The sequence below is a fragment of the Oncorhynchus kisutch genome, linkage group LG13 (genome assembly GCF_002021735.2).
Source record: "Oncorhynchus kisutch isolate 150728-3 linkage group LG13, Okis_V2, whole genome shotgun sequence".
In the NCBI taxonomy this organism is placed as follows: Eukaryota; Metazoa; Chordata; class Actinopteri; order Salmoniformes; family Salmonidae; genus Oncorhynchus; species Oncorhynchus kisutch.
Genome location: NC_034186.2, coordinates 51,334,996 through 51,479,174, shown reverse-complemented (window position 1 = coordinate 51,479,174; position 144,179 = coordinate 51,334,996). Strand labels below are relative to the sequence as shown.

The 144,179-nt window shown below is 43.0% G+C and overlaps 3 protein-coding genes across 6 annotated transcripts; 1 reads left to right on the top strand and 2 right to left on the bottom strand.

Moving 5' to 3' along the window:
• Positions 1-46,131: 46,131 nt before the first annotated feature.
• Positions 46,132-51,990, bottom strand: LOC109902210 (terminal nucleotidyltransferase 5A). The gene is made up of 2 exons (XM_020498373.2): positions 50,795-51,990; positions 46,132-50,156 (listed from the first exon to the last, which is right to left on the bottom strand). Exons 1-2 carry the CDS (start codon positions 51,218-51,220, stop codon positions 49,377-49,379), a joined length of 1,206 nt encoding a protein of 401 aa, XP_020353962.1. The 5' UTR covers positions 51,221-51,990; the 3' UTR covers positions 46,132-49,376.
• A 21,832-nt stretch (positions 51,991-73,822) lies between these two features.
• LOC109902211 (inhibitor of Bruton tyrosine kinase-like) lies at positions 73,823-115,015 on the bottom strand. 2 transcript variants are annotated; one of them, XM_031786532.1, is made up of 26 exons: positions 114,933-115,015; positions 108,674-109,634; positions 106,782-106,878; positions 106,458-106,582; positions 97,672-97,782; positions 94,297-94,467; positions 93,807-93,924; positions 93,499-93,679; positions 92,063-92,186; positions 91,556-91,733; positions 91,227-91,380; positions 90,405-91,046; positions 88,430-88,516; positions 88,141-88,223; positions 87,789-87,826; positions 87,485-87,581; positions 87,100-87,201; positions 86,793-86,910; positions 83,463-83,523; positions 83,073-83,194; positions 82,745-82,857; positions 82,375-82,651; positions 82,046-82,300; positions 81,612-81,806; positions 75,194-75,326; positions 73,823-74,918 (listed from the first exon to the last, which is right to left on the bottom strand). In XM_031786532.1, exons 2-26 carry the CDS (start codon positions 109,001-109,003, stop codon positions 74,793-74,795), a joined length of 4,038 nt encoding a protein of 1,345 aa, XP_031642392.1. In that variant the 5' UTR covers positions 109,004-109,634; positions 114,933-115,015; the 3' UTR covers positions 73,823-74,792. The 2 variants fall into 2 exon arrangements, with proteins under 2 accessions (XP_031642392.1, XP_020353963.1); XM_020498374.2 differs by lacking the exon at positions 114,933-115,015 and adding an exon at positions 110,758-110,959.
• On the top strand, positions 114,946-117,214 carry LOC109902212 (trophoblast glycoprotein). Of its 3 annotated transcripts, XR_002256842.2 has the most exons (3): positions 115,232-116,592; positions 116,841-116,928; positions 117,057-117,214. XR_002256842.2 is itself a non-coding variant. In XM_020498376.2 (2 exons), the coding sequence occupies exons 1-2, from the start codon at positions 115,316-115,318 to the stop codon at positions 116,851-116,853; spliced, it is 1,290 nt and encodes a 429-aa protein (XP_020353965.1). In that variant the 5' UTR covers positions 114,946-115,315; the 3' UTR covers positions 116,854-117,214. The 3 variants fall into 3 exon arrangements, 1 of the variants encoding a protein (XP_020353965.1); XM_020498376.2 differs by having other exon boundaries at positions 114,946-116,592; positions 116,841-117,214; XR_004202449.1 differs by having other exon boundaries at positions 115,292-116,928.
• Positions 117,215-144,179: the final 26,965 nt, after the last annotated feature.

Genomic DNA, 144,179 nt, shown 5'->3' with positions numbered 1-144,179 from the left:
TGCAGAGATGGTTCTCCCATCTCCACAGAGGAACTCTGTAGCTCTGTCAGGGTGACCATGCGGTTCTTGCTCACCTACCTTACTAAGGCCCTTCTCCCCCAATTGCTCAGTTTGGAAGAGTCTTGGTGTTTCCAAACGTATTCCATTTAAGAATTGAGGCCACAATGTTCTTAGGACCTTCAATGCCGCAGACATTTTTGGTACCCTTCCCCAGATCTGTGCCTTGACACATTCCTGTCTCGGAGCTCTACGGACAATTCCTTCAACCTCATGACTTGGGTTTTGCTCTGACATGCACTGTCAACTGTGGACATCATATAGGCAGGTGTGTGCCTTTTCAAACCATGCCCAATCAATTGAATTTACCACAGGTGGACTAATCATGCTGTAGAAACATCTCAATGATGATCAATGGAAACAGGATGCACCTGAGCTCAATTTTGAGTCTCATAGCAAAGGGTCTGAATACTTATGAAAATAAGCTACTTCTTTTATGTATATATGTGTAAAAATGTTTTTTAAAATAATAATTCAAAACTGTTTTCGCTTAGTCATTATGGGGTATTGTGTGTAGATTGATGAGGGAAAACATTAATTGTATCTATTTTAGAATAAGTCTGTAACGTAACAAAATGTGGAAAAAGTGAAGGGGTCTGAATACTTTCCGAATGCACTTTATTTGTCTTTCTGCTCTGGCTGTGTAATGTTTCTCTGGGGCTGTGGCAAATCAAATGAAAAGTGCAGCATGAGTAGTTTGTTTTATTTCATTTAACTATTTTATTTTACTTTCAAGTTTGTTTCATTTCCTGAAAGGGCAATACTTGTGATCTGTGAGAAAATGTGTGTGACTGGTTCTACTAGAGCAGTGGTTCCCAAACATTTTATAGTCCCTTATCCCTTCAAACATTCAACCTCCAGCTGCGTACACCCTCTAGCACCAGGGTCAGCGCACCCTCAAATGTTGTTTTTTTGCCATCGTCATAAGCCTGCCACACACACACACTATATGATACGTTTATTAAACATAAGAATGAGTGTGAGTTGTTGTCACAACCCGGCTCGTGGGAAGTGACAAAGAGCTCTTATAGGACCAGGATGCAAATAATAATATAATAATAATCGATAATTTTGGTCTTTATTTAGCCATCTTACATATAAAACCTTAATTGTTAATTACAAATGGTGAATAACTCACCACAGTTTAATGAGAAGGGTGTGCTTGAAAGGATGCACATGACTCTGCAATCTTGGGTTGTATTGGAGAGAGTCTCAGTCTTAAATCATTTTCCACAGTCTATGTCTGTATTTAGTTTTCATGCTAGTGAAGGCCGAGAATCCACTCTCACATATGTACGTGGTTGCAATGGGCATCAGTGTCTTAATGGCGCGATTTGCCAAGGTAAGAAACTATGAGCGCAGACCTATCCAGAAATCTGGCAGTGGCTTCTGATTTAAATTCAATTTTCACAGAACCACTTGTTGCAAATTCGATGAGGCTCTCTTGTTCAGATATCGGTAAGTGGACTGGAGGCAGGGCATGGAAGGGATAACGATTCCTGTTATTTGTGACGTCCATTTCGGGAAAGAACCTGCGTAATTGCGCACCCAGCTCACTCAGGTGCTTCGCTATATCACATTTGACATTGTCCTTAAGCTTGAGTTCATTTGCACACAAAAAATCATAAAATTATGGAAAGAGCTGTGTGTTGTTCTTGTTAATGCAGACAGAAAAGAGCTCCATGCAAAACAGTCAGACAAGAGAAAATTATGGTCAGTAAAGAAAACTTTAAGCTCGTCTCTCAATTTAAAAAAACGTGTAAATACTTTCCCCCTCGATAACCAGCGCACATCTGTATGTTGTAAAAGCGTTACATGGTCACTGCCCATATCATTGCATAATGCAGAAAATACACAAGAGTTCAGGGGCCTTGCTTTAACAAAGTTAACCATTTTCATTGTTGTGTCCAAAACATCTTTCAAGCTGTCAAGCATTCCCTTGGCAGCAAGAGCCTCTCAGTGGATGCTGCAGTGTACCCAAGTGACGTCGGGAGAACTGCTTGCACGTGCGTTACCACTCCACTATGTCTCCCTGTCGTGGCTTTTGCGCCATCAGTACAGATACCAACACATCTTGACCACCAAAGTCCATTTGATATCACAAAGCTGTCCAGTACTTTAAAAATATCTTATCATATTGTCCTGATTTCCAGAAGAGGATGTCTTCCTTAATTGACCCCCCCCATAAATGTAACGGACATATACCAGGAGCTGTGCCAGGCCCACCACGTCTGTTGACTCATCCAGCTGTAACGCATATAATTCACTGGCTTGTATGCGAAGCAGTAATTGTTTCAAAACATATCCTGCCATATCACTGATGCATTGTGAAACAGTGTTGTTTGATGAAGGAATTGTCTGTATAGTTTTTTGGGCCTTTTCCCCCAGCATTGTCCCAGCCATATACACGGCAGCAGGAAGAATGAAGTATTCCACAATAGTATGGGGCTTGCCTGTCCAAGTTACTCGGTAGCTCACCATATAAGACTCTTCTATCCACTTTTAATTAATGGTATCTGTTGCTTTTACACGTCTTACTATTCGAAAGTCATATTTATTCTCGCTCAAAAAACTCCCATGGCTTATTTTTCAAATTGTCATGTTTCGTTTCTAAATTTCCACACAAGAGTGAAGGTTAATGTGATTGGATGTTAATTATTTGACTAGGCTACCTGAATTTGACATTGTGTTGCTATTTCGCTAGATGGTTTAATTACATTTTTCGGCAGTGAAACGAGGCTACTCAGGCGAGAGAAAAAACTCACCCAAATGTGTTGCCCCGTTGGAAAATATAAATGTACTATTTGAAAATGTGAAGAATTTAAAAATATATATAATTTAAAAAAAAATGTGAATCACATTTTTATTTGGCGTACCACCAACAGCATTGTGCATACCCCAGTTTGGGAATACCTGTACTAGAGTATAAAAGCTCCTTAATGTAATTTATAATAATGTAGCAATACAACACACCATACTTACTTCATGTATCATCAAGCTAAGTGAAAGGGACCTGTTTTGATGGAAATAAAGTGAACAACCTCATCTGCATGATACATCTAACTGTTCCATTCATAAATAGTTTGTTTCACGTGGCTTCACTGCTCCTCATGTCTCTACACGCCACATAGCTTCCTCATTTATGGTTTTGTGGAAAAAAAGTATCCTCTCCTCCTCCTTCCTTCTTTCTCTCTTCAATCTCCATTTAAACAGGGAGACAGCTGGGCTTCATCACCTCAGGGATTGTTGCTGGAGTGTTTAAGTATGGTCTTTTTAACCTCTAACTGTGCCCTTCCTCAACCAATTGACACTTCTATCCCTGTATTTGTTTCAGGATGGCTCAACCAATAGCTCTAACTCTAACAGGGTTAAATTACAGTGACACATGAGCACTTCTGGAGGGTTGCAGGGCAGGCCCATGCAAGCGTACAGAGTCATATATTCACACAGACACGTGATGTATGCAAGGCAAGCACAAAGCAGTGTATTGTTGAAGATCTTAGGAGTTGTTCTGTGTTCTGTGTTTGGTGAGTATTGTGTGTTTAACGGATGCTCTATGCTAGGTGTGTGTGCCTCAACATAGACAGGGCTCTTAACTCTAGCTCCACAATGACAGAGAATGCAGGCAAGGCAGCAGGCAGTTAGCCAGCCTGCCAGTTTAGTGGAGTCTGCCACTAGTACAGTTAGTGTAGTCAGCTCAGCTTTCACAATTGAGACCGTGTCTGTTCCTCAATCTAGGTTGGGCAAAACTAAACATGGCAGTGTTCGCTTTAGCAACCTCACTGGAATTATTTAAAGAGATTGTGATAATATCTCACATCTCAATAGGACTATTTAATGTTAGATCCCTCACTTCCAAGGCAGTCATAATCATTAACTAATCACTGATCATAACTTTGATGTGATTGGCCTGATGAATTTACTGCGTTAAATGAGGCCTCTCATCCTGGTTACACTAGTGACCATATCCCCCACGCATCCCGTAAAGGCGGAGGAGAGGCCTTTTGAGCTTCTATTCATTAAATCTATGCAGCCTACTCAATCACTTTTTATACAGTATATACAGCGTTCCACACTGAGTTCCCTGAATTCCTATCGGACCTTGTAGTCATGGCAATAATATTCAAACTTTTGGTGACTTCAATATTCAAAACATCATCGACTCAGTGTGTTTTGCCCAACATGACTCTGGGCCTACGCATTGCCACAGTCATACCCTGGATCTAAGTTTGTCCAGGGGAATAATTATTGTGGATCTAAATGTTTTTCCTCATAATCCTAGACTATCAGACCACCATTTTATTATGTTTGAAATCACAACAATTAATCTGCTCAGACCCAAACCAAGGATTATCAAAAGCCGTGCTATAAATTCTTGCCCTTCCAAACTCCCTCCACCTACCCCAGGATGTTGGAGTACCAAAATATGTTAACCACTATCGTGACATGACTATCATTAATGTGATGACTGTGATTTATCGAATCAACTAACTACGTATAATTGCTACTCAATAATAATTTATCATATAACAATAAACAATTAACAATTCAATTAATTAATTTGGGTCACCACAGAAGAAGTTGTTTAACGAGTTACCATCTCCTGAATTAAACTCTTGGAAAATATATATACAGTTGAAGTCGGAAGTTTACATACACATTAGCCAAATCCATTTAATAAACTCAGTATTTCACAATTCCTGACATTTAATCCAAGTAAAAATTCCCTGTCTTAGGTCAGTTAGGATAACCACTTTATTTTAAGAATGTGAAATTTCAGAATAATAGTAGAGAGAATGATTTATTTCAGCTAGAATTTGGTAGCATTGCCTTTAAATTGTTTAACTTGGGTCAAACGTTTCGGGTAGCCTTCCACAAGCTTCCCACAATAAGTTGGGTGAATTTTGGCCCATTCCTCCTGACAGAGCTGGTGTAACTGAGTCAGGTTATTAGGCCTCCTTGCTCGCACACACTTTTTCAGTTCTCCCCACATATTTTCTATGGGATTGAGGTCAGTGCTTTGTGATGGACACTCCAATACCTTGACTTTGTTGTCCTTTGGAAGTATGCTTGTGGTCATTGTCCATTTGGAAGACCCATTTGCGAGCAAGCTTTAACTGATGTCTTGAGATGTTGCTTCAATATAACCACATCATTTTCTGTCCTCATGATGCCATCTATTTTGTGAAGTGTACCAGTCCCTCCTGCAGCAAAGCACCCCACAACATGATGCTGCCACCCCCGTGCTTCACGGTTGGGATGGTGTTCTTCAGCTTGCAAGCTTCCCACTTTTTCCTCCAAACATAACGATTGTCATTATGGCCAAACAGTTCTATTTTTGTTTCATCAGACCAGAGGACATTTCTCCAAAAAGTCTGATCTTTGTCCCCATGTGCAGTTGCAAACCGTAGTCTGGCTTTTTTATGGCGGTTTTGGAACAGTGGATTCTTCCTTGCTGAGTGGCCTTTCAGGCTATGTCGATATAGGACTTGTTTTACTGTGGATATAGATACTTTTGCACCTATTTCCTCCAACATCTTCACAAGGTCCTTTGCTGTTGTTCTGGGATTGATTTGCACTTTTTCGCATCAAAGTACGTTCATCTCTAGGAGACAGAACGTGTCTCCTTCCTGAGCGGTATGTATTCTAAGGTTATCACCGTCTAGGGCTTGTCCACTCCTCTCTGTTCTCATGGGGAAGATTTGTTTCCTGCTCGGGTGGCATCATACTGTGTTGCATGTAGTCTCAACCCCCTCCATCGGGCTCGACAACACTCATCATGGGTCTGGGCTAGCATTCCCCCCCTTTATGTCTCGGGACCCCCCCCCCCCCCCCCCACCACCACCACCAGTGGTTGGTGTTGGTATCCGAGGCACAAACGAAAAGGTCAGACCCTTTGTACGAGTTGTCAGCAGCCGCATTGTTAGTAGATTGGCTGTAATCTTTCAACCAAATCTCCTGGTGTTTCTGCTTCAAAACACTCAATGGTTGTCGAGGCCTGTCAGTCACCACAGTGTCCGCGTGTGGAAACCGTTCTAGTACCTGCAAACTGAGACAAGGATATCTGTCTGCGATATCGGACAGTGTTTCACCAGTGGGTGTCAATGGGTCAATTGCGGGACTGACGCCGTTAGTGTCATTGTAAGGGGTTTCAGTCCCACACAAAGCGGAAAACGTTTAATTGGAAGCAGAGTACACTCTGCACGTTGATGCTTTTATTCCTGAGACGCCCACAGTGCTTGTGGAAGTGTCCGAAGGACAAGATAAGTTCATCTCAGCTACAGTATTGCATGACTCCAATGAGGAGGGAATTTGCTCATTCACAGAGACTGCTGGCTTGAAATCATGAAAAGAATGGTTTGCTGATTGAATGTGATGAGATATCGTAATATCTCGTTGGGCGAGATTCTGCAACAAGAGGTTTCGGACTGTCTTTTTCCTGAGGGGTGCTGTTGACAGATACCCTTTGTGGATGATTGCGTTGCAGCTAGCGTTAGGAGAAGACAGTGTGGTCAGTGGAGACTGCACTGTGACCTGTGACCATACGTGGTTGGTTTTCCAATGCATTAGTTGGAGTAAACGATCCATCAAGTCTGTTGCGAGTAGCAGGGGTTCACGTTTGAGGCTGGTAACATACACAGGGTGAACAAGCGATTCGTCCTGGAAGTGTAGTTTCAGCATGAGTCTCAATGTGAGATGCGAGGTAGTCTGAGTTAAACCTCGAAGTGTAGTTTTGCATAGTTACATTTTTTACCTACGTTTAGCTGGCTTCATAGCCATTTTTAGGACATTGAACAACATTTGAGAGATGAGCAACATTGTCGAGCCCAAATCAATTAGCGCATCACAGGTTAAGCAATCCTCCAGGACTATTTCCAGGAATGGGCTGTTTGAGTTGTGTTTTGTGGTCATATTCCCCACAAGGTGGAGTGGTTGTTTGCAACTACGTGATGTGTCATTTGTGTTCATGGTGAAGACAGATCAACTACTCATGGTTTGAGTGGAGTTGTTTCAATGTTTTTGACAATTTGCTTCTCAACATTTGTATCAGAGTCTATAGACAAAGCCTGTGGGCTAGTTTCTTGATCGAGCGGGCCCTGGATAGGGTCTCGAGTAATTTGATTGTTTACGTCCTTGCTAAGGGTGTTTATTCTGGCGGACCTGTTGTCCGACAATTCCACGTCTAGTCATAGTGACTTAATTTTTTCAATTTTCTCAAATGTTTCTTTCTTTAGTACTTGACTTAGTAGAACGTCTAGAGAGCATCGGCCTATGTTTTGATCATCATTGAACGCTTTGTCGCCCTTGTTACTCTTGTGCTCTGACACTTTGTTTGGGTTGGGTGCAGGAACGTAGCGATCAGGTTGACTGTAACGGTAGTCACTTCGCTGGCGACGTACGTTACAGTTATTTCGACTGCGGTGGGTATTGGTATCGTGGTTTTGTGGTTTCGTGGTAGAAACCATTGTTGTGCGTCATCTCTCAAAGCTCCAACATCTGATAATGCATCCTCTAACTGGAGTGAGTGCTCCTGGTCAAACTTCCAAACCGAGATGTCAGGGAACTCATCGCTGTGCACTTTGATGCAAGCTCTCTGAGTTCTGAGATTGGTAAACCAATGTGGGAAGTAGGGCCCAAGTAAGTAATGAAGATGGGATACATGTTCGACAGAAACATTTGTTTGAATGGCAATAGCTCTTCCATTCCTGTTTCAGTAAGTAAGCTGAATAAAGCCTATGATAGTGAGCTTGTGGGTGTTCTTTCCGAGCTTGTTTGACAGTGTTAGCCAGTGAGCTGTCGTGTTTGCGAGTCGCAGAACCACAGATTTTTTATTTCAAAGCCGTGGCAAGTTTAGCGTAGTTGTTTTGCACATATTGCTGTTGTAGACGAATGAACCTTGTCACGTGTCTACTCGCTTTGTTGGCGAGGAGGTGCCATATTACTCTGTGCCGAATGGCCAAGACTGAGGGACACTGTCACGTTCTGACCTTAGTTCCTTTGTTTTGTCTTTGTTTATATGGTCCGGGCGTGAGTTGGGGTGGGCAGTCTATGTTTGTTTTTCTATGTTTGGTTTCTGTGTTCGGCCTAGTATGGTTCTCAATCAGAGGCAGGTGTCGTTAGTTGTCTCTGATTGAGAATCATACTTAGGTAGCCTGGGTTTCACTTTTGGTTTGTGGGTGTTTGTTTTCCATGTGAGTGTTTGGTCCACACGGTACCGTTTCGGTTTTCATTCCTTCACTTTATTGTTTTGTATTTCAGTGTTCAGTTCCTTTCATTAAAGATTACATCATGAACACTTATAACGCTCGCTTTGGTCCGATCCTTACTCCTCCTCAGACAAAGAGGAGGAAATCCGTTACAGACACCTGAGAGGCAAACTCTGAAACCTTCTATCATCTTCACTCCTTTGTGTACCGAGCTCCGGTTGCGAGCTAGGGTGCTCGATTAGGTAGTCACGCTGTAGCACATGACTGTTCTGGAATTCCTCCAGATGGAACTTAAGGGTGGTATTCTGCTGTATAGCACAGTCCACTTGGGCACTTAGAATACTTATTTCAGACACGTGAGTGTTGCACTTGCTCCGTTCATTCCTCATACTTATCAGTCATGGTTTGCAGGTAGTGGTCTTAAGTACGGAGTGAGAGATTCAGTGATAAGATTTCCTCCACTTGCTTAGAAATTAATATTTCCATCTTCATCACCTGAGTTCTCTCATCATTCATTTGTTCTGTGACTTCAATGAGTTCTGCTGATTTGTCATCCAACTTGGTCATTGGGTTCATTAACTTCTTGCGGATCAGTGGGACGCTAGCGTTTCACTCCCATTTCGACAACTTCCGGTGAAATTACAGAGCACCAAATTCAAATTAAATTGCGAAAGCAACCATGCGATTATCTGAGGGCAGCGCCCTGCGCACAAATGCATAACAGATCATTTTCAACCAGGGAAGTCAGAAATAGCGATATAATATATGCCTTACCTTTGAAGATCTTCTTCTGTTGGCACTCCAAATGGTCGCAGTTACATTACAAATGGTCATTTTGTTCGATCAAGTCCTTCTTTATATCCATAACTCAGTTTAGCTGGCGCGCTTCAGTCAATAATCCACTCGGTTTCCCTCCTTCAAAATGCATACAAAATGAATCCCAAACGTTACCAATAAACTTATCCAAATAAGTCAATCAATGTTTATAATCAAACCTTAGGTACCCTAACACACAAATAAATGATCAAATTTAAGACGTAGAATTGTTATTGTCTTTATCGGAGAAAATACCAAAGAAGGGTTTCTCATCCACACGCTTGGAAACACTACAGCCAAAATGGGAGCCACCTAGAAAAACTACAATTTCTGGCTAATTAAAAAAACAAAAAACAGCCTGAAACTCTTTCTAAAGACTGTTGACATCTAGTGGAAGCCCTAGGAACTGCAATCGGGGACGATTTCGCCCAATTATAAAAGTGCCAGCCATTGAAATCAGTGGTAGGATGAAAAACAATTTTTGGAGGATGGTTTATCCTCGGGGTTTCACCTGACATTTCAGTTCTGTTATACTCACAGACATTATTTTAAGAGTTTTAGAATCTTTAGAGTGTTTTCTATCCACACCTACCAATTATATGCATATCCTAGCTTCTGGGCCTGAGTATCAGGCAGTTGACTTTGGGAACGCTTTTCATCCAGACGTCAAAATACCGCCCCCTATCCCAAAGATCGTCTTTGGTCTGCAACATTTGGATTAGAACATTATTGCTTTGAGTAACGTTCATCAAAACTGCATGCATGTTATCAAGTTGGAAAAATGTTCCCCTTTTTTTCAAAGTTTGGGTTTTGAGACGTTGGAAACTGCAAAATTATTTAAATCTATTTATAGACGTTAATGAACCTTCAATACTGATTCAGTAATATTGAAGTTGGCTCCAATGAGCTTGCAAGAGCTCATTTAATTGATTGATCAATGTTAATAATTAATCATCCTTGTATAGGCTATCTGGGAATTAAACTTGAATTAACCTGAAAGCCTGTCGCTGTATCAAGGTTAATGTGTAAAAGTAAAAAATGTCTCATTGGTTGAAACAAATCAATTCGGACCTTATCCAAATGATCAACGTGAAAAGGTTTGTTTGGCAATTTAATTCCCTTAAATTGAATGAGACAACGATGTCCAATCAGTCGAAATTGGCTGGATATCATAAGCGTAACACATTGTAAACAGACGTCAGCATACGGTGAACCACACACCGATTTTTTTTATCACAAAAAAATATACTGCCGATTCTTCATGACCACTGACGTCAGCATACGGTGAACCACACACCGATTTTTTTTATCACAAAAAAATATACTGCCGATTCTTCATGACCAGCTGAAAGCTGAAATAAAATGGGAGAACCGAGGAGGCGGAACATCCGTTGCCCAAGATCCCAGAAATCTGAAATCAAATTGGATTCCCACGGCGCGGGGTTCCGTTTTAGGACCACTATTGTTTTCACTATATATTCTACCTCTTGGTGATGTCATTCTGAAATACAATGTTAACTTTCACTGCGACACATAGCTGTACATTTCGATGAAACATGGAGAAGCCCCAAAATTGCCTACCCTGGAAGCCTGTGTTTCAGACATAAGGAAGTGGATGGCGGAAAATGTTTTACTTTTAAACTCGGACAAAACAGCGATGCTAGTTCTAGGTACCAAGAAACAATGAGATCTGATAGTTAATCTTGATGGTTGTACAGTCATCTCATATAAAACTGTGAAGGACCTCGTGTTACTCTGGACCCTGATCTCTCTTTTTACAAACATATCAATAATATTTCAAGGAAGCTTTTTTCCATCTTCGTAACATTGCAAATATCAGAAACGTTTTGTCCAAAAATTATGCAGAAAAGCTAATCCATGCTTTTGTCACTTCTAGATTAGACTACTGCGATGTTGTACTCTGCGGCTACCTGGATAAAGCACAAAATAAACTTCAGTTAATGCTAAGTACGTCTGCTAGAGTCTTGACTAGAACCAAAACTGTTTATGATATTACTTTAGTGCTAGCATCTCTACACCGGCTTCCTGTTAAGGCTAGGGCTGATTTCAAGGTTTCCTGCTAACCTACAAAGCATTATATGGACTTGCTCCTACCTAGCTCTCTGTCCTGCCATACATACCGACACATACCGTACGGTCACAAGATGCAGGCCTCCTTATTGTCCCTAGAATTTCTAAGCAAACCGCTGGAGGAAGAGCTTTCTCCTATAGAGCTACATTTTTATGGAATGGTCTGACTATCCATGTGAGAGACGCAAATTTGATCTCAACCTTTAAGTCTCAGTAGGTCCTATAATTGAGTGTAGTCTGGCCCAGGGGTGAGAAGGTGAATGGCAAGGCACTGGAGTGACGTCCGCCCTTGCTGTCTCCGCCTGTCACACACTGAACAGTTTCACCTGTCTTTGTGCCAGAGTTTTATGACTTAACAACCAGGTTGTAAATACTTTGCAGGAACTCTCTTTCCCACTCTGCGGAAATGGAAGTTAAAAATCCCTTTCTTACCACAGAGTGAGACTTTGTAGTAATGTAACATCAAAAGGTTCGACACTGAGACAATATCCCCAACACAAGGAATGTGGGAATTGAACAATTATGTCAGATCAGTTGTTGTTTTGTGATATCATTAAGGACGGAATAACCAAATAACAGTAACTATACAAATGTATACTGTACGTCCCAGTTATAAGATTTACATCCAAATGTTGTGGAACTTATGTGATTAAATTTGAAACTATTTGTGAGAAGATGAAATGTGATTTTAGCCTCTACATGAGAGAATTGTTTTTCATGTAAAGTTTTACCCAGTCAGTAACCACGCCCACGTGAGCACAGACCTTGTGGCAACGTGATGGAACCGCCCTCCAAGGCGAGGGTATAAAGGGGCCACTAACGAAATTTAGACAAGAGAACGTGAGGACCATCCACTCGTTGAAATGGTTGGAATCTCTACAAACCAGTATACGGACAGTAAAATGGTTGGACTCTACATTAGACCAGTTTGACCGACAGCGTGAGCTGAAAGGTACGAAATGTTTAGAAATTCTGAAACTTTCAACAGAGAAGAAGAAAATCTCTACCAGACCAGAAAACGTGGAGAACCTCTGAATCTCTCTCTAGAAGAAGAACAAGAACAAGAGCAAGACTACACAGGACCATTCAGTCTGCAGCTATTCATGCACTGTTAGTCTAGGAAACTTGACCGAAGACGAGAGATGAAGAACAATTTCCTCTCACCGCTATAAGTATCTCTAGGGTATCTATTCTAAACAAGAAGAATAAGGCCCGCTGAACACCGAGTGGTACACCTCTGGAAGATAGGTTCTAACAGACACTCCGAGACCAACCTACAACAACTACAAAGCACATGGTGACCTCTGGTGGTCAACCACAGACCTACACAACCAGAGACTTTCTGTCGACTGACTCCACAGACTGATCGGGTGTTTTCAACGGAGCGGGACGACAAAGACATACAAGCGTAATTATGTGTTCCATTTCTAAATCCAAATGAGCGGATGTTAAGGGTGCTAAATATACATATTTACGATGAGCGTATTATTCAACTGTATGTACGATAGTGGAATTCCTTTGTCTCTTCTCCCCCCCCCCCTTTTCATTGTGGAACAAGCCATCATATCGGGTTAGCCCACTAGGGAATTTTCATTGCATCATGTGAGTAATCAATGTATACTCTATCCTGTGTGTGTGTTAATGTAGTTATGTGTGATTTAGTTAGTTAGTAAATAAATAATTAAGCCAATTTGTGTATCGCTGTTTCATCATGGAGACTAGGGTTCATGCAGATTTGAAGTCCACGACGTTCAGAATGAGACTGACAGGGGAATAATGATAATTAATGGACAACTGGTATGACGATATATTTTTTATCTTTGGAGTAAATTTTTCAGTGGTGCCCGGAGATTGCTAAATGAGTTAATTGTTACATGAGTAATTTAATCATCGTAATAATTAAACATAGTTAATTGACTTGATAAAATAATTGTCTTCGCATTAATGGTACCAATGTCACAACACCTCATTTTCCCCTGTGTGTTTATACCTGCATTTTCTGTGTATCTGTTGCCAGTTCATCTTGTCCCATCAAGTCCTACCAGCATGTTCCCGTGTTTCCTGTGCTCTAGTTTTTGTTTTTCTTAGTCTTCCCAGTTCTGACCTTTCTGCCTGTCCTGACCTTGATCCTGCCCGCCACCCTGTACCTGCCTGACTCTAATTTGGGTTATGACCCTTTGCCTGCCTTGACTTACCTTTTGCCTGCCCCTTGAACTATATTAAACTCTGAGACTTCTGTGCCTCCTGTGTCTGCATCTGGGTCTTAGTCTGAGCCGTGATTCTGCCTGGACAGCTCCCCTCTCTCCACTGGGATTTTCTGCCTCTGACTCTATTACGGGGGCTGAGTCACTGGCTTACTAGAGCTCTTCGATGCTGCCACAAGAAAGCCTTTTTTCTCTATACCCGACTTGAGTGGGATGAGTCACTGACATGATCTTCCTGTCCAGTTTTGCACCCCCTCGGAGTCGTGTGTTGGAGGAGATCTTCATGGGCTATACTCAGCCTTGTCTCAGGGTAGTAAGTTGGTAGTCTGTTGATATCCCTCTAGTGGTGTGGGGGCTGTGTTTTGGCAAAGTGGGTGGGGTTATATCCTGCCTGGTTGGCCCTGTCTGGGGGTATTGTGCTGCAATAGTCTGTGCCAGGGTGCTAGGGTCAGTCTGTCCTATATGGTGAAATTATCCTGTCTTTTCTGGTGTCCTGTGTGATCGATATAGGGGGCGCTATTTTAATTTTTGGATGAAAAACGTTCCCGTTTTAAACAAGATGTTTTGTCACGAAAAGATGCTTGACTATGCATATAATTGACAGCTTTGGAAAGAAAACACTCTGACGTTTCCAAAACTGCAAAGATATTGTCTGTGAGTGCCACAGAACTGATTTTACAGGTGAAACCCAGATAAAAATCCAATCAGGAAGTGGCGCGTTTTTTGAAACCGCCTCATGCCAATGACTCCTTATATGGCTGTGAATGGGCCACGAATGAGCTTAGGCTTTCTGTCGCTTCCCCAAGGTGTTGACAGCATTGTGACGTATTTGTAGGCATATCATTGGAAGATTGACCATAAGAGACTACATCTACCAGGTGGTTGCTTGGTGTCCTCCGTTGCAATTATTGCGTAATCTCCAGCTGTAGTATTTTTCCGTTCGCTTCTAATGAGAAACCAACTGTCACGACTGATATATTATCGAATAGATATGTGAAAAACACCTTGAGGATTGATTCTAAACAACGTTTGCCATGTTTCTGTCGATATTATGGAGCTAATTTGGAAAACAGTTTGGCGTTGTAGTGACTGCATTTTCCGGTCTTTTTCTTAGCCAAACGTGATGAACAAAACAGAGCTATTTTGCCTACACAAATAATATTTTTGGAAAAAATGAACATTTGCTATCTAACTGAGAGTCTCGTCATTGAAAACATCCGAAGTTCTTCAAAGGTAAATGATTTTACTTGAATGCTTTTCTTGTTTTTGTTAAAATGTTGCCTGCTGAATGCTAGGCTTAATGCTATGCTAGGCTATCAATACTCTTACACAAATGCTTGTGTAGCTTTGGTTGAAAAGCATATTTTGAAAATCTGAGATGACAGTGTTGTTAACAAAAGGCTAAGCTTGTGTTTATATTTATTTCATTTCATTAGCGATTTTCATGAATAGGAAACATTGCGTTATGGTAATGCGCTTGAGGCTATGATTACGCTCCCGGATACGGGTTTGGTAATCGCAAGAAGTTAAGTATCATCCCTCTAATTCTCCCATCTCTCTCTCCCTTCCAGGATAACCTGAGCCCTAGGACCATGCCTCAGGACTACCTGGCCTGATGACTACTGGCTGTCCCCGTCCCCAGTCCACCTCGTCGTGCTGCTGCTCCAGTTTCAACTGTTCTGCCTGTGGCTATGGAACCCTGATCTGTTCACCGGACGTGCTACCTTGTCCCGAACCTGATGTTTTCGACACTCTCTCTCACCATCCCTCTCTTATTTCCCATCTACCGCAATTGTTGTCTCAACCTCTGAACGCTCAGCTATGAAAAGCCAACTGACATTTACTCCTGAGTTGCTGACCTGTGACACCTTCTAAAACCACTGCTGGTCATCTATGAACATTTTAACATCTTGAATAACGATCTGACCTTAATCTCTGCACAGCTAGAAGAGGACTGGCCACCCCTCAGAGCCTGGTTCCTCTCTAAGTTTCTTCCTAGGTTCCTGCCTTTCTAGGGTTTTTCCTAGCCACTGTGCTTCTACATCTGCATTTCTTGATGTTTGGGGTTTTAGACTGACATCTGCTGATGTAAAAAGGGCTTTATAAATACATTTGATTGACTGTGTGTGTGTGTGTGTGTGTGTGTGTGTGTGTGTGTGTGTGTGTGTGTGTGTGTGTGTGTGTGTGTGTGTGTGTGTGTGTGTGTGTGTGTGTGTGTGTGTGTGTGTGTGTGTGTGTGTGTGTGTGTGTGTGTGTGTGTGTGTGTGTGTGTGTGTGTATGTGTTTGTGTTGTCCCTCCAGGGGATTGAGATTGTCAGAGTCTGGTTCCAAGGCCTTGACCTTGAATGTTTGACATCCCCTCCTGGGTCATCCCTCCCTCTGGTCCTATCAGAGCTGTCTGTCTGTCTGCCTGTCTGTCTACAGCAGTAGTAGACCTATTTGTCTAACCTCATTGGATGACCACTCAATAGCTGTGTCTTATCCCACAATCCTTAGCCTGCTCCTCTCTTTCCTTTCCTCCCCGCTCTCACTCTTGCTCTCTCTCAGACCTCTCTCTCTCAGACCTCTCTCTCTCTCTCTCTCTCTCTCTCTCTGTCTCTCTGTCTCTCTGTCTCTCTGTCCTCTCTCTCTGTCTCTCTCTCTGTCTCTGTCTCTCTCTCTGTCTCTCTCTCTGTCCCTCTCTCTGTCTCTCTCTCTGTCTCTCTGTGTGGTTGTCAGTGAGTGACTAAAGCGTGAACACATTAGCACAATTCAGGGTAATAATCGTGTGGAAGTGATACTTGTGCTAGTCGCTACCAGTAGGTAGGTGTATAAATGTGTGATGGGGGTAATAAAAGTTGTAAAATATGGGAAGGGGTTCCCTTTCAGATTGTGATCACACTCCATAACCCCAAAGTCTCTCTGGCAAATGTACAAGAGTTATAATAATGGTTTGCTAATCTCAATCATGGATTTAAAGATCAATCAGATAGTTTGTAGTTTATAGCGTTCCCATTATCATTTTCCTTTTCCCAGGCCTATTTTTCTGTCATGTCATCATATTTTGTTTTTATGTGACAACTGATCCTTGTCACAGCTCATCATTTCATGAACCTTGGATATGTAGAGATTCTTTTCTGTTCTCATGTTCTCTCTTGTGTTTCCAATGTTTTTTTTACTTCTGAGAGCAAAGGATAGCTTAGGCTATAAATCATTAGATGGGTCTTTCTGTACAACATAAGTGAGGTATCTTAATTTGATCACTCTGTTGTCGCTGAGAATGTTGCTACGCCACAGGAAATTCAAATGAGCCTTGTGATTTACATACATTCACTGAAAACCCGCAGATTTCTTTCACTCCTGCTCGTTCAAACGCTAAAGCGTCATACAGAATAAATGTCCTACAGTTGTAGGTCCTACAAATGCAACATTAAAATGTACAAAAATGTATCTGAGCTGCAGCCGTACAAATTCACAACTGTTGTTGTATATAGCTTAATAACAAAAGATAGATATGAACAATTAACCATATATACAGTATATATACAGTACCAGTCAAACGTTTGGACACGCATACTCATTCAAGGGGTTTCCTTAGTTGTTATTATTTTCTACATTGTAGAATAATAGTGAAGATGTCAAAACTATGAAAAAACACATATGGAATCATGTAGTAACCAAAAAAAAGTGTTCAATAAATCAATAAATATATTTCATATTTAAGATTCTTCAAAGTAGCCACCCTATGCCTTGATGACAGCTTTGCACACTCTTGGCATTCTCTCAACCACTCTAGCGTCCCACCTAGCGCAGAGAGGTTAAATATATTACTGTGCAGTTTTGCATACATGCTGGGAGTGTTTGTAATCAAGGTCATTGCAAAAAAGTAATTTTTTGAAATATGGTTTGAGGGGCCATCTTTAAGAGTTGTTCGACAGGGATAGCGTATTTGAAAACTGCAGAATCTGCTCTTTCTGATACTGTAAAGACATCGAAACGGCTTACATCCTTGTGACTCTGTAGGAGAATTTGAAAAAGTCACTTGTTGGTGCTCCATTTCATTTCCCTGCCTCTGTGTCAATTCCAAGCTGTGCTCCTCATCAGTTCTTCATCCAATTTAAAATGTTCACTGTTCCATTATTTAAGTGACCACTGATTCCTTGTCGATCTACAGTTGAAGTCGGACGTTTACATACACGTAAGCCAAATACATTTAAACTCAGTTTTTCACAATTCCTGACATTTAATCATAGTTAAAATGCCCTGTCTTAGGTCAGTTAGGTGGTGGTCCACTTTAAGTGGCGGTCCACTTTATTTTAAGAATGTGAAATGTCAGAATAATAGGAGAGAGAATGATTTATTTCAGCTTTTATTTCTTTCATCACATTCCCAGTGGGTCAGAAGTTTACATACACTCAATTAGAATTTGGTTTCATTGCCTTTAAAATGTTTAACTTTGGTCACATGTTTCGGATAGCTTTCCACAAGCTCAGAGAGAGAGAGAGAGAGAGAGAGAGAGAGAGAGAGAGAGAGAGAGAGAGAGAGAGAGAGAGAGAGAGAGAGAGAGAGAGAGAGAGATTCAGATAACTTTTCTGTTTGCTTTCAGAACACTGTCGGTTAGTATGGCAGAATATTGACACTATATTGACACTGTGTGGCGTGGAGAGGCGGTGAGGTCTTGATTGTTTCAGCTGAGGAAGATCCACTGCCAGAAAACCGTGAACAAAGCCTTTGTGGCTGTGCTAAGTGTGGACAATTATATGCAACATATCATAAACGAGCCAGAGCTGTCTATACACTCACAGATATACAATCCAAAAGAGTTGCAACTCAGCAAACCTCTTGAGTTAGATGGATGTTTCTGAGGGCTTGGGGTGTTATCAGTATGGTGTGAGTCATCCTGCCGACGCCTGTTCTCACACCAGGATGGTTATCTACTGGTAGTGGTGCAGCCAAAGCTGTGGTGAGTGTTTACCAGTTCTGGTGTGAGATATGGATGGAACCTGGGTCTGCTGTCCTGTCTGTCTGCCTCCTGTCTCCCTTCTTAGCCAGCCAGGCTAACTAACCCCCCCCCCCCCCCCACACACACACACACACACACACACACACACACACACACACACACACACACACACACACACACACACACACACACACACACACACACACACACACACTGATTTATTGTCCTGATCGTCAAAGCACCAGAATATAAATCTGAGCCCAGAAGCCGATGAAACGCCTGTTTAGCTCTTGGCATGACAACCACAGCCTGCTGGATGTGATTTTGACGATGTTGGTTCGCTCTACCTTCTTCCCCCCTCGCTCTGTCTCTCTCTCGTCTCTATCTCTCTCCCAGCTCCCTCAGCTTTCTCTCTCTATCTTCCCTCTCTCTTTCTCTCTCTCTCTCTGATGTTTTTACAGGCATAGGCCAACACTGCTATGTCCTAACACTTGAAATAGAGTAACTCAAAGTCATCGTAAGTCTAAAATAATTTATGTAAATATACAGGTAACTGACAAAATAAAGGAAACACCAGCATAGTGTTTTCATAGGGCGTTGGGCCACCACTAGCCCCCAGAACAGTTCAATGCTCCTTGGCATAGATTCTAGAACTCTATTGGAGGGATGCGACGCCATTCTTCCACGAGAAATGTCATCATTTACTGTTTTGTTGATGGTGGTGGAAAAGGCTGTCTCAGTCGCCACTCCAGAATCTCCCATAATGGTTTAATTGGGTTTGACGTGGTGACAATAGCATATTGTGAAACATCAACAAGTTGAGCAGTCTCTGTCACTGAAGCTCCTGCAAAACACACCCCAACAATCACCCCTCTTTCAAGTCACTGAGTCTCTTGTTCTGGGCATGGTAGCCATAATAATGGGCAACTGGGGCCTAAAACAACCATTTTTATACATGACCCTTAGCATGAAATGGATGTTAATTCCAAACCTGTGTGGAAACACCGGCTTTCAAAATACTTTGTATCCCTCATTTACTCAATTGTTTCCTCTTTTTTCTCAGTTAACTGTATATTGTATATTCAGTATAAAACACTGGATTTCAATAGTTTATTAGGGAAAAATGGCAAAGGTACTATTGTAACTGTGTTGCGCGGGACTCATGTGCCTTCCAAACGTGATGGTATGCCGAGGTGTGCAAAATGCATTACAAAACAGGGAGGAAAGTTGGCTTAATTGCAATCCTTGCTTCAAGTTGGTTATCATTTCAGAAAGAGCTACTCATTCATGTCTAAGGAGGCATCTGTCAACTGCACAGTTGTACTTACAGCTCGGGCCACAGGTGTGTGTGTGGGGGGGGGGGGGGGGGGGCTGTGCTGTGGGGATTCCACCTGCGCAGAACCAGGTATGATGATGATAACCTGATAATTACTATCATCTGAGCCCAGCTAAGTATAGCTGTGGCTCTGCGGTTCTGAATCTAAAGTTTTCCTCACTGAGGCAGAGAGACATGGACACGGTGGCTGAAATGAACGCGAAGATAGTCACGCTTTCACTGTTATGCTCCGATAGAGGGGTTTATAAGCTTTTAACTGGTGTAATTTTAACTTTAATGAGCACTGGAGAAGATAGGTATGTCCACAATTACTACTGTGTGCCAATAAAAACCTTTCAAAACGAAGCGCCTGCCAAAGTGAAATCTTGCTGCCACTTGTATTGCCTCAAATTTCTTCATCCAAGTTGTTTTAAATATACATTACTGTGGCTGACAGGCTAGCCTAACTCCATTTACTTGGCCTAAACGCATACTTACAGACTTATATACACTTGAACATTCACATAGCAACATAACCTACTTAACCTACATACAGTAATGTTTTCTTAGAAACAAAGAATGATCTCATTGAGACTGTAAACATACAGTACATTACCTTGATGGGTGTGTGAGTCAGACTTAGAACAGGGCTCAATAACTGACCAAGACAGTGAATAGGTGTAAATGAGGATCACTGCTATATAGCTGGATAACTCGGTGCTATACAATAGAATACAAGAGGATGACAAAAGTCATGTTTTGCTTCAGAATTCCCATGCAAGTCTTCCTTAGCTTCATCACAGAAATAGAATTACTAGAATGGTAATTCCCATTCAAGTTAACGGGTCTGTGATTTTTTTGATTGAACCTTTATTTAACTAGGCAAGTCAGTTAAGAACAAATTCTTATTTACAATGACAGCCTACCCCAGCCAAAACCCGGACTATGCTGGGCCAATTGTGCGCCACCCTATGGGACTCCCAATCACGCCAGGATGTGATTGGGAGGATTCGAACCAGGGACTGTAGTGACGCCTCTTGCACTGAGATGTAGTGCCTTAGACCGCTGTGCCACTCTGGTGGACTGGCAGCTAGTTCTATTTCTATGAGTTAAACCATCTGGGGACGATCACCCTCCTGGCCTCTTTGGGGAGCTAGACCGGTTACGAAACATCCTGCCACCAAATGCCTTAGATGCTCCCTGTCCAAAGTCCAAACCCCTAAACCACGCTGGTCCATTTACAAGGCTCAGTCTGGGGGTTTGGGTCATCTTCTCAGGAAATGAAAAGGAAAACGGTTATAAAATGAATAATGCGCTGAGTCATCAAGAGACCTGGCTGGTGCTCACAGCTTCGCCAGTATGTGTGGCCCGGGGAGTGTGTGAAAAACTGTGTGTGTGTGTGTGTGGTGGGGGGGGGGACGTGCATGCGTGCATGTGACCGTGTGTGTGCATATGTATGTGTGTGAATGACAATGGTCTTTGTCATGTCTATAAATGTCCACAAGAAAATGCAGAATTAGTATGTCACAGTGTGTGGTAGCAAGTATTTAATGCATATGATCTAAAATAGTGTAAAACACTTACTCAAATCATAATAAAATAAATAAATAATCAAATAATTATTTTATAATAATAATAAAAATCATAAAAATCATAATGCACTCAGTGGACTCTAACTAGAGATGAGTTTAGACCAGTGGTAAGCTGTGTGTTCTGCGCTGCCGGCCGGATGTGTCAGCACTGGGCTCGTCCTGCCCTGAAGTTTGTGTTTTTTATTTGAGCTTGTGCTGTGTGTGGAATTACACCCCAGGAGGCCAGGAGAAAATAAAACAGCTGTAAGACAATGAATTACTGTCCTGCAACCAGACAAGTGTTCCTCTGAGGATGCTGTGTGTGGACCAGGAAGCTGCCCAGAAATAGCATAGAACTCACACAGACACGTACTGTACACACACACACACACACACACACACACACACACACACACACACACACACACACACACACACACACACACACACACACACACACACACACACACACACACACACACACACACACACACACACACACACACACACACACACACACACACACACACACACACACACACACACACACACACACAAACACACACACACATTTTATATCCTAACAATGTCCTACGTTTCCTGTGCGTATTGTGTCATATACTGTACCTCCATTGTTGCATACACAGCTAGGTGTGGTGTTTAGTGCTGACAGGATTCTCTTCTGGGAAAATTCCAGACACCAAAATCAATTTTATTTTTTCTCCTAAACAGAGCTCTGAGAGATCTGTGAGTATCACCCTGGCAGCCGGGTGGCTTTGCAGAGTAAACAGAGCACTTCCGCAGGCTGACTCCTGTGAACCTGCCCCACACTATAGTCCAGTCAGTGTGAACTGCACAAGGCCCTCTCAATGTGGCTCACACATGACTGTTACCAGCAGCAGTCTGGGGCTCCTCTCCTCATCCACTCACCCGCCTCACAGCACATAAGGGTCTCTGAGGTGTAGAGATACCATATAGACCGTTTGTGGTTGTATTTGTGTGCGTGCGTGTGTTCCTGCCTGCATGCACACATTTCAAATTCAGATTTAGGAAATAACAGTTATCAAATCAATTCTCGACCGGTATGGCTCTATTGTGGTTTCATATGGAAAACCAATCTCTGCTGGTGAGGACTCCAGGCCTCTCTCGTGTGGTTTGGCACTCATCACATTTAATTCCACTGTAATCAAATTTCTGTTTAAGGAAATGATAGAGTTTGCTTGAAGCTTGGCCTCCAGAGAGGAGGATAGGATACCTTTTCTCCATTCATTTTATGAGTGGGTCTGGTCGAGTGTACGTTTGGCTGCTCCTGTTGAAAAGGGTACCTGCTGCTGCTTGTTTTAATGGCCTAGTGTAATCTAAACTTACCTGCCTTTTATATCAGCAGTACCATCTGGGTCCCATTACCCCAGCCATCCACTCTTCCTCATCCAACAGCTGATGAGCCAGCCCAAAATGTTTTAATTTGTCCCAGAGAAAAGAAGATTTCTGTTTATCCAGAAAGGTTATGTGTGTTATATGGGCTAGGCTAAAACTCACTTCCAATTGCTTGGTTGGGATTCAGTCCTGTCAAATAGTTTATTGCTGCCATATAAATAGAGCTATTTCGAGATCAGTTAATAAGAGATTTGATAATGGTCTCCATTCTAGACAGCTTGAAATCTCCAACACTATTATCACGATAAGAAACAGAGCCATGTTTATCGTAGGACAAGTGAATTATGTTGTGGTTAGTGTGAAAAATGCTTTTCTGAGGCAATTTGTTTAGTTCAACAGAAGCGTTTAAAATGGTATGTCCAATGGAACATACGGGTGTCTTCAGAAATTATTCTTACTCCTTGACTTATTAAACAGCCTGAATTCAAAATGTATAAAAAAAAATCTCCCCCATCTACACACAATACCCCATAATGACAAAGTGAAAACATATTTTAGAAATGTTTAAAAATGTATTGAAAATTAAATACAGAAATATCTCATTTACATAAGTATTCACACCCCTGAGTCAGTACTTTGCAGAAGCACATTTGGCAGCGATTATAGCTGTGAGTCTTTCTGGACAAGACGCTTAAGAGCTTTTCACACCTGGATTGTGCAACATTATTTATTAGTACATTTGCCCATTATTTTTGTCAAAATTATTCAAGCTCTAATAAAGTGGTTGTTGATCATTGCTAAATAACCATTTTCAGGTCTTGCCATAGATTTTCAAGGAGATTTAAGTCAAAACTGTAACTCGGCCACTCAGGAACAGTCACTGTCTTCTTGGTAAGCAACTCCAGTGTTGTTTTGGCCTGGTTGTTGTCCTGATGAAAAGTGAATTTGTCTCCCAGTTTCTGCTGGAAAGCAAACTGAACCAGGTTTTCCTCTAGGTTTTCCCTGTGTTTAGCTCCATTCCATTTCTTTTTTATCTTGAAAAACTCCCCAGTCCTTAACGGTTACAAATATGCCAATAACATGATTCAACCTCCACTATGCTTGAAAATATGGAGACTGGTACTCAGTAATGTTGTTGATCCATCCTAAGTTTTCTCCTATGACAGCCATTAAACTCTGTAACTGTTTTAAAGTCACCATTGGCCTAATGGTGAAATCCCTGAGCAGTTTCTTTTCTCTCCGGCAACTGAGTTAGGAAGGACGCCTGTATCTTTTTAGTGACTTTGGATGGTATTGATACACCATCCAAATGGTAATTAACAAATCATGTTAAACACTATTATTGCACACAGAGTGAGTCCAGACAACTTATTATGTGATTTGTTAAGCACATTTTTACTCCTGAACTCATTTAGGCTCACCATAACAAAGGGGTTTGTGCATCGCCCCACAGACCTCCCGGTCGTGGCCGGTTACGACAGAGCCTGGGAGCGAACCCAGGGTCTCTGGTGGCACAGCTGGCGCTGCAGTACAGCGCCCTTAACCACTGCACCACCCGGGAGGCCCCAGGGGTTGAATATTGACTCAAGAAATTTCAGCTTTTAATTTTTAATTCATTAGAAACTGTCACACCCTGATCTGTTTCACCTGTCTTTGTGATTTTCTCCATCCACCTCCAGGTGTCACCTGTTTTCCTCATCAGTCCCTGGGTACTTATTCCTGTGTTCCCTGTTTGTCTGTTGCCAGTTCATCTTGTTAAGTCAACCATCGTGTTATTTCCTTACGCTTGTTTTAGCATTTTCTCTGTTTTTGCTAGTCCTCCCAGTTTTGACCCTTGCCTACCTTGACTCTGAACCCGCCTGCCTGCCACCCTGTACCTCCTGGACGCTGACCTTGTTATGACCTTTTGCCTGTCCGTGACCATTCTCTTGCCTGCCCCTTGGATTATAATAAATATCAGAGACCTGAACCATCTGCCTCCTGTGTCTGCATCTGGGTCTCGCCCTGTGCCCTTATAAGAAACATTTTGACATTATGGGGTATTGTGTGTAGTCCAGTGACATTTTAACTTCAGGCTGTAACTCAACATGTGGAAAAAGTGGATGGTGGATAGCTGTAAACATCTGACCAAAGGTTCCATGTTTGAATCCAGCGATATAATTACATTTTTGTTTTAAGCCTATCCCAAACCTTAACCCTTACCTTAACCATTTGGATTGAATGCCTAACCTTAAGATGTCAGACTTAATGCATAAACTTAACCCTAACCTTAAACATCGGAGTTAACACCTAATCTTAACCTTAATCACTTTGAAACTTCTGCCTCTGGTTGCATGTTCGAATCCAGCGATAGAAAGTTGTTTTTATATTTTAGTTTTAAACTTATCTGAAACCTTAACCATTCAGAGTTCATGCCTAACCTTATGTTTCAGAGTTAATGCCTAAACTTAACCTTAAACAATTTGAAATTTGACGTTTGAAAAACATGGATGAATTTCTCATTCTGATGTGAGACAGAGCTTGTTGGGTGGGTAGGTTACTGTAATAATCAGTGTCTCTTGAGAGAAGCAATCTTATTTAGCCTGGTATTAGTTTATAAGCATGATGCGTTGGCAAAACGATAGGCATCAAGAACTGTAAAGCTAAGTCAATAAAGTACATCTTATTAGAATGAGGTCACAGAAACCCACTCCAGTACCTGGGTGGGATGGATTCCATCTACCGCACACAGGCTCTTTGACTAATTCTAGTGTTCTATAAAGTCAATGGAAGATTTGTATCTGCTATTCAATAACCGTATCAGGGACATTGAACGTTGAACATTTGAACATTGAAAGTTGCTGTCCTTATGGTATTATCAATATGACAATCTGAATGGATAAGCTAGAACACTTTGAACATGTGAGATTCATTTCAGTTTGGGTTGAAATTTTGAACAAAAGGATATCCACATATTTTATTATCATTATATTTGATCAATAGTATTAATGCAGCCAAAACTAGAGAACACACAAATAATAAGAGCTTCTTGAAGTCTGCAGGCATTGTTCCCGAGACTACTTGGAAACCAAACCAAAATGTCAATCAGTTTCCTGACAACAACATAATATTCTTAAATGTACCCATTTGTCAAATTTGAGTAAAAGCACAGATATCTTAATAGAAAATGACTCAAGTAAAAGTGAAAGTCACCTAGTAAAATATTACTTGAGTAAAAGTCTAAAAGTATTTGGTTTTTAAATATACTTAAATATCAAAAGTAAATGCTAAAATATACTAATTTCAAATTCCTTATATTAAGCAAACCAGACAGTACAATTTTCATGTTATTTTTATTCACTGATAGCCAGGGGCACACTCATACAAAACGTGTGTTTAGTGAGTCCACCAGATCGGAGACAGTAGGGATAACCAGGGATGTTCTCTTGAGTACTTTTGGGTGTCAGGGAAAATGTATGCAGGGAAAGTACATAATTTTCTTTAGGAATGTAGTGAAGTAACAGTAAAAGTTGTCAAAAACATAAATACTAAAGTAAAGTACAGATGCCCCCAAAAAACAACTTCAGTAGAACTTTAAAGTATTTTTACTTTAAGTACTTTACACCACTGCTCAAGACCCAATCAGGACTGAAGGAGAGAGTGAGCCAGCCATTCCCTTTTCATTCCTGTCTTTTCAATGAGTGCAATTATCATGGGTACAAGTTAATTATCGCTGCACAGGCCCTGAGCTGCCAATCATTGCTAGTACTGTAGTTGGACACAGTAAAGGTGTGGTTGGGTCAAGAGGATACGAACATGGACACATTTATGGACGCACACACACAAATGTACACGTACTGTACGCACACTCACGTGGAGACAAGCTCCTAACAGAAGACTTACCTGTGGACTTTGGGCCACTGACCCTGGCCGCATTAGTCTACCTCATTCCCTTTTGAGCCTAAGCCAATATCCACAGCAGTAACCATAGCCTCTCGTAGCTTCCTAGAGAATGAGGCTGACAACACGTTGGCTGCCATACTTCACTGAACATCCAGATATAGATTTCAAGAATAAGAATACAATAACACAATAAGTGAATAAGACAAGTCCAACGTCAACACACACATTCAGTGTCTCACACACACACTTTCTGATCACTGATGTTTCCTGTCTAGGGAACAACCTATACTTTGAGAGTTCCCTTTTAGTCAGTCAACTTCGGTAGAACATACTATCGGGGAGTCGCACTCTTGCTACTTCGGTCTAAATCTGCGTCCCGCTGGAAGCCCTGCCTTCCACAGGTGATAAGCGTGAGGCTCGGATTAGTTCCTTCAATTATTCGGCTCTTTATGGAACAGAGGACATATTTGCACAAACTAATCTGTCCCTTAGTGGTAGATTGTGCTCACCCCCTGGACGTTGTGTGCTTAAATTGGTATTTGTACTCAGGGCAATAAGTAAGATGGCTAAGCAAGCGACAAACAATGATGGCTAAGCTGGGTTCGGGGTCGTCATCCTGACCCCAGTCATGCGGTAATATTATTTCTCTAAAAGATACTCATGATTTATGTGTAGTTTGTCTCGACTTGGAGCACGCCCAGGCAGCCCTCGTTAAAACCATGTGTGCACTGCCACATGCTGAATGCAAACTCCATGGAAAGATGTGCAGCATTCTTGAGGAAGCTTGGAGTTACCAATGGGGACTTTCCTTTCCCAGATGCCATGAGGTCATTCATAGAAATACACGTTTCGAGGTGAAGTGTCCATGCCGCCCCCATGGCAAAAGTAATCCAAATTCGGTAAGAAGTATCTGCTCCCTGTGGCAGCCAGAGTCAAGCACCACCTGCCCCTGTTTCAGGATTTCGTCAAGTTAAACTGATGCTGCATGGGTGTTCCCCTTTCATGGACCTGGAGGAGATGGAGGGGGTGGGGCACATGTACTGGCCCTGGAGGCCATGGAGGCTCGGTTCGGGGCCAAAAAGAGCAGGAAGTGTGTGGAATATTCTAATCAAGTGATAGAGACTTTGTCATTTCTTCAAACAATCATCTTTATTCAATATCGATTTAATTATTGAAATAATGAGACTGGTCAACCCAACAGTCTTGACGGAGAACCTTTACAGAAATGCAGAGTTCATTATATAGCTAACACTAAGAATGCTTAGTCATGGATGGTTCCACCCCTCCCATGCAGACCAAGGGGCATCATAAACCACTCTGGGTTCAACCGGTTGTTATCTGCACGGGGTTGTTGTCTTAAACCCTCCCTGGCTTAGTTTCCCAAATGCAAGGATGATTTTGAGACAACGAGTTAGATTGTTCTACTCCTAAGCTATCTCTAGTAAAACACATTATTGTCTGTGTAATGCTGTCTTTAACTCATTTGTCAGCTCAAGCCATCTCTAGTGACCATACGCCCAGATTAACTACAGGGAACTAGAGTGGAGACCATAAAAACACAGCATTAGTAGGACAGAAATATCTTACTATCAATTAAATATTAATGGCTAACAATTCATATAAAATAAATCAGGTAAATATGTAATTTTTCTATCACAAGAGGCTACAATTCGTTGTACGCCCCCCACATTTTTGAAACGTCAACCTAAAGGAATGCGTACTTTCATGTGCCCATGTACCCGAGGTTCCATTATGAGGCAATAGCCTAAAATATTTGGTTTCCCCGTTCGTCTTGTTCCTCTCACCAAACGTCTTTTCAAAGGTGGTGGAGGCATCTCTGGCACCCATGAGGGGTCAGGGGCTGAGGGTGTTGGCCTATCTAGATGATGGATTGGCTGATAGTAGCAAGGTAAATCAAGTGGTGTTACACACATCCAGGACAGTGTCCCATGTTCAGTCTCTAGGTTTTATTGTAAACCAGAAAAAAACACTGTCTAGTGCGTTCCAATCCTTGATCTTGAGTTAGTCTCATGCATATTTTGCACTTTTCTTTCCCCAGAAAGGGTGTCCTGTTCCAGTTCTGCTTCGCCCAATTCCTGGGGATGATGGCTTCTATGATAATGGTCATTCCTCTGGGACTATTATTGATGCGGCTGTTCCAGAGCTGGGTGCTAGCCACTCGCTTGGATTAATCTCACCATGTCGGTGTTCCCAACATGCCTTCATGCACTGGCCCAGTGGAGTATCAGGGAGTATGAACAGTGTCACAGTTTTTCCAGCATATCAATTACCTGGAACTTCAAATGGTGTTGTTGGCGCTCAGGCACCTCTTCCAACGTTTGTCGGGCTGGCATGTTCTAGTCAGATCTGACATCATAACAATGGTGGCGTTCATTAACAGGCCGGGTCGGGGGGAACGGTCCCACCCTCTCCTCACCTTGGCTCGGAACCCTGTTGCTGAGGAGCAGAGCACATTTGCTATCACTATTGGCAAAGTATATTCCTGGTTGCCTCAAGGGTGCGGATGCACTATCCAGGGGGGGGGGGCTCTTCCTCAGGAGTGGAGACTACACACCTAGGTGGTTGTCCAGATATGAGAGAGTTTCAGCAGCGCCAACGTAGATCTTTACGCAGCTCGAGAAAACATGGAGTGTTATCTATTTTTGTCATTGAGAGACCTGAGTGCCCCATTGGGAATAGACGATCTGGCGCACCAGTGGCCTCGTACCCTCCTTTCTGCGTTTCCACCAGTGGGTGTGATTCTGCCCACGTTGGAGAGGGTCTGCCGGGAGGCTCCTAGGAAGCCTTGATTTACAGAGATCATTCACCTTGTAGGCGGGGACCCATGGCAACTCCAATTGCACAGGGACCTGCCATTCCAGGTGAACAGGCAGGTTTAGCACGCAAGGCCAGAGATTTGGTTCCTATGTGCCCGGCCCCTGAGAGGGCCAATCTGATGGCTAGAGGTTTAAATCCGAATGTTATTGCTACCATTTAGTCCACAAGTGCGCCCTCCACGAGAGGGCTGTATGCATATAAGTGGCAAGCGTTTGAGTTCTGGTATCAAGAAAAAGGCCTGGTTCCTTTTCAGTGTTCTGTGAGGGACATCTGTATGTACCTACATGAGCTTTTTGAGCAGAGGCAGGCATTCTCCACCTTAAAAGTGTACGTGGCCGCTATCTCAGTGTGTCATGTGGGAATTGACGAAGCCACACAGGGGAAGCCACCCCCCGGTTGTACGGTTCCTGAAACGTGTACGTTGTCTCAGACCGGTCTCTAAACCTATTGCACCCAAATGGGTTCTTGGAGCTTGATTAGGAGACACTGTGTGCAGCCCCTTTGAGCCTCTGTAGTCAGTGGAACTGAAGATCCTCTCCTACAAATCAAATCAAAATGTATTTGTCACCTGCGCCGAATACAACGTGTAGACCTTACCGTGAAATGCTTACTTACAAGCCCTTAACCAACAGTGCAGTTCAAGAAGAGTTAAGCTGTCCACTTGCCATGCGGTAGCAAAGAAAACAGTCTATGACTTGGGTGATGGAGTATTTGACCATTTTTGTGGATTTCCTCTGGCACCGGCTAGTATATAGGTCCTGGATGGCCGGAAGCTTGGCCCCAGTGATGTACTGGGCTGTATGTGCTACCCTCTGTAGCACCTTACAGTCAGATGGCAATTACCGTACCAGGTGGTGATGCAACTGGTCAGGATGCTCTTGATGGTGCAGTTATAGAACTTTTTGAGGATCTGGGGACCCATGCAAAATCTTTTCAGTCTCTTGAGGAAAAAAGGTGTTGTCGTGCCCTTTTCACGACTGTCTTGGTGTGTTTGGACCATAATAGTTTGTTGGTGATGTGGACACCAAGGAACATGAAACTCTCGACCCGCTCCACTACAGCCCTGTCGAAGTTAATGGGGGCCTATTTGGCCCGCCTTTTCCCATAGTCCAAGATCAGCTTTTTTGTCTTGCTCACATTGAGGGATAGGTTGTTGTCCTGGCACCACACTGCCAGGTCTCTGACATTTCTAGAGGCTGTCTCATCATTGTCGGTGATCAGGCCTCCCACTGTTGTGTCGTCAGCAAACTTAATGATGGTGTTGGGGTTGTGTTTAGCCACGCAGTCGTGAGTGAACCAGGAGTACAGGAGGGGACTAAGCACACACCCCTGAGGGGCCCCAGTGTTGAGGATGAGCGTAGCAGAAGTGTTGTTGCCTACCCTTACCCCCTGGGGGTGGCCCGTCAGGAAGTCCGGGATCCAGTTGCAGAGGGAGGTGTTTAATCCCAGGGTCCTTAGCTTAGTGATGAGCTTTGTTGGTACTATGGTGTTGAACGCTAAGCTGAAGTCAATGAACAGCATTCTCACATAGGTGTTCCCTTTGTCCAGGTGGGAAAGGGCAGTGTGGAGTGCGATTGAGATTGTGTCATCTGTGGATCTGTTGGGGTGGTATGCGAATTGGAGTGGGTCTAGGGTATCCGGGAGGATGCTGTTGATGTGAGCCATGACCAGCCTTTCAAAGCACTTCATGGCTACCGACATGAGTGCTACGGGCGGTAATCGTTTAGGTGGGTTACCTTCGCTTCCTTGGACACAGGGACTATGTTGGTCTGCTTGAAACATGTAGTTATTACAGACTCAGTCAAGGAGAGGTTGAAAATGTCAATGAAGACACTTGCCAGTTGGTCCACGCATGCTTTGAGTACACGTCCTGGTCTATTCCCGCGGCTTGTGAATGTTGACCTGTTTAAAGGTCTAGCTCACATTGGCTAACCACTGGTGCTCTCATGCATGCTTCAGTGTTGCTTGCCTTGAAGTGAGCATAAAGACATTAAGCTCGTCTGGTAGGCTCGCGTCACTGGGCAGCTCATGGCTGGGTTTCCCTTTGTAGTCGTAATAGTTTTCAAGCTCTGCCACATCCGACAAGCGTCAGAGCCGGTGTAGTAGGATTAAATCTTAATCCTGTATTGATGCTTTGCTTGTGTGATGGTTCATCTGAGGGCATAGCGGGATTTCTTATAAGTTTCCGGATTAGAGTTCCGCTCCTTGAAAGTGACAGCTTTAGCCTTTAGCTCAACGCAGATGTTGCCTGTAATCCATGGCTTCTGGTTGGGATATGTACATACGGTCACTGTCGGGATGATGTCGTCGATGCACTTACTGATGCTGCCGATGACTGAGGTGGTATACTCCTCAATGCCCTTTGATGAATTCCAGAACATATTCCAGTCTGTGTTAGCAAAACAGTCCTGTAGCATAGCATCCGTGTCATCTGACCATTTCTGTATTGAGCGAGTTACTGGTACTTCCTACTTTAGTTTTTGCTTGTAAGCATGAATAAGGATTATAGAATTAGGGTCAGATTTGCCAAATGGAGGGCGGGGGAGAGCTTTGTATGCATCTCTGTGTGTGGAGTAAATGTGGTCTAGAGTTTATTTTCCTCTGGTTACACATGTAGGTGGCAGGTAGGGATGGCAGGTAGCATAGTGGTTAAAGGTAAAATAAAAAATGTGACATGCTGGTAGAAATGAGGTAAAACGGATTTAAGTTTGCCTGCATTGAAGTCCCCGGCCACTAGGAATGCCGCTTTTGGATGAGCATTTTCTTGTTTGCTTATGGCCTTATACAGCTGGTTGAGTGTGTCTTTGTGCCAGCATCGGTTTGTGGTGGTAAATAGAAGGCTATGAATAATATAGATGAGAAATCTCTTGGTAGATAGTGTAGTCTACAGCTTATCATAAGGTACCCAACCTCAGGCGAGCAATACCTCAAGACTTCTTTAATATTAGGCAGCACGCGCCAGCTGTTATTGACAAATAGACACACACCCCTGCCACTCATTTTACCAGACATACACTACTGTTCAAAAGTTTGGGGTCACTTAGAAATGTTCTTGTTTTCCATAAAAACATACATGAAATGAGTTGAAAAATTTATAGGAAATATAGTCAAGACTTTGACAAGGTTATAAATAATGACTTTTTATTGAAATAATAATAATAATAATAATAATAAGTGTCATTCAAACTTTGCTTTTGTCAAAGAATCCTCCATTTGCGGCAATTACAGCCTTGCAGCCCTTGGTTATTCTAGATGTCAATTTGTTGAAGTAATCTGAAGAGATTTCACTCCATGCTTCCTGAAGCACCTCCCGCCAGTTGGATTGGCTTGATGGGCACTTCTTACGTACCACACACGGTCAAGCTGCTCCCACACCAGCTCAATAGGGTTGAGATCCGGTAACTGTGCTTGCCACTCCATTATAGTTTGGAGCTGTGCTTTGGGTCTTTTTCCTGTTGTAGGAGGAAATTGTCTCCAATTAAGCACCATCCACAGGGTATGGCATGGCGTTGCAAAATGGAGCAATAGCCTTCCTTCTTCAAGATCCCTTTTACTCTGCACAAATCTCCCACTTTACCACCACCAAAGCACCCCCAGACCATCACATTCCCTTCATCTTGACAGATGGCGTCAAACCCTCCTCCAGCATTGTTTCATTTTTTCTGCATCTCAAAGATGTTTTTCTTTGTGATCAGAACACCTCAAACTTAGATTTGTCTGTCCATAACACTTTTTCCCAATCTTCCTATGTCCAGTGTCTGTTTCTTTTGCCTATCTTAATATTACATTTTTATTGTCCAGTCTGAGATATGGCTTTTTCATTGCAACTCTGCCTAGAATGCCAGCATTCTGGAGTTGCCTCTTCACTGTTGATGTTGAGACGGGTGTTCTGTGGGTACTATTTAATCAAGCTGCCAGTTGAGGACTTGTGAGGCGTCTGTTTCTCAAACTAGACACTCGAATGTACTTGTCCTCTAGCTCAGTTGTGCACCAGGGCCTCCCACTCCTCTTTCTATTCTGGTTAGGGCCAGTTTGCACTATTCTGTGAAGGGAGTAGTACACAGCGTGGTACGAGATCTTACGTTTCTTGGCAATTTCTCGCACGGAATAGCCTTCATTTCTCAGAACAAGAATAGAATGATGAGTTTCGGAAGAAAGTTCTTTATTTATGGCCATTTTGAACCTGTAATCGAACCCACAAATGCTGATGCTCCAGATACTCAACTAGTTTAAAGAAGGCCAGTGTGATTGCTTCTTTAATGAGCACAACAGTTTTCAGCTGTGCTAACAAAAAGGGTTTTCTAATGATCAATTAGCCTTTTAAAATTATAAACTTGGATTAGCTAACACAACGTGCCATCACAGGAGTGATGGTTGCTGATAATGGGCCACTGTACGCCTATGTAAATATTCCATTATAAATCAGCCGTTTCCAACTACAATAGTCATTTACAACATTAACAATGTCCACACTGTATTTCTGATCAATTTGATGTCATTTTAATGGACAAAAAATTGGCTTTTCTTTCAAAAACAAGGACATTTCTAAGTGACCCAAAACTTTTGAACGGTAGTATAGCTTCTCTGTCCTGCCGGTGCATGAAAAATCCCGCCAGCTGTATATTATCCATGTCGTCGTTCAGCCACGACTCGGTGAAACATAAGATGTTACAATTTTTACGCCCGTTGGTAGTATAATCTTGAGGAGTTCCACAAGTTATCCATACACCCTTCCTGAACTTAGTTCACCCCCAGGCGACTCTAAGGTTTTGTTGAGACCTACAGGTCCTTAGCTTTTGAGCTATTTCCCTATTATCCTCCTTTTGAAGAGTAACAGAGGTTACATACCCTGTGCTTTACGGGGGATAACCAGCTATGTGCCCGGCTTTTTGTCCAACTGGATCCCCCCGGGCTCGGTTTCACAAAAGCATCTTAAATCTTAAAGATCCCATGGTTATAACGATGAACTTAGCCTTCAGATGCTTTTTGGAAACCAGGCCCCGGCGTATAGCGGCAAAGGGCAAGGGTTACTTAGTGGTGTACGCACCCATTCCACCAGGGGTCTGTCAGCATCTTGCGTGTTGTTTAAAGGGTTGACTGTATGAGATATTTGTGCTGCGGTGAGTTGGGCATCACCATACACTTTTGTGAGGTTTTATTGCTTGGATGTCACTGCTCCCAGTGTAGCCCACAGTGTGTTTATGGCTGGGACGGGGGAAAGTTACTAGGCAGCACGTCGTGTGCACAATGCAAGGACTGAGGCATTTGGGGTCAGGTCTGCCATGGTCCGTTTCATTTAGTATCCTTTGGGGGCAGCTTGAGGTGGGATTCTGTTTCCCCATAGTATGTTGTACCAAAGTTGTCTATAACTACTGTTCCCTGAAGGAGACAAATTAGCTACACCGCCTGTTTGGCCCCTCACCGCCCATTCCTGGGCTCATTAAAGAGAGGTGTTAAATAATAGGAATGAATCCAAGCTTCTAGCTTATCACTTGTGGAAGGAGGGGCTTCCAGTGAGGCGTGGATTTCATTAGCCCTGTCAGGTGTCATTTTAGGTCCTTCAACCAAAGTCGCGAGAGTGAGACTCCCCCATACTATGTTGTACCTCTTTTCACTCCTGCAGGAAACAGTAGTTACAGTCATAACATTACATTTACGAGTGTGTTTAAAAGGTAAGGGCAGAGCCGAGCCCTACTGGCTTACAAGTTTACCACCTATGCATGGGTGTTGTGTTCCAGTTTCAATATGTTTAAATACGTATCAGTGTGTTTGTGTTCGCTAGGTAACACTTGGATAAACAGTAGCATTTATTTTTTATTGATGTATGGGTTAACTAGTATTGACAAGTCTATCCATGCCACACACCCATAGTAAACAGTGCTGCGCCCAAATCAACACTGCACACGGTGTGTCATGCCAATGTGTGTGCATGTTTCCCTCATCCCTTTCTCTCTCTCTTCATCTATCCTTGTATACATCCTTCTCCCTGTCAGCATGGTTATTTTTCCTTTTCAGAACATTCTCTCTCCCCCTATTTCTACCTCAGGTGCTGAGAGTGTGATTTGATTATCTGTGCTGCAGGCTACAGGGTGTGACTAACCTCAAGGAGTCTAATCCCCCAGACAAGAGGATCACCTTCCCTTTCTCTCTACCCCCCCCCCCCCCCCCTCTCTCATTCTCTCTGACTCTCTCACCCATGCCATTCCCTCCACCCACAGTTTCTCCTGCTCTCCCCCTCTCAATCTCACCACCCCTCTCTCTCTCCGTCACGGTGCAGGCGGTGGCTGGGTTGGCACTGGCTATTATCAAAACCAGATTTACTCACAAATATACAGTACCTTGATGAAGTTCACCATACAACAGATAGCTCCAACAACCAGAGTGACATAGGCTATTAACCAAAATTTTCACCAAATGTAAATACCAATGTAGCCAAGACACACTCTGATTGCGGCATATTTGACATTATCTGACAAAATGACACACTGCTCAGCCATAGACTGATGTGGCATCCACAGTTACAACTGATATGTGGCACTAAAATATCAATAATATGGACATATTTCATCCAAATAGTTTGCAACGCAAACTCCATAGCCTTTCACAATGGATTTACAATGATTCCTATAACACTGCGCACAGCACGCGCAAACACACACACACACATTTGTTTTGTTCTCATGTTCATACAACAGTAGCCTAACCTGCAAATTGCAAAAGAAAATGCATTTAGGCCTGTAGATGAAATCCATTTGTCTGTCCTTCAAGGTGAATCTCTCAGTCACAACGTTTTAGAAGTCACAGCAGAACACCATGTCCACAGTCGTGTGGGAGGCGCATCGCCAACGGCCTCCATTGGTTCCATTTTCACACGGACACAAAAAGTCACACGGACACAAACATTAGCTGGTAGAACAGTTATCCCCCCACACAGAACACAGGTAGGCTCGTCCATCAATTAGGGCATCCACCCGGTCACAGAGCAGAATCCCCCCACACTGGTGCGCCCCCATATAGAATTGTTGTAGTTAGTCGCATCCATCTTGTAAAAACCAAGGCCCAGTCACGCTTTGAGTGGTGGGAGAAGCCCCATCCCCATTATGTCCAAAAAGCAAATGTCCAACATCAAGATGTGCAAAAGTCCAGGTAACATCTGTTAATTGGTAATGATGTTTCAGACAAGTGGACAGTCCAATACTCAGTTTGCCTGCCCGACAGCTAGCAGTGAGGGAGATGGTGGTTGCATGTCATGAATAAAGTCACGTCTTATAGAGCTCCTGTATTCTGCTTCTGTCTGGTCTTAACCCATTATAGTTGACGTTCTATTCTTTCGAACCCTACAATGGTTGTTTTTGACAGCTACGTTCAGTTCAAGGGATGCGAACACCAAATTATGTAGACACGCCCAAATGTGCACAGCTTAGGGCGGCAGGTAGCCTAGTGATTAGAGCTTTTGGCCAGTAATCAAAAGGTCAGTGGTTTGAATACCCAAGCCAACAAGTTGAAAAATCTGCCAATGTCCCCTTGAGCAAGTCACATAACCCTAATTTGCTCTATGGGTGTTGACCCTGTAAAACAACACATTTCACTGCACCTATCTGGTCTTTGTGACAATAAAATGTATTATATTACCCCATGTTTTCATACACAATGTTTACAGACACAATGTTTAGGCAATACGCATGATCAAAATATGAAATCATCAATGCAATGAATGAAGCTCGGCAAAGCAGCGACGCCTATGATGTCCTTGTCCATTAACTGTGACTGGAGTCCGGAATGGCCATCTGCATCAATGATTTGAATTGATGAAAAGGAAGGAATGAACACCCTAGTGCAGTTTTAGCAACAAACAAAAAAACATTTGATAAAAACCACCAGAATCATTGAGAAATTACATCAGATGACAAAATGTTATATAATTTTTTATATCATAAAAAAATTCTGGCTTTTCGTAACAATTTCTTTTGTATTAGATTATCACAGGGTAAGTACTACCTACCCTGACTGCATGTCACTACTCTGCACTGCTCTCCCTCTCAGTCTCTCTGACTCCCTCTCCTTCAGTGTCTCCAACTCTCCCTCTCAGTCTCTCTGACTCCCTCTCCTTCAGTGTCTCCAACTCTCCCTCTCAGTCTCTCTGACTCCCTCTCCTTCAGTGTCTCCAACTCTTCCCTCTCAGTCTCTCTGACTCCCTCTCCTTCAGTGTCTCCAACTCTCCCTCTTCCCTTTCATTCTCTCTGAATCTCTCTCCCCCTGCCATTCCGCCCTCTCACAGATTATCCTGCTCTCCCTGTTTCACGTCACTGTCTCCTCTCAGTTGCTCTGACTCTCTTTATTCCCCCCTCTGTCTCTCCACTCGTCTTCCCTTTGATACACCTGCTCCTCTGACCCCTCTCTCTTCGTGTCTCTCTCTTTCTGTTTTTCTATCATCTACAGTGCCTTGCGAAAGTATTCGGCCCCCTTGAACATTGCGACCTTTTGCCACATTACAGGCTTCAAACATAAAGATATAAAACTGTATTTTTTGGTGAAGAATCAACAACAAGTGGGACACAATCATGAAGTGGAACGACATTTATTGGATATTTCAAACTTTTTTAACAAATAAAAAACAGAAAAATTGGGTGTGCAAAATTATTCAGCCCCCTTAAGTTAATACTTTGTAGCGCCACCTTTTGCTGCGATTACAGCTGTAAGTCGCTTGGGGTATGTCTCTATCAGTTTTGCACATCAAGAGACTGAATTTTTTTCCCATTCCTCCTTGCAAAACAGCTCGAGCTCAGTGAGGTTGGATGGAGAGCATTTGTGAACAGCAGTTTTCAGTTCTTTCCACAGATTCTCGATTGGATTCAGGTCTGGACTTTGACTTGGCCATTCTAACACCTGGACATGTTTATTTTTGAACCATTCCATTGTAGATTTTGTTTTATGTTTTGGATCATTGTCTTGTTGGAAGACAAATCTCCGTCCCAGTCTCAGGTCTTTTGCAGACTCCATCAGGTTTTCTTCCAGAATGGTCCTGTATTTGGCTCCATCCATCTTCCCATCAATTTTAACCATCTTCCCTGTCCCTGCTGAAGAAAAGCAGGCCCAAACCATGATGCTGCCACCACCATGTTTGACAGTGGGGATGGTGTGTTCAGGGTGATGCGCTGTGTTGCTTTTACGCCAAACATAACGTTTTGCATTGTTGCCAAAAAGTTCAATTTTGGTTTCATCTGACCAGAGCACCATCTTCCACATGTTTGGTGTGTCTCCCAGGTGGCTTGTGGCAAACTTTAAACAACACTTTTTATGGATATCTTTAAGAAATGGCTTTCTTCTTGCCAATCTTCCATAAAGGCCAGATTTGTGCAATATACGACTGATTGTTGTTCTATGGACAGAGTCTCCCACCTCAGCTGTAGATCTCTGCAGTTCATCCAGAGTGATCATGGGCCTCTTGGCTGCATCTCTGATCAGTCTTCTCCTTGTATGAGCTGAAAGTTTAGAGGGACGGCCAGGTCTTGGTAGATTTGCAGTGGTCTGATACTCCTTCCATTTCAATATTATCGCTTGCACAGTGCTCCTTGGGATGTTTAAAGCTTGGGAAATCTTTTTGTATCCAAATCCGGCTTTAAACTTCTTCACAACAGTATCTCGGACCTGCCTGGTGTGTTCCTTGTTCTTCATGATGCTCTATACGCTTTTAACGGACCTCTGAGACTATCACAGTGCAGGTGCATTTATACGGAGACTTGATTACACACAGGTGGATTGTATTTATCATCATTAGTCATTTAGGTCAACATTGGATCATTCAGAGATCCTCACTGAACTTCTGGAGAGAGTTTGCTGCACTGAAAGTAAAGGGGCTGAATAATTTTGCACGCCCAATTTTTCAGTTTTTGATTTGTTAAAAAAGTTTGAAATATCCAATAAATGTCGTTCCACTTCATGATTGTGTCCCACTTGTTGTTGATTCTTCACAAAAAAATACAGTTTTATATCTTTATGTTTGAAGCCTGAAATGTGGCAAAAGGTCCCAAAGTTCAAGGGGGCCGAATACTTTCGCAAGGCACTGTATAATAAAAGATAACACACTATACTCAACACACTAGACTGGAGGCATGTATGAAACGAGAGGTGTACTGGCACTGAGTGGAGTGCCTGTTCTCAGAAAAGCACACAGTAACACAATTAAGGCTGTGCACTCTCCTGTTACCTTTTGTCATTGATCGTCGACACACCTCCCTCAACAAAAGCCTGGGTGCCTGCCTGACTGTTATAATTTTCATCAATTCATATCTTTCAGCTGGGAGGATTCACTCTGTCCTCATCCTGTGTCACTCAGACTGCATTGTCATGGTCTATTCTCAATGGGATGATGGAGACGACATGGCATATTGGTTATGTCAATGACAGTAATGGCACTGTTGAAGAGGTTTACTGTTATAGCCAGCATGTTTCCATCATTAGGATGTTTATAGTGGCATGGCACTGTTGAAATACAGAGCCGCGTTAAGTTCCTAAATCACCTGATTCAAATGTAGAAGGCCAATGGTTAAATAGAATAAGGCGAATGGTTAAACAGAATTGAGCAGAACAGAATAGACAGTTTGTGGTGGTCTGGACTGGGGGGAATTGTTACTGTACTTGGTGTTACAGTTTTTCTCAATTGCTTAGACACAAAACCAAAACCTTCACACACAATTTTAAAAACTCACACCCAACAGTACAAACATCTAACTTCTGGGTCCCAATTCAAACTTTGCCCTCAGACAACTCGCACTCAAGCTGTCAAAAACACCGACTACATGACTGTTTGCTACACACAAGGGATTCATTCAAACAGCTGCTAGCAAAATGTTTAGAATGGGTTTTCAGAGAAATAATTTGGAACTTTTTTAAATCACAGCACTGAATATCCAGATAACCATTTCAGGAACACCCTGGTGAGAGAAATTCAAAACTACTGTAATAAATACCTCTTACATTAGTGGATAAGGGAATACTACTGGATATGCTGTTTAGGTCAAAAACGTGACCTTTGAAATGTCACACTGACAAAACATGTAAGGAAGAGTCTATGCACAGTAAAATACCCAATTTGCAAAGCTTCATTTCCAAATGCAGCAAATGTACAGGTTACTCAGCATCAGCATCAGCATCAGCTTTCTCATCATCTCAGGTCTGGGTCAGGCCGTAATATCTCATATCAACGTCACACATTATGTTTGCTATTGCCAGGCAGCATGGGAAAAATGCCCTCTTGTGCCTTAGAAAACCCTGAATAGACTCCACAGACACATCACCACAGACGTCCACCATTGCCTCCAGGAGGTTTTGCTGTGCGTAGGGGTCACGGTCATACACTGTCCACCGCCATGCTGATAAAAATTCCTCAATCGGATTCAGAATTCGCGAATATGCTGGCAAAAAAAGAATGGTGAACCTGGGGTAATCAATGAACTAGGCGTGAACCAGAGCAGCCCGGTAGAAACTCACGCTATCCCAAATGACAACATATTGGGCTTGCTCTGGTTGCCCTGGCTCCCCTTCCTGTTGAAGAATGTTACTGTGCAGCTGATCTAGAAATTGAAGTAGTTGTGCCGTGTTGTATGGACCCACTTTGACATGGTGGTGGAGAACGCCACAATTGCTGATGGCTGCACATAGGGTAACGTTGCTTCCTCTCTGGCCAGGAACTTGTATGAATGCATGGTGACCAATGATGTTGCGCCCCCTTTTGCACCTTTTTGTTAGGTTGAACCCTGCCTCGTCGATGAAGATGTATTTCTGTGGGTCAGCCATGGCATCCAGCTCAAAGATTCTCTACAGAAGTTTTTAAAAAACACACATTTTACTGTACTACAAGTACAGTACTGTAGTGTACTACTGTACTGGAATGAAAGATTGTGTACTGCAGTTACTGTAACGCATTACTATACTGCACTGTATTGATATGCTGGAGAGATGGGCCATACTCCACATACTGTAAAAAGTCTGTACAGTATAAGATGTATAAGAAATCGTTGCTCCTTAACTCTGTTTGAATTCCTTTCAAAAGGCACACGGTACAGATGCTTTGTCCTGATGTGGTTCTTCTGAACGATCCGGTCAACGGTGGAAATGCTTATGCTGTCAATTCCTTGGAAGACTACCTGGTTTTCAACTATTTCCCTCAAACGGATGGCATTATTGGCAATCATCATATACACCAGAGCAGTCTCCTGCTCAGCTGTGAGAAGTCTCCGCCTTCCTCCAATAGATGGCCGCCTCTCAGTTCTGCAAAAATGAAATTGACCATTACTGACCTATGGTCATCCATCACTGTTGTAAAAACTACACTGAGAACAAAATGGAGATTCAGTCTATATGCACCACAACATTACATGTATCACAGTAACAACAAGGCATATTACCCATTTTTCCTTCTGAAAGTACAGACAATGGATGCAACCGTGTAACGGCTTAGGTTGGGTTGCACTAGCTGTCCAGCTTCTCTCATAGTCCTCCCATGTATGAGCACGATGGACTAGGGTGGCACAGATTTCATCTGAGATTACTTCTCTTTGTTGTTGTTGTCCTCGTCCTCTCTATTGTCTAGCAACTTCAGCATTGGTTAGGATCCATTGTTCCAAAGCACATGGACATGCCTCTAGGCCCTATTTATTGATCCTGCAATTCTGATTGGTGTGTTGACAATTTTGAGGCTTAAAACCTCTTGCGATGAGCAATCCCGGATCCGGGATCGTAATCAATGCCTCAAAAGAATTAGCATAACGCAGCAGACATAAATACCCCTAGTAACTTTTCCTATTCATGAAAATCGCTAATGAAATGAAATAAATATATTCAAACACAAGCTTAGCCTTTTGTTAAACAACACTGTCATCTCAGATTTTCAAAATATGCGTTACAGCCAACGCTAGACAAGCATTTTTGTAAGTTTATCATGGCATAATGCTATGCTAGGCTCTGCTGGCAGCAGGCAACATTTTCACAAAAATAAGAAAAGCAACCAAATTAAATAATTTACCTTTGAAGAACTTCAGATGCTTTCACTCAGGAGACTCCCAGTTAGATAGCAAATGTTCCTTTTTTCCAAAAATATTATTTTTGTAGGCGAAATAGCTCCCGTTTGTTCATCATGCTTGGTTGAGAAATCAACCGGAAAATGCTACCACTACAACACCAAACTTTTTTTCAAAATTAACTCCATAATATCGACAGAAACACGGCAAACGTTGTTTAGGATCCATCCTCAAGGTATTTTTAACAAATATATTCGATAATATATCCGTCGAGGCAATTGGTTTCTCATAAGAAGCGATTGGAAAAATGGCTACCTCAGTATTTTACGCAAGATTTTCTGCGGGAGACACCATGTGACCACTTGCTATATATGGTCCCTTACGGCTATTCTTCAATGGAAATGAGTAAAAAGACGTCACAATGCTGTAGACACCTTGAGGAATACGTGGAAAATGTAAGCTCATTCGTAGCTCATTCACAGCCATATAAGGAGTCATTGGTATGAGGCGGTTTCAAAAAATGCGGCACTTCCTGGTTGGATTTTTTATCTGGGTTTCGCCTGTAACATCAGTTCTGTGGCACTCACAGACAAAATCTTTGCAGTTTTGGAAACGTCAGAGTGTTTTCTTTCCAAAGCTGTCAATTATATGCATAGTCGATCATCTTTGTTTAAAACGGGAACGTTTTTCATCCAAAAATGTTAATAGCGCCCCCTAATGCATAACTGTTTGCACCTGGAGAAATGTCTCCTCTGAGTTTAGGTTGTGATGACTTGAGTTAATTATATTGAGAGCATTTGTTTGCTGAACGAATATATAGTGCAATTAATTATTTATTTGGCCACTTTTGTGTAATGTTTTGCAGAAAGATATTTTAATATTGAAACGTGTGGAAACAGGTGAATAGTGTTATGGGAAATGTGTGTGTTTTTGGGAATGACGTAAGGGTATGGGTTTTTGTGCTACAGGAACCTGTTTTTGTGTTTTAGCAATCGAGAAAAAATGTCATTTGAAAAATGAATGTCAAATGATGAGATGACTTGTGAGTATAGATAGACTATATGAATATGTTAGAGGATGACGTTGTATATTTCCCACATCAGAGAAATTGTCATAGACTCTAAAAACAGGAGTAGATCATGGCCTGAATATCAAGCGTCTAATAGTAGGAGTGCTGATTTAGGATTAGTTTTGCCTTTAAAATGACAGCGAATTAAGATAACTAGAACAGAACTCCTATTCTGAAATGCTTGATACATTTGACCACATAGCTGTCCCCATAGACAATAAAAACAGTAGTCTGTGACCCTTCGGTGACTCTGACATCTCTCTATCTGCACGGCTGTATTCACCATAGCTGATGCTAATGCTCCCTAAATGTTTTATAACTCACCAACCTGGAATTTGTTCACAAGCACCTCTCAAAGTGAGGAATCATGGCCATGTCGTCCGTTTCACACTTTTCCAAGAGAGAAAATGGTTGCCTTATTGTAATGACTAGACCACGTCGTAAAGCACAACATTGGCTCCCATCTCTGCATGGTGGGTCGGCCACGCCGAGTATTGATCCAACATTTCTTGGCTTATTCAATAAAAACCTTCATCTGGAAAAATGAGAGAGCAAACCGGAGAGGGTGAGCAAAAGAAGGCGAGAGAGAGAGAAAATCCCATGAAGTAGCCGGCCACTTTCCTATTCCCAGGTGGAAAAGCCATTAACGAATTCAGAGGAGCTCTGCATCAGGGAATTTAAGGATAGAAGATAGATCCGTTTTTCAGTCCTCCAACAACCTCCCCCTTTCCCTCCCACAACATGTAATCAATTAACTGAAAAATGATATGAACCTCTTAACTATTGCCAATGTTTTCACTACTGCTGTCTTTTGGAGTCGCACGGCGGTGGACCTTGGATCTCCCCCAAGCATACGGTCTGCTATATATCATATTTTGTTTAGTCTATTCTCATCCCTTTCAAGCAGAGACAGGCCATTAAGTACACAGACAATTGGCCAGTGTTAATTAAGTAGTGTTGATTTTTCAATGTAACATTTCTAGTGTTGATTCAGAAATGACCTCTGTAAATAGTTAAATTAACACTCAGTGGTGAAAAAGAACCCCAGTGTTGGTGTAATAACCAGAGATGAACAACAACAAAAAACACAGCCGGCGCTGTTATATTTCCCACCATGCTCTATCGCAGTTTTTAAATGTTTTATTATTGTTTGTTTCTATGTTTTTGCATGTACATTGACTGATAAATGAATTATTCTTATGCTACTTAAATATAAATATCACACATTTTTCTAAACTCATCCAATCTGTTACTTGGACGTATTGCCCGCGTAACTGTAATGTTGTTCTTGTTTAGATTCTTTAGGTCGTCTCAGATCTCAGTCTTCCCAACCCTGGCAGTCATTCTGAATACAGCTTGCGGGTAAATACAAATGACAAATGTTGAATATCCCCACTCAGGCTGGATTCCAATTGGAATTACACATCACTTTGCAAGCCAGCATAGTGTGACTTGCAGGGCCAATGTGACCTGTAAAACATATGTTTCAGGCCAGTGTATAAGGGTAAAACTAGGCCCTCAAAAGAAGGCCTTATGAAGTGTGTATTGTCTTAAAGTAATTTGAATTATAACATATTCACTTATGATCTCACTTGGTGAAGGCCACAAGGCTGAAAATGAATTAATGCAACAACCATGTCTCTGTCGCTACAAAATACAGTCATGGGTGGAAACTCTACAAACTCTCGAAAGGCAAGGCACAATGGGAAATATGCAAATAAGGCTTTACACTAAGGAAAGTGTTAATTTAACACTGGAAGTGTGGACCTGAAACAGTGTTACACTTAACTAGGCAAGTCTGAGCATGTTAAATAAAGGTTACAAATAAAATGTAATTTAAAAATAGTGTTGATTCAACACTGGAGAATTTGCTGTGTAGGCATCTCTAATGTTTTCTGGTGTTTGAAGCTGGCTGCACTGAGGAGATATTGATGAAGCTGAAGGCACGTGATCAGATTGTCCAGACGTTCTCGTATCTCATCTTCTGATGGGTTTGGAAAAGTGAAGTGTGTGTCTGCAAGCATAGAGCAGTCATCCATTTAAGTTTAAGTGAAAGGGATAATATCCTTATCATGGCTCATAAATATAGCTTACTTCCTTACTCATCTTTCTCTCTCCCACGTTCTTTCTTTGTGGGACAATGAGACATGTGACTCATATGACCCATACTAGAGCTAAGTTGCTTTAGAGCTCCATTTCAATCCATGGAACTGGTCCATTCACTGCTACCCTGCCCTTGCCTGATCAGTCAGTCAACATTTACAGTGATGTGGATGGGAGGCACTGGGTAATTCCGAAAGAGAATTTGATGAGCAGGCAAAGATATTCACAACACAAAAGCATTAAAGTCTCTTTTTGGGTGGACGCAAATCCCTCACACTCACCACCAGCTATTTCTGGCAGCGGTGGAGCAGTTCTCTGCCGGTGCCCTTTGGGTCTGGTCTGCCAGGATCTGGCCAGGATTGTCCTCTGTAAGCAGGGAACCCAGCCTTCTAAACAGCTGCTGAATCGCCAGTATCAGTTAAAAGAGATGCCCTCTCATGAAAAAGAAGCCTGAAGTCAGTTGCCTTGATGGGCAGACCATTGAGGCCAAGCCTGGACATTGAGCGTTGGTGGTGGTTTGGGGATATAGCCTAACGCTAGACAGGAACAATCAGAGCAGACAGTTGAGTGTCATCGTCAACACAATTCAGTCATAGATTCTTCTACAAACATCGTTACAAACAAGAAACTGAGATGAAAATGTGGGTTTCAGGTTTTTTTTTTAATGATGAAAACATTCTTTATCTTCGAAACAGACACATTTACAAGATCTGCAAAAAAAATGTAAGCTGAGAAATGATATTTTGCAACCTGATTCCAGATTCCAAAGCGCTGCAACATGGTAGTGTCTGATACAATTATAAAAATAACAATCATAAAAAATACATATAAGGCAGGCTTTTTCTTTTTTTGTAGGTTTGATTGAAAAAGACTGCATGAATAGGAGGTGAAAAGTTGAAACAATGCATACCAGACAATGCAGTAACTCATAGTAGCCTGTGTGTTGCTTGCTAACTACATGGTAGACTGGGTGTTGGCTGAGCTGTTCTGAGCCAATTTCACAGTGTGAGAAGAGATGAGAACACACACCACCTGCACGATCCAGACAATATCATCCAAATGTACAGTCAAAAAGAAAAGAAAAAAATGCTAGACCAGAACATGTGAAATAGCCAAAGAGAGATAAAGGAGTCTACAGAATGATTTGAGTAGAGAGTACATTTCTCTCTGTTCTCTTGACCACCCAGGTTACAGTCACACAGTGGTCACCTAAGCCGATTCACATCCCCTATGGAGTGCCTCCACCCTGTAGAACTCCATTAGATGTCCATTCACTTTCTCCCTAAACGAGCTGCGTTACAGCTTACACATTATGGGAGTGAGGGGAGAGGAGAGCAGACAAGAGCAGGATCTCATCAGTGGTGACAAAGACAGTAGTTTCCTTAAGATGTCCTAAAGAGTTGTGACATGACCCATTTGTACACTAGTGGGAAGCCAGGAATCCCACCCACAGTGAAAACACTGTTCGTTCTTCTCTAAAGATACACACTTTAGATTTGTATAGTGCACACCGACGTTGCTATTTTTAATAACACTGTCTCTCACCCCAAGACCCACAATACTGGTGATGAATCATCAATCATTTTCATCTTTATGTCAAAAAATCAATTCCTATCAGTTCCTATCAACATGTTTCAGATGTTATGTTTAGAAATGGCATTAGAGAAACTGAATTAGCATGAGACAGTATTTCCCCATGGGCTTGGAACTTACGGCATAGCAGCTAGATCATGTAGCCACCGCCTAACCTAGCCTCAATTAACAAGTCATTTACAGTAATACAATGGCAGTGCACCAACCCAGGGAATGTTATCAAAGCTCATAAGGCATGCGTGGATATCTGTTTAGTCCCACAGAGAAGAGGCCCTGACACACAGAGGTAATGATAATAACAGGCTACCTCCCTAAAGTTGTGTTGTGTGTACCAGGACCCCCCTCTCTCTCCTGCCTATTCACTCTGCTTAGGTCCTCTTAAAGATGGGAGAGAGAGAGAGAGGTATTACCACTGTGCATGTCTGTCTTGGGTGAAAGCAAGACAAACCCCTTCACCATCTGCACCTATCTCCCCAGCCCAGCTCCCTGCCTCTCACACTTTCCTCTGTCCTTCACTTGCACTCCTTCACAAGTTCCCCCCCCCCCCTTACAGCTCAATATCTGTCCTTCAATATAAAAACAACACATCCTCAACCTCACGCTCCATCGACAAAAGGCAGAACACTCATTCAACATTGGGCAAGCGGCAGATAAACATTTGGCACAACATTGTCTGGTAGGTATGCAGCCGACCCAAAGCGAGTGCACACACGACAAACACAGCCCAGCTTAGTTCAACCTCTTCGGCAGCTGTGTAATTCCCTGCTAGGGTGTCTCAGCAAGTATCATCCTAGAAGGCAGCACAGGAACACACACACCGACTCGCTCTCTGCCTTTTCGATCCGTTCTGCATCTTTTACCTCCTGTGTTTATTTTTTCGACCTATTTCTTTCCGACAAAGGTTTTGTCAATCCCTCAGCCTGCTGTGAACGTGCTACAAAAGGCGAGTTAAAAGATAAGCACCCCTATACAAAATACAGTAAAGTTTAAACCGTGTGAAACTGAATATACAGTAATCCATATGAAACTGAAACAGTCAACATGAACAACGACAAAACAATATTAAACCATCTCTGTACATGCACTATGGCACAAACTAATATTCCTGTGGAGTTTGTTTGTCTGAAAATGACTACGGGGGAGCAACGGAAAATAGTGCTCTAGCCTCTGTGGCTTCAACACACCTATGAGGAGGTTCTGCTATTGTTAATTGGAGCTGGAATATTTCAAATATCCACAAACGTTAACGCGAGGTCATGCATCAACCTGTCAAACTACTTTGTACAAAGTACAGCAAAAGCCCCATCTCTCCCCCATCGACTAATACTCTATGACTGCAAGGGGATATGTTGTTTTCTTCCAAAAGATATGACATCAACACGGACTGTACCAGGATTTCACGGTTACATTCACAAGCCACTTGGGTGCTATTGTCTTGTGTGCCTGACGAAAATCAAACTGGATTTATTCACAAAATGATATGGCCTGCTGCTCATTATTCCTCTACCTATACTACTGATAGGCATTAGGCACTTAAAACATGTGTTCACATATACAAATATAGATAGCATTATACGTTGTTTTTCTTCCCCACCAAACTTGGGTATTGAAAACAATAAATGAAAAATCTTTGGTTTGTAAACACATCATGTTCATATCAATCATTACTAGTTAAGGTGTAGTTTGTCACTCAAAGCTTGTGACGATGTCGCACCAGAAATTGAGTTTTATGGTGCTCTAGTAACCCCTGTGTTGCTGGGGCATTGCCCAGCACGCGTCAGGGTGCAAGCCACACACCCCCCAGAGAGCAAAGGGGCCTGCATCATCCTCACAGCCATGGAGGCAGCTGGACACCACAGGACACAGATGCAGCCACACATTATTGTCCGTCTATCGCTCAATTTAACGGCGTTTTCAGTTTGCAACAGAGTCAGTCGATCCAGGTGAGTGTCAATGAAAGTATTGCTGCTGCTTTCATTCTTGTCCATCATCGTTTGCGTTGTATTGGGCAAAACCCCATCCCATTAGGTGTCGGACAGGGTGGCATTTTCACAGTAAACTGTCCTGCCATTGGTTTAAGATGGACCTCACAGGAGCTGAGACCCAACTGTTATTTTCTCCCCCCCACCATCACTCTCTAACAGAACATGACTAAATTAAATTCAATACAGGTTGGCGAGTCATGGGGATACCTTTTTTCTCATTCATTTATCTGAAAAACACTTTACAGTGAGTCTCCCTCCCCCTCTCTCACTCCTTCCTTCCATCCTTCCTTCCTTTCCCTGTGCTGTCTCAGTTGCAGGGTAGCCAGGAGGAGTAGGCATGCTGCTGGCAGTGGAACATGGGCTGTACCTGGGCTATGTAGTAGTTACTGAAGTTACCGTCTGCCACGTAGGCGGCTGGCTGGTAGTAGCAGGTGACGTTAGCCACATTTGGGATGACGTTCTGCTCGGCCAGCACGCGCACCGCCAGCATGGCGATCAGCCCCAGGGTCTGCCGCCTCTCATGTCCCATCAGGCACACCGTACTCTCGTTGACCACCCCATGCAGGGTCATCAAGTAGTCGTACTTGCGGTCCTCCAGGCCCACAAAGTGGTTTTGCAGGTAGGACTCCAGCTTGCGCTGCTGCTCGCTGATATCCGAGAAGTCGATGAAGAAGCGCGAGCACATGTAACGCTGCAGGGACTTCATCTCCGTCTCGGAGTCGGCCTGGAAGCCCCTTACCAGCAGGTGACAGTACTTGAGCAGACCGCCGCCCCGAATCTCCTCTGGGTTGCGCGTGCAGATCACCTTCTGGCGTAGGTGGTCGAGGGCAGCATCAAAGTCCCCAAACACACTCTCCCCCACGATGGTGGGATGGAAGGTCTCGGCCATGGGGTTCTCAGAGCAGTCATAGAACAGCAGCAAGGAGTCCAGCTTGATCTGGAAGGAGTCCACGCTGAATTCAAACTGCCGCCTCAGAGAGTCGACAAACTTGAGCTCCACGTTCTTTCCTCTGTTGTTGGAGAGGGAGATGAGGCTCCAGCGGTCTGAATCATTGCACACCTTCACCATCTTCTGCACATAGGCTTCCTGTCCGACAGAAACACACAGGGGAAATTCATCTTTAGCTCCAGTTGCCAGTGGATAGAAATACTGTATGTATACTTTATAAAAGGCCCTTTGCTCAGTTCAAATGAATAACTGTGAGTGGATTTTTAAAATACTGTATACATACTGTATAAATAATTTTGCGCCACTATGATCATAAAGAAATAACTGTCATGGATATAAATACTGTAGCCTACTCCTGATCTAAATCCAATTCAACCGATACAAGCACTAAATCAGGAACAGTTCATCTTCTATAGCGCCACATAAAGATGTATAAATGTAATTACATTGGCACATATTTTCTTTGCATGTTTCTGTAGCCCACAGAATGTTTCTGTAGCCTAGGGGCAAATATTGGCTGCCCTATCTATGGAACGTATGTGGCCGAGGAAACAGGATGTGCTTTAAATGGGCTTACTGCAATCCTCTTAACTGGATGAAATCAACATTATACTATCAGTAAACGTGTCTTATTGCACTTTTAAATAACATGCACAATGATGTGCAATAGGGCAAAGGTGAGTAAAAGCCCAATTAGCTATATTTATAAATTTAATTTATTTCTAAATAGCCATTTGATTTATTTCAATAACTGTTGACTGGAAAATGTAGCCTACCTTTAAAGTCAATGGTGATATTTTCTGCTTATTCACTCCGTCAGGTAAGAAGTCCAGGAGACAGTCCAAAACGATATCCTTCACAATCTGAAAATCACTTTCCCCTTTCATATCAGCGCAAAAGATTAGGTCAAGGTCCTTGTAGCCCAGTCCGCTATCCTCATGAAGAACGTGGCTTGCAGCAGACCCGTTCAACCGCACGTCCCGGACGTGGATATTCCTCTCCTCCATTCGACTACGCACCACCTTCACTATTTGTCGGGGTTTCATCTCCAAAGTGGGGAAGTTTCCACGGCCGTGGATGGGAATGGTCTCTGTCAGGATAGCATCAAGGCGCTGCACTTGTTCCCAGCCGAGAACGCTGATATTGCTGTTTTCAACCTCAGTTATAGGACTAGCACCAGTGCAACTATGTTCTTCAGACATTGTGGAGAAAATTAAACGGCAATTGACTATGAAGTTTCTTTAGAGACAGGTCCGTATCCAAATGTGGATTTTACGCGCAGTGACAGTAGGCTATTATAGAGGAGCAATGTCAACTTCATCCACATCGGTATCTTCAGTCAGAGTGCAGTACCTCTATATTATACTGTAACATAAATAAAATCAAGGCGAAATAGGCTACTCAGTGCGCAGTAAAGAAATGACCAGCTGCTAACTCCCGTTGACTCGCGTGTCTTTTGTCGTGAGATGAGGGAGGACAGTAAATAAGATCTTCTCTCAAAGATAGTCGTCACTTCTGCCTTTTCCTTTCTTTATAGACCGTGAAACGTTTCCTCGTCGGTTGTCACTCAGTGCATCCGAGCTCTGCGCATCACCGTCTTTGGAGCTTGTTGGTATACTAGGAGTTCTGAGTTCGGGCTGTGACTCCATCGCCAAAGGCACGCCTATGATTTTTTTATTTTTATTTGCATGAATACGCACTTGGCAAGTTCTGCAGTGATCAGCCCTCTGTGGAATCCCGTCGATTGTGACGCGCAACTTCTAAATATTTGATTCCCTTTTCGTCTCCAATAAATTCTGAAAGCCTTCCAAGTAACTTGTCACGTGAAAAGTATGGTGGTTTAGTTTGGCTACTTTGGTTTCCAAAGTTAACCGTTACCTATCCATTGTGCTTGGCTTGTGGGCGTCGCTTCTCCCTGAAAGGCAGGTACAGTTTTAGGAATGTCACATGCTATGTACAACCCCAGTTATCAGGTATACAGAATTTAACCTAACTTCCGTTTCCCTTAAAAAACGGAACGAGGGACATGACCGTTTTGTATATTCTCTAATGAAATGCAGGCACAGTTCATTGAAAGTATAATAACCTAATGTGCCCTCCTTTGAGATTAAGTCGTAATTTATAGGAAATGTAAGGCTTTCATTATAAAGAAATGTTATTTTGACTTGCAGGATTTTATTGACCATACAAAAATTGTGGAGCAAAAGCCTACCTTTGAGTTGACATTGCCATACCGCCCTCTATGGGAAAGAGGAAAAAGTTAGATTACAATCCTAACCAAATCTCTGAGTAATTTGAAAAATATCCAGCAACAACATATTGTGAGCAGTGGTGTAAAGTACTAAAGTAAAAATAATTTAAAGTACTACTTAAGTCGTTTTTTGGGGTATCTGTACTTTACAATTTATATTTTTGCCAACTTTTACTTCACTCCATTCCAAAAGAAAATGTACTTTTTCCCTGACACCCAAAAGTACTAGTTACATTTTGACAGGACAATGGTCCAGTTCACACACTTCTCAAGCGAACATCCCTTGTCATCCCTACTGCCTCTGATCAGGCGGACTCACTAAACACAAATGCCTTATTTGAGTGTTGGAGTGTGCGCCTGGGTATCCTTTAAAAAACAACAAAAAAAACAATTGAAATAATTTATACTTTTGATACTTAAGTAGTAGTATTTTACGGGGTGACTCACTCGAGTCATTTTCTATTAAGGTATCTTTACTTTTCCCCAAGTATGACAATTGAGTACTTTTTTGTGAGTCATAACATAGAATATGACACTTCCTACAGTTTGTCTATTTTAGAGAGTTCCAGTTTTCCTATATTGACATTTACTTGCTGTGTTGAGGAAATGTCATGTAAATATGCCACTTACAGCAAATGTTTTCTCCAAGGCAACTTTTAATACAGTGAGTGCATACATTTTTAGTATGTGATCCCTGCATGATTTGAACCCATGACCTTGGCGTTCCTAGAACCACACAGGACCAGCACATACCTAATTATGGTTTCCCTAATGCCATTTCCTAAACCAGGCCCCCAAACTCTCACCTCCAAAGAACACTCTCTTTCCTAACCTCCAACCCTAGGGTTGTTTCTATCAAACAATATAAGTCGTGACCTGATTTAGTGCCTGGTTAAGCTGTATCTGATCCCAGCCCACATGACAAAATACTATAGTATACTATGGTATAAATACTATAGTATTCACTGTAGTGTTTTGTGGATTTAACTTTAGTATTTATTCGCTGTAGTGTTTTGCGTCCGCAAAAACACTACTGTGAATACTGTAGTATTTACTGAGTATTTACAGTTAAGTATAGTATCAATACTGTAGTAAAATAAAGCTGTAGTATAGACTATAGTAATTAACAATGTGTTTTTGTGGACTGTAGTATACTGTAGGATTTACTGTAGTGTTTTTGCAGATGTCACTGCAGTATTTACTATAGTGTTTTATTATCTTTGACATAGAAGTTGAGGCTTTTTCCTTCAGAAAACCTACTGGAAAAATACTGAAGAGAGCTCATTTTCCATAACCTGTAGGTAGGTAGGTCTGGGGTCTGAACGGATATTTCAGAGCTGCTGCTCTTCTCTATAACCTGTAGGAAACACAATATATGGTCTGGTCTATACTTAGCATGTAGGTATCTCACTAAGGTGTGGCACAAATTGCAATGTGGGGGTGGGAAATGGGCAGGGTATACACAATTTAAATACTGTAGTATTTACTATAGTTAAAAAGAGTAGTGTTTTTGAAGACATTACTGTAGTATTTACTACAGTATTCTAAAGATACAACATTCTATTATAATTACTACACATGATTGAGGGATAATACAGTGTGTAGTATATTATTCTACAGTATACTTCAGTTTACTATAGAATTCTATAGTAAGTACTTCAATATTCTATAGTAAACTAGTCTTTTTTAATGTGGGAGGGGTCTTACCAATGTTGAGGGGACTTTAGCCTAGAGGCTCGGGAAAGCCTGACTAGCTCAGTGGTCTTATGAATGTGATGGGGACGTGTCCAGCCATAGAAGTTCTGACAATATGAGTTTAGTCCCTGTATGCAACCATGTATTTCTCTCTTCTTGGCCAATATACCCCCTGGCCTGGGCTAACTAGTGTTGTGAATGTGTGTTGTGGACATTAGCGGTCTCTGTTGTCTTGAATCCCTTGTTTTCCCCATCATCATACCCCCCTGGGCTTAATGCTCTCTACTGAAGTGTGAGTGAGACAGCTGACACAACAGCACAGTGTTAGTCAGACTCTAATGTCAGTGTCAGACTGAACTTCCATGGCACAGTGCAGCACAGCATGACAGCTAGCATCAGAGAAACAGACGCTCACCTCCATCAAACATCAGAGAGAAACCTGCCAAAGTCAAACATTTCATATTAGGACTAACATGCTGTGCCATGTCATGGCCGGTCGGGGTGGGGCAGCCTTCAGGGCATCTATCAAGCAGTGCAAACCCTGCGTCACTGCTGCCACCCAGCCCTGTAAACCCAGATTATCCCATTAACTCTTAGCCCACAGCAGAGCAGAGATCCCAGAGCCTACCTGCAGTCACACATCACAACAGGGGGTCAGAGGTAATTGCATTCACTTAAATCACTGATCATTCACAATCAAAACCGCTCCGACATGGCTAGTCCAAATACTTATATTATATTTATATATATTCTTAATTCCATTCCTTTACTTTAGATGTGTGTATTGTTCTAGTCAATGCTATCCTATAAAAAAAAATCTATAAATATACACTATTCTATCCTACAGATATATACAGATATTCTACAGATATACTAAATATTCTATCCACATACATCATACTATATATTTATACTCCGGACTCCGATATTGCTCGTCCTAATAGTTATACATTTCTTAATGCCATCATTTTACTTTTAGATCTGTGTGTATCGTTGTAAATTGTTAGATATTACTGCACTATTGGAGCTAGAGAAACAAGCATTTCGCTACACCTGCAATAACATCTGCTAAACATGTGTATGTGACTAATACAATTTTATTTTATTTTAAGCATTATAGACTTCGATCCGATAAATTCACAGCCATACTTCCATATGCAAATGATTTGAAATCATGCATCTCACTCACGCTTATACAGCTTTTTATTGGTGGACAGTCCAATGAGAGATCACAAGTCTCTCAAATAGTAACTCACATCTGGAAATGTATGTGAGGAGTCAATGTATTTCCCAGGTGTGGCGGTATGGGTTGGCCTTCGTTCAAGAGCTCTGTGCACCAGCCATCTCCACTCCAGCCAAATCAGAGTGGTTGCCATAGAGACATTAGGTGTGTATTCCTCAACAGTGGTTGACAGGGGCTGCATGGAAAAAAAGGATATGCAAAAATTGTCACATTATGCATTTGGTGACTGGAAACATCCTCATTGCATGGACAATTCTGAATTTTATATAATTACAGACAACTTTATCTTCAGAGATGCCATAATCAGTGCGTGCTTTGAAAAGCAGTAGCGGTGGATGGGTCAAATCACCGGGGATGCCAAGCCAGGGAAAACAATTGCATATTGTGTGTTGTGATAATTGTGTTGTTTGCACTAGAACATGTTAGTTCATATGCCTTGCCACCGTGATATATAAGCCTAAAGGCAGAGACAATACGAGGGGGCAGAATAAATTCAACCACCTTTGTTTCATTACAAAACCGGAAAACAACATATGTCCACAAATCCTATTGCATGTAAAAAAATATATTTAAAAAACAGTTACATGACATACAGCGTGGACAATCAAGTTCATGTTTGACATTTTCAGACAACTATTTATTTAGAATCACAGAGAGTTACTGCAAGTCGCAAAGAAAACAGGAGATGCCTCCACTATTCCAGCACAATTTCAACTTCCACATCATCAAATCACCTATGCTTAGTCTAATAAAGTGACAATTAAAAGATACCAAAAACAATTTAGTCCAATCAACGTAAACTAAATATGATGTGGCTGTCCATGGTACCAATGTCTCTGTGTGTGTGTTCGTACAAGTACAAAAACAACATGTTGACTCACCCTACTTGTAGAGAAACGCCAATACCATCCTCCTCTCTTTCATGTCGCCGAAACGGTCTATGGCGATCATACGGTAGGCAACACACGTTTAGTTTTTGTTGTCCTGGCTGAAATGCTTGCTCGCTAGCCTAACTTCCTTTCATGGGCAATGATGAACCAGCTAGTTAACATTAGCCTACTATATCTATCTACATATTGAACTTCCATCCTTTCAGGCCAGGGGCACGCAGAATGTATGAATTTATGGTTGGATCAGAATCGCCTTTATTATCATTGGCCAGTACGGAGAATTTAGTAAAAACCACAAGTCCAAATCCCTATCTCCATCCTTTGTTAATTTAGGAACAGGACAATTTTAGCTAGCGAGACACCGGAGGAAAACAACAACGAGATGCAACAATTCAAGTTTTTTCTGTCACTGTCGTTTGGCTGTGTTCGTGATGTGATTGGTGTGAAGCCAAATCCAAACTGGCTTCCATTGACACTTTTTGGGGGGGGTGAATCGGGACCATTCACAGTTGAGCTCAATGCTGATTGACTATTGTTTTTATCAAGGGAGGCCAAATGCACGCTGGCTTCCCTTGTATTCAATGTTACGGGAAGCAAATAAAATCAAATGTATTTATATTGGCCCTTCTTACATCAGCTGATGTGCTGAAGTGCTGTACAGAAACCCAGCCTAAAACCCCAAACAGCAAGCAATGCAGGTGTAGAAGCACAGTGGCTAGGAAAAACTCCCTAGAAAGGCCAATACCTAGGAAGAAACCTAGAGAGGAACCAGGCTATGTGGGGTGGCCAGTCCTCTTCTGGCTGTGCCGGGTGGAGATTATAACAGAACATGGCCAAGATGTTCAAATGTTCATAAATGACCAGCATGGTCGAATAATAATAAGGCAGAACAGTTGAAACTGGAGCAGCAGCACAGTCAGGTGGAAGTTGAAACTGGAGCAGCAGCATGGCCAGGTGGACTGTAGCTGGGTAGCTGGAAATAGGAAGCCAATGTAGAGAGGCTAGCACTGGAGTAATATGATCACATTTTTTGGTGCTTTATCCGGGTAGCTGGAAAGTGGAGCATTGCAGTAGTTTAATCTAGAAGTGAAAAAAGCATGGATTCATTTTTCTGCAAAATTTTTGGACATAAAGTTTCTGAATTTTGCAATGTTACGTAAATGGAAAAAAGCTGTCCTTGAAACAGTCTTGATATGTTCGTCAAAAGAGAGATCAGGGTCCAGAGTAACGCCGAGGTCCTTCACAGTTTTATTTGAGACAACTGTACAACCATCAAGATTAATTGTCAGATTCAACAGAAGATCTCTTTGTTTCTTGGGACCTAGAACAAGCATCTCTGTTTGGTCCAAGTTTAAAAGTAGAACATTTGCAGCCATCCACTTCCTTATGTCTGAAACGAAGGCTTTCAGCAAAGGCAATTTTGGGGCTTCACCATGTTTCATCGAAATGTACAGCTGTGTGTCATCTGAATAGCAGTGAAAGTTAACATTATGTTTCCAAATGACATCACCAAGAGATAAAATATATAGTGAAAACAATAGTGGTCCTAAAACGGAAACTTGAGTAACACCAACATTTACAGTTGATTTGTCAGAGGACAAACCATCCACAGAGACAAACTGATATCTTTCCGACAGATAAGATCTAAACCAGGCCAGAACTTGTCTGTGTAGACCAATTTGGGTTTCCAATCTCTCCAAAAGAATGTGGTGATCGATGGTATCAAAAGCAGCTCTAAGGTCGAGGAGCACGAGGACAGATGCAGAGCCTCGGTCTGACACCATTAAAAGGTAATTTACAACCTTCACAAGTGCAGTCTCAGTGCTTTGATGGGGTCTAAAACCAGACTGAAGTGTTTCATATACATTGTTTGTCTTCAGGAAGGCAGTGAGTTGCTGCGCAACAACCTTTTCTAACATTTTTGAGAGGAATGGCCAAGCACAGGAAGCAGCTCTTTCAGTAGTTTAGTTGGAACACGGTCCAGTATGCAGCTTGAAGGTTTAGAGGCCATGACTATTTTCATCATTGTGTCAAGAGATATAGTACTAAAACACTTGAGTGTCTCCCTTGATCTTAGGTCCTGGCAGAGTTGTGCAGACTAAATTAATTTTGGATTGTTCTTATTTTCCTCAATTAAGTTGGAAAAATAGGACGATCGAGCAGCAGTGAGGGCTCTTCGATACTGTACGGTACAGTGCAGTAATCGTACTCTTTTTTGTCATCCTCTTTTTGACCAGACAACATCAGATAGATGGGCTTCTCATACAAAGAAATGATTTGTTTATTTTTTGTTGGTCATTTTTTGGGGGGAATCCTGGCTTCCCTTGGCATCCATGACTAACACGCCACTGTTGAAAAGACCCTTCACTTCAATGCACCACAGAAGGACCCAACATCTGAAAATATCTTATTTCTCAACTGTGATTGTTGGCCCTCTCCCTCGTAAAAACGATCTTTTACACTCACAGAGAGCCTGCCCCCAGGGTCCATAAAAAATTATCAGGACAATAAACAAAAAGAAGCCAGGGTTTTCACTGTGCCAACCAGCTGGCAAGGAACCATTGGATTGATGCACCGTGAAGAGTCGCATCCTCTCGGACTGCCACATCATCTCCCCCTAAGCTCATCTTTAGAGTTTGAGACGGTCGGGGAGTTAAAAATCTAATGTCTTAGTCACTATTCTTCACTCGTCTGCATCTTCCACATCCAACAACAACTAATGAAGGTCATTGACGTCTGAAACAATGTTTTGAAAACAAAATACAATAGCTAACTAAACATGTTTTGTGAGCGAGTCGCTTTAGTCGAGCAGGGCGGCTAGCTAGCTAATTCCTCAGATCATATGGAGAGGAACGACACATTAACACATAACGCTAATGAGTTGGATAGAGAGCAGGGCTCTCAAATAAATTTTGGCGATGCGGTTCCGGGGAGAGTGCACTCATGTGTTTTCTAGTTAGACCTATTTTAATGTGCTGGATGAGACGCATGGGTTGTGGTGTCAGTATATGGATTGCCCAGAGGGCCATGGAGGTCCAGGGTCCTGTAGCGGCATGATGAGAATTTCTATCTCATTAAGAGCAATAGAGCCAGTCTGACCTCTCTCATCTGACCTCATTTTAACAGGAGGGGATGGAAGCACCGGTTATTATGCTCTAACATGAGTGAATGATTACCGAGGCACTGATTAGATGGGAGTGGGGACTTCGGCCTATAGCAAATGCAAAAATATCTGTTCGTACACATACGCTGCCACAATCGCTCTGAAACATTCTACAGATGCCAAACTAAGATAGTTGGAATAGGTCATATAGATGGAAAAGTTTGATTTCATGTGGGGTATGACTTTCATAGGATTTATGCAGAGGATTTGAAGTGCTCTTTATTTTTTTCAAACCTTTTACCCTTTCCTTCACTATATCTGTGGTCATTACCCCCTTTCCATAATTTCAAGTTATTCAATCATTCTACATTTCTAAGCAATTGATTAGTGCGGGCAAATGAGCAAAAAAAGTTTTTTCATAATGTAGACCACTCCTTTCAGCGGCATGTGTTTTACATGTTTTTTTTATCTCCTATCTTTGGCTGTGAAGTTGTGTAACTCACATCTGACAAACATCTAGGCTAATCTGTTTCCTCTTGGCAGCTGAAGTGAGTAACATGAACTACCTTAGATTAGATATTTTTGTGTAGAGCTACAGTTGAGACCAGGACCGGAACTCTTGCATGTTATCTGCATATACCACTAATGGTGATGCAAGATGCATTTTGCAAAGTTGCAAAGTCCATTATATGGGCAGTGCATTTTGTGGGGATAAAGAGCTTAAGGTTCGATTTGTAGCACTTTACTTAAAGCCTGCAGGTATAATGAGGCGGCAGCATTATGAGGCGGTTATAATGCAGTGTAAGACATGTTATTAAGGAGTCATGCATGCGTATGACGTCTAGACTCATTATGATCCTGACAAAATACCAAGCATTTTGAGTCAAATAAACATTTCCCACATAACTGTATTATACGTCTTGAGCCATTATGAAAGGTCATACACTTATAACAATTCATAAAGCATAAGACCTGCACTTCTGCAGGGTTTAAGTCATCTGTGTCCTCCCCTGTTATTCCTCTACCTCTTTAACTCTCAGTCTCCCCCTTCCCCCTGCCTAAGATGACTGGATTTCCAGGTGGGTCGCATTAGTTCGTCCTGTCGACGTGATATTCCTGGCACTGACGGCACAGTTAGTTTTGGGTGTGGATCAGAAGCTCCCGGACGGAATGGGATTTCCAGCTTTTCTCAGTCAATGTGTTTTGACTCCTGGTGAGATAGGGTCGTGGCAAATGAAAAAGCAGCAGCTGCTTTAATATTGATGTTTCCTACTTCACCGGCGTGCGTGTGACTGTGTGTGAGTGCGCATCCATGCATGTATGTGTGTGCACGTTCACGCGTGCGTGTGTGTGTGTGTAGGTACATGGTGAGACTGATCTGGGTTTCTTTTATCAGGGCCATACTGAGGATAACAGTACGGGTCGTGTTTCAGGGAGACACAGAGAGGCCCATCTCTGTCCTACTGGAGGTCTCATAGGCCGGATTATGGGCTGCATATGATCTGACAACTAGGGAGTCCAGTGACACCTGCGAAGGAATGCACACCGCTAGCTGCTAAAGCATTTTAGGGAGTGATGGGCATAGCAGACCCTATTTGATCTGACCTGTGTGCTGTGCTGTGTGGGTTCACCCTCCACCTGTCATGTGTTGTGTTGGTTTGGCTGGTACATTTCTCCAGTCCAACCGTACGCCATCAACCATCACTAGACCTCTGCCCCAACACCTGCACCTCTGGCTCAGCTAGGCCAATATAGCAAAGCCTCCAAACTTTGGCACTCGTTTACGCCTACCACGGTGTATTTCAGGTGTTTTTCTAATCTCTTAACTAATTGTAATTGAGCTGTTAATTCAATAATGTCGTGGATAGGAAGTGATAGGAGTTTTGCTCCTCACAAAGGTAGTGGGCGAAGACTGGATACAACAAACCTACAACTGACAAAACAATGTCATGTCAACCCTTGGTTTGTCCAACGCCTAGCAACAGAAACAAAAAGGACAATTTTCTGCAGCCTGGTTGTCTAGCCAAGTGGCCAGTAGGACGGGATGTTTGGTGCGGTCCAGGTAGCACGTGGTTTTAGCCCATCATAATCACCAACCTCATTGAGCTTCAAAGACATCCCCAGACAGCAGCCAAGATGGCAGGACGGCACGTTGTGGGCACGCTCAGTGCAAGCTTGTCTTGGGAACGGACCTTAATGGTCTAAAGCAGCCAGCTGAGCTGACGATTGTGGAGCAGTCAAGTAATCCATGCTTAACTGGCTCCATGACCGCTAAGTGGGATTGGGAGTCCTGGCGGGGCTCTAACCACACTCTCCGTGGCTATGAAGAGAGACTATAAGCTGCTGGAAGGAACTTTAGCCAATGGATGGGTGAGGACTGCAGCGTATGAATAACTCTTCAACACTCAACTTATGATGTTCTTGGACTGTCAGACACTCTCTAGTGAGTTAAAGTGACATTTGTCGCAGAGTCAAAGAGGTAGAACAGAATTGTATTCTTACTCGACACGGAGTCAGTCTCAAAAGTGATGTAAGAGTACAACCTATAGAGGGCCAGAGTCAAAGGCCACCTTAATTAGGGACAGAGCCGAAAGCACAGACCGTAAATCAGTCCACAGTCGCACAGCCCACTTAAGAGACATACTAGTATCATAAGTCCATTATGGGATGTTCTGTGTTGAGTTCAATTAGAACATTATCTTTATTGAACTGCTCGTTTTGAGCCTGGTGTGGCCAGAAATTATATTCTCTCACCCTGAACCCAGAAGCTTGTCTTGCTGTAGTTGTTTGCTGTAGATGTGAACACTTGTGAAAAATAGTTGATAAATTGTGATGTGAGACAAGGTTGTAATTCAAATCAAACTTTTTCACGTGCCCGAATGCAACAAGTATAGACCTTACCGTGAAATGTTTACTTACAAGCCCTTAACCAACAATGCAGTTCAAGGAAAGTTAAGAAAACATTTACCAAATAAACTAAAGTAAAAAAGCAAAAAAGTAACACAAACAAGGCTATATACAGGGGGTACCGGTACAGAGTCTGTGTGTGGGGGTACAGGTTTGAGGTCATTTGTACATGTAGGTAGGGGTGAAGTGACTATGCCTAAATAATAAACAGCGAGTAGCAGCAGTGTACAAAACAAATGGAGGGGTGTCAAGGTAATAGCCCGGTGCCCATTTTGATTAATTGTTCAGCAGTCTTATGGTTTGGGGGTAGAAGCAATTAAGAAGCTTTTTGGTCCTAGACTTGGCGCTCTGGTACCGATTGCCTTGCGGTAGCAGAGAAAACAGTCTATGACTGGAGTCTCTGACAATTTTATGAGCTTCCTCTGACATCGCCTATTATATAGGTCCTGATTGCAGGAAGCTTGGCCCCAGTGATGTACTGGCCTGTACGCAGTACCCTCTGTAGCGCCTTACTGTCAGATGCCGAGCACTTGCCAAATCAGGCGATGGTGCACTGTAGAACTTTTTGAGGATCTGGGGACCCATGCAAAATCTTTTCATTCTCCTGAGGGGGAATAGGTTTTATCGTGCCCTCTTCATGACTGTCTAGTTGTGTTTGGACCATGATAGATCGTTGGTGATATGGACACCAAGGAACTCGAAACTCTCGACTCTATCCACTACAGCTCTGTTGACGTTAATGGGGGCCAGTTCAGCCCGCCTTTTCCTGTAGTCTATGATCAGCTCCTTTTTGTCTTGCTCACATTGAGGGAGAGGTTGTTGTCATGGCACCACACTGCCAGTTCTCTGACCTCCTCCCTATAGGCTGTCTCCTCATTGTCGGTGATCAGGCCTACCACTGTTGTGTCGTCAGCAAACTTGATGGTGAGGGAGTAGTGTTTGGCAACGCAGACGTGGGTGAACAGGGAGACAAGGAGGGGACACACCCCTGAGGGGCCCCAGTGTTTGAGGATCAGCGTGGCAGACGTGTTGTTGCCTTACCACCTGGGGGTGGCCCTTCCGGAAGTCCAGGATCCAGTTGCAGGGGGAGGTGTTTAGTCCCAGGGTCCTTAGCTTAGTGATGAGCACGATGGTGTTGAACGCTGGGCTGTAGTCAATAAACAGCATTCTCATCTAGGTGTTCCTTTTTTCCAAGTGGGAAAGGGCAGTGTCAGGTGCGATTGAGATGGCTTCATCTGTGGATCTGCTGAGGCGGTATGCAAATTGGAGTGGGTGTAGGGTATCCGGGAGGATGCTGTCGATGTGAGCCATAACCAGCCTTTCAAAGCACTTCATGGCTACCGACGTGAGTGCTACAGGACGGTAATCATTTAGGCAGGTTACATTTAGTTTCATTGGGCACAGGGACTATGGTGGTCTGCTTGAAACATGTAGATATTACAGACTCAGGGAGAGGTTGAAATATCAGTGAAGACACTTGCCAGTTGATCCGCGCATGCTTTGAGTACACGTCCTGCTTTGTGAACGTTGAACTGTTTAACTCCTTGCTGTTGAACTCCTTGCTGTCCCCAGTCCACCTGGCCATGCTGCTGTTCCAGTTTCAACTGACCTGAGCCCTAGGACCATGCCCCAGGACTACCTGACATGATGACTCCTTGCTGTCCCCAGTCTACCTGGCCATGCTGCTGCTCCAGTTTCAACTTCCACCTGACTGTGCTGCTGCTCTAGTTTCAACTGTTCTGCCTTATTATTATTCGACCGTGCTGGTCATTTATGAACATTGAACATCTTGGCCATGTTCTGTTATAATCTCCACCCGGCACAGCCAGAAGAGGACTGGCCACCCCACATAGCCTGGTTCCTCTCTAGGTTTCTTCCTAGGTATTGGCCTTTCTAGGGAGTTTTTCCTAGCCACCGTGCTTCTACACCTGCATTGCTTGCTGTTTGGGGTTTTAGGCTGGGTTTCTGTACAGCACTTTGAGATATCAGCTGATGTACGAAGGGCTATATAAATAAATTTGATTTGATTTGATTTGATTTAAAGGTCTTCCTCACATTGGCTACCGAGAGCATTATCAGACAGTCATCCAGAACAGCTGGTGCTCTCGTGCATGCTTCAGTGCTGCTTTCCTCGAAGTGAGCATAAAAAGGCATTTAGCATGACTGGTAGCCTCGCATCACTGGGCAGCTCGCATCTGGGTTTCCCTTTGTAGTCCGTAATAGTTTAAGCCCTGCCACATCCAACGAGCATCAGAGCCGGTGTAGTAGGATTCAATCTTAATTCTGTGTTGACGATTTGCTTGTTTGATGGTTCGCCTGAGGGCCTAGCGGGATTTCTTATAAGTGTCCCGCTCCTTGAAAGTGGCAGCAGATGTTGCCTGTAATCCATGGCTTCTAGTTGTGATATGTATGTATGGTCACTGTGGGAACGACGTAGTCAATGCACTTATTGATGCTGCTGATGACTGAGGTGGTATACTGGATGAATCCCGGGAACATATTCCAGTCTGTGCTAGAAAAACAGTCCTGTAGCGTAGCATCTGCGTCATCTGACCATTTCCGTATTGAGCGAGTTACTGGTACTTCCTACTTTAGTTTTTGCTTGTAAGCAGGAATCAGGAGGATAGAATTATGGTAAGATTTGCCAAATGGAGGGCGGAGGAGAGCTTTGTATGCATCTCTGTGTGTGGGATAAAAGGTGGTCAATAGTTTTTTTAACCTCTGGTTGCAGGTGTGACATGCTGGTAAAAATGTTGGAAAACAGATTTAAATTTGCCTGCATTAAAGTTCCCTGTCACTAGGAACACCGCTTCTGGGTGAGTATTTTCTTGGTTTGCTTATAGCCTTATAAAGTTGGTTGAGTGCGGTCTTAGTGCCAGCATCGGTCTGTGATGGTAAATAGATGGCTACGGATAATATAGATGAGAACTCTCTTGGTAGATAGTGTGGTCTATAGCTTATCATAAGGTACTCTACCTCAGGTGAGAAATACCTTGAGACTTCTTTAATATTAGACATCGTGCACCAGCTATTATTGACAAAAAGACACACACCCCACCCCTCATCTTACCCGACGTAGCTTCTCTGTTCTGCCGGTGATTCGAAAATCCCTCCAACGCTATATTATCCATGTCATCGTTTAGCCACGACTCAGTGAAACATATTACAGTTCTTAATGTCCCATTGGTAGGATAATTGTAATCGTAAGTCATCCATTTTATTTTCCAATGATTGCATGTTAGCAAGTAGAATTGATGTCAGTGGGAGTTTACTTGCTCGCCTACGGATTCTCCAAAGGCAGCCCAATCTACGTCCTCTTTTCCTCAGTCTTTTCTTTACGCAAATGACGGGGATCTGGGCCTGTTCGCGGGAGAGCAGTATATATTTTTCGGCGGACTCGTTAAAGGAAAAAGTTTGTGGTGAGTAATCCCAGTTCTGATGTCCAGAAGTTATTTTCAGTCATAAGAGACAGTAGCAGCAACATATAAAAAAACAAGTTACAAACAACGAACAACAATTGGTTACGGGCATGTAAAACGTCAGTCATCCTCTTCGGCGTCATCTTAAATTCTACTCATCACCTTACTCTCATGTCCAGTCTCATCACCCTTTCATTTCCAAAATGAGGATCCCAGCCTCACACAAATGAGGTGGGGCTGAAATGAATAATAAGATGAAGCCAAAGACCGACTCACAGTTATTATTATGAAGCCTCAAATTTTGCTCTAAAACAGAGGGACAACGACTAAGGTGTCATTCAACTGAGTAAGTCGAAGTAAGGTGGGGTGTGTGAAAATGTCCATTCTGGTGGAAGACAAAAAGGTCACATTCAGTAGGCACCAAAAAAAAAACTGACAGAAACAGGTAGGGACTACCTGTACTTGTCCAACAAGAAACAATTGTTGTTTTGCTACGGTGGGCACTAGTGAATACGACCCAGGTGTAGCTAGGCCTTTGTCTGGAATGTTCCATGCTCCGGGTTGGATCGGAGCGCCATGTCACAGACTGGGAATGTGGGATGGAAGGAAATGGTATTCCGTAGAGCGTATAAATGATTCCCTTTTCTCAATAAACATATTAATCCTGAGGTACATTATCTCCTCTGGCTGGCCTGGAGGGCAACTGACGGTACTATGAGCTTCCCATCTGCAGGATGAAGAACAAAACTGACAGAAATGCTGTCTCCGTCTGTCCCTGCACAGGAGGACTGTGCTCCCAGAATGTCTGGCTTGCTGCTCTGTTACGCTCATCAGGGTCGTATTTATGGGAGCACAACGTAGCAGAACGTTGTGCAACAGAAAACAAAACTAGTGCTTCTTACTGAACAAGTGTAGATAGTATCTCCCCGTTTCGGCCTGTTTCTTCTTTTCTTTGTGCCTCGTGAATACAACACAGGGAGAGAGGGAGAGACATTTATTTTACTCAAAAGGTTGACAACCTACCTACTGGTTGTTAAGAAATGACTCGATCGAGAAACATGGTATAGAGGTGATGGACACACTGGTTGCCCTCTAGGTTACAGAGACCTGGTAGTCCCATCCACCAAACTACCAATAGTGAAACAGGGAAGAGTCTAGGGGTATGCCAATTTGTAATAGACCAGACCTAACCCACTCCATTAAGTTAATTAAAACAGGAGCATTTTACATCTGGTTAGAAATAAATAAGTCAATCTCAACAGAGAAAAATGTCCACCTGTGTGCTACCAATATCCCCCCAAAAGACTCCCCATACTTTAATGACGACAGCTTCTTCATCCTAGAGAGGGAGATCAACCATTTTCAGACCCAGGAACATATACTAGTCTATAGTGACCTAAACACCAGAACTGGACAAGAACCTGACACACGCAGCACACAGGGGAACAAACACCTACAGCATTCCCTCCCCCATATGGGAAAGGGGACACCTAGTCAGTCGCACAACTGAATGAATTCAAAAGAAATGTGTCTTCCTCATTTAATCCAACCCCTCTGAATCAGATAGGGGGAGGCAGCCCCACACCTGTACACAACTAAACTCAGCCAAAAAAAGCAATGTCCCTTTTTCAGGACCCTGTTGGTCAAAGATAATTAGTAAAAATCTAAATAACTTCACAGATCTTCATTGTAAAGGGTTTAAACACTGTTTCCCATGCATGTTCAATGAACCATAAACAATGAATGAACATGCACCTGTGGAATGGTCGTTAAGACATTAACAGCTTACAGACAGTAGGCAATTAAGGTCACAGTTATGAAAACTTAGGACACTAAAGAGGCCTTTCTACTGACTCTGAAAAACTCAATACTTTGTTATATACCCTTTGTTGGCAATGACAGAGGTCAAACGTTTTCTGTAAATCTTCACAAGGTTTTCACACACTTTTGCTGGTATTTTGGCCCATTCCTCCATGCAGATCTCCTCTAGAGCAGTGATGTTTTGGGGCTGTTGCTGGGCAACACGGACTTTCAACTCCCTCCAAAGATTTTCTATGGGGTTGAGATCTGGAGACTGGCTAGGCCACTCCAGGACCTTTAAAATGCTTCTTACGAAGCCACTCCTTCGTTGCCCGGGCAGTGTTTTTGGGATCATTGTCATGCTGAAAGACCCAGCCACGTTTCATCTTCAATGCCCTAGTCTGGCACTGCAGGATTTGAGTCCCTGGCGGCGTAGTGTGTTACTGATGGTAGGCTTTGTTACTTTGGTCCCAGCTCTCTGCAGGTCATCCACTAGTGGTTCTGGGATTTTTGCTCACCGTTCTTGTGATCATTTTGACCCCACGGGGTGAGATCTTGCATGGAGCCCCAAATCGAGGGAGATTATCAGTGGTCTTGTATGTCTTCCAATTCATAATAATTGCTCCCACAGTTAATTTCTTCAAACCAAGCTGCTTACCTATTGCAGATTCAGTCTTCCCAGCCTGGTGCAGCTCTTTGGTCTTGGCCATAGTGGAGTTTGGAGTGTGACTGTTTGAGGTTGTGGACAGGTGTCTTTTATACTGATAACAAGTTCAAACAAGTGCAATTAATACAGGTAACGAGTGGAGGACAGAGGAGCCTCTTAAAGATGAAGTTACAGGTCTGTGAGAGCCAGAAATCTTGCTTCTTTGTAGGTGACCAAATACTTATTTTCCACCATCATTTGCAAATAAATTCATTAAAAATCCTACAATGTGATTTTCTGGATTTTTTTCTCTCTCATTTTGTCTGTCATTGTTGAAGTGTACCTATGATGAAAATTACAGGCCTCATCTTTTTAAGTGGGAGAACTTGCACAATTGGTGGCTGACTAAATACTTTTTTGCCCACTGTATATGAAAATTGGAACACACCAAACAAACACGAAGAGCCATCAATCCAAAATGGAGATGTATAGATAAACCACTTAACCAATATTTGTGGCCCTATAACTAAGAACAAACAGCAAAAACATATACATGATCCATTATACATTTTAGAATCAGCTATTAAAGACTACCAGAACCTACTACTAGATTATCCAATTCCTTTGAATAAGCTACAGGACAAAATACAAACCCAACCCAAAAAAGGCCTGTAGTCGATGGTATCCTAAATTAAATTATAGCCAGACCAAAGTACATCCTCAGCTTTGGCATCTTCCCCAACATTTGGAAGCTAGGACTGATACCCCAATCCACATAAGTGAAGACAAATTCTCCCCCAATAACTACCGTGGGATATGCATCAACAGCAACCTCTGGAAAAATTATCTGCATCATTAACAGCAGACTCCTATATTTCCTCAGTGAAAACAAAGTCCTGAGCAAATGTCAAATTGTCTTAACAAATTACAGTACGACAGGCCACGTATTCAAATGTCTACTGTTTGCAGATGATCTAGTTCTTCTGTCCCCAACCAAGGAGGGCTTTTCCTCAGGGTTGTGGGGTGGAACAGGGATGCAGCTTAAGCCCCATCCCTCTTCAACATATATATATCAATGAATTGGCGAGGGCACTAGAATAGTCTGCAGCACCAGGCCTCACCCTACTAGAATCTAAAGTCAAATGTCTACTGTTTGCAGATGATCTGGTGCTTCTGTCCCCAACCAAGGAGGGCCTACAGCAGCACCTAGATCTTCTGCACAGATCGTTAACCCTGGGCCTTCCTTGAAAGAGAATCTCAGTAAGACAAAAATAATGGTGTTCCAAAAAAGGTCCAGTTGCCAGAACTACAAATTCCATCTAGACAGTTACCTTGGATCACACAAAGAACTATGTCTACCTCGACCTAAACATCAGAATCACAGGTAACTTCAACAAAGCTGTGAGTGATCTGAGAGAAAAGGGCCCCTTTAACATCATCAAAAGGAACATAAAATTCAACATCCCAATAAGGAGCTGGCAAAAAATACTTAAATCAATTGTATAACCCATTGCCCTCTATGGTTGTGAGGTCTGGGGTCCACTCACCAACCAATAATTCACAAAATGGGGCAAACACCAAATTGAGACTGCATGCAGAATTCTGCAAAAACATCCTCTGTGTAAAACACAACACCCAAAATGATGTATGCAGAGCAGAATTAGGACGATAACCATTCATTTTCAAAATCCAGGAAAGAGCAATTAAATTCTACAACAAACGAAAAAGGAAGTGACTCCCAAATTAAGGGGAGACAGATGTATTTTACTCAAACCACCTACTGTTAACCACCTTACCTACCCTCTGGTTGTAAGGACATTACTGGATGGATTTGGTTTAGTCAGTGGCTGTTCTGGGTAAGGGGAAACTGTAAGGAACAGATGACCATGAGAGAGGCAGAGAAAGAGAGGTCTGAGCTAGATATAGGCTATGTGACAGTGGCAACCAAGGATGACCACAGGCTACCCAAGAGGACAAGGTGGGTGAATTACAACTGACACGAAGTGTGTGTGTGTGTCTGTGAAAGAAATGAGATTGGGGGAAGAGATGTGGAAACACTCAAGGCTCAAACTTCAAGATGAAACGCTGATGGTCCCTGTAAGGCAATAGAGAAAACACTTCAAATCAAATCAAATGTATTTATATAGCCCTTCGTACATCAGCTGATATCTCAAAGTGCTGTACAGAAACCCAGCCTAAAACCCCAAACAGCAAGCAATGCAGGTGTAGAAGCACGGTGGCTAGGAAAAACTCCCTAGAAAGGCCAAAACCTAGGAAGAAACCTAGAGAGGAACCAGGCTATGTGGGGTGGCCAGTCCTCTTCTGGCTGTGCCGGGTGGAGATTATAACAGAACATGACCAAGATGTTCAAATGTTCATAAATGACCAGCATGGTTGTATAATAATAAGGCAGAACAGTTGAAACTGGAGCAGCAGCACGGTCAGATGGACTGGGGACAGCAAGGAGTCATCATGTCAGGTAGTCCTGGGGCATGGTCCCAGGGCTCAGGTCCTCCAAGAGAGAGAAAGAGAGAATTAGAGAGAGCATATGTGGGGTGGCCAGTCCTCTTCTGGCTGTGACGGGTGGAGATTATAACAGAACATGGCCAAGATGTTCAAATGTTCATAAATGACCAGCATGGTTGTATAATAATAAGGCAGAACAGTTGAAACTGGAGCAGCAGCACGGCCAGGTGGACTGGGGACAGCAAGGAGTCATCATGTCAGGTAGTCCTGGGGCATGGTCCTAGGGCTCAGGTCCTCCGAGAGAGAGAAAGAAAGAGAGAAGGAGAGAATTAGAGAACGCACACTTAGATTCACACAGGACACCGAATAGGACAGGAGAAGTACTCCAGATATAACAAACTTCCTCCTCCTCACTGTGCTCATCCAGAAGCATGAGTAAACTAGAACCTACTCATTGTTCTGAGTGACCAGAGAAGACTTCCATGCCACAAGTTATCAATGGCTGCGGCCTAAGGCACTGCATATCAGTGCTAGAGGAATCACTACAGACCCTGGTTCAATTACAGGCTGTAACACACCAGGCTGTGATTGGGAGTCCCATAGGGCGGCGCACAATTGGCTCAGCGTCATCCGGGTTAGGCAGTCATTGTAAATAAGAATTTGGTCTTAACTGCCTAGTTAAATAAAGGTTCAATAAAAACATTTAAATGTAAAGTACACCGTCACAGATTCAGTGGCTGATTCATATTCAGGGCCCACTACTAGGCTACATCCCAAATCACATCCTTTTCCAAAAATAGTACACTACTTTTTACCAGAGCCCTATGGGCCCTGGTAAAAAAGTAGTAAACTACAGAGAATAGGGTGCCATGCTTAAAGACTGAACACAGTTGGGACGGACGTTATCACTCATCTTTGCTCTGGCCAGTGATGAGAGATGGAGGGAGCAAGAGAAAGAGAGAGATTAGCTTAGTGCTTTGAGAGGCATTTTACTCATTCATCAGATATGAAACACTCAGGGTTGACACTACCGTACATGCCCAAAGTTGGAACTCACATAAATATATATATACTCTGCTAAAAAAATATATATATATAAAAAATATTTAAAAAAATAAAAATAAAATAAATAAATAAAGGGGGAACACTAAACTACACATCCTGGATCTGAATGAATGAAATATTCTTATTAAATACCTTTTTCTTTACATAGTTGAATGTGCTGACAACAAAAATCACACAAAAATGATCAATGAATTCAAATTTATCAACCCCATGGAGGTCTGGATTTGGAGTCACACATAAAATTAAAGTTGAAAACCACACTACAGGCAGATCCAACTTTGATGTAATGTCCTTAAAACAAGTCAAAATGAGGCTCAGTAGTGTGTGTGGCCTCCACGTGCCTGTATGATCTCCCTACAACGCCTGGGCATGCTTCTGATGAGGCGGCGGATGGTCTCCTGAGGAATCTCCTTCCAGACCTGGACTAAAGCATCCGCCAACTCCTGGACAGTCTGTGGTGCAACGTGGCGTTGGTGGATGGAGCGAGACATGATGTCCCAGATGTGCTCAATTGGATTCAGGTCTGGGGAACGGGCGGGCCAGTCCATAGCATCAATGCCTTCCTCTTGCAGGAACTGCTGACACACTCCAGCCACATGAGGTCTAGCATTATCTTGCATTAGGAAGAACACAGGGCCAACCGCACCAGCATATGGTCTCACAAGAGGTCTGAGGATCTCATATCGGTACCTAATGGCAGTCAGGCTACCTCTGGCGAGCACATGGAGGGCTGTGCGGCCCCCCAAAGAAATACCACCCCACACCATGACTGACCCACCGCCAAACCGGTCATGCTGGAGGATGTTGCAGGCAGCAGAACGTTCACGGCGTCTCCAGACTCTGTCACATGTGCTCAGTGTGGTCCTGCTTTCACCTGTGAAGAGCACAGAGCGCCAGTGGCGAATTTGCCAAACGCCAAATGTCCTGCACGGTGTTGGGCTGTAAGCACAACCCCCACCTGTGGACGTTGGGCCCTCATACCACCCTCATGGAGTCTGTTTCTGACAGTTTGAGCAGGCACATGCACATTTGTGGCCTGCTGGAGGTCATTTTGCAGGGCTCTGGCAGTGCTCCTCCTTGCACAAAGGCGGAGGTAGCGGTCCTGTTGCTGGGTTGTTGCCCTCCTACGGCCTCCTCCACATCTCCTGATGTACCGACCTGTCTCCTGGTAGTGCCTCCATGCTCTGGACACTACGCTGCCAGACACAGCAAACCTTCTTGCCACAGCTCGCATTGATGTGCCATCCTGGATGAGCTGCACTACCTGAGCCACTTGTGTGGGTTGTAGACTCGATCTCATGCTACCACTAGAGTGAAAGCACCGCCAGCATTCAAAAGTGACCAAAACATCAGCCAGGAAGCATAGGAACTGAGAAGTGGTCTGTGGTCACCACCTGCAGAACCACTCCTTTATTGGGGGCGTCTTGCTAATTGCCTATAATTTCAATCTGTTGTCTATTCCATTTGCACAACAGCATGTGAAATGTATTGTCAATCAGTGTTGCTTCCTAAGTGGACAGTTTGATTTCACAGAAGATTGATTGACTTGGAGTTACATTGTGTTGTTTAAGTGTTCCCTTTATTTTTTTGAGCAGTATATATATAAAAATATATAACTTCTAAAAATGTATGTTACCCATTAGATGGAAATTCAGCTGTTACATTCTATGAACAAGGAGAATTTCAGGAGATATCCACATTCATATAGACCAATTCTGCACAGGAGAGCCTCTCTGGAGTATGTCACGTTCATTAGCGAGAGGTAAACGACTAATGAGGTAAACACTTCACATCATGTGCCCGTCAGTGACCTAGCTGGACCAGTCCGACTTGACATGGAGCCAAGTCTTTGAGAGCCTTTCTGTGTAACGCATCATCTCGGTTTTGACTAATTGAGCTTAATGGAGTAATCACTAGGAACTCAGGTCTGTCTCTGGCTGACTCCTGATGTCATACTGTATCGACTTAGGACTATTAGGACCCCTTAATCACCACCCGTCCTCCCTTTCCATGGCAGGGTCATCACGGGTAGGCGTTTAATAGTTGTTTATTTATGCAGAGCACAGATGTTAGAGTGGAGAGAGGCACTGTTGTTTCCATTCAGATAGATTCAGCGAGAGCTACATTTGTCAGGGAGCTTGAGGGAGATTGCCTCCATTCTTGTGGGGACACTACAGACATCACACAGAACTACATCATTAGCCTTGGACATTCACCCACGCTTCTGTTTTGCATAACACAAGACAGGTCTATTGTAATATAGCACAAATCAGTATAAGACCAATTTTACAATAAGAGTAATAGAACCAGGAAACATGGTCATTGCACAGGTGAGTTTATTGCATGCCATTTTCTCACATCCAAAGTCCCAAACGAAGGGTGCTGCATGGAATAAGACTGGGTTTACATGGTCCGAGTCTGGGTTACCAAGCCAACACATCGGCTCCAGAACACAAAATAAAGCAAAACAACTCAAATACAGCTAGCCAGAAAGTAGTGAAATTATTAGTGTGTGTACAGAGGATCGTTAGGGTGGAAGCAAGGCACAAACACTCGTCAGCTTGTCCTATAACTCTGATAAAAGGGAAACACCAGCGAACTCTCATATGCAATTAGCTCACATTAGAAAACGACAGGATGCATGACAGTCACTCGCTACCCTCCTCCTTTCATGATTCAACTACACTGCATCACACAGTATATCCAGAACACAACTAATTTCCCAACTCATAAAGTAGAACTAGGTGTAGCAACCAGATCAGGCTAGCCTCTGAACTCCAGGCTCTGACTTCCTTTCGTCCTAGTTCTTCTCAGAGGAACTGGTGCTGTAGTACTTTCCCTAATTGGCACACAGCTTACACACGTGCTGAAAACAGACCAATCCTTCTGGGTAATGTAGTTTTGGACCCAATTTGTAGTTTGGACTGCTCCACTTCCTTAAATGCTTTGTCTTTGGCAAATTCTTAACTATACTGTGAACATATTTTAAATGGCTGAAACTTTTTGGAAGAATATCTTTACTCATGTTTTGATGGCAAGGTGCAAAAAACATGCATAACATGAGATCTTAACTTATATATCTCGATCTTTTCTCCCCCACTGTTCCTTCCTCAGGGACACTCGCAAAAGGTTAACACGAGAAAAGAACACTGGAGTTAAGCATAAAAGACCTGCGTCAGAACCAGCCCACTGGCACAACTGGGCCTGGGGTATATCTTAACACTGACTGACAGGAGACACATAAGGATATGTGGGTGTGGCGTCACAACCACATGCGTTGTAAGACGTCTCAGTGTTTGTTCCAGAAGGGGGTGGCGATGGGCCCCTGGACAGACCTCTCCACCACAATCATCTCGTTGGGGTTGTTGCGGGCGCCATAGTGATGCAAAAGCTCTTGGATCGCTGCCTCCTCAATCTGCAAAGAGGAGAGAGGGGGAAATACAAACACAGTTGGAGTGTTTTAAAGCCACAGCCAAGTCAAGGCAGCTGTCAAACGGCACAGCTGGAAACAAGTCATTTCTACTGACATTAGACAGAGGTGATGAAACTACGTATTTCTGATTTCCCCTTAGAGACACTTATCAAGGTACTGAGTTGAGTATGTGCGTTGGACAGACAAGCTCACAGTGAAAGGAAAAGCAGTGTGCATAGTAAACATCTGCTACAAATTTCTGCACACACACACGTTACCTGAATGAGTGCAAGCAGTTTCTCTCGGCTACGGATTAGTGCAGCCTCCTGCTGTTTCTCCTCCTCCACGATCGAAGCAAAGGTTACCATGGAGGCCGTAGGGGGGCTGCCCGCCGCTCCCAGCACCCAGGGGCTGGTCAGTAAAGAAAAACTCTATGTAATTGTGACAGGTTGAACATTATCCCCCTCAAACAATTGTTCCTTTTTCCCCCCCTGTGGTTGTTCAGGTTGTTTTTTTTACGGTTGGGACAAGTTGACATGTGTTAGGTACATCCTGTAATAATTCTGACGCTGATCTGACAGAGTAAGACAAACAGAGAAAGACCGGTCTGAACTAGATATATCATGTGACAGTGGTAACCAAGGATGACCACAGGGTACCAAAGAGGACAAGGGTTGGGTGAATTACAACAGAGACAGAGAGACAGTGTGTGTGTGTGTAAGAAAACGCTAATGAAACAGATGGTCCCTGTAAGGCAATAGAGAAAACATTCTACTATATATAAAAAAACTACACATATGGATATTACACTTTCCCCAGCCCTGAACTTTCCCTCCTTCCATCCCTCCCTCAGTGCTCATCAGCATGAGTAGATGAGAACCTGAATCCTACTTCCTGTTCTGAGTGATCACTTGTGACATGGAAGTCTTCTCTTATCAATGCTGATTAGGATCAGAAGCCAACAATACATCAGACTCACTGTCGGATTCATATTCAGGGCCCACTACTAGGTTACATCCCAAATAACCCCATATGCCCTACACGGTGAACTACTTTTGACCAGAGCATGGAGTTTTTTTTTTTAACTAGGCAAGTCAGTTAAGAACAAATTCTTATTTACAATGACGGCCTACCCCAGCCAAACCTGGATGACACTGGGCCAATTGTTCGCTGCCCTATGGGACTACAAATCACAGCCGGATGTGATAAAGCCTGGATTCAAACCAGGGACTGTAGTGGCACCTCTTGCATTGAGATGCAGTGCCTTAGACTGCTGCGCCACTCGGGAGCCCAAATGTAGTGCACTACATAGGGAATAGGGTGTCATTAGAGACTGCAGTGGGAGAGGACGTCACAGACCAGAACGAGAGCGTTTCCAGTCTGAGCTTTAATCCATCTTGGCTCTGGGCATAGATAAAAGATCTACGTCTGGAAGACAGATGCCCCGAATGACCCTGATAGAAGAGGAAGTAAGCGAAAGTCAAGAGCTTCTGCAGAAACAGAGAGATAGACAACATTGGGTCACACAAGTGCACACACACTTCCTGTAATTCTTTGGCCTGATAAGACTTGATGTCACAATTCTAAACATTGCTACCAAAGTTAAAGTAAAAACATCCACCCATTGGTTTCACAAGCATTCCTCAAACACCTCTGCCCATATTATGTGTTAATCTAGATGTCAACGTTATAGGATACAGCACCAGTACATGAACAATCTCTTCCAAATGTTTTTGTTATGTCAAAACACCCATTCTGAAGTCGTATCGTTTACTGTCGTTTCAAATCAGGAGCACACAGTATTCAGTTACCCTGGTCTCAGATCGGTTTGTGCGGTCTTGCCAACTCCTATGGTTATTTTCATCGTAAGCGCAAACAGATCTGAGACCAGGCAAGTATTCAGCTCTTTTGGCATCTAAAGCTTTACCAATCCAGTTGGTGTCTGAGTGGTGGTGTAGTTCACAGTGCAGGTTGAAGTTGCCCTTAGGGAAGCTGATCATAGGATCTGTTCTTATGAGAAAGTTCACCCGAGGCAAAGTCGACTAGGCAGTTCTTCTAACTGACGTGTCAGTCTTGTTGAATGGGTAGTGAAAAGGTCAGTGACCATCAGCCTAATTGCACCGCAGCCCTAGCAGTGAGTCACACCCTGCTTCAGGCAGCTGCCTCCCTTTCAGTACATTGACCATTCACTAAGCCCCACCCCACTTGATTACTGTTGGAACCTCGGACAACATCCCAGGAAGCCAAATTGCCCCTTCCAACCACTGCGAAATCCCTTCACAATGATCTAAAAATGTGTTTTTAATACACAATTAAATAAATAAAATACTATTATTGGGTATGTTGTGGACTGTCATTACCGGTATTGATGCACAGACCGGTTTGGGTTTTTACTTTACATCCTATAACGGTATTTGAATGTCTGGTTTTTAAAATGTGATACGCCATGTGTAACACACTGCTCAAAAAAAATAAAGGGAACACTTAAACAACACAATTTAACTCCAAGTCAATCACACTTCTGTGAAATCAAACTGTCCACTTAGGAAGCAACACTGATTGACAATACATTTCACATGCTGTTGTGCAAATGGAATAGACAACAGATGGAAATTACAGGCAATTAGCAAGACACCCCCCAATAAAAGAGTGGTTCTGCAGGTGGTGACCACAGACCACTTCTCAGTTCCTATGCTTCCTGGCTGATGTTTTGGTCACTTTGGAATGCTGGCGGTGCTGTCACTCTAGTGGTAGCATGAGACGGAGTCTACAACCCACACAAGTGGCTCAGGTAGTGCAGCTCATCCAGGATGGCACATCAATGCGAGCTGTGGCAAGAAGGTTTGCTGTGTCTGGCAGCGTAGTGTCAAGAGCATGGAGGCGCTACCAGGAGACAGGCCAGTACATCAGGAGACGTGGAGGAGGCCGTAGGAGGGCAACAACCCAGCAGCAGGACCGCTACCTCCGCCTTTGTGCAAGGAGGAGCACTGCCAGAGCCCTGCAAAATGACCTCCAGCAGGCCACAAATGTGCATGTGTCTGCTCAAATGGTCAGAAACAGACTCCATGAGGGTGGTATGAGGGCCCGACGTCCACAGGTGGGGGTTGTGCTTATACAGCCCAACACAGTGCAGGACGTTTGGCATTTGCCAGAGAACACCCAAGATTGGCAAATTCGCCACTGGCGCCCTGTGCTCTTCACAGATGAAAGCAGGTTCACACTGAGCACATGTGACAGACGTGACAGTTTGGAGACGCCGTGGAGAACGTTCTGCTGCCTGCAACATCCTCCAGCATGACATGTTTGGCGGTGGGTCAGTCATGGTGTGGGGTGGCATTTCTTTGGCGGGGCCGCACAGCCCTCCATGTGCTCGCCAGAGGTAGCCTGACTGCCATTAGGTACCGAGATGAGATCCTCAGACCCCTTGTGAGAACATATGCTGGTGCGGTTGGCCCTGGGTTCTTCCTAATGCAAGACAATGCTAGACCTCATGTGGCTGGAGTGTGGACTGGCCCGCCCGTTCCCCAGACCTGAATCCAATTGAGCACATCTGGGACATCATGTCTCGCTCCATCCACCAACGCAACAGACTGTTGCACCACAGACTGTCCAGGAGTTGGCGGATGCTTTAGTCCAAGTCTGGGAGGAGATTCCTCAGGAGACCATCCGCCACCTCATCAGGAGCATGCCCAGGCGTTGTAGGGAGGTCATACAGGCACGTGGAGGCCATACAGGCACGTGGAGGCCATACACACACTACTGAGCCTCATTTTGACTTGTTTTAAGGACATTACATCAAAGTTGAATCAGCCTGTAGTGTAGTTTTCCACTTTAATTTTGAGTGCGACTCCAAATCCAGACCTCTATGGGTTGATAAATTGGATTTCCATTGATCATTTTTGTGTGATTTTGTTGTAAGAACATTCAACTATGTAAAGGAAAAAGTGTTTTTTAAGAATATTTAATTCATTCAGATCTAGGATGTGTTATTTTAGTGTTCCCTTTATTTTTTTGAGCAGTGTACATTTGTAAAGTTTACTTCGTTACTTGAGTCATCCGGTCTCCGCTTTCTCACTCCATGCCGCTTTCCACAGACCTAGCCCCGTCCGTCACTCAAGGAGCGCATGTGTTATTCCTCACCACGAGACACTTTGCTTTCAGTCTGCATGACAAGGATACTGTTTTCACTTTGATTCTTACCATAGCGTTCTTTTACTACAATATTAGGTTGTGTTTCTTACATCTGCAAACAGCTCGTTTGTATTTTCTTTGCAAGTTGGGTCTAAATGTTGTTAGCCGCTAATGCTAATCACTAGCTAGTTAATAAACGTTGTCAAAGCAAACGTAATTAGATGTGTGTGTGATATATATATATATATATATATATATATATACATACACACACACACACAGGTGACAGTGTAGACCTAAATCAGCATGTCGTTTGTGCAACAGTATCTTATAAACCAGAGAGGAATAAGCGAAGCATGAATATGTTAACTACAAGAAGTAGCTAAGAGAAAACATTAAAAAGTAGCAAAAGATTATTGGGTCCCTTCGGTAACACTTAACAAATTTGGTTCCTACCCTGTCACAATAACTCCTCCTTGGCATTTTAAAATGTTGTCATGTCAAACACTGTATTCAAAGCTCCCACTATTATATTTTATCTATAGAATTAGAATAATCATTATATTTCAATGACGCCAACAGTTCACGCATGTGTTTTGCTCTAAATCACGTCAAATCGCAATTGCAACATTTGGTTAAAAATAATGCCTATAAAAGTGTGGAAATGCAGAACTTTATGAACATAAAAATGGGTTGACTTGAACAGTATAAACAAAATCAGAAAGGAGCAAGACCCATTGAAATCACTTAAGATTTGACAGTAATGTGTAACCGATGTGAAATGGCTAGCTTAGTTAACAGTGGTGCTTGCTAATAGCGTTTCAATCGGTGACGCCTTTGTGGAGCGACGGGTAACGATGCTTCGTGGGTGTCAGTTGTTGATGTGTGCAGAGGGTCCCTGGTTCGTGCACCGGGTAGGGGACGGACTAAAGTTATACTGTTACACACGCACTCCTATAGCAAATGTAGAACTTGTATTATTCAAAAACGTTATACCAACCCACCCTATAGGAACCTGGTAAATGTATCTTTAGGTTTGGAGTGTGGTTAGTCACTGAAGGGCTCAATGTACTGTGCATGCCGTCAAAGGTACTGGAACGATCCTGGGTTTATAAGCGCGGAAACATTTTGCTGATGTCGAAAGCAGATGTTACATAACTAATATAGCCAACTTAGCAAGCTAACTTAGAGAAACAAAAGTTATATTAAGTAGTTAGCTAGGCAACTTTAGCAATGTTTGGTGCTCAATGAGAAATATGCTAGTAGCTAATGTTAACCAGTTGAGCTAGCAAAGTACAATTTCGTGTTCGCAAAATACTCCCAAGAGTCTGCATTTCATGAATCACAGTGGCAAGTACCTCTAGTGAATAGTACAATTATTTAGCCATCCCCACTGGTTTGCATGTGTTCACAAGGTGCTGGACTCGACGACAGTTGCTCTCCATTGGAGTGCTGCGATTGGTTGCCCGAAAATCCAGGGCAGGTTTAGCGCTAGGGCTATATTTTTCCTCTCGCTAAAAGAACGACGACTTTGCCATTTTTTTGTGCCATCTGTGCATCTGCATAGATCACTTTTCACCCATGTAGGCAGGAGTTTCATGCGAGTGAGTGTAGAGAAGGCTGCTTCTTACCTTCTGATGACATTTGAACATTTCCTGATGCATCTGCTCAAACAAACCACAGACTAAGGGCTGGTTTCCCAGACTAGCCTAATCCTGGTCAATAGAGAGTCCGGGATTTGGCTTAATCTGTGTCTGGGAAACCGCACTCCAGAGCGTTTCATTTGGACAGTAAAGCTTAACATAGTCAACTCTAAATTCTCTGTATTAAAACAAGTAGTCCTCCAAATCATTATTCCTTCTTTCGTCTGCTTCCCTTCGGAATAACAGAATCTCTGCCAGTCATTTGCTGCTTTCTTAGTGACTATGTTTATTCTAAAGAGATACCTCACAGAGTTTGAACTAATTCCTGTATGGTTAACCATCAGCTATAACATGCCTAATTAAGGCACAATCACCATAGATACAAGCTTTACCATCTCCTTACTACAACAAATTTGTTTCTCACCAAGGTAACCAAATGACATTGATGCTAGTAGATATGTTATTGTGTCAGATTCCTGTCTGATAGAAACAAGAATATGCATGAGCATGGCAACACACTAGAGACATCTGGTGGACAATCCTGGTACTTTGGGGTAAAGACTCGTTTTTATTTAATTTAACTAGGCAAGTCAGTTAAGAACAAATTATTATTTACAATGATGGCCTACTGGAGAACAGTGGGTTAACTGCCTTGTTCAGGGGCAGAACGATACATTTTAACATTGTCAGCTCGGGGATTCGATCCAGCAACCTTTCGGTTACTGGCCCAACGCTCTAAGCACTACCTGCCGCCCCAAAATGAATCAGCCATAAGGGCATTCATCCCTTGGCCATACACAAATGCTAGTCTATATTGTGTGTTTATATAATGGACACCTCTGTGTGTGTGTTGATGACAATTAACATAAAATATGACAGACTGCAAATGTGTGCGTGTCTGTCTATGCGTGCATAGTCTTACCCGGCGAGTCTCTCTGGCTCACTGGGGGGCTCAGCCGTACATTTGAAGGTAACCCTCCGAGCAGCAGAGACCGGAGGCCCCTGAGCTACTGGCCTTCCCGGGGCCCCTGGCCCCCCGTTCCTGACCCGGCTCTCCTCCTCCACCAGGAGGTCCCGGAACGCTCGAGATGAAGGAGGTGTCTGGAACGAAGTGGCCCTGAGGAGAGGAGGTAGGTGGAACCACATTTGATAATCAAAAGTTCTACTTCAAAGTATTAAAAAGTAATACTTTTACTAACAGCTGAGGGAATAGGCAGATTTTGTATTTGTACATTTGCAACACAAAATGAGAGACCGGGACAGGACCTATTCTATTACATAGGGATTGTCGCACCAACCCACCACCTTCTGTGCTGGCGCTGATATTAGGAGCAATCCTTATGGAGGGGGGCTTACCATGTTTTCACACTCTTCGAGGGAGTAATCACTTGTGTCGATTTGGATAGGGTGCACTCAGCACTGCCCTCCTTGGTTGCCATGGCGATCATCTTCCTCTGCTTCTGGGAGAGCTTGGCTGGGAGAGGTGACTGCTTGCTGCTGCTGCCAACACTGCCAGGACTTTTGGGAGTGGCGCCGAGACTTTGTGTCTTTGAGCTGGCTTCCATATCCATGATTGCCCTGAGGTCCAAGACAGGAAGTGGCAGAGCAGGACTGGAGAGAGAGAGAAATGACACAATGTCACATACAGTTCCACCCCTGACCTGGTCCACAGTGACCTGGCTCACCTGGCTGTGATCTTGGGGATGTGCTCTAGAGCAGAACTCTTTGGGGGTTCTGCAGGGAGGCCATTCCTCATGGTGGTGGTGCTGGCTGGAGTCTTCAGCCTGGAACCTCCTCCAGCCCCCTCCTCCTCGGGCCTGTCGTGGAACACGGGACTCTGGAGGTCTCGGGGGCTGCCCACACCCATGTAGCTGCCCTCAGAGTCAGACGTCATCAGCTCCTGCAGAGACTCCATGGAGTTGGTCTTTCCTGACTTTACCAGGCTGGGAGAAAGGACTGAGACTAGAAGAGACATATCATAATCCATATCAGCCCAACTCCAATTAAAGGAAATAATTATTACGTGCCATGACAGAGTGTGTGTGTGTGTTCTACCTGCAGCAGGTGGGCTCTGGATTATGTCAGAAAGGGTGTAACCCCCTGAGCTGTCGGAGCGTCGCCTAGGTTTTCTCTTGGCCTTTAACTTAGCCTTCTTCAACAGAGTCTCCCTGAGAGGAGGAAGATGAGACAGATGATGAAGAGGAACAAATTCAACCACGGTTCAAATGTTAGGGAGGTTATTGGCTGGATGCATTTCATTGGAACCTAGTTTCAGCACCAATTCAGTCCCATCTCATTCATGACAGGGAGTGAATGAAGGAGCAACTTTGTGGAATGAGATGCAGCCACAGTGTTGTACATAGTTTGATAGATGGTATAGTACCTGCAGGAGTAGTTCAGTTCCATGTCAGCTTTAGAGCTGAATGAAGAGTCCCAGTCCTCGTACACACTGAGGTCTGGGGCATCTGGGTAAGGAGTGATCAGTCGCATCTGCATGGCCGGAATCTGACAGGAACAGGATGGTAACAGGTCAGTTAGTCAGAACCAACAGTCGTGTTCAGTTCAGAACCCTATGGTTGTGTTCAGTAGGAATCGAATGGAAGAAACAAGTGAAACAGGGAGGGACTATCTGAGGAACCATCCAATAAGAAACACCTATTGTCGTTTTCTGTTTGGAACAGTTTCTGTTGAGTTCCCCTAATGAACATATGCCAGGTATCTCACCATGCAGTTGATGCAGGTAATGTAACGGCACTGAGGAGAAGTGACTCACCATACTCCTGTAAGAGGCAGAGAGCTCCACCAGCACGTCATCACTCAAGATATCCAGCGCTCTGAAGAGATTGAGTTACGGATATATAAACAGAGAGAGAGACAGAAAAAGAGAGGGAGGCGGAGAGAGAGAGAGAAGAGAGAGTATTGAAGAATCCATAGACTTTGGTAGCCACTTCTGGAAAGATACAAACAAGAAGAGTTAATGATCCAAAATGGAGATGTATGGGTAAACCACTTCTCCAATCTTTTTGGCCCTATAACAAAGTAAAAACAGCAAAAACATATACATGATCAAATACAAATCTTAGAGTCAACTATTAAAAGACTACCTGAACCTACTGGATTCTCCAATTACATTGAATGAACTACAGGACAAAATACAAACCCTCCACCCCAAAAAGGCCTGTGGTGTTGATGGTATCCTCAATGAAATGATATACAGACAAATTCCAACTGGCTATACTGAAACTCTTTATCATCCTCCTCCTCAGCTCTGGCATATTCCCCAATATTTGGAACCAAGGACTGATCACTTCAATCCACAAAAGTGGGGACAAATTTAACCCCAATGAGTCAACAGCAACCTTGGGAAAATCCTCTGCATCTCATTAACAGCAGACTCCTACATTTGTCAAATTGGATTTTTACCTAATTACTATACGACAGACCACGTAGTCACCCTGCACACCCTAATTGACAAACAAACAAATCAAAACAAAGGTAAAGTGTTCATGCTTTGTTGATTTCAAAAAAGCTTTTGACCTATTTTGGCACCAGGGTCTGCTATACAAATTGATGGAAAGTGGTGTTGGGGGAAAAACATACATCGTAAAATCCATGTACACAAACAAGTGTGCGGTTAAAATAGCAACAAAAAAAAAAAAGCGTATTTTCACAGGGCCATGTGGTAGACATGGATGCAGCTTAATCCCCACCAGCTTCAACATACACAAATTAATTGGCGAGGGCACTAGAAGTCTGCAGCACCCTGCCTCACCCTACTAAAATCTAAAGTCAAAGTCTACCGTTTGCTGATGATCTGGTGCTCCTGTACCCAGCCAAGGAGGGCCTACAGCAGCACCTAGATTTTCTGCACAGATTATGTCAGACCTGGGCCCTGACAGACCTGGGCCCGGACAGTAAATCTCAGTATGACAAAAATAATGGTGCTCCAAAAAAGGTTCAGTTGCCAGGACTACAAATACAAATTCCATCTAGACACAGTTGCCCTAGAGCACACAAAAACGATACATAGCCTAAACATCAGCGCCACAGGTACGCTGTGAATGATCTGAGAGACATGGCAAGAAGGGCCTTCTATGCCATCAAAAAGGTACAAAATTCAACGTGCCAATTAGGATCTGACAACAAACAAAAAAATACTTGAATCAGTTATAGAACCCATTGCCCTTTATGGTTGTGAGGTCTGGGGTCCACTCACCAACTAATAAAATCACAAAAAAATGGGACAAACACCAAAATTGCAAAATTCTGCAAAAACATCCACTGTGTGCAACATAAAACATCAAATAACGCATGCAGAGCAGAATTAGGCCTATACCAGCTAATTATCAAAATCTAGATTCAGTGAGCATAGCCTTGCTATTGAGAAAGGACGCCAAAGACCGACCTGGCTCTAAAGAGAAGACATTTTGTGGGCAATGTACACATAGCCTGAGGTGGAAACTGAGCTGCACTTCCTAACCACCTGCCAAATATATGACCATATTAGATACACATATTTCCAAAGAATTAAAAAACAAATCTAATTTTGATAACCTCCCATACCTACTGTGTGAAATACCACAGTGTGCCATCACAGCAGCAAGATGTGTGACCTGTTGCCACAAGGGAAACCAGTGAAGACCAAGCACCATTGTAAATACACAGAGAGCAAGAGAATCATCATCAGTTTCCTAAATAGTATACAGCATGTTCACATAACATAAGCCATACATCCAACAGAAATATCTTATTTACATAAGTATTCAGACCCTCTGCTGAGACTCAAAATTGAGCTCAGGTACATCCTGTTTTACACTGATCATCCTTGAGATGTCTCTACAACTTGGAGTCCACCTATGGTAAATTCAATTGGTTGGACATTATTTTGAAAAGGCACCACCTGTATATTTAAGGTCCCACAGTTGACAGTGCATGTCAGAGCATAAACCAAGCATCGAGGTCAAAGGAATTGTCCGTAAAGCTCCAGACAGGATTGTATTGAGGCACAGATCCGGGGAAGGGTACCAAAACATTTCTGCTGCATTGAAGGTCCCTAAGAACACAGTAGAATCCATCATTTATAAACTGAATATTTTTTGTTGCCACCAAGACTCTTCCTTGAGCTGGCCAAACTGAGCAATCAGGGGAGAAGGGCATTGGTCAGGCAGGTGACCAAGAACCCAATGGTCACTGACAGAGCTGTAGAGTTCCTCTGTGGTAATGGGAGAACCTTCCAGAAGGACATCCATCCCTGCAGCACTCCACCAATCAGGACTTTATGGTAGAGTGGTCAGATGGAAGCCACTCCTGAATAAAAAAGGCACATGACAGCTTGCTTGGAGTTTGCCAAAAGGCACCAAAAGGACAGACCATGAGAAACAAGACTCTCTGGTCTGATGAAACTAAGAGTGAACTCTTTGGCCTGAATACCAAGCGTCACATCCAGAGAAAACCTGGCACCATCCATATGGTGAAGCATGGTGGTGGCAGCATCATGCTGTGGGGATGTTTTTCAGCGGCGGGGACTGGGAGACTAGTTAGGATCAGGGGAAAGAGGAACGGCTCAGGTCCTCAGACTGGGGTGAGCCAAGACGACGCAGGAGTGGCTTCAGAACAAGTCTCAGAATGTCCTTGAGTGGCCCAGCCAGAGCTCGGACTTGAACCTGATCAAACATCTCTGGAGAGACCTGAAAATAGCTGTGCAGCGACACTCCGCATCCAACTTGACAGAGCTTGAGAGGCTCTGCAGAGAAAAATGGGAGAAACTCTCCAAATACAGGTGTGCCAAGCATGTAGCGTCATACCCAAGAAGACTCGAGGCTGTAATCGCTGCCATAGATGCTTCATCAAATTACTGAGTAAAGAGTCCAAATCATTATGTAAATGTGATATTTCAGTTATTTTATTTGTAATAGATTTGCATTATGGGGTATTGTGTGAAGATTGAGGGGACTTTTATATTTTTCGTATATATTTTTTAAATCCATATTAAAATAAGGCTGTAACATGACAAACTGTGGAAAAAGTCAAGGGGTCTGAATACTTTCCGAACGCACTGTATACACACACACACACACACACACACACACACACACACACTCACTTGGACTCGAGCAGGGCAGCCATGTTGAGCACAATGAACTGGATGCAGGACAGTTTGAGCTGCTCAGCGTTGTACATGGCAGAAAACTGCAGTAGCTCCGCAGCGTTCTTCAGTGTCACTGAGGAGACGGAAGAGGAAGCCATTTTTTTTTTTTAACAAACAGGACAGTGCTCTCACACGAGTGCTTTTTAAGACACAACAAAGCTGTTTGATATCATGTTGAGAGGCATGAGAGAGAGGAGTGGACAGAGGGATGAGACGAGAGCAGAGGAGGCTAAAAGGACAGAGGGAAGATGAGAGGACGTACGGTTCTCAGTAATGGCCACTTCACACATCTCCTTCAGTCGGGTGATGAGAAGCTGATCGGCCACCACCAACACGTTGCAGACAAATTCCACATTCAGAGACTCTGGAAGAGGAGAGAGAGAGAGAGAGAGAGACACTTTGCTTCCACCATGTAGCTTTCAACTACCTTGTGCATCAAGATCAAAGTCAACATGATGAGGTTCATAAATATTATGGGTAGCCACATGACACCTATTTTTAACTCAATATTTATTTAACGCACTTATTTGACAGGGACAGCGCACACTTATTTCAGAGTCAATGTATATGTACCCAAGTTGGCAAAAGAGCTATTTTCCATCCATAGTCCTGAAGCATTTTTCACTGAGTATGTGTGTCCTGTGTACCTTTGATAGTGGGAGACTCGTCAGTGTACACATATTCTAGGATGACCTGCAGTATATCTGAACTGGTGGGCATCTCCAGTGCACTACATGAAGTGGCCTGTTGGGAGCGCACAACAACAACATTACCAACACTGTTCACAAGTAGCAGCACACTTACTCAAGCACAATGTGAGACAACGTTTTCAGAGCCAACAATGAGCAAGACCTCCAATTGCCTGCAGCTAAAACACATTTGATCATTTGTATAAACTAATACAGATTGATAAAACTGAAATATCAAACAAAACAAGAAATTCCAACATACCTCTATCCAGGGGTTCGCCAGCATACTGTGGAAGTACTCTGAAAACACATACATGACATGTTTACAATGCAACCGCCACTAAGAAATTTCAATTACATTTTTTTTACATATTAAAATCATCTCCCAGATACCGATTAATCTTAGTGCTTAATTAAAACTAATTTTCAATTGAGATTCTCCATTGAGCATGCTTTTAGGCTAGGCTTAATCTGTGTACGGAGAACCGGCCCCATAGCTTCAACAAATGACTGGAAAATCTAGTGTCAGATGTCGACAACATTGAATAACCCAAACCCTGTTCACCCCTCACACTCCAAGAAACGCAACAATATGTTGACACACTGAAGCTCACCAAGTCTGGCACACAGCACACACTTGTGACAGGGGAACTCCTTGCCATCCACAGATCTCAGAGTGACGTCACAGAGGTAGGAGCTTCGGGGAGACAGATACAGCTTAGACAGAACAAGATCTCCTCTGATATTGTGATTATCTGACATTATCTCTGCCGTGATTATCTGGCACAACAATTGAATAAAAATCACAGAACATTGGCTTGAATAAGAATGTCAATTCTAGTAGTTATCTTTATATGAACAGAATATTTTCTCACGTAAATCTGCCACATGGCAATTACTCACCACTTTTTCTGGTTACATCGTGGCTTGTTGGCCGTCATTTTACGCGCTACATTGATCTTCCCGTTTTCATATTTCACTCCATCCAAACTGTAATAAATGTGTTTAAAAAATACACTACATGTTAATAACCCCCCTAAGGTCGAGATGCCCGTGCGGAAATCAATTTTAACATAATATAAAATTGCCATCCAAATCCGACGGAGTTACTCTTTTATATGCATGGGGTTGTGTCTCAATCTAACGCATCCGGCGATGTCCTCCTTCCGCATCTGCAATGGCAGATGGCAGAGCTACAGAGGTGTTTGTCAGACCAGGAGACTTCCAGAAAAAAATAGTTATTCAAAAAATTTCCGCAGTGTCAAAACGTTTGCGGCTAGAAACTATTTGAACACAAATGGTGTTCTCGGTTTTGCTCTACGACACCCACACGCTTCACAGGACTCGTCTCATGGCGCTAACACCGGGGTCTCAACTCCGGACACTTCTGTCAAGTCCGAACGGTTTGAGCTTTCAAATTTATATGACCCCACCATCAAAAGCAAAGACTCACAAATGTGTTCTCCGTTTTGCTCATTAATGCCCACAAGTTTCACGAGACTCTTCTCAAAGTAACCCGGTAAAAAATGAAAATTAATAGGATTTTCTGGCACATTTATGCTTTCCTATATACACTCACACTATCTCAGACACCTCAAACCATACTTCATTTTGATACATTTTTTGACTATATCGTCACGTATGAATGTTATCAAATGTATCTATAAAGCCCTATACAGAAACCAAACCTAAAACCCCAAAACAGCAAGCGATGTAGAAGCAGTGGCTAGGAAAAACTCCCTAGAAAGGCAGGAGCCTTGGTAGAAACCTAGAGAGGAACCAGGCTCTGTTATTCAATGCATTTAAGGCTAATAGCAGAAGCCCAAATTTAATGTTTCAATTTTTTTATTTTTGATATATATATATTTTTATACCTACAGGGGTCCTAAAATTCCAAATCAAATAGCTAAATGATCCATGGTATGACCATCTTAAAACAATTCCAAATGTTAAGCCCCCAAAGGCTTAGAAGTTAATAGCAAGACAAATAACAGTAAACATGTTGTCCCCCACAAATGTCAAAATTGGGCAAGTGGTGTCTAAGATAACGTACATACAGATGATTACTATAGCACCCCCCTTAGGCCAATCAGTAATTTTGCAAATGCTGGATCTCTATGGCAAGGCAAAAGGTCACACGAGACAAAATCAGCCAGTGTTGACAGATATCTCATGGGTTAGCTAGACTCATATCCTGAGCAAATGTGCCAAATTCTCACTCCGAGTCAAACAGATCAAGAGATATAACATGTGCCTGTAATGGCGCCACCGTGTGGTCGATATGAGTCTTGACAGTGTTTGCGAAAATGTGTACTTTTTTTATATATATTTTTTTATAAATACAAATATCCTTGACTGATTTATATGCCTTTATGTGCCAAACCACACCCACCTGAATGTTTATTGGTCATGTTGTTTCAGGTACTAGTTTAAAAATATTGCATTAAGAGACATTCTTCCATTGATGCCACATATCAAATTTCGTCATTCAGTGCCAGAAGAGCATCTTAAATGTTTTTCACTAAATTCTAAATGACGGAGTATCCATCATGGCGGACCTTGTGTCCCCGAGGCAAGTGTGGGGAGAAGGACCTGTTTTTGAATTTCATGACTTCAGGTCAAACCGGGGTGAGGTGCATGACCTTTCAAACTTGGCATTTTCAATCTCATTTTATAGCACCACCATCTGGCCAATCAGTATAATTTTGTAAATGCCGGATCTCTGTGGCAAGACATCATTCACCCAAGTTGTCAAAATCGGGCCAGAGCGGTCTGAGATATCGCGTGTGACGAACGTACTTACGGACAAAGACAGACGCACAGTACACTACCCGATTTCATCGTGGGGGACAACAATCATAACAAACTCAGTCCTCACCGTGCCGACAGACTGCCCATGCCGAGCTTCTTGGCTACACCCTGTAAGGTCTTGACCGGGTTGACTTTCCCTCCCTCTCCAGCTCCAGCCTTGCCTCCCTTGCCTTTTTTCCCAGGCTTGGTACTCTTGCTTTTGGGCTTGTCTCCGTCTCCTCGGGCCGAGGGGGTCAGCGAGCGATACACTTCCAGGGCCGAGCGGTCCCTCAAGTTGCCCTCATGGAAGCCCAGGTCCTGCAGGCTGCTGATCAGCTGCTCCTGCTCCGGGTCTGGGCCCTGTTGTTTCTGGTTCTGTCCGAAGACCCGAGGGCAGTGGCCCTGCACCAGCAGATCACAGGAATCCGTATAGATGAACTTCAGGACGTGCTCCAGCATCTCAGGGCTCACCGTCTCCACCACCAGCAGATCACAGCCCACCGCATCCTCACTCCTCCTCATCTCCCAGTCTCCCTCCTCCCCATCCAGCACCAGCTGCTTCCTGAAGAACTCGGACCTCATGGACAGGAGGTACTTGTGGGCGGGGAAGGTGCGGTCTCCGGCCTGCAGGGTCACGTCGTGAATACTATCCGTCTCGTCCGCTTCCTCCAGCAGGCTCTGGAAGTGTTGGGAGAAGGAGGAGGGAGACACGCTGGGAATCTCATACAGGCTGGGCGGGGGAAGGAGAGAAATCAGATTTTGTTCAGTAGGCACAAAATGCTCCAAAAATGAGTTAGTACATCCACAAACACTTCTTGTCCATTTCAAAACTTTTTGTTAGTGTGGCCTAATGAAGACGACATAGTTCAAATGTTTTAAAGAAGTGACAACACACAGAGAGGAACAGTACCTGGTTTTGGGGTCCGACTGCAGCACTCCAAAGTTGCGTCCCTTGGAGTCCATGGTGATGCTGACCGCACGGTGGACATAGGGGAGCTTCTCCAAGCGGATTCGCTCGTACACAGTTCCACCCTCTGGGTAACCACACACCTCCACACTCCCATCTAAAGCACACAAGGGAAAAATGCTTTAGTCAAATTTAGTCCATAATTCATGAAGTTTATCATCCACCATATATGTAAAGGAGGAAAGTGTGAAATACTGATAGTATTCAAAAGTATTCAAAAGTATCATTATGTCATCGCTGAGCTATGAGTGTAAACCATTTTCTCATCTCACCTTTCTTCTCCACACTCTTCCTGTACTCTCCGTGCCACTGTCCACTGAAGCCCTCCCCTTCCCGTGTGACAAACATCATGTTGTTCCTGCTCAGGGCAATGTCCGACATGAACACCTGGCGCCCGTACACCCACCTGCATTGTCTCACCGAACCACCCACTGAACGCCAGCAGAACACCTGATGGAGGGAGACAGAAATCAATTGAATACAACTTTAATAATCCAGGGGGACAATTAGAAAGGCACCGTCAGTGAGTGGCGACAACAAATACATTGGATAAACATAAAAGACCATACAGATCAACACACATCATCCAAACTTCATAACATCCAGACACATGAAAAAACAAAGTGAGAAAGACAGGGATAAGATGATCAATGACTCAAATACGTCGGCTAGAGGTGATCATATGGAGTGAACATTAAGAATCCACCAACAAATGGCTGTAGCTAGTCACTACTAAGTATTTGGTATTTTTCAATGTATCGGACCCAGCTGGTCCTTACCCGCCCAGCTTCATCCAGGGCCAGGATGGCCACCTTCTCTCCACCTCCCTCGTTCAGGACCTGGGGGTCCACACGATGGTCCAGGCTGCCTCCGCTCACAAGGACCTTCCGGATATTCAGTTGTCTGAAAGAGAGGCATCGGGCATGGGAAAGAAACTGAGTGACTGAGTAAAATTATCACATCTCTCACGCTCTCCCGTTAACCCATGAGTCTAAACTGAAGATCCCGTAGATATTCTATTCCGTCCAGAACAGCAAGAGGATAAGTACATTAGAGTGTCTGGTTTGAGAAACAGACACCTCACAAGTCCTCAACTGGCAGCTGAATTAAACAGTACCCGCAAAACACCAGTCTAAGTATCAACAGTGAAGAGGCGACTCTGGGATGCTGGCCTTCTAGGCAGAGTTGCAAAGAAAGCGCCATATCTCAGACTGGCCAATAAAAAGAAAAGATTAAGATGGGCAAAAGAACACAGACACTGGACAGAGGAACTCTGCACAGAAGGCCAACATCCCGGAGTCACCTCTTCACTGTTGACGTTCACTGTTTTGTGGGTACTATTTAATGAAGCTGCCAGTTGAGGACTTGTGAGGCGTCAGTTTCTCAAACGAGACACTAATGTACTTGTCATCTTGCTCAGTTGTGTACCAGGGCCTCCCAATCCTCTTTCTATTCTGGTTAAAGCCAGTTTGTGCTGTTATGTGAAGGGAGTAGTACATAGCTTGCACGAGATCTTCAGTTTCTTGCCAATTTCTCACATGGAATAGCCTTCATTTCTCAGAACAAGAATAGACTGATGAGTTTCAGAAGAAAGTTGATGCGCCAGATAGTCAACAAGTATAAGAAGGCCAGGTTTATTGCTTATTTTTCAGCTGTGCTAACATAATTGCAATAGGGTTTTCTAATGCTCAATTAGCCTTTTAAAAAGGTTAAACTTGGATTAGCTAACACAACATGCCATTGGAACACAGGGGTGATGGTTGCTAATAATGGGCCTAATAATATTTTGTAGGCCACAAACGGGCCTAATAATATTTTGTAGGCCACAAACTGGTCGGATGCTCTAGAAGATTGTGATTAGACTGATTTTCGGGATGTCTCATGGTCTGACAAACACCCCTCGAGCTCTGTCACCCTTCACAGCAAATGCGGAAGTGTTAAACAGGCAGATGCGGTGGATTGTGTCGCATTCAATGCAAAACAGATATCTCTAGCTTAAACTGACATTTTTGTATTATGCTAATTAGAGGGATCTTAGGTTAATGTCATCTCTATCATAAAGAAAATGTCATTTGGAATTCAGTCTATTCAGGAGGTAAATTTTAATTACAATTCTCCTCAATGAGAAATTGGAATTGCAGTTTACTTCCTGAGATGAACAAAATGAAATTGACGTCAACCCTGGTAGTCACTTCTCCACTATCGGTTTAGTCACCTGGATGCCAACTTCTTGCACTGATAGTTAGCCAGCAAGTAGACATCTCCCTTCTCTGTCACCACCAACGTTGCCCCATTACTGGCCACTGCCATGGCGATGGTGACATCCTTGTGGTAGAGGGCGGACACCTGGCGAGGCGCGGTCACACACCTCTCCCCGTTTGGGTCCATCAGGTAGCCTAGATGTCAAAAGTCAATCATCACCATGTATAATGGTAGGGGAATAATAGAGCATATCATTATAGTGGCCTTGGCTTAGCTTCAAGTTTCATGTTTTGCTACGGTGTGCCAGTCATAATGACTTACCCAACTGCCCTCCATTCAGTCCCACTGTGTAGAGAGCCTCCCTGGTCCACAGCACTGTGTGGAATCTCCCTGCAGCTACACCAATCACAGTCCTGCCTTTGAGGGTCTTGGAGAATACCTGCATCCAATTGGTCAAGACCAATGTCAGTCAACAACCAATCCAAACTGTAATTCAGCATACCACACATTCAAGTGTCTGCTCTGTGTACATGTTTGTCTTATGATGGGTCCGGGGGCCATGAGTGTCACGTTCATAAATCATTAATATAAAGCACTTTGTCAATGTGATTTAAGCATTTACATAAGTTTACGTTGATTGAAAAGGAAAACTAAATTTATGCAGTAAGTATTCTTGCATTGATTTTGTTTATGCAATTGTCATAATAAGTGAGACCCCGGGAGTTTTCCTTAGCTTGTCCTACTCCGGTCACATGGTAAGGGAAAACTTCACATCTAGCTGCCTAGCTATGATGGCCAGGTGCTCTCTTACCTGTTTGGGCAGGTGGCTAGAGGCGGGCGGGGGAGCCAGGCCCAGCTGGTGGAAGGTGTTGAGGCCGAAGGTGTAGACATAGCCCTCCTCGGTCAGCACCACTGTGTGATCCTTGGCTGCAGCCACCTGGGAGCAGTGATGAGACAGGAGCCCCTCTACCATCCGAGGAACCTGACAGATGATAGGCACATGAGCCCAAAATCCACAGCCCTATTTGACTTTTTAAATATATCAAATACTTTGAGCATTTGCTTGAGCCTGCCCTGGAGTACCTTCAGAAATGGGGCAATATTGAAGTTGACACTTTTGGAACTAATCCATTGTGCCAGACAAGCTCAAACATATCAAAAACTGTTTGAACCCAGGTTAACAAAATGGTGTTATAGAGAGAGGAGGCAGCAACTAAACCCCAGGTACACTCAGGGTGGAGTGGTTACAGCTAACCAAGCTAGAAGCATGTGAACACAGACAGCCATACAGCAGGTAGCCTAGCAGTTAAGAGCGCTGGTCCAGTAACCGAAAGGTTGCTGGTTCGAATCGCGGAGCCAACTAAGTGAAACATTTGTCAATGTGCCCTTAAGAAGGGCACTTAACCCTAATTGCTCCAGGGTCGCTGTCAATAATGGCTCCCTCTCCAAGGGTGTCTCAGGGGGAGTAGGATATGCAACAAAAAAAAACATTTCCAATTCACACACACGTAGAATATACATGTGAAAAAGGACAAATGTAAGCACCAACAGAATTATTATAATACAGGCCAAAACAGTCGGTCAAGTAGGTCAAGCATTTCGCTACAACCGCAATATCATCTGCTAAACACGTGTATGTGACCAATAAATGATGTTAGGTCAGATATAATAAAGCAGAGGCGTGGCCTCGAGTCACATGACTTGGACTAGTCAGAAACATGATGACTTGCAACTCGACTTTAACACCAATGACTCGTGACTCGACCCTCGACCTTGATACCCATCCCAAGCCCAAATATTTTAAACAGTATGCTATTAAAAAAGTGCACAGCGCATCAACTCCTCATTTAACGGATTAGTTTGAATCGGACAGCAGCCAATCGAATTGTGCCAGCTAAGAAAAAGCTGTGCATGGCAGTGCAGAGGAATGTCGGTGGGTGAATTCAGATGGAGCCCTTGGAAGGATGATACCCTAAATTATTATTTTCGGATATATAGACTACGCTGTATCAACAAAAAACGGATTGCAACTTGCAAAACATGCGGGAAGAAAATTACAGACAATTGCCATACTTTGTTCGACATTTGAAGCTGCACAAAGAACGGTAAATCGTGGCTAATATAGCCGACAGCTACAGTGGGGAGAACAAGTATTTGATAACCTGCAAAATCGGCAGTATTTCCTACATACAAAGCCTGTAGAGGTCTGTAATTGTTATCATAGGTACACTTCAACTGTGAGAGACAGAATCTACAACAAAAATCCAGAAAAATCACATTGTATGATTTTTAAGTAATTTATTTGCATTTTATTGCAGGACATAAGTATTTGAGTATAAGTATCAGAAAAGCAGAACTTAATATTTGGTACAGAAACCTTTTTTTGCAATTACAGAGATCATACGTTTCCTGTAGTTCTTGACCAGGTTTGCACACACTGCAGCAAGAATTTTGGCCCACTCCTCCATACAGACCTTCTCAAGATCCTTCAGGTTTCGGGGCTATACGGACTTTCAGCTCCCTCCAAAGATTTTCTATTGGGTTCAGGTCTGGAGACTGGCTAGGCCACTCCAGGACATTGAGATGCTTCTTACGGAGCCACTCCTCAGTTGCCCTGGCTGTGTTTCGAGTCGTTGTCATGCTGGAAGACCCAGCCACGACCCATCTTCAATGCTCTTACTGAGGGAAGGAGGTTGATGGCCAAGAACTCGCGATACATGGCCCCATCCATCCTCCCCTCAATACGGTGCAGTCATCATGTCCCCTTTGCAGAAAAGCATCCCCAAAGAATGATGTTTCCACCTCCATGCTTCACGGTTGGGATGGTGTTCTTGGGGTTGTACTCATCCTTCTTCTTCCTCCAAACACGGCGAGTGGAGTTTAGACCAAAAAGCTCTATTTTTGTCTCATCAGACCACATGACCTTCTCGCATTCCTCCTCTGGATCATCCAGATGGTCATTGGCAAACTTCAGACGGGCCTGGACATGCGCTGGCTTGAGCAGGGGTACCTTCGTGCGCTGCAAGATTTTAATCAATGACGGCGTAGTGTGTTACTAATGGTTTTCTTTGAGACTGTGGTCCCAGCTCTCTTTGTCATTGACCAGGTCCTGCCGTGTAGTTCTGGGCTGATCCCTCACCTTCCTCATGATCATTGATGCCCCACGAGGTGAGATCTTGCATGGAGCCCCAGACCGAGGGTTATTGACCGTCATCTTGACCTTCTTCCATTTTCTAATAATTGCGCCAACAGTTGTTGCCTTCTCACCAAGCTGCTTGCCTATTGTCCTGTAACCCATCCCAGCCTTGTGCAAGTCTACAATTTTATCCCTGATGTCCTTACACAGCTCTCTGGTCTTGACCATTGTGGAGAGGTTAGAGTCTGTTTGATTGAGTTTGTGGACAGGTGTCTTTTATACAGGTAATGAGTTCAAACAGGTACAGTTAATACAGGTAATGAGTGGAGAACAGGAGGGCTTCTTAAAGAAAAACGAACAGGTCTGCGAGAACCGGAATTCTGATCAAATACTTATGTCATGCAATAAAATGCAAATGAATTACTTAAAAATCATGCAATGTGATTTTCTGGATTTTTGTTTTAGATTCCGTCTCTCACAGTAGAAAAAAATACAGACCTCCACATGCTTTGTAAGTAGGAAAACCTGCAAAATCGTCAGTGTATCAAATACTTGTTCTCCCCACTGTATATATTTTATTACTTTACTAGTGTATCATGTAGGCTAACAATGTTTAATCAATGAGCCTCCACAGTCAGTCAGTGCGTGAACGTGATCATTGCACCCAAGATTGAGCAACAACTGGCTAGGCAGTTGGTAGCCTAAATCCTGCCTGATGTTACTGCTACTCCTAAAACAAAGGTTGGGTGATGGTGTACAAGCCTACATCGCCCGATTGTACCCCATAGCGATCCACTATTGGGGGAGGGGGGGGGGGGGGTAATAAATATATGTTTTTAAAAGCATTCATGATTTGCGTAAATGTAATATACTAACTATTACTCTTGTTAAAAATATGAAATGGTATTACATTTGGTGAAGAGTACATTGTGAATTGTTTAGGACTTGAAACTTGACACTTAATGGTCTTGACTTGGGACTTGAGTGCTAAGAGTAACTTGTAAAACAATGTCTTGGTCCTACCCCTGCAATACAGTATAGTATTCTCACCAGATATGTTTGTTCGTCCCCGTGTCCCAGCCGACCTCCCTGCCCGTGTCCACAGGTATACACCTGTCCCTTCTGAGACAGGAACACTGTGTGGAACTTACACAGCACCACCTGAGAGGAAAGGAAACACATTTTTTTGGTCATCAATAACGTAGGTCGATTCATGGAGACAAATTCTGCTCCGTTGTCAAATTCTCTTTACAAGAACTCAAAGACATCAGCATGTTTGATTGTTTATTGTGCGCTTCTTCCATTTCCGTGGCCAAAGCCCTCTCGTAGTAATAGTCAAATAGTGGTGGTACTTTAGGCCGGGGCACAAGTGGAAAAGTAAATATCATTAATAATGCATCACTCCCCTCCAGCCCGCAATAGGGCGAAAGGGATGTTTCCCCCGAGTATCACATTGATAACGCACACACAGCCGTGGCTCATTTAATTAAAGCATGGCATACTGGATTAAATATTTAACACCCAGCACCTGCTGAACTGTGAGCAGGTAGCACTGAGGACAAAGGCTCTCTACTCCATGTAGGGCGTACCAGTAGGTCACTGAGAGGTCTTGAAATGGAATCTGCTCCCCAGTGAGCAAAGGTCATGAAAATGCCCAGGTCATGAAAAGGTGTATAAAATACAGAAGCTAAATAGCAACCTGCCATAAGACAATTATGAAACTCAAAAGTTGTCATTACCTTTAAATATGACATCTGATATATCTATAATGTATCTAACCCAAAGACTCTTGTCAAAATCTGTAGTAAACTAGGAATTGCATGCCACCCTATGACATCATGAGCTGTAGCAGAGCACTAGAGCTGATGTCATAGGATTGCATTCCCTAGCATAAGTCTAAATAACCGCTGGAAAACAGTTCTAACCACAGTTAGGGTCTACATCTTTACAACATATCACAGATCTCTAGAACATTACCTAAAAAAATACAAAGTTACCTTACAAGGTTTCTTCTTCAGATCTCTCAACGCCCTCTAAACCAGTGATGGATTCTGGGTTCTAACTCCTGAACTTTGAATAGGATAAATTATCAGGTATCATACTGAAATTTTAAGTGACTAGGTTTAGGTCTACACCAGAAGTTAACAATCACGTGGAAGCACTGAAAAATGGAGAGCAGTGGATTAGTGATGAAGGGGGTTGAGGTCAGGTCACGTTAAGGAAGAGTTTATTGCCCGCGTCACTTAATTTCCTGCCTAACAGAGAAGTAGTGTTTAGAGAGGAGGAGAATCCACATCCACAAATTGGGGTACATATACCACCACCATTGTAAACATGTTTTTGTCTGTTGCGCTGTTCGATCCTTTAGGAAGAATAAACTTGGTTTAAGCTTTCAAAGTGTCCGTCGAGTTCTTACTCTGATAATTAAAACCTAACACATGGGACCATTAACTAGATTCAGCTGCGGCCTGATTTGTTTTTGAGCGGATGATAGGGGCCAGAACATACAGTTGAAGTCAAAAGTTTACAAACACTTATGTTGGAGTCATTAAAACTTGTTTTTCAACCGCTCTACAAATTTCTTGTTAACAAACTATAGTTTTGGCAAGTCGGTAAGGACATCTACTTTCTTGCATGACAAGTAATTTTTCCAACAATTGTTTACAGACAGATTATTTCACTTATAATTCACTGTATCACAATTCCTGTGGGTCAGAAGTTTACATACACTAAGTTGACTGTGCCTTTAAAGAGCTTGGAAAATTCCAGAAGATTATAGAATGGCTTTAGAAGCTTCTGATTGACTAAAATGTCAATTAGCCTATTGGAGGTGTACCTGATGATGTATTTCAAGGCCTACCTTCAAACTCAGTGCCTCATTGCTTGACATCATGGGAAAATCAAAAGAAGTCAGCCAAGACCTAAGAAAAAAAAATGTGGACCTCCACAAGTCTGGCTCATCCTTGGGAGCAATTTACAAACGCCTGAAGGTACCACGTTCATCTGTACAAACAATACCATGCAAGTATAAACACCATGGGACCACGCAGCTGTCATACCGCTCAGGAAGGAGACACGTTCTGTCTCCTAGAGATGAACGTACTTTGATGCGAAAAGTGCAAATCAATCCCAGAACAACAGCAAAGGACCTTGTGAAGATGCTGGAGGAAACAGATACAAAAGTATCTATATCCACAGTAAAACGAGTTCATTAGAACGTGCGTTGAAGATGCCGTTCCCATAGCAACGATTAAAACATTCCCAAACCAGAAACCGTGGATTGATGGCAGCATTCGTGTGAAACTGAAAGCGCGAACCACTGCTTTTAGTCAGGGCAAGGTGACCGGAAACATGACCTAATACAAACAGTGTAGCCATTCCCTCCGCAAGGCAATCAAACAAGCTAAGCGTCAGTATAGAGACAAAGTAGAATCTCAATTCAACGGCTCAGACACAAGAGGTATGTGGCAGGGTCTACAGTCAATCACGGATTACAAAAAGAAAACCAGCCCCGTCACGGACCAGGATGTCTTGCTCCCAGGCAGACTAAATAACTTTTTTGCCCGCTTTAAGGACAATACAGTGCCACTGACACGGCCTGCAACCAAAACATGCGGACTCTCCTTCACTGCAGCCGAGGTGAGTAAAACATTTAAACGTGTTAACCCTCGCAAGGCTGCAGGCCCAGACGGCATCCCCAGCCGCGCCCTCAGAGCATGCGCAGACCAGCTGGCCGGTGTGTTTACGGACATATTCAATCAATCCCTATCCCAGTCTGCTTCAAGAGGGCCACAATTGTTCCTGTTCCCAAGAAAGCTAAGGTAACTGAGCTAAACGACTACCACCCCGTAGCACTCACTTCCGTCATCATGAAGTGCTTTGAGAGACTAGTCAAGGACCATATCACCTCCACCCTACCTGACACCCTTGACCCACTCCAATTTGCTTACCGCCCAAATAGGTCCACAGACGATGCAATGTCAACCACACTGCCCTAACCCATCTGGACAAGAGGAATACCTATGTGAGAATGCTGTTCATCGACTACAGCTTGGCATTTAACACCATAGTACCCTCCAAGCTCGTCATCAAGCTCGAGACCCTGGGTCTCGACCCCGCCCTGTGCAACTGGGTACTGGACTTCCTGACGGGCCGCCCCCAGGTGGTGAGGGTAGGCAACAACATCTCCATCTCCTGTGGTGTCAGGAAAATAACCTCACACTCAACAAAACTAAGGAGATGATTGTGGACTTCAGGAAACAGCAGAGGGAACACCCCCCATCCACATCGATGGAACAGTAGTGGAGAGGGTAGTAAGTTTTAAGTTCCTCGGCGTACACATCACAGACAAACTGAATTGGTCCACCCACACAGACAGCATCGTGAAGAAGGCGCAGCAGCGCCTCTTCAACCTCAGGAGGCTGAAGAAATTCGGCTTGTCACCAAAAGCACTCACAAACTTCTACAGATGCACAATCAAGAGCATCCTGGCGGGCTGTATCACCGCCTGGTACGGCAACTGCTCCGCCCACAACCGTAAGGCTCTCCAGAGGGTAGCGAGGTCTGCACAACGCATCACCGGGGGCAAACTACCTGCCCTCCAGGACACCTACACCACCAGATGTTACAGGAAGGCCATAAAGATCATCAAGGACAACAACCACCCGAGCCACTGCCTGTTCACCCCGCTATCATCCAGAAGGCGAGGTCAGTACAGGAGCATCAAAGCTGGGACCGAGAGACTGAAAAACAGCTTCTATCTCAAGGCCATCAGACTGTTAAACAGCCACCACTAACATTGAGTGGCTGCTGCCAACACACTGACTCAACTCCAGCCACTTTAATAATGGGAATTGATGGGAAATGTAAAATATATCACTAGCCACTTTAAACAATGCTACCTAATATAATGTTTACATACCCTACATTATTCATCTCATATGTATACACTGTATCTATATCATCTACTGCATCTATATGTAATACATGTATCACTAGCCACTTTAACTATGCCACTTTGATTACATACTCATCTCATATGTATATAATGTACTCTATACCATCCACTGCATCTTGCCTATGCCACTCTGTACTATCACTCATTCATATATCTTTATGTACATATTCTTTATCCCCTTACACTGTGTATAAGACAGTAGTTTTGGAATTGTTAGTTAGATTACTTGTTGGTTATTACTGCATTGTCGGAACTAGAAGCACAAGCATTTCGCTACACTCGCATTAACATCTGCTAACCATGTGTATGTGACAAATAAATAAATAAAAATTAAAAATAAATATATATATATAGACATAGCCTGAAAGGCCGCTCAGCAAGGAAGAAGCCACTGCTCCAAAACTGTCATAAAAAAGCCAGACTACGGTTTGTAACTGCACATGGGGACGAAGATCGTACTTTATGGAGAAATGTTCTTTGGTTTATGAAACAAAAATAGAACCGTTTGGCCATAATGACCATGTTTGTTGGAAAAAGGGTAATGCTTGCAAGCCGAAGAACATCATCCCAACTGTGAAGCATGGGGGTGGCAGCATCATGTTGTGGGGGTGCTTTGCTGCAGGAGGGACTGATGCACTTCACCAAATAGATGGCATTAAATGTCAGGAATTGTGAAACTGAGTTTAAATTTATTTGGCTAAGGTGTATGTAAACTTCCGACTTCAAATGTAATTACAAATCATTTGTAAACTGCAAATTGACTGCAAGATGCCCAAAAAGATAATGTTTGACTAAAACAATCATTTCAAACCTTGCTTAAATTTGTATACGATCACATCTCTATTTTGCGTGGGAATACTTGGGAACAGATTTCTTAAATTAAAATCACTTCGAGTGGATTTCCTGGTGTTTTTACAGTCTTATGTCCAACAATGAAAACTAATTTTTCCCTGAAAACTTGGGGGGCCAAATAAAACAAGGGGCCAACAGTACTATACTAAAGAGAGAGACAGACTGGGCAGTGACACCAGTGCAGTCTGGTGCCAATAGCTATAGTCACAGTAAGAGCCTCCACATGGCCATCAGTGACACTGTAGAGCAGATCGCACATAAGGCCAACGTGGGTTAAACCATGCAGAGCTGGGCTAGACAAAGCCAGACACAGAACCCAAGCCCAGTGCACCTGTCCTACTCCTCTCATTCATTCACCCTCTCACTCAGCAGCTCACTCCTGATATTTCAATTTCTAAAATCTCCCAAATCCATAGTGATAGGAGGACATTGATGTCAGCCAGTGTTTCCCCTGTATTCATTTAGGCGCATTGCCTCAAAATTGTTGCGACCACACCAAAAAAATAAGGAACAGGAAAAGAAATACAGCAATGCTAATGATAACTGTCTTCTGGTAGATGGAAAGGCTTTCCCAAAAACCTAATCAATTATAACAATAACTAACTAAAGAGTAGCCTCTGCCTACCTGGTAGAACTATTTCAGGATTATTCTCATCAGTGCAGTAGGCATTTGTTTTGCTAACACTATCACGTGTGCTACAGAGAAACACAGCTAACTAAACAGTGCATGTGCACTTGAATTAAAAGGTATCTACACAAAAAAAAAGTGTCTTAGATGTTTCCCAGACTTCAAAAGTGGTGCCCTGATGTGGTTTTTGTTAATATTTGTTAATAGAGAGCTTCATAATAGCCAGTTACCATTGCTATGATTTTACCCCTTATACTGTACACAACCACCCAATAAGAACAATGCCAACTTATACAAAACATGCCCGTTGTTCCTGGGAGAGCAGCCTGTTGTGAGGGCAATATCCCAGGAGGGGGTCTGTTTTGCAGGAGGTTGGGGGTGGGGGGCAGGTTACGTGCCTGTTATCCAGGAGACGCTGCAGATGGTACAACCGTGTTTTTACATAAGCATTGTTGTGATGGATCCCCCTGGTGAGCCGAAAATTGGGTCCGAGTCTGTGTGGGGGGTAGGAGGCCCCAGGAGACTAGGGTGTTTAAGGTGGGGAAGCCCTATAATGACTCAGGTGACTAGCTAATGGCTGGTGGCAAACAGAGGCAGAACATCTTCTCCACTTAAGAGGAACGGAACAGAGCGTAGACTGAAAATAATTCAAGAGAACATTTATTAGATCTCATATATATATATATATATATATATATCACTGTTGCAGCTTGCTATAGACCTCCCTCTGCCCCCAGCTATGCCCTCAATACTATATGTGAACTAATGGAAACTAAGCTTGATGCCCTCAATCTCACACAAATTATCAATGAACCTACCAGGTACAACCCCAAATCAGTAAACACAGGCACCCTCAGATGTCATCCTAACTAATTCGCCCTCCAAATACACCTCTGCTGTTTTCAATCAAGATCTCAGCGATCACTGCCTCATTGCCTGCATCCGTAATGGGTCTGCGACCAAACGACCACGTCTCATCACTGTCAAACGCTCCCTGAAACACTTCTGCGAGCAGGCCTTTCTAATCGACCTGGCCGGGGTATCCTGGAATGACATTGACCTCATCCCGTCAATAGATGATGCCTGGCTATTCTTTAAAAGTACCTTCCTCACCATCTTAAATGGAGGGCCACACTAGGAATAGATATAGTCCTTGGTTCACGCCAGACCTGTCTGCCCTTGACCAGCACAAAAACATCCTGCGGCGTTCTGCATTAGCATCGAATAGCCCCCGTGATATGCAACTTTTCAGGGAAGTTAGGAACAAATATACACAGGCAGTTAGAAAAGCTATGGCAAGCTTTTTCAAACAGAAATTTGCATCCTGTAGTACTAACTCAAAAAGGTTCATAAGAGCACATCCTCACAGCTGCCCACTGCTCTGAGGCTAAGAAACATTGTCACCACCGATAAATCCACTATAACTGAGAATTTCAAAAAGCATCTCTACGGCTGGCCATTTCTCTACGGCTGGCCATTTCTCTACGGCTGGCCATGCCAAATCTAGATAGCCAATGTTCTGAAAGAGCTGCAAAATCTGGACCCCTACAAATCAGCCGGGCTACACAATCTGGACCCTCTCTTTCTAAAACTATCTGCCAAAATTGTTGCAACACCTATTACTAGCCTGTTCAACCTCTTTCGTATCGTCTGAGATTCCCAAAGATTGGAAAGCTGCCATGGTCATCCCCCTCTTCAAAGGGGGTGACACTCTAGACCCAAACTGCTACAGACCTACATCTATCCTACCCTGTCTTTCTAAGGTCTTCGAAAGCCAAGTCAAACAGATTACTGACCATTTCGAATCCCACCATACCTTCTCCACTATGCAATCTGGTTTCAGAGCTGGTCATGGGTGCACCTCAGCCACGCTCAAGGTTCTAAACGACATAACATCCATCGATAAGAGACAATACTGTGCAGCCGTATTCATCGACCTGGCCAAGGCTTTCGACTCTGTCAATCACAACATTCTTATTGGCAGACTCGACAGCCTTGGTTTCTCAAATGATTGCCTCGCCTGGTTTACAAACTACATCTCTGATAGAGTTCAGTGTGTCAAATTGGAGGGCCTGTTGTCTGGACCTCTGGCAGTCTCTGGGTGTGCCACAGGGTTCAATTCTCAGGCCGACTTTCAGTATACAGCAATGATGACGCTCTTGCTGCTGGTGATTCTCTGATCCACCTCTACGCAGACGACACCATTCCTTGGACACTGTTAACTAACCTCCAGACGAGCTTCAATGCCATTACAACTCTCCTTCCGTGGCCTCCAACTGCTCTTAAATGCAAGTAAAACTAAATGCATGCTTTTCAATCGATCGCTGCCCGCACCTGCTCGCCCGTCCAGCATCACTACTCTGGACGGCTCTGACTTAGAATATGTGGACAACTACAAATACCTGGGTGTCTGGTTAGACTGTAAACTCTCCTTCCAGACTCACATTAAGCATCTCCAATCCAAAATCTAGAATATGCTTCCTATATCGCAACAAAGCATCCTTCACTCATGCTGCCAAACATACCCTTGTAAAACTGACCATCCTACCGATCCTCGACTTGTGATGTCATTTATAAAATAGCCTCCAACACTCTACTCAACAAACTGGATGCAGTCTATCACAGTGCCATCCGTTGTCACCAAAGCCCCATACACTACCCACCATTGCGAACTGTACACTCGCGTTGGTTGGCCCTCGCTTCATACTCGTCGCCAAACCGACTGGCTACAGGTTATCTACAAGTCTCTGCTAGGTAAAGCCCTGCCTTATCTCAGCTCACTGGTCACCATAGCAGCACCCACTCGTAGCACACGCTCCAGCAGGTATATTTCACTGGTCACCCCCAAAGCCTATTCCTCCCTTGGCCGCCTTTCCTTCCAGTTCTCTGCTGCCCATGACTGGAACGAATTGCAAAAATCTCTGAAACTGGAAACACTTATCTCCCTCACTAGCTTTAAGCACCAGCTGTCAGAGCAGCTTACAGATCACTGCACCAGTACATAGCCCATCTGTAAACAGCCCATCTATCTACCTACCTCATCCACATACTGGTATTTATTTATTTAGCTCCTTTGCACCCCAGTATCTCTACCTTGCACATTCATCTTCTGCCTATCTACCATTCCAGTGTTTAATTGCTATATTGTAATTGCTTCGCCACCATGGCCTATTTATTTCCTTAACTTACCTCATTTGCACGCACTGTATATAGACTTTGTTTTCTTTTGTTCTACTGTATGTTTTGTTTATTCCATGTGTAACTGTTGTTGTATGTGTCGAATTGCTACGCTTTATCTTGGCCAGGTCGCAGTTGCAAATGACAACTTGTTCTCAACTAGCCTCACTGGTTAAATAAAGGTGAAATAAAATAAATAAAAATAGTAGTCGGTTTGTTTACCTGTTTGACGTAAACCCCGGTCCGGGAAAACAGATCCACAATCTCAGGATGATGCCTGCTCTCCTGGTTCCCATGCCCCAGACTGAAATTGGTGTTGTTCCCCCAGGTATAAACCTCAGTGGGGTCTGAGAGAGAGAAAACCAAAAGTTTTTTTTGATTTTTTTTAATGCCTGCCACAGCCAAGACTTCCAACACTATTTTCTACAAGTAGGCAACAACGATTGACAACCGTCTTGACTAGGTGCTTAAAAGAAACATCTGCTTTTCCCTTTTTATCATGCAGTCCAAATGAGAGATCGACATGAAATGAAAAGCGATCCTCACCAGTCTTTGTAAATACAACATGTGCTGGTCTGTCCTTCATGGTTAAGTCCAGGACAGAGAGGCCCTCCTTATCCTGGGTGGAGAGAATGCCGCCATGCTGCAACACAGAAGCACCTTTCTAGACTAGAGCCACAATATTATTCCCATGTAACTACACCTAGCTGTAGGCCAGTGATGAAGCAAGCAAGAAAAGAGTAGCTACAGAACCAAAGTACTGCCAATGGAAGCCATATAAATGTCTTCCTCCACATACCAATCATTTACAGTGGCAAGCAAAAGTATGTGAACACTTTGGAATGACCTGGATAAATCGGACCTAAAAAATTTGATCTGATCTTCATCTAAGTTACAACAATATACCAACACAACGTGCTACAACTAATAACACACAAAATATTGTATTTGTCTATATTGAATACATAATTTAAACATTCACAGTGTAGGTTGGGAAAAGTACGTGAACCCCTAGGCTAATGACTTCTCCAAAAGTTAATTAGAATCAGGAGTCAGCTAACCTGGAGTCCAATCAATGAGACAAGATTGGAGATGTTAGTTAGAGCTGCCCTGCCCTATAAAAAAAAAAACTCACAAAATGTGACTTTGCTGTTCACAAGAAGCATTTCCTGAAGTGAACCATGCCTCGAACAAAAGATCTCAGAAGACCTACGATTAATAATTGTTGACTTGCACAAACCTGGAAAGGGTTACAAAATTATCTCTAAAAGCTTTGATGTTCATCAGTCCACGGTAAGACAAATTGTCTATAAATGGAGAAAGTTCAGCACTGTTGCTACTCTCCCTAGGAGTGGCCATGCTGCAAAGATGACTACAAGAGCAGTGCAGAATGCTCAATGGGGTTAAGAAGAATCCTAGAGTGTCAGCTAAAGACTTACAGAAATCCCTGGAACATTCTAACATCTCTGTTGACCAGTCTACGATACATAAAACACTAAACAAAAATGGTGTTCATGGGAGGACACCATGGAAGAAGACACTGCTGTCCAAAAAAAACATTGCTGCACATCTGAAAGAGCACCTGGATGTTCCACAGTGCTACTGGCAAAATATTCTGTGGACAGAATAAACTAAAGTTGAGTTCTTTGGAAGGAACAACCCCAACGCTACGTGTGGAGAAAGAGGCACAGCACACATCAAAACCTCATCCCAACTGTAAAGTATGATGGAGGGAGCATCATGTTTTGGTGCTGCTTTGCTTCATGCTATCATTGACATAAAAAAATGAATTCCTAAGTTAATCAAGACATTTTGCAGGAGAACGTAATGCTATCTGTCCACCAATTGAAGAACAGAAGTTGGGTGTTGCAACAGGACAATGACACAAAACACACAAAAATTAAATGGCTTCAACAGAAGCAAATACACCTTCTGGAGTGGCCCAGTCAGAGTCCTGACCTCAACCCGATTGAGATGCTGTGGCATGACCTCAAGAGAGCGGTTCAACCAGACATCCCAAGAACATTGCTGAACTGAAACAGTTTTATAAAGAGAAATGGTCCAAAATTCCTCCAGACCGTTGTGCAGGTCAACTACAGAAAACCTTTAGTTGAGGTCATTGCTGCCAAAGGAGGGTCAACCAGTTATTAAATCCAAGGGTTCTCATACTTTTCCCACCCTATACTGTGAATGTTAACACGGTATGCTCAATAAAGACATGAAAACATATAATTGTTGGTGTGTTATTAGTTAAAAGCACACTGTGTTTGTCTATTGTTTGACTTTGATGAAGACCAGATCAAATTTGATGACCAATTTATGCAGAAATCCAGATAATACAAAAGGGTTCACATACCTTTGTCTTGCCACTGTGTTGTAGAGGCCAAAGGAGGCCCAGTCATCTCAACATTAGTTCCGAAACACAGAGGGAGACTCACCTTAACAAGTGACATGAGGCAGTGGATGTGTCCGTAGAAGACGCTGCGGTGCAGGGCGGTCCAGCCAGACTCCTTGTCCTTCACCATGAGGTCAGCGCTCTTCCTCTCCAGCAGCCACTCCAACAGGGCCCTCTTGCCCAGCGAGGCGGCCAGGTGCAGGGCCGTGCGGCCGAAGGCGTCCCTCAGTGTGGCCGCGTTATGGCAGTGAGTGTTGAGGAAGGCCCGCAGGCGCCCCTCTGAACCCTGCGTCAGCGCCGCCACCACCTCATCTGCATGCCGCATGGAGCGGCATTTTGGCGTGCAGTCTGGGGTTGCCATCACCACGCTCATCCTGAGTGACTTCTAAATCTGGCTGTGAACTACCAGCTCTAACGCAGTCAGAGAGACCCTGCTCCCCCCACCCCCCCCCCACACTCCCAACTCTAAAACAAACACTGAAACACCCTTCAGTACAACAACAAACCCTAAGATAACGCTTTTAGGGCAAGTCAGTTTGACTTTGAAACTATAATGTTTTAATGTAGCTGCTCTCGGAAGAAAATAGAAAAAAAGGTGGGAGGTTGTTTCGGGGTGCTAGAATTGTGCTTGTGTTGAGGTTCCACCGCACCCTAGCAACCCCAGGGCCTTGTTTTAGGTCATCTCAGTCCACCATGTCAACCCGAAGCTCAACACAACCAAATGTGTTTGAAACATACAATGGCATCAGGAATTCATTAAATAAACGTCTATAAATACTATACTTATATAAATATACTAGAAATATTTCCAAAAATACCTTCTTTTACAATTATTATTATTATATATATATATTTTTTAAATACAATATTTTACAAAGGGCAACAAGTTCATTAACCCTCCAGAAGGTCCCTTCAAATAGTCCATCCAAATTGAGGGGAAAGGCCCCCTTTCCCCCCCAAGACACACAAAACCCTTCTCAAAACTCCATAATTGTATTCGGAACCTGGGGGAGAAAGGGTTGACAGTCATTAGTTGTAAAACACTGGAAGTACATGCAAGGCAGAGAAAACAACTGCTACACAACATAAACCTGGCATGTACTAAATGTGTCCACAAAGCCACAGAACAAGCTTATTCAAAGCACCAAGAACAAATACATGCTCTGGAAAATCCAACATACCCATCTTGCTCTTTAACTGTACTATGCTACATAGATGAAATGGTTCAAACCTAGCAAGACATGTTGAAAGGTCAACGTGCAGTTCAGCACCCCAGATATGCAGAAACAACCATCAAGGATCAATTGACTTGACACTACTATGCCTATAATAGCAGCCGAGATAGGATGTCTATTGACTCCAGGCCAAAAATATTGCACAAACTTTTTAGTAACACGAAAATGGGTATCAAAACAGGAACATGCAACAGTTTGACTGTTTCCACATCATGCACCGTTTGGAGTTGTGAAAGTGAAAAACATGAGTATAATAAAAAAAGGTATTTAAATAAAGATGCATTGGTCTGCAAAATACCTGTCAGGTGTATTGTGTGCATTAAAATATCCACAGTGTAGTGAACATAGCCAACATATCTTGATTAGCTAAGTTAGAAGCGGATACAGTCGATGCTGCTTCCATCTACCCCATTTGCTACTTGGCTAGCTAACTAACATAGTTACCTTAACGTTAAGACTCTTAGGGAGAACTGCACTAGACAATAGGCCACCATTTTTATTCATTGTGCTGCTAGTTAAAGTAATCCAGTGTTATTGCAACCAGCTATATACATGTACACCAACGTTTTTCACCATGATTTAACCGTTTCCTTAATCTTTCATTCTCTAAATCATGGCTAGTTACCTGCTAACGTTACATTGATAGCTAGTTAGCATTTGAACTTGGAAAGATGAAAATTAGCTACAAACCATTAACATATTGGACAATCTCTCAAATACTTTAATCTAAATAAAACGCGTTATATACGGCACAGGTGACAATGTATCGTTGGTTGTTACTCTGATGTGACCATCTGAATGATGTTACTGACGTGATGATGTTTAGTTAGATTAGCTATGCTAGCGAGTTGCATTGAAAATAGATTGCCACGATCACATTTCACTTTCTCACCTGTCGCTAGATGAAGACGAAAGTGCTTATGAAGCTGGCGCCAATGATACACATCCACTGTGTCATCGTTTCAAAAATATACATCGCTAAATGCTCTTATTAAACCTAGATATTTGAACAAAACAGATGCTATTCCACAGTTAAGTAAGGATCCAAAAAAAGAGGGAGGCTGGGCAACACGGAGACTTCTGATTGGTTGAAAGATCTTGCAATCCCGTTTTCTATTGGATGGTTTCACTATAATCGCTTAAATAATTCCTCTCGATGATTGACGTCACTGCTTGGAGAAATCGGCTGTTTTTTAATTAACAAAAAGTGACACCTACTCTGAGTTACGAGTTGGGAGTAAACTAATTACATGAACGTATTGATTGTTATATCAACACAATGTGTTTTTGTTATCACTGGTTTCTCTGGTCCTGGGGGTGCCCAGAGTAGGTCCAGGTTTGGCTACCCTTGGGCCACTGGTTTACAACTTGAAAATAATACATCAGGACCTCAAGTAATAAATGCATGAAGTTTCCTGAAAAGGAAAAATGATTTCTCCTCCACATCTCTTAGTTTCAAATTATGGTCACTTGGGCTCCAGTTAAGAATAGATAAGGGGTCAAGGTTGGAGTTAGGGTTAGACATTGGGTTCACGCCAGGGCTTGACACACAATTACATATTGATGAGTCTTTCCTTCTCTAGTCACACATTTGCTTTTTTTGCTACAATAGCAGCATTATTCTTCTTAATCCTAGGAGAACAATTCTGCTGCTGAGTAAGATCAGAAGGCCAGTCATTAGAAACCACCACTAATGAGGAAAGAGTGCAGTCAGAAAGACTTTGGTACATACTTTGGTAAAACTTTAAATTAGGTTATTCTTCAAAACTCATGCCTGTGTAGTTATGAAGAGTTTCAATTCAAAACACTATATATCCATTTTAAGAAATGTTGGTAAATACGCTTTTTTAGTTTAAAGAACATAGGAAGGAGATTAGTGTGTTTGTTACCATCTAATCCTGGCATGGGGTTGTTAAATGGTTTTATTTCGTGGAGACAAACATTTTGTTGCCAAACATGATACAATACATGCCCAAAGGTATGTGGACAACCGTTGCAATTAGTGGATTTGGCTATTTCAGCCATACCCGTTGCTGACAGGTGTATGAAATCGAACACACAGCCATGCGATCTCCATAGACAAACATTGGCAGTGGAATGGCCTTACTGAAGACCTCAGTGACTTTGAATGTGGCACCTTCATAGGATGCCAGCTTTCCTACAAGTCAGTTCCTCAAATTTCTGCCCTGCTAGAGCTGCCCCGGTCAACTGTAAGAGCTTTTATTGTGAAGTGGAAACGCCTAGGAGCAACAACAGCTCAGCTGCGAAGTGGTAGGCCACACACGCTCACAGAACAGGACCGCCAAGCACTGAAGTGTGTAGCATGTACAAAAAATCTGTCATCGGTTGCAACACTCACTACTGAATTCTAAACTGCCTCTGGAAGCAACGTCAGCACAATAACTGTTAGTCAAGAGATTCATGAAATGGGTTTACATGGCCGAACAGCCGCACACAAGCCTAAGATCACCATTTGCAATGTTCCACGTCCGCTGCAGTGGTGTAAAGCTTGCCGCCATTGGACTCTGGAGCAGTGGAAATGCCTTCTCTGGGTTGATGATTCACGCTTCACCACCTGGCAGTCCGACGGACTAATCTGGGTTTGGCGGATGTTAAGAGAACGCTACCTGCCCAAATGTAGTGCCAACTGTAAAGTTTGGTGGAGGAGGAATAATGGTCTGGGGCTGTTTTGTGCCCCCATGCACAAAACGAGGTCCATACAGAAATGGTCAGTCTAGACCGGTGTGGAATAACTTGACTGGCCTGCACAGAGCCCTGACCTCAACCCCATCGAACACCTTTGGGATTAATTGGAAAGCCAACTGCGAGCCAGGCCTAATCGCCCAACTTCAGTGCCCGACCTCACTAATGCTCTTGTGGATGAATGGAAGGAAGTCCCCGCAGCAATGTTTCAACATCTAGTGGAAATCCCAGAAGAGTGGAGGCTGTTGTAGCAGCAAAGGGAACTCCATATTAATGCATATGATTTTGGAATGAGATGTTCGACGAGCAGGTGTCCACATACCTTTGGCCATGTAGTGTTATGTCTGCCTCACTCTGAGAAAAAAAGTTGCACTACAAAGTCTTACACCGTTAAATGTGACACATAATTACATTTTAATAAAGAACTGTACAACTGTATTTATGTACTTAAATATGAAAAAAATAGGCCTATATTTAACCATCATATGAGATCTGGGCTCTGGTCAAAAGTAGTGTACAATACAGGGAATAGGGTGCTCCTGGGGACGAAACCAACTAAACGCTATAGCATGAGGCTAGATTTATTATAGGTAGAATTTATATGTTAAATATACTTTTGTTATTGACCAAATACTTATTGTCCACCATAATTTGCAAATAAATTCATTACAAATCCTACAATGTGATTTTCAGGATTTTTTTTCTCTAATTTTGTTTGTCATAGTTGAAGTGTACCTATGATGAAAATTACAGGCCTCTCTCATCTTTTTAAGTGGGAGAACTTGCACAATTGGTGGCTGACTAAATACTTTTTTGTCCCACTGTATATACATAGCGTTTTGCAGGGGGAAACATTTTTTTAATACACATCTAAGAACAGTAATATTTTACACACACACATAAAAGGTACACCTAAACATTTATTTCTGATTTAGAAAAAAAAGCGAAAAATTGGTGGATATACCATTTTGGAAATAAACTATTTTAATGCTGCTCTCCTTTATTTGGACCAGATTCAGTTCTGGTGAGCACCAGTTTAGCTATTTTCTCTTCTGTAATTACAAAAACATTACAATGGATCACTAAAAGTTATGTTAATAGGTTTTTATCATTAACATTTTAATAGAATGTTGTTACTAGAGTCCTGTTGTCACAAGAGTAATTACAGTGCAGGTAGCCTAATGGTTAAGAGCGTTGGGCCAGTAACCAAAAGGTCACTGGTTTGAAAAATCTGTTGATGTGCCCTTGAGCAAGGCACTAAACCCATATTGCTCAAGTAAGTCGCTCTGGATAAGAGTATCTGCTAAATGATGTAAATGTAACTACATGTATAAGAGCATGAATTTTACTGTAAACCTATGTACTATTTCTCTCTCAACCACACACACACACACACACACACACACACACACAAACACACTAACAGCAGTGCTTGGTTTCTCTCCACCCCAGAACTTCATCCGTGTTATGCCCTGGACCCTGGGGACTTTGTGCTCCTCATCAATCAGTTAGGATTATATATTGGCTGCTAACTAATATAAATTAACGATCACTGTCTAAAATGACACATGTATGGCCGCGGGAAGATGTTCTGGGTTGGGGGTGCTGTCGGGTGAGGGGGTTCTAGTTCACTAATTTTGTGGGACAAAAAAAAAGTCATATTTGATATATATATATATATATATATTATTTATCTGCAGCACCCTGAGAACCCCTACTTCCCACAGCTGGCTATGCTCATATTTTACTGCTGGCAATTCAAAAAAGCACAGCCCAGTAGGCTATAGTACATTAAACCACCCACATTATGCTCTATCTTTTGATTGTCATTCCCCTCTAAAAGCATATAATAGCCTACATTAAGTGAGGAAGTGCATTATACAACCAAAGTGATGGATTTTCACTTGACAATAATTTTTCAATTGAATCATAAAGTCTAAGACTAATGGGATCTTGTGTTCTGAGGTTTAAAACTGCATTCCCTTAGCTCTCCAGCACATTGGCTGAGTGGCCCTGATATCTACAATGTATCTAAGATGTAACTAATTATATGAAATAATATGCAATACTTGTTTACAGTTTCCAATAATTGAGTATAGTTGATGATGTGTTTGATTTTGGATCGAAAACCTTTCATTAGATTAAACTAGGCTACTTCTGCTATGAAGCAGTGGTTTATTTGGTGCACACCCATAGCATTTTCTTAACCATTAGGCAAATGCCCAATAGAGACTGCACATATTGTGATTGTATATACATTTAAATAAATAAAGGAAACAAGAAATTTGAGCAATAATAAGGATATATAACAAATATTGCATTTGTTGAATGCCAACATTAAGTTACAAAAGCTTCATTGCTCACCCATTGTAATGGAACATGGTATAGCCTAAGCCTTGCAGTGGTTTGGCCGTCGCGGACTAATTTTTCGCATACCCCACTTGGAGAGGGGTCTGTTCTTTTGATTCGAGGGAAGCATCGTTGGACCAAGTGTGCTCAGATACTTTTGTTCGAACATTATATCGTGTTTTCTGTGCTTTATTGGACTCCTCGAAATCTAATGGCTGTTTACGCACTTCACGTCAAAGGCTGACTCGAGCGTGTGCGAATTCATTTTAGTGAGAACTGCGATAAAACGAACGTCAACCGGATTTGAAAGCCCCACTAACACGATGAGCATGGTGAGAGACTGGTTGGCAACAAAAACTTTTCTCTTCGTAAATGTATGCGAGGATGGTGTTTAGCTAATGAATGTAATCGTTGCCACCCAGTTTAAATCGGAAGTGAAGCTATTTCCTTCAGGAAAAAGGTTGAAAAGTAGCATTTTGCATGTGGAGGACAGGAACTTGAAGGTGGATTGTGTGACTCGGGGGGGGAAAAAACATTTGTACACGGTCTACGCATTGTGCTTCGTTTCATCTATCAGACTCATTGGAACCACGGGTGAGAAAATGCGTTTTTTGAGCTCATTGTTATGTTGTGAACTTGAAGAAACCCGAGAGAATACGACTCTGCTTCGTTTGTGGTTTTTCTTTGCTGTCCTTTTTTCAAATTCAGCCTGTCCTGACAAATGCGTCTGTTTCACATCCACGGTCAAATGTTTGAACCAGGGCTTATTCGCGGTTCCACAGCCATTGCCAGCGAACACTAAAACCCTGTTCATTACTGGGAACAACATTTCCCATCTCACAGCTGTGTCTTTCCCTGTGCCCCTTGAGCAGTTAACAGACTTGTATCTCACAGGAAACCAGGTGGAGCTGGTGGACCACAATGTATTCAACAATTTGCCAAATCTCAGGCTGCTAGACTTGAGTAACAACAGGATTCTGCATTTTAGTGCTCAAGCCTTCTCTGATTACAACAAACTGCTGGACCTTAACCTCAGCAGGGCTTTTTACAACCATACTTCCATGGGTGAGCTCTTCAGTCTGCTACGGAGTGGGGGAGCCCTTCAACTTACCCGCTTAGACCTGTCCAACAATGACCTGGTGGTCCTCCCTGAGGACATGTTCTCCCGCCTCTCCAACCTCACCATCCTCAACCTACAAAACAACTCCCTCATTTTCATCCAGAATGGGACGCTGAGTGTTCCTCGGCTTCGTGAGTTAGACTTGAGGGACAATGCCCTGAGGGAACTACCCAACACTACACTGATGGACTTCAGCCTCAAGCCTGGGCTCCAGGTGCATCTGGCAGGAAACCCTTGGCTCTGTGACTGCAATATCGAGGACCTTGTGGCCTGGCTGAAAAGCTCTGAGCAGGTCACAGACAAGCAGAATATGACCTGTTCTGACCCTGAGGTTCTGAGGCAGTTACCGTTGCTCCAGATAAAAGAGTTGGAGTGTACCTTTTCAGGTGAAATGAAAGGTGTGCTGGAGACCTCGTATGTCTTTCTGGGCATGGTGCTGGCCTTGATTGGAGTGATCTTTCTGTTGGTCCTCTACCTCAACAGGAAGGGGATCAAGCGGTGGATATACAATATTCGGGACGCATGCAGGGACCACATGGAGGGCTACCATTACAGGTATGAGATCAACTCGGACCCCAGGTTGGCCAACCTCAGCCTCAACTCAGACATTTAAGAGGACTGCTATGTAAGCCAGGGCCCCACAGTGACTGAGGCATTATGACCCCCCCCCCCCCATGGTACTGTCCAGACTTCCACAGCAATTATGACTCCTCAGTCATGACGACCCACAATCTGCCACCACGCATGCCCTTGGCCCCTGCAACGCAGTGTCTGATTATTTGTTTTTACTCCTTTTCATGCAGTTCCATGGATTGAGAATCATGACTCAGATGGGGTTTGTGAGCAGGCTCTCTAATATAAAATGTTCCCTCCCTTGAGCAAAAAAGGATGGTACGTAAAACTCTAACAGACTGATTTTGAGTGGTAGTAACTACTCTATATACACACACACATCTATATCCTTTCTGCTGGTTATATTTTAATCATATTTTTGTTTACACTTTCCTCCCACTGTACAGTGTTGCTATGCTTGTTTAGATGTCTTTATTCCTTTTTAATATAATGTGATTATTAAAGCACGTGCTAATTTATCTCACTAGTATTGCACTTGTTCGGTGGACATTATCAACATTTTTTCATGATGTATAGCTGAATAAAATGTAATGCGTTGCTGTTTTCCTTTCTCGATTGAGGTCCTTTAAACTCCAGAGACTGAGGAATGTGGAGGTATTTTGGGCAGCAGAGTTTCAGGGTCATGAAATGGAGAAGTGCACACTCATTGCAGATTCAAACACATGCAGCAGACAGGTCATCATGCTACAGTCGGTACCAACCATACCACACAGGCAATACTTTACATGTCACCTCTATACATTTAACAAGCTCTCTGTCAGCTCGTGCATATGAGACATTACAGGTAGAAGCCATTGTGTCCAAATTTTACTCTTAAGGAGGTGAGGAAAAGGCTAACTGGGACATTCGAAGGTGGTAGAATGACTTTGAAGATTAATTGATTTTGAAATACTTTCCAATTAAAGGTAATTCATCTAGATGTGAAGGAATATTCCTGTCCAATTCAATCCCTGCAAGGATTTGGTTAGAAATCCCTGGCGCGATAGCCAAATAATTGCATAGCGCCGAACCATCCAAAATAATATTTTGAAGTCTAGCCAATGGTCAGTGAACAAGCTCTTTGGTTCAACTACACCAAGTACAGGAATGGCACTCATTCAAAGCATTCCAGCGTTGTGAGTGCAAACAGCTGCAAAAGGGGAAAGTTAAGTGCTGTGTTTCCTGACAAATGCTAAGGAAGGTACACAGTACCCAAGTTTCTTACCAAGAGGGCACTCTACAGGCAGTATGGTATGAAAATTAGCTCAAACTCTGCTTTAATCTGCACTGTTTTAGGGGTGTGGCATTAAAGTATCTCATTTTCAAGTATTGTTTCCTTTCCTGCTAACTAAACACTGATCTGTTTCTGGTGTTAGTATGGATGTGTAAATATCAAATGTGGAACATTATTTTACAGTGAAAGTGGTCAGGCATAGTCAACATATAATTTAGATGGTAAAGTAACTGCACAGTTGGTGAATGTGTGAGTAAAAAAAATATATATATATATATGTATATATATACCTGGCCATTACCTCACCATGCACATAGAAGACCACGGGAGAGGTAGTATGAGCTAACAAGCACAAAACAGAAACACAGTCTCTGTGCACAACTAACTACTATCTTTGCATAGCCCTGAGCTACTGTATCCTCTTACCGTAACAATACCAGACCCCCCTCAGTCACTAGTGATATGTGCTTTTCAGGCAATGTGTTTGAACGTTAAGTGGCCCTTGTGTAAACAGTTTTTGTATTTCCCAGGTTTGTGATCATAGAGATTTTGTGTCCAAATTTTATGCAGTGTGTGGGTGTTAACCATGTTTCTTCATACCTCACATTCAATACAAAGATAGTCTGTGTACAGGGTCCAACAAGGATAATGCATTAAAACCATTACCCAGTAGATATATTTTAACCCAGGATTGACTATGGAGATGAGTTTAAAATATATAGGCCATCACGTATTACATCTGCAATCAATCTTCCCAAGGCATTGTTTGCTTTTACATTTAAAAAAAAAAAAAATATTTGACCTTTATTTAACCAGGTAGGCAAGTTGAGAACAAGTTCTCATTTACAATTGCGACCTGGCCAAGATAAAGCAAAGCAGTTCGACAGATACAACGACACAGAGTTACACATGGAGTAAAACAAACATACAGTCAATAATACAGTATAAACAAGTCTATATACAATGTGAGCAAATGAGGTGAGAAGGGAGGTAAAGGCAAAAAAGGCCATGGTGGCAAAGTAAATACAATATAGCAAGTAAAACACTGGAATGGTAGTTTTGCAATGGAAGAATGTGCAAAGTAGAAATAAAAATAATGGGGTGCAAAGGAGCAAAATAAATAAATTAAAATTAAATACAGTTGGGAAAGAGGTAGTTGTTTGGGCTAAATTATAGGTGGGCTATGTACAGGTGCAGTAATCTGTGAGCTGCTCTGACAGTTGGTGCTTAAAGCTAGTGAGGGAGCTAAGTGTGTCCAGTTTCAGAGATTTTTGTAGTTCATTCCAGTCATTGGCAGCAGAGAACTGGAAGGAGAGGCGGCCAAAGAAATAATTGGTTTTGGGGGTGACTAGAGAGATATACCTGCTGGAGCGTGTGCTACAGGTGGGAGATGCTATGGTGACCAGCGAGCTGAGATAAGGGGGGACTTTACCTAGCAGGGTCTTGTAGATGACATGGAGCCAGTGGGTTTGGTGACGAGTATGAGCCAATAAGGTATCAGAAGTAGAGGCTATCCATTTCAGGAATTCAGTGTTTTTGTCATTCATCTTAGTTCCTTTCCAGCCAACCACCATTGCTATTTATTTTATATACACACTACTGTTCAAAAGTTTGGGGGTCACTTAGAAATGTTTTTGAAAGAAAAGTACTTTTTTTTTGGTCCATTAAAATAACATCAAATTGATCAGAAATACAGTGTAGACATTGTTAATGTTGTAAATGACTATTGTAGCTGGAAACGGCAGATATTTAATGGAATACCTATATAGGCGTACAGAGGCCCATTATCAGCAACGATCACTCCTGTGTTCCAATGGCACGTTGTGTTAGCTAATCCAAGTTTATCATTTTAAAAGGCTAATTGAGCATTAGAAACCCGTTTTGCAATTATGTTAGCACAGCTGAAAACTTGTGCTGATTAAAGAAGCAATAAAACTGGCCTTCTTTAGACTAGTTGAGTATCTGGAGCATCAGCATTTGTCGGTTCGATTACAAGCTCAAAATGGCCAGAAATAAAGAACTTTCTTCTAAACTGGCTTTAACCAGAATAGAAAGAGGATTGGGAGGCCCTGGTGCACAACTGAGCAAGAGGACAAGTACATTAGAGTGTCGAGTTTGAGAAACAGACGCCTCACAAGTCCTCAACTGCCAGCTTGATTAAATAGTACCCACAAAACACCAGTCTCAACAGTGAAGAGGTGACTCCGGGATGCTGGCCTAGACAGAATTCCTCTGTCCAGTGTCTGTGTTGTTTTTTCCCATCTTAATATTTTTATTGGCCAGTCTGAGATATGGCTTTTTCTTTGCAACTCTGCAATATATGTAGTGTTTTCAGTAATATCATTACCGATCTCCTTAATCCCACCCCTCAGCTACTCTCAGACCATCCCATCATGGCCAGCCATCTCATTCGGCAGGTTTAGGCCGGCAGATTGACATGGGCGGAATTTGAGGTAAACTGACCAAGACGCGCCTCCAACAACACATAAAACATCACATAATTCTGCTCAAAAACAATGACAATTTATCTTAACCAGAGGCATATTGGCTTTTTAGGTGAGCGTTGATTCCTCTTGTGACAAGCAGTGCCCGCTTTATCAAAGGCAGGGGCGCAAAAATATTTTGCTTGTCCTTTCCCAGCGCGCCTCACCAGGGTGCTGTTGGAGAGACGCATGCTAAGGCACTCCACCAACGTTGCGTCAAAGAAATAATCTAACATAAATCATGTAGCAGATATAGGATATGGTAGAAAGAGTATGTGACCTTTTCTGTAGTCTACAGGCTGGAGATAAAATGTATGACAATGCAATGAAACGGACACTTTTTACATTATGCAGGTTTCTCTGATCAAATAGCCTAACCTAAATGACGCTCAATCAAATAAAAAATGTACTATCACATCAACAAAACATGTCCTAAAAACAGGGCAGGTCAAAGTAAAATGAACAATATGGAATGGACATTCACAACTATTGTCCAGGAGTTTCACCCCATTGAAATGATCAGTGATTTCAAGTTTGTATCCATCATTTTTTGACAAGCTGATCATAGCGAAAAAGAAAATACTTTTGCATTTCCCGCTGTGTAAAGACATTGCAAATAGGCTCACGATAACTGCTTGAAATTTGGGTAGCTGATTTTCAGTGCTTAAATCGCAAAATTGATTAGTCACATGAGGCAGGACTAATAAAGCCAATGCATCAGCCCATTTTACGAACGGTGGGCCTACAACATGGATGGGCATTCATAAAATTCAATTTTTATTTAACTAGGCAAGTCAGTTAAGAACAAATTCTTATTTCAATGACGGCCTAGGAACAGTGGGTTAACTGCCTGTTCAGGAGCAGAACGACAGATTTGTACCTTGTCAGCTCGGGGATTTGAACTTGCAACCTTCCGGTTACTAGTCCAACGGCTACTCTGCCGCCCCATAAAATTCCATTGCTGGCCAACATGGTAGGATACCCAATAAGCAAGAGCAGACGTCTTTTGGACATCTTTTTTTTATCCAGTAGACTTACTACATAGATGGGTATTCATAAAATTACATTTCAGGCAACCCTGCCGGTTACACCCAAGTAAGCGCGGACAGTCATTTGGACGTCTTTTTTTTGGGTGAGTCCGGACTTAATTTCCACATCGACAGACATTGGTCTTTGGTCCGGTCCTGGACCAGCCTTGATTTAGCCCAAACACAGAAGTCTATAAATGACTTATTTTCTACTTTCATTCAGAGCCCAAAATGTGCCTGATTTCAACATCCATAAAATATATCTAGAAAATACATATTTTCAACATACGGAAAATAAAGTAGCCTATTTTCAACTTTCATTCAGAACTGAACATTAACCTGATTTCATCGTCTGGAAATTATGTATTGTTCAACACCCAGAAAATGTAAAACATATGGAAAATATATTTTCAAATTTGATTCACAATTTAAATTGAACCTAACTTCAACTTCTGGAAAATATGTATTTTTTAAAAACTTTTTCAATGTCATTTTGCTTACTTTTTTGGTTTCGCCTAGAGCGGCAGAACGTGAAAGACCGGTCCTGCATTCCACCTATCACCATAGACCACCCCCAAGTCATATTTTTCAGCTATGCTGTGATGTTTCACATTAATTTAGAATCTTTCTAATCGCGTGGTATCCACCGACTTTGAGCTAAAGTATTATTATATTATTGATTGATTGACTATGACTTTCCAAATCGCCCAACAATGCTATTTGTAGGGTTAATTTTTAATTAATGTTGTGTTTTTTGTTGTTGTCATTCCTGAATCTGTGACCAGAAGCTACATGTCTCGTCACATCAAAATATGCAGATCTGAGATTTGTGGGTGCCCGATATATATAGCATTCTGTTTTTGGCAAGAATTTTATATAATAATTAAAATTGGAAAAACTCGAACTGTTGAATCAAGTATTGTTTTTTGTATCGGTTCATATCCCATGTGCCATGGTACATCGAAAATCTCTTTCCCAGCTATTTGGCGCAGCTGTCAACATTTTTTGTCCTCAAATGAAACTGGTATATTTTTATATTTATGCCGACCTTTTTCAGACTATTTGTATCTTTAATATATGGCAGACAAACACGTTTCCTACCTTATCCCCCTTCCACTTGCCTCCTCCATTTCTGCGGTAATGCTGCAATCAGTTGATTAACTTTGGATTGAGCAAACTTTCCCATATATTTTCGAAAACTGTCTATAAATCCACCATTCCTATTCAAAATATCATTAATAAAACATTTTTTATCCATAAGCAATGTGTTTTTATAAATCAGTATGTTGAGTTTCACCTAACTATAATATTTGTTGTAATATATATTTTTCTGGGGGATAAATTGAAATTGTAACCAGCTTTGTATGGCTTGTTTAAGAAAGGGCGATACTTTGAACAACGTTTCACTATAAATGAATCGGAAATGAGAAGTTGCGGTCTGTATAAAGGCAAAAAGGCCATTTTTGAACAAATTATAAGCCTTTCTTAATAATCTACTAGAGAACCAGTTCGGGTTTAAATATAATTTATGTATGAGTGAAGCTTTAATGAGAGGTTTAATGCTTTAATATTTAATCATTTGAGCCCCTCAAACTCATATTTATTACATAAATAGGCATGTTTAATTTTGTCTGGCTTAGTGTTCCAAATAACGCAAAATATTTTTTGCTCATATGATTTCAAAAACGAGTCGTCTGGAGTAGGCAGGCCATTACTAAATTCACCAATACAATCGGTCTAGATCTTACAGTGAAATGCTTACTTACAGGCCCTTAACCAACAATGCAGTTAAGAAAAATAAGTGTTAAGAAAGTATTTACTAAATAAACTGAAGAGTTATATAAAAATAACAATAATGAGGCTATATACAGGGGGTCAATGCACGTTGTCCAGGTAGCCATTTGATTAGCTGTTCAGGAGAAATTATGGCTTGGGGGTAGAACAATCTATGACTAGGGTGGCTGGAGGCTGGCAATTTTTAGGGCCTTGTGCTGACGCCTGGTATAACTTAATGATGGTGTTGGAGTCATGTTTGGGTAAACAGGGAGTACAGGAGGGGACTAAGTACATACCCCTGAGGGGCCCCAGTGTTGAGGATCAGCGTGGCAGAGGTGCTGTTGCCTACCCTTACTACCTGAGGGTGGCCCCTCAGGAAGTCCAGGATCCAGTTGTTTAGTCCCAGGGTCTTAGTGATGAGCTTCGTGGGCACTATGGTGTTGAGCTGTAGTCAATGAACAGCATTCTCACATGTGTTCCTTTTGTCCAGGTGGGAAAGGGCAGTGTGGAGTGCGATTGAGATGGTGTCATCTGTGGATCTGTTGGGGCAGATCCGCAAATTCGAGTGGGTCTAGGGTATCAGGGAGGATGTTCTTGATGTGAGCCATGACCAACCTTTCAAAGCACTTCATGGCTACAGACGTGAGTGCTATGGGTTGGTAGTCATTTAGGCAGGTTGCCTTGGTGTTCTTGGGCACATGGACTATGGTGGTCTGCATGAAACATGTAGGTATTACAGACTTGGTCAGAGACCGGTTGAAAATGTCAGTGAAGACTCTTGCCACTTGCCAGAGCACCATGCTCGGAGTACACATCCCGGTAATCCGTCTGGCCCTGCGTCCTTGTGAATGTTCACCTGTTTAAAGGTCTTACTCACATCGGCTACGGAGAGTGTGATCACACAGTCGTCCTGAAGAGCTGGTGGTCTCATTGGAAGTAAGTGATAGGACCAAATAGTTAATAAATGTAATTTTTCCATAAATAGACCTCTCCATGGTTGCAGAAACTTGTCTATTTTAACTAACTTTCTATTGAAATTGGTTGTGGTAAGTGCATTTATATTTTTTTAGATATGAATACTAGAGGTCGACCGATTATGATTTTTCAACGCCGAAACCGATTTTGATTAATGGAGGACCAAAAAAAAGCCGATACCGATTAATCGGACGATTTTTATTTATTTATTTGTAATAATGACAATTACAACAATACTGAATGAACACTTATTTTAACTTAATACATCAATAAAATCAATTTAGCCTCAAATAAATAATGAAACATGTTCAATTTGGTTTAAATAATGCAAAAACAAAGTGTTGGAGAAGAAAGTAAAAGTGCAATATGTGCCATGTAAGAAAGCTAACGTTTAAGTTCCTTGCTCAGGACATGAGAACATATGAAAGCTCATGGTTCCTTTTACCTTTTAACATGAGTCTTCAATATTCCCAGGTAAGAAGTTTTAGGTTGTAGTTATTATCAGGAATTATAGGACTATTTCTCTCTATACCATTTGTATTTCATTAACCTTTGACTATTGGATGTTCTTATAGGCACTTTAGTATTGCCAGTGTAACAGTATAGCTTCTGTCCCTCTCCTTGCTCCTCCCTGGGCTCGAACCAGGAACACAACGACAACAGCCACCCTCGAAGCAGCGTTACCCATGCAGAGCAAGGGGAACAACCACTCCAAGTCTCAGAGCGAGTGACGTTTGAAACGCTATTAGCGCACACCCCGCTAACTAGCTAGCCATTTCACATCAGTTACACCAGCCTAATCTTGGGAGTTGATAGGCTTGAAGTCATAAACAGCTGCTGGCAAATGCACAAAAGTGCTGTTTGAATGAATGCTTACAAGCCTGCTGCTGCCTACCATCGCTCAGTTAGACTGCTCTATCAAATCATAGACTTAGTCATAACATAACACACAGGAATACGAGCCTTAGGTCAGTAATATAGTCAAATCCGAATCATCTCGAAAACAAGACGTTTATTCTTTCAGTGAAATACGGAACCGTTCCGTATTTTATTTAACGGGTGGCATCCATACATCATTTTCTGATGTATCAAATACTTATGTCATGCAATAAAATGCAAATGAATTACTTAAAAATCATACAATGTGATTTTCTGGATTTTTGCTTTAGATTCCGTCTCTCACAGTTGAAATGTACCTATGATAAAAATTACAGACCTCTACATGCTTTGTAAGTAGGAAAACCTGCAAAATCGGCAGTGTATCAAATACTTGTTCTCCCCACTGTAATTTAACCCATTGTATAAGAGATTCACCAAATTTAAAATAGTCCAGGCATTTATATATAAATTCTAGTTGTACTTTATCGAAAGTATTTTCAAAATCTGCTATGAAGACCAGGCCTGGTCCTGCATCTTTGATGTTTCATAATGTGCTACCGTTTCAATTAATTGTTTTATATTATCTGGTAAAACCTTTTTTAATCATTTTCTTTGCCAGGATTTTCACATCACAACATTGCAGTGTAAGAGGCCTGGATCTTTATACTTACCACCTAGATCCTGTTTTAGTAGTAATGAAATCAGACCTTGCTGAGTACACAATAGTCTAAACATGCTAATAATGGATCTTTGAGTACATCAAAAACAGTCTGATATACCTCTACTAGTATACCACCAAGCCCTGGTGTTTTTCCAGACTGAAAGGATTTAATTGCCTCAAGATGTTCCTCCTCTCTAAGATGACCTTCACACAAGTCTTTCTGTACATTTAGTTCATTTTAGATTATTATTATTAGGAAAAAAGTCCTTAAAGTTAACATCTTTCAGTGGAGATGGAGGAGATTGAAAAGTAAACATATGCTTAAAATATTTTGCTTCCTCTTTCAAAATATAATTTTATGAATCATTGGATGACTCCTTCGTTTGTAACGAGTTTCTGTAGATTATTTTTGGTAGCATCTCTATGTTGAAGATTCAAGAAACATTCTGTGCATTTTTCACAATTTTCCATCCAATTCACTTTATTTTTGTGATAAATTACACTTGATTGTTCTTGAATAAGTTCCTCCAATTATTTTTGGTTATTTCCTCGATTTCCTTTATTAGTCTATCTTTTGACCATGACTAATTTACACAAGTTTAACTTACAATCTACCCCGACAAAGCCATGGCAAGATAGCAACGAAGCTCATGCAGTACGAAAATCTAGAGTAGGGGTGTCCAACCCTGCTGTAGGATGGGGTGTCCAACCTACAGGATGGTAGCTCTCCAGGAACAGGTTTGGAGAGCCCTGATCTAGAGAGCGTAAACCTGCAAAACCAACCTCTCCACACACATTTTATTGTTTTATTCCAATGAGATTTACTGTCACTGGCCTACACACAATGTCAGAGTGGAATTATGTGTTTTGAAATGTTTACAAATTAATAAAACATGTACCGTATATGTAATATCTTGAGTCTATCTATTCAACCCTTTTGTTATGGCTAGCCTAAATAAGTAAATAAGTACAAATATAATAAGTAACTGAATGTATTTAACTGAAATGTGTCTTCCGCATTTAACCCAACCTCTGAATCAGAGAGGTGCGGGGGGCTGCCTTAATCAACAGCCACGTCTTCGGCGCCCGGCTTTGGTAACAGGGGTATTATAAAGGTAGGGGAGGGTGTGAGGAGGTTAGGATTTCAGACTACGGTAAAGGGTGTTATAAAAGGTAGGGGAGAGTGTGATGGGGTTAGGGTTTCAGACTACGGTAAAGGGTGTTATAAAAGGTAGGGGAGAGTGTGATGGGGTTAGGGTTTCAGACTACGGTAAAGGGTGTTATAAAAGGTAGGGGAGAGTGTGATGGGGTTAGGGTTTCAGACTACGGTAAAGGGTGTTATAAATGGTAGGGGAGAGTGTGATGGGGTTAGGGTTTCAGACTACGGTAAAGGGTGTTATAAAAGGTAGGGGAGAGTGTGATGGGGTTAGGGTTTCAGACTACGGTAACGGGTATTATAAAAGGTAGGGGAGAGTGTGATGGGGTTAGGGTTTCAGACTACGGTAAAGGGTGTTATAAAAGGTAGGGGAGAGTGTGATGGGGTTAGGGTTTCAGACTACGGTAACGGGTATTATAAAAGGTAGGGGAGAGTGTGATGGGGTTAGGGTTTCAGACTACGGTAATGGGTATTATAAAAGGTAGGGGAGAGTGTGATGGGGTTAGGGTTTCAGACTACGGTAAAGGGTGTTATAAAAGGTAGGGGAGAGTGTGATGGGGTTAGGGTTTCAGACTACGGTAACGGGTATTATAAAAGGTAGGGGAGAGTGTGATGGGGTTAGGGTTTCAGACTACGGTAACGGGTATTATAAAGGTAGGGGAGGGGGATTCCCTCTGTGTGCAATAATAGTGTTTAACATGATTAGTGAATGACTCTCATCTCTGTACACCCCACATACAGATAATTGTACGGTCCCTCAGCCGAGTAGTGAATTTCAAACATAGATTCAACCAAATCGACCAAGGTAGGTTTTCTGAAATTTCACAAAGAAGGGCACCTATTGGTAGAATTGATATATGACTTCCGGCGCCGACAGAGATGGCCGCCTCGCATCGCGTTCACAAAATAATTATCTTCACAAGAGAATTCTCTTTGATTATCATCACAGTCGTATATATCCCCCCCAAGCAGACACATTGATGGCCCTGAACGAACTTCATTGGACTCTATGTAAACTGGAAACCACATACCCTGAGGCTGCATTCATTGTAGCTGGGGATTTTAACAAGGCTAATCTGAAAATAAGACTCCCTAAATTTTATCAGCATATCAAATGCGCTACCCGGGAGGAAAAAATCCTGGACCATTGTTACTCTAACTTCCGCAATGCATACAAAGCCCCGCCCCGCCCTCTTTTTGGAAACTCTGACCACGACTCAATTTTGTTGCTCCCAGCCTTTAGACAGAAACTAAAACAGGAAAAGCCCATGCTCAGGTCTGTTCAACGCTGGTCCGACCAATCTGATTCCACGCTTCAAGATTGCTTCGATCACGTGGACTGGGATATGTTCCGCATAGCGTCGGACAACAACATTGATCATTACGCTGATTCGGTGAGTGAGTTTATTAGCATGTGCATCAATGATGTTGTACCCACAGCAACTATTAAAACCTTCCCCAAACAGAAAGCGTGGATTTATGGCAGCATTCTTGCAAAACTGAAAGCAGAAAACACTGCTTTTAATCAGTGCGACCGGAAACAAGACCGAATACAAACAGTGTAGCTATTCCCTCCGCAAGGCAATCCAACAAGCTAAGCGTCAGTTTAGAGACAAAGTAGAGTCGCAATTCAACGGCTCAGACACAAGCGGTATGTGGCAGGGTCTACAGTCAATCACGGACTACAAAAAGAAAACCAGCCCCGTCACGGACCACGATGTCCTGCTCCCAGACAAACTAAACTTCTTTGCTCGCTTTGAGGTCAATACAGTCGTCAACATATTTAATTTATATGTTACCCAAAATATTGTACTCTGATCTCTCAATTGATGAGGATTTCACTTGTTCCATTGTTGCTTTTGAGTCTGCTAAACCAACTCCTGCCAAAGGCAGCTGGCCTGGGGGCCTTTTTAATAGCAGAGAGCTGTGTGTGTGTGTGTGTGTGTGTGTGTGTGTGTGTGTGTGTGTGTGTGTGTGTGTGTGTGTGTGTGTGTGTGTGTGTGTGTGTGTGTGTGTGTGTGTGTGTGTGTGTGTGTGTGTGTGTGTGTGTGTGTGTGCGCACACATGCATATGTGTATGTGGAGACTGGCGAGTAGCCTAGCGCAGGCAGCAGTGGATGAATCCCAGTGGGCGTACAGTAGCCACACCTTCTCCTCCCAACAGGGGAATGTTCTGTCCTTCTGTCCCGGGAGGAGATACAGGTGCATGCTGCTCAATATGCACGCTCACGTTTCCATGGCGACCATCTCAGCCCTCACACACGCTACTCAAGGACGTTCTGCGAGGAACAGCACTCAACATATTTTTATTAACAAGGGTGTGCAACGTGCCCCTGGGCATATTTGGAGGAGCAGGTGTAATTATGTAGGAGACAATGTGAGTAGTTGAGTGGGGGGGGGTGAAGAGAGGGAGTGTTCTGACCACTGGACAGACAGTGCCCCTTTTGTGCTTGTTAAAACCAGTCCCTCATCACACATGCTTGATTTATGTTGTTAAGGCCAGGCCAGAAAGGCTGGAGTCTATCACACAGAGAGAGAACTGTCTCTGGTTTTTTATTACCACACACCAGCCTGTTGACAGAATCCAATTCACATTCAGAAAAAGCAGGACTGATGTTGTTTGTCACAGACTAGAAGCCTTGTTACAGGTACACTGAATGTGAATGGGAGTGTGACAGTGAGACATTCTCCTTCTTCTTTTGCTTCTCCTGTTGTCATCCTCCTGCCCAATATTTACCCTACTGATTTCCATCTCTCTTCGTCTCCACTTTCTACTAATACAATTGTTGAAATGACATGGGAAAAACATGGATTCCAACCAATACCCAAGTGGGTATTGTATGCTCAAAAAAAATAGGTCACTTGTATTATTTTATATTAATGCAATTGCTCAGTGAAAGAGATTTTGTTTAACAAGAAATCATTTATTTTCTCAAAAAGTAGGGGTCAAAACCAATGACCCTTGTTTTCAATACTGTTAAATACAAATACAATCAATCAAATAGTATTTGTCACATGTGTTGAATAAAACAGGTGTAGACCTTACTGTGAAATGCTTACAAGACCTTCACCAACAATTCAGTTCAAGAAATAGAGTTTAAAATATTTACTAAATAAAAGTTTAAAAAATCTAATCAATCAAAACGTAACACAATAAATGTACTGAACAATAACAAGGTTATATACGGGGTGTTCCGGTACCGAGTCAATGTGCGGGGGTACAGGTTAGTCGAGGTCATTTGTAAAGTGAATATGTATAGATAATTAACAGCGAGTAGCAGCAGTGTAAAAACAAAGGGGAGAGGGGGTAAATGTAAGCAGTCTTATGGCTTGGGGGTAGAAGCTGTTAAGGAGCCTTTTGGTCCTTAACAGCACTCCAGTACCACTTGCCATGCGATAGCAGAGAGAACAGTCTATGACAAGTCTAATACCTCACTTTGCAGTCTAATACCTCACATTTCAAGGATAACTGCAGTGAGCCTTTTTATAAAATGTTTTATGAGTTGGAGAACATATTGGGAGGGATCCTAGCCTATTCGTTCATACAGAATCCTTCCAGATCCTTGATATCCTTCGTCTGTGTGGCCTAAGAGCTCTATTTTCATGTCATCCAACAACTGTAAGTGCCTGGAGTTTGCTAAACAGCATCTGCACTTGGATTGGATCCAGTGCTTTGGTCAGATGACATGAAAATAGAGCTCTTTGTCCATGCACACCAGTGGTGGGTTTGGCATCAAAATGAGAATGCATAAGCGTAAAAGAACCCCATACCTACTGTAAAATATGGTGGTGGATCTTTGATGCTATGGGGCTATTTAGCTTCAAATGGGCCTGACAGCATGAACTTTACCCAGTACCAGGGCATTTTAGCCAAAAACCTGGTTGCTTCTGCCAGGAGGCTGAAACTTGTCCGCAAGTGGAACTTCCAGCAAGACAATAACCACAAGCACACACTAAATCTACAAAGAAAAATTGCTAATTGGCCACAAAATTAACATTTTGCAATGGCCATCTCAATCTCTGGACTTGAAAGTGATTGAAAACCTGTGGTTTGAATTGAAGACGGCAGTCGATAAGCGCAAACAAAGGATATCAAGGATCTGAAAGGATTCTGTTCGGAGAAGGACTAAGAATCATCCTTCCCAATGTGTTCTCGAACATTTTAGAAAATGATCATCTTTGGTTGAGACATTGATCAATGAGATGTCAACCTTAATTCACCCACTGAAAAAGACAGCCAGAGGTTTGGTGAATTCCCAATGTATGATCACTATGCTATCAACCATCTAAAAGTACATCCAAATTCCAATTGAAAAACAATGTCAGATTTTTGGTTTAGCTGTCATCCAAATGTGTTATTTCTGCGCTTTCAACCATTTAAAAGCTCAAAAAGGTTCAAATGGGAATACAATGTCAGATATTTTGTATTTATTTAAAAAATGATGTGTTATCACTGTGCTTCATCTAATAGCACAACCAAGTGACCTGGATTGTAGTTGAGATTACATTAAAAGTGCATAGTGCAGGTGATCAATGCTGTTCAATATTCTGCGCAGATTATTACTACTCAAACGGTCAGAAACAGATTCCATGAGGGTGGTATGAGGGCCCGACGTCCACAGGTGGAGGTTGTGCTTACAGAGACCTGTGATCTTTGCATGCTAATTTGAACATGCATTTATCAGACATTGAATATCCGTGAGCATGGTTAAGTTATTAATTACACTTTGGATGGTGTATCAATACACCCAGTCACTACATGCAGGGATTTCACTCAGAGAGAGAGAGAGAGAGAGAGAGAGAGTTATTTTAACTTAATATAATACATCAATAAAAATCCATTTAGCCTCTAATAAATAATGAAACATGTTCAATATTGTTTAAATAATGATGCAAAAACAAAGTGTTGGAGAAGAAAGTAAAAGTGCAATATGTGCCATGTAAAAAAGCTAACGTTTTTTACATGCACAGAACATGAGAACATATGAAAGTTGGTGGTTCCTTTTAACATGAGACTTCAATATTCCAAGGTAAGAGGTTTTAGGTTGTAGTTAATATAGTATTTATAGGACTATTTCTCTCTATACTATTTGTATTTCATATACCTTTGACTATTGGATGTTCTTATAAGCACTTTAGTATTGCCAGTTTAACAGTATAGCTTCCGTCCCTCTCCTCGCTCCCACCTGGGCTCGAACCAGGAACACATCGACAACAGCCACACTCGAAGCAGCGTTACACGTGCAGAGCAAGGGGAACAACTACTCCAAGTCTCAGAGCGAGTGACGTTTGAAACGCTATTAGTGCGCACCCCGCTATCTAGCTAGCATCATTTCGAAAACTAAACGTTTATTATTTCAATGAAATACGGAAACGTTTGGTATTTTATCTAATGGGTGGCATCCCTAAGTCTAAATATTCCGTTACATTGTACAACCTTCAATGTTATGTCATAATTACGTACAATTCTGGCAAATTAGTTCGCAATGATCCAGGCTGCCCAAACTGTTGCATATACCCTGACACTGCGTGCAATGAACGCAAGAGAAGTGACACAATTTCGCCTGGTTAATATTGCCTGCTAACCTGTATTTCTTTTAGCTAAATATGCAGGTTTAAAAATACACTGCTCAAAAAAATAAAGGGAACACTTAAACAACACAATGTAACTCCAAGTCAATCACACTTCTGTGAAATCAAACTGTCCACTTAGGAAGCAACACTGATTGACAATACATTTCACATGCTGTTGTGCAAAGGGATTAGACAACAGGTGGAAATTATAGGCAATTAGCAAGACACCCCCAATAAAGGAGTGGTTCTGCAGGTGGTGACCAGACCACTTCTCAGTTCCTATGCTTCCTGGCTGATGTTTTGGTCATGTTTGAATGCTGGCGGTGCTTTCACTCTAGTGGTAGCATGAGACGGAGTCTACAACCCACACAAGTGGCTCAGGTAGTGCAGCTCATCCAGGATGGCACATCAAAGCGAGCTGTGGCAAGAAGGTTTGCTGTGTCTGTCAGCGTAGTGTCCAGAGCATGGAGGCGCTACCAGGAGACAGGCCAGTGCATCAGGAGACGTGGAGGAGGCCGTAGGAGGGCAACAACCCAGCAGCAGGACCGCTACCTCCGCCTTTGTGCAAGGAGGAGCAGGAGGAGCATTGCCAGAGCCCTGCAAAATGACCTCCAGCAGGCCACAAATGTGCATGTGTCTGCTCAAACGGTCAGAAACAGATTCCATGAGGGTGGTATGAGGGCCCGACGTCCACAGGTGGGGGTTGTGCTTACAGAGAACACCAAGATTGGCAAATTCGCCACAGGCGCCCTGTGCTCTTCACAGATGAAAGCAGGACCACACTGAGCACATGTGACAAACGTGATACCATTGAAAGCCTTGAGCTTAAGCACTAAGTATGCACTTTTACATCACAACAGTAAAAAGTAGTTCTGCTGCCTGCAACATCCTCCAGCATGACCGGTTTAGCGGTGGGTCAGTCATGGTGTGGGGTGGCATTTATTTGGGATGGCATCCATGTGCTCGCCAGAGGTAGCCTGACTGCCATTAGGTACCGAGATGAGATCCTCAGACCCCTTGTGAGACTATATGCTGGTGCGGTTGGCCCTGAGTTACTCCTAATGCAAGACAATGCTAGACCTCATGTGGCTGGAGTGTGTCAGCAGTTCCTGCAAGAGGAAGGCATTGATGCTATGGACTGGCCCGCCCGTTGCCCAGACCTGATTCCAATTGAGCACATCTGGGACATCATGTCTCGCTCCATCCACCATTGCACCACAGACTGTCCAGGAGTCGGCGGATGCTTTAGTCCAGGTCTGGGAGGAGATCCCTCAGGAGACCATCCGCCACCTCATGAGGAGCATGCCCAGGTGTTGTAGGGAGGTCATACAGGCACGTGGAGGCCACACACACTACTGAGCCTCATTTTGACTTGTTTTAAGGACATTACATCAAAGTTGTAGTGTGGTTTTCCACTTTAATTTTGAGTGTGACTCCAAATCCAGACCTCCACGGGTTGATAAATTTGATTTCCATTGATCATTTTTGTGTGATTTTGTTGTCAGCACATTCAACTATGTAAAGAAAAAAGTATTTAATAAGAATATTTCATTCATTCAGATCTAGGATGTGTTATTTTAGTGTTCCCTTTATTTTTTGGAGCAGTGTATATACCTCTGTGTATTAATTTTAAGAAAGGCATTTATGGTGTTTATGGTTAGGTACAGTCGTGCAACGATTGTGCTTTTTTCGCAAATGCGCTTTTGTTAAATCATCCCCCTGCGTTGCATCGATTATATGCAACACAGGACACGCTAGATAAACTAGTAATATCATCAACCATGTGTAGTTAACTAGTGATTATGATTGATTGATTGATTGTTTTTTATAAGATAAGTTTAATGCTAGCTAGAAGCTTACCTTGGCTTCTACTGCATTCGCATAACAGGCAGGCTCCTCGTGGAGTGCAATGAGAGGCAGGTGGTTAGTGCGTTGGACTAGTTAACCGTAAGGTTGCAAGATTGAATCCCAGAGCTGACAAGGTAAAAATCTGTAGTTCTGCCCCTGAACAAGGCAGTTAACCCACCGTTCCTAGGCTGTCATTGAAAATAGGAATGTGTTCTTAACTGACTTGCCTAGTTAAATGTAAAAAATGTAATCGGCAAAATCGGCGTCCAAAAATACCAATTTCCGATTGTTGTGAAAACTTGAAATCGGCCCTAATTAATCAGCCATTCCGATTAATTGACTTCTAGTTGAGAGGAATGATGCAAAAGAAAGGGCAAATAAGTCTGTACAACTGATTGGCAAACGTACTGCAAATAGAGAAATCATGTGACTAAATTGAATAAAAATAAGAAGAAACTACACTATGAAAAAATATAAATTACATAAAGAATGATAGTAAAATGCTTTGGAGCAACTTCAATTACATTTTTGGTAAAAAGGCAAATTCCGCTCCGTCATTCATTGAATCAGATGGCTCATTCATCACAAAACTCACTGGTATTGCCAACAACTTTTGTGATTTTTTCATTTGCAAGATTAGCAAACCTAGGCCGGTCATGCCAGCAACAAACGCTGACACTACACATCCATGTATATCTGACCAAATTATGAAAGACAAGCATTTTCATTTGAATTCCGTAAAGTGAGTGTTGTCTGTCAACAATGACACGCCACCGGGGTCTGACAACTTGGATGGAAAATTACTGAGCATAATAATGGATGATATTGCCACTCCTATTTGACATATCTTCAATTTAAGCCTACTAGCATGTGTGTGCCCTCAGGCCTGGAGGGAAGCAAACGTCATTCCCCTACCTAGGAATAGTCTAGTCCCCTTTATTGGCTCAAATAGCCGACCAATCTGCCTTTTACCAACCCTAAGTAAACTTTTTGAAAAAATTATGTTTGACTAGATTCAATGCTTTTTACAGTAAACAAATTAACAGAAGACTTTCAGCACACTTACAGGGAAGGATATTCAAAAAGCACAGCACTTACACAAATGACTGATGATTGGCTGAGAGAAATTGATTATAAAAAGATTGCGGGGGCTGTTTTATTAGACTTCAGTGCGGCTTTTGACACTATCGATCATAGTCTGCTGCTGGAAAAATGAAAGTGTTATGGCTTTACACACCCTGCTATATTGTGGATAAAAAGTTACCTGTCTAACATAACAGAGGGTGTTCTTTAACTTTTTTGGGATAGGGGGCAGCATTTTCACTTTTGGATGAATAGCGTGCCCAGACTGAACTCCCTCCTACTCTGTCCCAGATGCTAATATATGCATATTATTATTAGTATTGGATAAAAACACTCTGAAGTTTCTAAAACTGTTTGAATGATGTATGTGAGTATAACAGAACTCATATGGCAGGCAAAAACCTGAGAAGAAATCCAAACAGGAAGTGAGAAATTGATTTCAAAACAGTGCCTATTGAAATCCCAGTGAGATATGAATGATGATGCACTTCCTAGGGCTTCCACTAGATGTCACCGTCTTTAGAAACTGGTTTGAGGATTATACTATGAAGCGGAACCCCTGCCCTAGAAAGGTTAATTGTAAACTATCTAACATAATCCAGGTAGAATCAGGAATTCCCCAGGGCAGCTGTTTAGGCCCCATACTTTTTTCAATCTTTAGTAACGACATGTCACTGACTTTGAGCAAAGCGTCTATGTATGCGAATGACTCAACACTATACACGTCAGCTACTGTTGCGGGGTAAATAAACACAGGGGTAAATATACACACCGAAATTAAAGCAAATGAAAACCTTTGTGTGAATGAACCAAAGACAAAACAAACGGAAAAGGAAACATGGATCGGTAATGGCTAGTAACCCGGTGACGCCGACCGCCGAGCACCGCCCGAACAAGGAGAGGAAGTCGTGACAGTACCCCCCCCCCCCCCCCCCCCCCCCTGGCTCCCGCCGACGCCGGACCTCGAGGGCGACCCGGAGGACGAGGCGCAGGGCGAGCTGGATGGAGGCGGTGAAACTCCCTCAGCAGAGATGGGTCTAGTACGTATAGACTGAACTGCATACACCGGGGCCCCCTTGATGTCCAGGGGGGAGGCGGAGGGACCTCCCGCACCTCAGCTTCTTGAAGAGGACCAGCCACCACCGGCCTGAGGAGAGACACATGAAACCCCCCACATGAGGGGTTAATATGGTAATAAGGGGGAGCTGTAACCTGTAACACACCTTGTTTATTCTCCTCAGGACTTTAAATGGCCCCACAAACTGTGGTCCTAGCTTCCGGCAGGGCAGGCGGAGGGGCAGGTTTCAGGTCGAGAGCCAGACCCGGTCCCCCGGGGCCTCACTGCAGTGATGGTCAGCGCTTGCCTTCTGCCGCCCGGGTCTCCTTCGGGCGCATCACCCATTCGTCCACCACAGGAGTTTCGGTATGGCACTGATGCCATGGTACCAGAACCGGCTGATACCCCAACACACACTGGAATGGCGATAAGTTAGTAGAGGAGTGGCGGAGTGAGTTCTGTGCCATCTCTGCCCATGGAATGAACGTCGCCCACTCCCCTGGCCAGTAAGGCTGCCCGAGACCCCCAGGCGCTTCATGAACGCCTTCCAAACCCTGGACGTGAACTGGGGACCCCGATCAGAAACTATGTCCTCAGGCACCCCATCGAACGGAACGTACACCCATCCAGCTGGACACTGAGGTGGAGTAGGCTCTGAACATGACGCCCGCTCAATGTCCGCGTCCACCTCCCATACCACCGGTGCCACCAGACAAGAGGCCGGAAGTATGGGAGTGGGATCGATGGACCGCTCCTCTGTATCATACAGTCGTGACAGTGCATCCACCTTAGTGTTCTGGGAACCTGGTCGATATGACATCGTAAACCTAAACTCGCCGCCCGGATGTACTCTAGATTACGGTGGTCAGTCCAGATGAGAAAAGGGTGATTAACCCCCCTCAAGTCAATGTCTCCACACCTTTAGAGCCCTGACGACAGCCAACAACTCCCAGTCCCCCACGTCATAATTTCGCTCTGCCGGGCTGAGCTTCCTTGAAAAGAAAGCACAGGGGCGGAGCATCGGTGGCATACCCGAGCGCTGTGAGAGCACGGCTCCAATCCCAGCCTCGGACGCGTCCACCTCCACTATGAATGCCAAAGAGGGATCCGGATGGGCCAGCACGGGAGCGGAGGTAAACAGAGCCTTCAGGTGACCAAAAGCTCTGTCAGCCTCAGCCGACAACCGCAGATGCACCGGTCCCCCCTTCAGCAGTGAGGTAATGGGAGCAGCCACCTGCCCAAAACCCTGGATAAACCTCTGGTAGTAGTTGGCAAACTCAAAAAATCGCTGCACTTTCTTTACCATGGTGGGAGTCTGCCAATTACGCATGGCTGCAATGCGGTCACACTCCATCACCAACCCTGATGTGGAAATGTGATATTCTATGAAGGAGACGGCCTGTTGGAAGAACAAGCATTTCTCAGCCTTGACGTACAGGTCATGCTCCAACAGTCGGCCAAGTACTCTGTGCAACAGAGACACATGCGCAGCGCATGTAGCGGAATATATCAGAATGTCATCGATATAAACCAACACACCTTGCCTCTGCAGGTCCCTGAGAATCTCGTCTACAAAGGATTGGAAGACTGCTGGAGCATTCTTCAACCCTTACGGCATGACGAGGTACTCATAATGGCCTGATGTGGTACTAAATGCTGTCTTACACTCATCTCCCTCCCGGATGCGCTACAGAGATCCAGTTTTGTGATGAAGAGTGCCCCGTGAAATGATTCAATCGCTGTGGCGATGAGAGGTAGCGGGTAACTGTACCCCACTGTAATTACATTTTAGACCTCTATAGTCAATGCACGGACGCAGACCTCCCTGCTTCTTCTTCACAAAAAAAAGAAACCAGAGGAGGCAGGTGACGTGGAGGGCAGAATGTACCCCTGCCACAGAGATTCAGAGACACATGTCTCCATAGCCCCCGTCTCCTCCTGTGACAGGGGATACATGTGACTCCTGGGAAGTGCGGCGTCTACCAGGAGATTTATCGCACAATCCCCTCGTCGATGAGGTGGTAATTGAGTCGCCTTCTTTTTACAGAAGGCGATAACCAAATCAGCATATTCTGAGCGAATGCGCACAGTGAAGACTTGGTCTGGACTCTCCACCGTTGTTGCACCGATGGAAACTCCTCCACACCTGCCTGAGCACTCCTCTGACCACCTCTTCAGAGCCCTCTGTTGCCACGAAATCTTGGGGTTGTGACGGGCCAACCAGGATATCCCCAGCACCACGGGAAACGCAGGAGAATCAATAAGGAAGAGACTAATTCTCTCCCTCTGACCCACATGCGTAATCATGTCCAGTGGAGCCGTGGCTTCCCTGATTAGCCCTGACCCTAATGGTCGGCTATCTAAAGAGTGCACCGGGAAGGGCTTATCAACCTGAACAAGGTGAATCCCTAGACTATCAGCAAAACCAAGGTCAATAAAATTCTCCGCTGCGCCTGAATCTCAGCCTTATGCTGGGAATGTGGGGCAAACTCAGGAAAATAAATCAACACATACATGTGAGCAACAGGGGACTCTGGGTGAGTCTGGTGCCTACTCACCTGGGGTTCCCGAACAGTGCCCTGCCTGTCGTCTCGACTCCCAGAAGAGCTCCTCCAGCACCGGTCAGCAGTGTGCCCTCTCCGACCACATCTGGTGCAGGAAAGGGCTCCTCCTCCGGTCGCCCTCGCTGCAGCGGTCGCCCTCGCTGGGGGATGAAACGGACAGAGCCCGATCCGGATGTTCGCGGGTGGCCAGCAAATTGTCCATCCGAATGGACATGTCCACCAGCTGGACCAAGGTGAGGGTGGTATCTCTACAGGCTAGTTCCCTACGGACATCCTCATGCAAACTACACCTATAGTGATCGATCAAGGCCCTGTCCTTCCATTCTGCGACGGTGGCCAAGGTTCGGAACTCCAGTGCGAAGTCCTGCGCTCTCCTTGTCTCCTGCCTGAGATGAAACAGACAGGCAAAGCCCTGGAGTGGGCCAACATGTTCTGGAATGATGGAGACTCGGCGAGGGACCATTATCCAGAGTTCACCCGCCGCTTTCGGGCAGTGTTCGACCACCCACCGGAGGGCCGAGCAGCGGGTGAACTCTGGATAATGGTCCCTTGCCGAGTCTCCATCATTCCAGACCGCGTGCCTGAGAGGCAGGAGACGAGCGCGTTCAAGCTCTCACTTCCCGAAGGAACCGGGTGCACGGTTCCCAGGTAGAGCTCCAGCTGGAGTAAGAACCCCTGACACCCTGCAGCCGTCCCATCGTACTCCCTCGGGAGCGCGAGCCGAATGCCACTGGAGCCAGGTGACGAATGGAGAGCGTCTGTTCCTGCTGATTCCATCATGCGGGTGCGGGAGTCTGTTGCGTTTACGCACCTCCCAAAACAACGGGAACTAACAGTACTCCCGTAAGGCGCAAAAACACAACACACCTTACTATAATAACCACACGCGAAATACACTGAGGAAAGCCTCCACAAGCAACAAGAAAAATAATCCCGCACAAACCTAAGCGGGGAAACAGGGGTAAATATACACACAGAAATTAAATGAAAGCAAATGAAAACCAGGTGTGAATGAACCAAAGACAAAACAAACGGAAAAGGAAACATGGAATGGTGATGGCTAGTAGGCCAGCGACCCCGACCGCCAAGCACCTCCAAACAGGGAGAGGAACCACCTTCGTTGGAAGTCGTGATAGCTACTACAGCAACTGAAATGACTACAACACTTAACAAAGAGCTGTAGTTAGTTTCAGAATGGGTGGCAAGGAATAAGTTAGTCCTAAATATTTCAAAAGCTAAAAGCATTGCATTTGGGACAAATAATTCAATAAACCGCAGCTAAATCTTATAATGAATAACGTGGAAATTGGGCAAGTTGAGGAGACTAAACTGCTTGGAGTAACCCTGGTGTAATGATGTACGCTGAGAGTCGAGAAGCAAGTTCAGGGAGTGAATACATTTAATTAATAAATGAACAAAAAAAGAAACAAACAGCGCACCGACATGAAACAGAAACAGAAACAATGACAATTGGCGAAGAAACAAAACGGAGTGACATATAAAGGGCAGGTAAACAAGGAGGCGATGGTGTCCAGGTGAGTGTCATCATGCTCGTAACGCTGGTGACAGGTGTGTGCCATAAACGAGCAGCCTGGTGACCTAGAGGCCGGAGAGGGAGCACACGTGACACCTGGATTGTAAACTGTCATGATCAAAACATATTGATACAACAGTGGCTAAGATGGAGAAGTCTGTCCCTAATAAAGCACTGTTCTACCTTCTTAATAGCACTATCAACAAGGCAGGTCCTTACAGGCCCTAGTTGTCGCACCTGGACTACTGTTCAGTCATGTGGTCAAGTGCAATTGGCTCAGAACAGGGTAGCATGGCTGGCCCTTAGATGTACACAGAGAGCTAACATTAATAATATGCATGTCAATCTCTAATGGCTCAAAGTGGAAGAGAGACTGACTTCATCACCACTTGTATTTGTGAGAGGTATTGACATGTTGAATCCACCGAGCTGTCTGTTTGAACTACTGGCACACAGCTCAGACATCCATGCAAACCCCACAAGACATGCCACAAGAGGTCTCTTCACAGTCCCCAAGTCCAGAACAGACTATGGGAGGCATACAGTACTACATAGAGCCATGAATACATGGAACTCTATTCCACATCAAGTAACTCATGCAAGCAGTAAAACTAGATATAAAAAACAGGTAAAAATACACCTTATGGAACAGCGGGGACTGTGAAGCAACACAAACATAGACACAGACACATGCATACAAACACACAATAACAGACGGACTATACACACACGTACATCTGGATTTTGTGTTGTAGATATGTGGTAGTAGGGTAGGGGCCTGAGGGCACACACTTAATCTGTTGTGAATGTATTGTAATGTTTTTAAAATTGCATAACTGTTGTAATTTTGCTGGACCCCAGGAAGAAGGCAGCAGCTAATGGGTATCCATAATAAATACAAATACACCATAAGTATTTACTCATGAAACTTATACCTCCGCCTCTCTTCTTTGCAGAGAGTTCTTTATTCCTGCATGTACTGAGAACCGAGCTGGCTGTATGGACAGGGACAGTATTAGAGGTCGACCGATTAATCGAAATAGCCGATTAATTAGGGCCGATTTCAAGTTTTTATAACAATCGGAAATCGGTATTTTTGGGTGGCGATTTGGCCGATTAAAAAAAATATATATATTTTTTTATACCTTTATTTAACTAGGCAAGTCAGTTAAGAACACATTCTTATTTTCAATGATGGCCTAGGAACGGTGGGTTAACTGCCTTGTTCAGGGGCAGAATGACAGATTTTCACCTTGTCAGCTCGGGGGATCCACTCTTGCAACCTTACAGTTAACTAGTCCAATGCTCTAACCACCTGCCTCTCGTTGCACTCCATGAGGAGACTGCCTGTTACGCGAATGCAGTAAGCCAAGTTAAGTTGCTAGCTAGCATTACACTTATCTTGAATCAATAAATGTAAAATAAATAAAAACAATAAAAACAATCAATCAATCATAATCACTAGTTATTGATGATATTACTAGTTTATCTAGCGTGTCCTACTTTGCATATAATCGATGCAACGCAGGGGGATAATTTAACAAAAGCACATTTGCGAATAAAGCACAATCATTGGATGACTGTACCTGTAGAAAAGGCCTATGGAGTTGGTAGAATAATCCTGTAATTCATTGCCACTTACTCAGCTGGGCCAGGGGCGCTTTAATTAGGTCAGGTGGAAATGTCCAACAGATCTCAACTCCATAAAAGGAGGAATTTACCATCGCCTGATCTCGCTGCTTTCTCTACCTTAACTCAAATCAAATCAAATTTATTTATATAGCCCTTCGTACATCAGCTGATATCTCAAAGTGCTGTACAGAAACCCAGCCTAAAACCCCAAACAGCAAGCAATGCAGGTGTAGAAGCACGTCATTCTGCCCATTCATTCTGCCCAGGTGTAGAAGCCTGTCATTCTGCCCATTCACTGTTTGTATTATTTCCTGATTTATGATAAATAGTTACGAGCCTAAATGACTCACGGATGATTACTATTGACTTATTAATTAACTGGATTGTTGACTTCCCTAATTATGTTAATCATGAATGATTGTTATGATCTTTGGGATGAGGAATTTGATCGGATACATGTTATTTGTTTCCTTTGTGATGCAGCACAGACTACTCAGTAAATCTTCCACTTTATGGTTAAAGGAATTCCTGCCTCAGTCTCATCAATTCCTCTGTCACCTGACACGTGACCGCCTGTTCACCTTCACTGTCAGTCATCCTACCTGTCCAGCTACCCACACAGATTCCACTAATCTTTCAGTACCTAACCATAAACACCAATGCCTTTCTTAAAATCAATACACAGAAGTATATGTTTTTAAACCACCATATTTAGCTAAAAGAAATCCAGGTTAGCAGGCAATATTATTGCAAACTAATTTGCCAGAATTTTACATAATTATAATATAACATTAAAGGTTGTGCAATGTAACAAGAATATTTAGACTTGGGATGCCACCCGTTAGATAAAATACTGAATGGTTCTGTATTTCACTGAAATAATAACTGTTTTGTTTTCGAAATGATAGTTTCCGGATTCGACCATATTAATGACCAAAGGCTCGTATTTCTGTGTGTTATGTTATAATTAAGTCTATGATTTGATAGAGAAGTCTGACTGAGCGATGGTAGGCAGCAGCAGGCTCGTAAGCATTCATTCAAACAGCACTTTCATGCGTTTTGCCAGCAGCTCTTCGCAAGCACAACGCTGTTTACGACTTCAAGCATATCAGCCTAATGGCTGGTGTAACCGATGTGAAATGGCTAGCTAGTTAGCGGGGTGCGCACTAATAGCGTTTCAAACGTTACTCGCTCTGAGACTTGGAGTAGTTGTTCCCCTTGCTCTGCATGGGTAACGCTGCTTCGAGTGTCTGTTGTCGATGTGTTCCTGGTTCGAGCCCAGGTAGGTGCGAGGAGAGGGACGAAAGCTATACTGTTACACTGGCAATACTAAAGTGCCTATAAGAACATCCAATAGTCAAAGGTATATGACATACAAATGGTATGGAGAGAAATAGTCCTATAAATACTATATTAACTACAACCTAAAACCTCTTACCTTGGAATATTGAAGTCTCATGTTAAAAGGAACCACCAAGTTTCATATGTTCTCATGTTCTGAGCAAGGAACTCAAACGTTAGCTTTTTTACTTGGCACATATTGCACTTTTACTTCTCCAACACTTTGTTTTTGCATTATTTAAACCATGTTGAACATGTTTCATAATTTATTTGAGGCTAAATTGATTTTTATTGATGTATTATATTAAGTTAAAATAGCTGTTCATTCAGTATTTTTGTAATTGTCATTATTACAAATAAATCAATAAAAATCGTACGATTTAATCGGTATCGGCTTTTCCCCCCGTCCTCCGATAATCGGTATCGGCATAATCGGTCGACCTCTAGACAGTATATCCAGAGAAAGCCATGATTCCTTGAAACAGATTATGTTACAGTCCCTGATGTCTCTCTGGAAGGAGATCCTCACCCTGCGCTCATCTACTTTATTGTCCAGGGACTGAACATTAGCGAGTAATATACTCGGAAGCGGTGTATGGTGTGCAAGCCTCCTGAGTCGAACTAGAAGTTCAATCCGAATACCTCTTCTCCGCCAGTGGCGTCTTGGAGCAGCCTCAGGGATAAGTTAAATTGCCTAGCATCCAAT

Coding starts and splice junctions, on each gene's coding strand:
- LOC109902210 (XM_020498373.2), bottom strand. CDS start 51,220: ATGTCTGAAGAACATAGTTGCACTGGTGCTAGTCCTATAACTGAGGTT. Junction 50,157..50,794: donor TATCACCATTGACTTTAAAG/GTAGGCTACATT, acceptor TCTGTCGGACAG/GAAGCCTATGTGCAGAAGAT.
- LOC109902211 (XM_031786532.1), bottom strand. CDS start 109,003: ATGAGCGTGGTGATGGCAACCCCAGACTGCACGCCAAAATGCCGCTCC. Junction 86,911..87,099: donor AGTGGCCATTACTGAGAACC/GTACGTCCTCTC, acceptor CCGTCTCCTCAG/TGACACTGAAGAACGCTGCG. Junction 81,807..82,045: donor TCGAAGAGTGTGAAAACATG/GTAAGCCCCCCT, acceptor TCCTCTCCTCAG/GGCCACTTCGTTCCAGACAC.
- LOC109902212 (XM_020498376.2), top strand. CDS start 115,316: ATGAATGTAATCGTTGCCACCCAGTTTAAATCGGAAGTGAAGCTATTT.